Source organism: Erinaceus europaeus, chromosome 10 (assembly GCF_950295315.1).
Source record: "Erinaceus europaeus chromosome 10, mEriEur2.1, whole genome shotgun sequence".
NCBI classification, from domain to species: domain Eukaryota; kingdom Metazoa; phylum Chordata; class Mammalia; order Eulipotyphla; family Erinaceidae; genus Erinaceus; species Erinaceus europaeus.
In genome coordinates, this window is record NC_080171.1 from 18,811,380 (window position 1) to 18,933,275 (window position 121,896).

Consider the following 121,896-nt stretch of genomic DNA (forward strand, 5'->3'; position numbering starts at 1 on the left):
TTTCAACCACAGATGGACATAGAGAGGGAGGGCAGACAAGATTGTTCAACTGGAGGTTCCTTTTTTTTTTTTTTTTTTTTCTTTTCTTGCCTCCAGGGTTATCGCTGGGGCTCGGAGTTGACACTACAAATCCACTGCTCCTGTGGCCTTTTTTTTTTTTTTTTCATTTTATCGCCTAGGACAGAGAGACATTGAAAGGGGAGAGGAAGACAGAGAGGGAGAGAGAAAGACCTGAAGACCTGCTTCACTGCTTGTGAAGTGTCCTCCCTGCAGGTGGAGAAGGGGCTTGAACCCGGATCCTTATGCAGGTCCTTGCACTTAGCATTATGTGTGCTTAATCATGTGTGCCACTGCCACTGGAATTGGCATATTGCACTAAAGTAAAAGACTCTGGGTTGGAGGGGGGGAGAATACAGGTCCAAAGAGGATGACAGAGGACCTAGCGGGAGTTGTATTGTTATATGGAAAACTGGGAAATGTTATGCATGTACAAACTATTGTACTTACTGTTGAATGTAAAACATTAATTCCCCAATAAAGAAATTTTTTTTAAAAAAAGGATAGGAAAACTACTGGGGGAGGGGAGGGGATATGGAGTTCTGGTGGTGGGAATTGTGTGGATCTGTACCCCTTTTATCCTATGGTTTTGTCAATGTTTCCTTTTTATAAATTAAAAAAAAAATTCCCCATCACATGACAGTAAGCTGCCTTTAGGAGATCTTTAAGATGAGGAATTTTACTCTGGGGAGCAGGGATTGGTTGTGCCAAGCCCTAATCCTATTATAATACTGTACTCACAACACTAGAATGGGAGGCAAGAAATGAATTGCAGGTAAAGTTGCAGACAAGCACCATCGTCATGACCCCTGCAGCCTTGCTGAGAGCAACACCGATGGACCTCCTATTGGAGCTCAATAGTAACTCTATAGTAACAAATAATGTGGGGCAATTGGGAAGGAGAGCTTCATTCACCCCTAGCAAGTGGCTAAACTAGCTGGGGACTGAGAGATATTTATCAAGAGCTATCAAGAGACCTAACTCTTGACAAACAGGCCTAACCCTTGCTGGTCCATACCTGACTGCTAGCAAATAGCTTGCATCCCTACATGCAGTAAGCCCCCTAGTAACCACTAAAAAATGCCTGGGGGAGTAGGGTAGTAGTGCAGCGAGTTAAGCGCACGCAGTGCAAAGTGCAAGGACCAGCAGAAGGACTCTGGTCGAGCCCTGGCTCCCCACCTGCAGGGGAGTCGCTTCACAGGCGGTGAAGCAGGTCTGCAGGTGTCTACCTTTCTCTCCCCCCTCTGTCTTACCCTCCTCTCTCCATTTCTCTCTGTCCTAACAACAACGACATCAACAACAATAATAACTACAAAACAATAAAAAAACAACAAGGGCAAAAAAAGGGAAAATAATTTTTTTTAAAACAAAAAGCCTAGTCAGCATAAGGTCCCAGCATTTTCTGTGCTCCTTCACCACTCCACAGCCTATCACTTTGCACCCAGTGATCCTCAGAGTGTGTGTTTTGACTGAGACACAAACCTCCTTTCAGACCTGAAAATAAGCCTGCGGCAGCCTAGAAACTATTAGGCACATGTGACCTAGAAATCCTGGTCACTACCCAAGCCTACTCAAACATGAACCTCTGACCTAGGTCCTCAAGGAGCACCAAAAATAATGGGGGGCGGGTATTACTGGCACTGATAGATTCAGACAAAAATCTGGGAAAACCTCAAATATAACAGAGTTATGTAAACTTCCTAAAGGCAACTTTGAAGCAATAGTCCTAAGGATGTTCACTGAAATAAGATGAGTAGATGAATATATCCTGATAGAAATCATACAACAGGGGCCAGGATATAGCTCACGTGGTTAGAGCAAGCCCTGCTTGAGACCCCAGGTTTGAGTCCTAGCACCACATGGGAGTATTATGGATGGGGAAGCTCCATGGATGATGGAGTGGTGCTGTGATCTCTCTTCTCTCTGTCTCTGTCTCTCTCTCATCTCTCTCACTCTCAACAAAAGGAAGAGTAGAAAATCAAACTAGGGAGTCTGCACACCAGTATTGCACATAAAGTGGTTCATTCCCTGGTGCCACATTAAAAAGATAAATAAAACAGAAATCATAAAATTAAAGACTATAGTAGCTTAACTAAAAATATATATACAGTGGGAGTTGGGTGGTAGCACAGCAGGTTAAGCGCACATGGCACAAAGCGTAAGGACCAGTGTAAGGATTCAGGTTCCCCCAGCTCCCCACCTGCAGGGGAGTCGCTTCACAGGTGGTGAAGCAGGCCTGCAGGTGTCTTTCTTTCTCTCCCCCTGTCTTACCCTCCTCTCTCCATTTCTTTCTGTCCTATCCAACAACAACAACATCAGTAACAACAACAATAATAACTACAACAATGATAAAAACAACTAGGGCAACAAAAGGAAATAAATAAATATTAAGTATATGTATATATATATATATATATATATAGAGAGAGAGAGAGAGAGAGAGAGAGAGAGAGAGGGCTATGGAGAGAGAGAGAGAGGGAGAGACTGTAATGGAATGAGTGGTGACTCATCCAGTAAAGCACACATTGCCATGTGTGAGGACCTCAGTTCAAGACCCCAGTTTCCAGCTACAGGGTGGTAGATTAGTACTGCAGACATCTCACCCTCTAACAAAAGAGATTGAGGGAAGGAAAGATTAAAGAGGGGAAAAAATGACTGCCAGGTGGAGTGGTACCAGCACCAAGTCCCAGCAATAGCTCTAGTGGGAAAAAAAAAATACAATCAAGGATCTCAACAGCAGAAAACCATCAAAGATCATATCCGTGAGCTCAAGGAGAGGGTAGAAGAGATCATAGAAAAAGATGAGCAAAGAGGAAAAAATCAATACAATATAATAGTTATACCATAAAGAAGAGTAACATTCACATCATAAGAATTCCAGAAGAAGAGAGAAGTAAGGATAAAAAAATTTTTGTATTATCTTTATTTATTTATTGGATAGAGACAGCCAGAAATCAAGAGGGAAGGGAGTGATAGAGAGGGAGAGAGAGAAAAAAAAAACACTGCTTTACCACCCACAAAACTTTCTCCTTACAGGTGGGGACTGGGGGCTCGAACCTGTGTCCTTGCACATCGTAGCATGTATGCTCAACCAGAGAGAGGGAGAGGGAGAGAGAAAGGAAAAAAATGTTTTGACACATTAAAAAATATATACTAAAGACTTAAGTACAGAGTCTTTTTGTAACACAAAGACTAGTCCGAAATGAAGAGATTGGTCTAGAACTTTGAGGCCCCTTCATGCAATGTCTTTTTTAGTATTGACTTATTGTCATCATCAGAGCTTTGCTACTCTGAGCTTTTTCAGATAGGAGAGAGAGAGGGAGAGAGAGAGAGAGGGAGAGAGAGAGAGAGGGAGAGAGAGAGAGGGAGAGAGAGAGGGAGAGAGAGAGAGGAGAGAGAGAGAGAGAGAGAGAGAGCAGCACAGAAGCTTCTTCTAATGCAGTGGAGACCAAAGGTGAGCCTGAGTCATTTGTATGACAGGGGTAGACACACTATCCAAGTGAACTCTCTTGCTGGCCCTTCCTGCACAATTTATGTAAGAATGGGATTTACCATGAACAATGTAGAAATTACTTTGAAGTAAATCAAATTTTAACTTGCACTACAGGAGCCAAGGAAAAACAACAGTGTCAAAAGGAAATTACTTAGCTCATAGTTTTGGCTGCTTAAAGTACCGTAGGACTCTGTCCCTCTCTGATACAACAAATTAGCTTAGGTCAGTGAGATTCTTACTCTAAAAGTTTGAACAGGTACTTCAGAATCAGTGGATAAGTGGAGGGTATGTATGTATTCACACTATATATTTAAAGATAGCTAGGTACCAGAGCACTACTCAGCTATGGCTTATGGCGGTGCTGGGGAGTGAACCTGGAACTTCAGATTGGCAGGCATGAGTGTCTTTTGCATCACCATTATACTGTCTCCCCAGCCTGCTTGATAGATTTTCCTATAGCGAGAGGTCAGAGTGAAAACACACTAAAGTTATGAGGAAGATGACACCATAGACAAGATGACTTGATGGGGAAATGATAATAGGGCATGAAGCATTGCTGTTATAAGGAGTAGAGAGACCATAAAAAATACACTTATTTTAGAACCAATAGTTTTTCAATTCTGATTCTAGGCCATCTGTGCATCTGTACATACTTACATGTAAACCTTCTTTCGTCACCCACTAGATTTCCTTGTTTTGTTTGGTTTGTTGTCATCAGAGCGCCATTGCACCAGAGCTGATTTTTATAAAGATAGAGACAGAGAGGGAGGGAATCCACAGAACCAAAGTTTCTTTCAATGTGGTGAGAGCGGGGCTCGAACCTGCACTGCAGTCATGACAGCATACTGTCCAGGTAAGCAATTTTGCCAGTCTTCTATCTAAATGAATTCCTGCTCTTTGGAACTTTATTTTATTTTTTAATTTTTTTATTATCTTTATTTATTGGACAGGCACAGTCAGAAATTGAGAGGAAAGGGGATGAAATGATACAGAAGGAAAGAGACAGAGGGACACCTGTAGCCCTGCTTCACCACTTGTAAAGCTTTCCTCCTGTAGGCGGGGACCGGGGACTCGAACCTAGGTCCTTGCACATTGCAACATGTGCGCTCAAACAGGTGTGCCACCACCCGGCCCCTCTTTGAAACTTGATTAAAGAGTTTAGCTAAAATATATGTGGCTCTTCTAAGTGAAATCACTCAGTATTTGTCCTTCTGTTTTTGGATTATCTCACTTAACATGTTCTTCTAGTACCATCCAAGATGACACAAAGGAGACAACTTCATCGTTTTTAACAGCCAAGTAGTAACTGGGCATGGTGTATAGCATCAAAGCAAGGGATTCTGGGGAAAGAGTGGGGAGAGAGGGGTGGAAGAGAAGTTTAGGAGTCTGGTGCATAATGAAATTATACTCATGTGACAATGACTGCATTGTAAAGCATTGACTCCCTCAATAAAAGTGTGTGTGTGTGTGTGTGTGTGTGTGTGTGTGTGTGTATGTGTGTGTGTGACTTAGAGCTTGCCAGACCCATAAGATGCAGAAGGGGGGAAGACTTAGGCATTCCAGCAAAGGGAACAAAATCATGAACAAAGATAGATATTTGGGGCGCCAGGCGATAGCACAGTGGGTTAAGTGCACATGATACAAAGCGCAAGGACTGGAGTAGGGATCCCAGTTGAGGCCCCGGCTTGCCACCTGCAGGGGAGTCGCTTCACAAGTGGTAAAGCAGGTCTGCAGGTGTCTGTCTTTCTCTCCTCCTTCTCTCTTGATTTCTCTCTGTCCTATCCAACAAAAACAACAAGGGCAACAAAAAAGGGGGGGGGATGACCTCCAGGAGCAGTGGATTCGTAGTGCAGGTACCAAGCCCCAGCAATAACCTTGGAGGCAAAAACAAACAAACAAACAAATAAATAAATAAATAAATAAATAATAAAAGATATAGAAACTTGGAAACATGTGTCTCCCAGGCAGATTTTTTTTCCAATTCATTTACATCCCAGTTTGTCCCAAGGAACAATTTAAGACTGAATATATGAGATATGGAAAAAATAAATAAATCAGAAAAATTGATGTGAGATTTTTAAAAAATATGAAAATACATTTAAAACCAGTGGTAGGATCTCTACATAATGAACAGAATTAGACAGCTTTGGCTGGAAGCAGAGGGGCATGAGTTACTTCTTCTGTTGGCCCAAAAAGACAAGTTAGTGCTCTGGGTATCACAATACATACCTGTTCATCACTCTTTTTTTTTTTTTCTATTTGACAGGTACATGTGATTTTTTTGTTCATTTTTCACATTTTGTTTTCTTTGTTGGGAGGATTAATGGTTTACAGTCAACAGTAAAATATAGTAATTTGTACATGTGTAACATTTTTCAGCTTTCCACGAAACAATTCAACCCCCTTTTGGTTCTCCTCTGCCATCATGTTCAGGACCTGAACCCTCCTCCCCACACCTGAGTCTTTTACTTTAGTGCAGTACACTTTGTTTTTTTTAATATATATATTTATTTATTATTGGATAGAGATAGAAATTGAGAGGACTTGGGGAGATAGAGAGGCACAGGAAGACAGAGAGACACCTGTAGCCCTACTTCACCACTTGTGAAGCTTTCCCCCTACAGGCGGGGACCAGGGGGTTGAATCTGGAACCTTGCGCACTGTAATGTATGCACTTAACCAGGTGCACCACCACCTGGCCCCTTGTTCGTCACTCATTTAGCTGCTTATCATCTCACTCAGTCATTATTTGTTGTACACCCACCTGGTATTTATTGAGCATCTACTATGAGCCAGGCCTAAGGATGACAGCTAACAAAGAAGCAGCATTCAGTTGGTCCCACTCTCAGAGTTCTCAATGTAGGAGGTGGGATGAATGGAGCACACAAACCCACCTTACAAACTAGAGTCTAGTGACTCCATAGGTAGGACCAAGCGTGAGACGCAAAGTGAAACCAAAGTTGAATCTACAGCCCCATCTTTTGCTCCTTCCACCCATACAACTCTGGCAGCTTCGAGCTGTTAGGAAGACTGCACACTCTCTACAACTTACCAACTAGCAAAAAGCAATTTCATGCGGCTCACTCACAGCTGGAACCAGTGAATCAACATTACTCCTCAGCATCAGCTTGCAGACTGCAAAGCCCAGGGATAAGCACAAGAATCCTCGGCCATTATTATTCAAGTACCTGGCATGTACTGGGTACTGACAATGTGCTAGGTTCCACAGTCAACAGGGGAGGAGACCAAGTGGTGGCCTCACATGCTCACAGCTGTTTTGTAATCTGATAATTGTGCATGACAAACCTCAGACCATAACTCTGAAAATAGCATGACTGTAATCATAACAAAATGGAACAGCCATTGGCAAAATTTGTTCTCTAGTTATCACTTCCAGAAGGAATCCTGTAACACTACCAGGAGGAGAGGAGACTTCCTTAACTGTCTGCTACTAAACCTCTAAATTACCATCATCTGCATCCTCCTCCTCTCCTGTTCCAGGGTGTTCTGCCTCCTGTCCTCAACTGACCTACTCCCACCTTCCTAGAGACTTGGCTCTAGTCACTATTTCCTCGGTCTTCATCTCCAGATTCTCTGTATCTCCACCTGGGTCTCTCCTCTCATAAACATATTCAAGTCTTACTTTCATCTCTCAAAAAAAAAAAAAGATGATTTTCTCCATGATCTTTACTGCTATCTTAACTCAATTCACTCTGACTTTTACCTCTGGAATTGTTCTTCTCAAGGTTCCCAGTAACTTTCAGTTATTCTCTTTTTTATTCTTCTATTTTATTAGTGATTTATTAATTATTCTCTTTAATGGCTCTGTGTAGTTCTTATCTGCACTGACCCCTAGCAGCATGTGATGCAGCTGACTACACAGTCTATAAACATTATAGACGTAATCTTCCCTTGTCTTCTGGGACATTGTTCTTCCTTGCTCTTCTCTAACTTCACTGGTCACTCATACCTCCCCTACATTTGGTCTCTTTTTCCTCTGTCTAAACCTTAAGTACTGACATTCCTCTACCCATCTGTCCTGATTCCCTTGGACTCAACACAAGGATGGCCTAACACATGCTTCCAGAGCACCCCAAGCAATGCCATCATTCAATTAATGACCACTCATTGGGATTTTTCTTCAGTTAAAAAACTTTTTAAAAATTCTATACTTGGGGGTCGGGCGGTGGCGCAGTGGGTTAAGCGCACGTGGTGCAAAGCGCAGGGACCGGTGTAAGGATCCCGGTTCGAGCCCCGGGCTCCCCACCTGCAGGGGAGTCACTTCACAGGCGGTGAAGCAGGTCTGCAGGTGTCTATCTTTCTCTCCCCCTCTCTTTCTGTCTTCCCCTCCTCTCTCCATTTCTCTCTGTCCTATCCAACAACAAAGCAACTCAACAATGGCAAAAATAACCACAACGAGGCTGCAACAACTAGGGCAACAAAAAGGGGGGAAAATGGCCTCCAGGAGCGGTGGATTCATGGTGCAGGCACCAAGCCCAGCAATAACCCTGGAGGAAAAAAAAAAAAAAAGGAAAAAAAAATTCTATACTTTTGTGGCTGGGTGGTGGCGCACCTGGTTAAGCGCACGTATTATAATGCTCAAGGACCCAGGTTCGAGCCCCCAGTCCTCACCTGCAGTAGGAAAGCTTCATGAGTGGTGAAGCAGGGCTGCAGGTGTCTCTCTGTCTCTCTCCCTCTCTATCACCCCCTTCCCTCTTGATTTCTGGCTGTGTCTATCCAATAAATCAAGATAATAAAATTTTTTTAAAAAAAAAATTCTATACTTTTTTGGTTAATCATGGCATTGTTCAGCCCTGGCTTATGGTGGTGTGGGAGAATGAACCTGGAACTTTGGAGCATCAGGAATGAGTCTCTCTGCATAACCACTGTTATCTCCTCTACAAAAACATTTAAAAATTCTGTATCCTTATAGAATATAGAGAATGTGAGAAGAGGGGAAGACAGAGAAAAAGATGGAGGGAGGGAGAGGAACAGGGAAGGGGGGAGGGGAGGAGAAAGAAAGAAAGGGAGGGGAGGAGAGGAGAGACACCAAAGAACTAACATTCCAGGGAGTTGGGCAGGTTAAGCACATGTGGCACAAAGTACAAGGACCAGCGGAAGGATCCCGGTTCGAGGCCCCACTCCCCACCTGCAGGGGTACACTTCACAGGCGATGAAGCAGGTCTGCAGGTGTCTATCTTTCTCTCCCCCTCTCTGTCTTCCCCTCCTCTCTCCATTTCTCTCTGTCCTATCTAACAACATCAATAACAATGATAACTACAACAATAAAACAAGGGCAACAAAAGGGGAAAATAAATAAATAAATATTTAAAAAAACAAAGAACTAACATCCCATCCATGGATTTTTTGACATGAAAACCCACTGTTAGGAGCTAAGAATATAGATGGGAGCATAAATAGTCACAAGTTGTGCTCTTAAGGAGCTCACAATCTAACAGAAGAGAAACACAATAATTAATTAATTACACAAAGAAATTAATTGCACACAGTGAAGCGTCTAAACAGTGAAGCGTAGTGTGAAAGAGTGGAACAAAGTAACAAGACTGCTCTATCTTCATCAATAGGGCATTAGGGCACTGATGTCTGGCCTCTATGATAGGAGTGAATATGTGGGTGAGGAAGAGTGTGAAGAGAGTTCGAGCAAGTGCAGAACAGAACACAGAAATTGAGTACAGCAATAGCAGGGCAAGAGTGGTACAAGTTAAGGCATAGAGACCCAAGCAGGCCTCAATCCATACAGGCCCCTGAAGTGTTACCTGAAAATGTGGTCTTTATCCTTAAGGCAATGGGAAGTCACACAAGAGTTTGAATGTGTGCGGGTTTTACATAATCAAGTATTGGAAGAAACATGAGTGAATGAGGTTATAAGATTTGTTACAAGGGTTTTTTTGTTTTGTTTTGTTTTTATTGGATAGAGACAGCCAGAAATTGAGAGGGAAGGGGGTGATAGAGAGACACACCTGCACCCCTGCTTCACCACTCGCAAAGCTTTCCCCCTGCAGGTGGGGACTGGGGGCTCGAACGTGGGTCCTTGAGCACTGTAATATGTGTGCTTAACCAGGTACACCACCACCCAGCCACCCCTTTAAACACTCTGGATTACAGGTTGGGCTAGGAAGGGGGCTGTGACTATGAAGGCAAGTGATCTGCTTCAAGATGTGTATATATTTGCCTCCAGGGTTATTGCTCAGGCTTAGTGCCAGCATTACGAATCCATTGCTCCAGGCAGCCATTTTTTCCATTTTATTGGTTAGGACAGAGAAAAGTTGACAGAGGTGGGGAGATAGAGAGGTAGAGAGAAAAAGAGACACCTGCAGACCTGCTTCACCACTTGTGCAGCATCGTCCTGCAGATGGGAAGTGGGGACTCAAACTCGGATTCCTGTGCAGGTTCTTGTGCTTCCTGCTCTGTGCATTTAACTGGCTGCACCACTGCCCGGCCTCCCCCCCTCCATATATATATATATATAATTTATCTATTCTGAAGAGAGAGAGAGAGAGAGAGAATGAAACCAGAGCAGAGCTGTTCCTATGGGCCCTCAAGAGATATTTTGGAGGTAATGGGGCAAGAATTTGAGAATAGCAAGCAAGAGTGACCTTAAGGAGGAGAGAGACTAGGATGAGGCTATCTTACTCTGGACACACAGAACATATCAGCTTGCCCTTCAGTTCTGCTCACCACCTCCTATCCTTTCTTCCTATGCTCCCAGGTCTCATCACAGACTAAGAATTTCTTAGTCATCTAAGATTCTCTTTTGGTCTTGTCCCTAGTCTTGCCCACTCACCTCTCCTCTAGTCGCCCCTCATCAAGATCAATATTTCAGGAAGTATTGAGTTGAGAAGGGTCTTTGATGGACGACAAAGTAATCCCAAGGTGCTGAGTCGTTTATTTGACTCTTAGAGGCAAATGATGCAAAATTTCAGACTTCAATTTTTTTTTTTATGGTAAACAACTGAAGTATAAAGGAGTACTAAAATTTGTTAGTCATCAACTAAAATTAGCTTTTGACTGGAGTTCACAGAAGACTCTAATTCAGTTCTCTACTAAGAAGCCTGGCTGCCAGGCAATGTTTGGCCATGTTGCAAAGCTCCTCCTGCACATATACACATGCAGTCAGTTGGAATTCTCACAATTCTCAGGAAGGACACTTGATGATCAGGGCATAACGAGTGATGTTTTGAGCTGGTCATGGTTTATGGTGCCTGACATTCATGCATTTTAATTACAAATTATGATCATGGAGCCCCATCGTGAGCAATTTAATATGACATGGGTTATTTGATTAACCTCCTGGGGTAGAGGGCTATACCTTTCTGACCTTTTATTCCCCCCACCACCACTTTCGCCTGCCCTTTCTTGCTGACCCAGAACATGTGCAGTAAACTCCCACCTTAGGGACTTCATACTTGCTATGCCTTCTGACTGGAATGTTGTTTCCTCTCCCCACCCCCTTGCAACACCACATAGCTAATTCTTTTGGTTCCTTTAGGTCTTTAACAAAGGTCACCCCTGTGAGGCCTTCCCTGACAACCCAAACTAAAATCATATTCTTTTTTAAAAAATATTTATTTTTCCTTTTGTTGTCCTTGTTGTTACAGTTATTATTATTATTGTTGTTGTTACTGATGTCGTCATTGTTGGATAGGACAGAAAGAAGTGGAGAGAGCAAGGGAAGACAGAGAGGGGCAGACAAAGATAGACACCTGTAGACCTGCTTCACCGCTTGTGTAGCGACCCCCCTGCAGGTGGGGAGCTGGGGGCTCAAACTGGGAACCATATGCTGGTCCCTGCGCTTTGCGCCACGTGCGCTTAAACCGCTGAGCTACCGCCTGACTCCCTGAAATCTTATTCTTCTGATCCCCTGAACATCCTACTCCACTTTCCTGTTTAATTTTTCTCCTTGACACCTATTACAATCTGAAAAACTGCATTTTACCTATTGTTTTACTGTTGACTTCCAGCAAAAACATAAGCTACAAAAGAACAGGAATATTTTGTTGTTGTTGCTGCTATATCATTAGTAACCAGAACAACACCTGGCAATTCAGTAGGTGCTCAAGAAATAATTGTTGCATGAGATTGAATATTTATATAATCAGAATTTTTACCTTTTAATTTCCAATAACCAGCTCTTAAGACATATGTTTCAAAATGTTTCATATGTACATATGTTTCAAATTTGAAACATTCAGAGTCCTGGCATACAAACAGGAACATACAAACAGGAACCCAGAAAAATATGTTTATACAGTGAGATTTCCTTATTATCATGCCCCATAAGTCTTCCCTTCTAGGCTTACCCCTCCCTATCCTTAAAACACACTCAGATTAAAAATTTCAAACAAAAGCTCAAGGCATAGAATTCATATTCAATTCATTGTATCACAATTTAATACATCCCAGGCATTGTGCTAGATACAGGGAATCAACAATGAATAATGATCTTTGCTGTCATAGAGTTCATAGTTTACTGGGGATAGTACCTTATCCTGCCTCCCAAAAGAGGACCTACTCCTTTGTAGGGGAATATGATTGCCAAGATGAGACCTGGTGTATGACCAGGAGATGAAGGAAATGTTTGGGACAAGATATTATGGAACATGTGGCAGCAGACAGGAAGCAGGCAGTAGAAATAGTCATTTGAAAGGCCCAGAGGAAAAAGAGAATGTGAATGTCCTCTTTCCAGGAAATGAGGACAGTCTGGTGTGCTGGGACTATGGGATTTTCACATAGCAATAGTGATATTTAAAGCAAGGTAGATTCCAAAAGCTAGAGCATACACACAGATATCTCTTTGTCTCTATTTCCCCCTTTCAGAAAAAGATGGCCCAAAGCTATGAAGCCACAGCAATAATAATTTTTAAAAAATTAGAAAGAGCTGGGGGGCTAGTGGTTGGAATGGGTAGGTGTAGGACTATTTAAGAACTGGGGGTTGGAGTTAAGGAAGATGGGCTGGTGAAGATGGGTCAGTGCAATGATGGAATAGATGGTGAGAGGATGACAAATGGAAGAGAAGTAGGAAGCAGTGGGTCAGGGACAGTGTGAGAAGAGGCTAGATTAATGGGGGGGAGGGGATCATGACAAGGCTAGAGGTCACTGGAACACAGCCGAAGAGAGAGAGAAGGTTAAGGGTCAACAAGGAAAGATGAAGTAGTAGGAGGTATGATCAGTTGTCGTTGACAAAGAAGGTCAGAGGCCATCGAGAGAGCAAGTAGGACCCTGTGTTACCTGTTTACGAGGTGGCTGTTTGGGGGGCATCTTAGAAGCTGGAGCACCTCAACACTTGGAGGGTCTACTGAACTCTCTCTGCCTGAGGACAAGAAGTCTGTCCCCGGATCATGCACAGGAAACCCAAATTCCTTGTCACTTCAATTCCCAGTCGCAGGGGTTCTTTGGGGACAGGCGTCGTTATGGGTCCCTTCACCATTGCAGGAAGGAACCTCCCTGACGCGGTTACCCAGCAACCAAGCAATCCCCAAGGCGCAGGCGCTTGGGGCGCCCCTTCTGGGCTCCAGGAGAAGGCGGGGCTAGGCGCTCGGGGAGCCTCCAGCTCCATTAAGCCCCGCCCCCGCCCCCGCCCCAGCAATAATACGACTTGCCGGCGGCGCGCGCTCAGAACTCCCGCATGTGGGAGGGACCGAGGCGCCCAAGCACCTCCCCCTCATGAATAATGCAGATCAGGCGGTGTCCCGGACCCGGAAGTGGAGTTGCCGAGTCACCGCAGTGGCTGAGCTGCTGACAGGAGGCGGCGGCGGAGGAGGAGGAGGCGAGGCAAGACCTGCGGCTCGGCCCGACCCGGCCCCGGCCGCGGTAGCTCTCAGCAAACCCACGGAGTCACGCCGGCCTCGACCAGCCAGCGAGCCTCTCGCCCCGCGCCCCGCGCCCCGCGCCCCGCGTCCCGCGCCCAGCCCTCGATCTGCTCCGCAGTCTTATTACGCCCGACTCGTCCGGGGCGGCCTAGCCTGCACCACCTCGCCGGCTCCTGGGGCCACCGCCCCGCGCGGTCCCGTCGGCGTCCCCGGCTGCGCCCGGCCCCCGACCCGCTCGCCCGCCGGCATCATGATGGAGGAGATCGACCGGTTCCAGGTGCCCACCGCGCACTCGGAAATGCAGCCGCTGGTGAGGGGGCAGGCGGTGTGGGTAGGCCAGGGCCGGGAGGGGGCTTCGCTTGAGGGGGGTGATGGAGGGAGACAGGCCTCGGTTGCTGTGCGGAGGTGGCGCTTTCGCGTGGGTCCAAAAGAGCCTTGAAGACGCTTCGCGGCGGAGGGGGCCCTGCGGGGAACGGAGACCGCGCCACGGGCGTGCCAGGGCGGACAGACAGGCCGACGAGCTGGAGCGGCGCCGTCGGGTGGAACCGAGGGGGCACAATGGTGCACACACCGCCCCGCGGGCGCAGGCTGGGCAAGGAAGGGCACCGGCAGGGGCGCCGCTGGGTGGTGGCGGTGGCGGTGGGGGCTGGACCGAGAGATGCAGAGGCGGCTCGTCCTGGGGCGGCCTGCACCCATCAAGGCGGGCGGGTGGGGGTGGCATTTGGCTGCCTGTGGATGGCAACGCAGGGCCGGGATTCCCGCTCTTCTGGAGGAGGAGAGCTCAGGCTGTCGGGGCTAGGGGTGCCAGAGCCGGGGAGAAGAGAAGAGAGCGCACAGCCAGCGGGATGGAGAATGGGGGGTGGGGGGCGCAGAGGCCAGAGCTCCGAGCTCCAGAACCCGGGGGAGGGGGGGCGGGGCCGCCCGTGCCCACCGGCTCCTAAGCCCCCACCCCACCCCCGCCGTGATGGAGGCCTACGTGCTCTCTAGTCCTCCTGGGCGCCCATCCTGCCGCCGGCCCAGTCCCCCTTCCCCGGTCCCGGACTCAGGGAGGAATGATGTCATCCGGATGGAAGAAGGAGGGCGATGCTGTCTCACCCGGGCCAGGCCTAGGGGAGACCCGCTGGTCACCGCCCCGGGGGCTGTTTGATTGACTGGCCTGCCCCGCCGCAGGGGCGGGGTGACTCCAAGGCCTAGCCGGCTGGTGTGGGAAGAGGGAAAGGGAGGGAGTGCCCTAGCTCTAGCTCTGTTTTTCTTTTTCTTTCTTATTTTTCTTTCTTTTTCCGACCACCCCCCCCCCCCGGACCTGAAGGGAAGCTGGTGAAAGGAGGAAGGAAGGGTGGGCCTGCAGCCTCAAGGTGTGTGGATGCCCTTTTCTCTCAGCTCAACTGGAGGAGGGCAGAAACTCTCCCAATTCCTGAAGCTCTGAGGCCCTTAAGCTTCCTCCCTCTGTTAAGTGAGGGGAGGGGAGGAACAGGTTCTATCTACCCCTGGGCTCCCAGGGCCCTTGATGGCATGTGCTTTTTGTGAGTTTCTGAGCAAATAACCTGCCCGCTGCAGCAGCCAAAATGGATATTGGAAAGGACCCACCTATTGGGGGAGGATAGTAGAATAACTAGACATCACCTAGCAAGAGATACGTGGTCTTTCTCCCCATTTGTGATTATAAAGTGGTTCTGTAATAGAAGCCAAAACAGAGACACTTTATGGAAGTGTTTGATATTCCATCAGAGAGAGAGAGATGCTGCAGCACTTTTTCTCCTAGCCTTATGTCATCACTGGATTATTTAGGGGCCAGAAAATCTTGATGAGAAGTCAATCCCATGAACTTTAAGGAAGACTTTGGGCTAGATTAAGATAAATTTCCTTCTGGGTTATCTTTCCAGCCAATTTGACTGGCCAGACTAGATTTCCCTTCCAATTTGAAGAATCTAGTCAAGAAGTCAGAGGGAGAGTGAATTTAGGAGGTCTAAGTGAGTCAGGAGAAGAAATAATTAGTTGGTTCTTCTCTTCTATCTGGGGCTCCTCTAAGAATGCAGACAATAGCTAGAAGGGGAGATGAATGGATCACCAGGCTCCCCCTAGATGTCCTGAATGCCTTTGTTATTGCTTGAGGTTCTCAGTGATTGCTTGAGTGAGTGTGTTCCCTAAAGATTCCCAAGCTGCTTCTGGTCTCTGTGACTTTGACTCTGGAATAGAAGTGTTTGTGGCAAGGAGATACTTACCAGCCAAGTGATGGCTGCCTTCAGACCCTTTTCTTCAAAACTGAAGGAGCCTTTCTCTGTAAGAGGATACTTTGCTGAGGTTTAGCAAATACCTTATAGGAATAGCAGTACACACACACACACACACACACACACACACACACACATTTAGAGGTCATAGACATTGTCCCACAGAATCTGCTTCTTCGTATGTTCTCAAGTTGAGGACAAGAGATCCCCAGAACTCATTAAATGTTCTGTGTATTATTGACACTGAAAGAATTGCTTGTGAAGTTTCCCAAAGAGCTTTCATTGGGGACTATAAGTAATCAAGATACTGTACCACTAGGACAGAAGCAAAAGACAGAAGAGAAAGGCAAAGTATCATTTTATGATTTGTGTAAATCATAAAACTAGAATCTTAGACTTAGATTCAGCTGTGAACTATTTTATTTATATTGTCACTATTTATTGAGATTTTTGGACTCAGTTACCCCATTGATGAAATGAAGACCAGCTATCTAAAGTTTGAACCATAGCTGCCCACACCGTTTTCCAAAGAATATCATAATTCAGCAGATTAATCCACCAAGAATTTTTTTAAATTATTTATTTTATTTATTTATTCCTTTTTGTTGCCCTTGTTATTTTCTTGTTGTAGTTACTGTTGTTGTTATTGATGCTGTCCTTCTTGGATAGGACAGAGAGAAATGGAGAGAGGAGGGGAAGACAGAGAGGGGCAGAGAAAGACAGACACCTGCAGACCTACTTCACTGCCTGTGAAGTGACTCCCCTGCAGGTGGGGAGCCAGGGGCTGGAACCCGGATCCTTACACCGGTCCTTCGCTTTGCACCACCTGCGCTTAACCCGTTGTGCTACCGCCCGACTCCCATCCACCAAGAATTTATTGAATATCTGCTGTCTTCCAGATACTCTGCTAAGTGTTTGAGGGTATAGTGGTTAGCAGCACAAACACAGACATGGTCTTGCCCTACTGGGGTCACAGTTTAGCACAAGTTCATTGTCTTGCTCACTCTCACAGTGTGAAGGCACAGTGGAGGCCAGATAAGCCCTAAGGGAAGAAGACAATGTTTATGTCAGCGTCACTGGCACTTTGTGGACTATGTTGTTCTGGTAGAAGCCTGTCATATGGACTCCATCATCAAATGACCTTCTCCCGCCCAATGTGGTGGGAAGGATTTAGAGGTCATTTCTTCTAAACTCAGAAAGATGAGCTCTGAGGGAAGAGCATTTTTGTTTTTATTATTTATTTGAGAGCTAATTTCAGGCTTGAAAAAGAGGTCTGGGGGAGTGGCTGGAACTGGGAGAGAAGGCACAACCAGCAGATCTGGGTGTTTCCAAAGTGCTAATTTAAGCATTAGTTCACAGCTAGTGGGAGGAAGGGGAAGAGATCCCTGCTCTGTTGTTGCTGTTACCCCAGCTGCATGGATCCTCCTGTCTGGGGTGGGAATTTGTCTGAAGGGAGTGGCCTCCCTCCTTTCCCCATCACACCAATTATTTAATTGGCATGGCTGCATCTCACCAGCTGAACTAGGCCTGGGCCTTTCCCTGCAAGATCCCCAGGGTCTCTTCCTGTCTGCTTCTAAAAGGAATAAGAGCTCCCCTTAGAGACTTGGTCCCTGGGCTCTACCCCTTCTGTATCTATATCCTAGACAATTCTCAATGTTTCTGAACACAGATTTTCTTAAATAAACTGTCAGGGATGGGCATACTTCCTTTGTCATTTCTGTTTCCAAGCCTCATACCTCACTGACCTAGGGGAGTTCCCAGCTATCCAGAGTTCTATGATGAGCAAGTGGGTTGAATTTGGGCTGTTGTTTGTGTGGACAGCAGGGATAGACTCTCTGGCTCCCTTGTCTGTTGAGCTGGTTGTTGCACTATCAGTCAGTGTCTTCTATTAGACTGCCAGTGGAGAGGGAGAGATTTGTTGCAAGAAAACAATCGGAGCTTTTAATCATTTAATTGTGTCAGGCAAAACTCTGTCTCCTGTGTGTTCAGAAACCAAAGAGACAATAAAAAAAATCAATAAAATAAAAAAATAATAAAAGGCATATGGCACCAGACTGAGTCTCTGTATTCTTGAGAGAAATGCTAGTCTGGCCTGGCTTCCCTAGGACCCTGATTTTCTACTAAATAATTTGTCTAGTTCATGATCATATGCTCAACTCCAAGTACTCTAAGGAAAGAGAAAAGTGATATCTCTTTATTGGGGTGGCCAGGAGAGGATAGGCTCAAACTGCTACAGGAAGGTTTGAGAGACATGTCAAGAGTGAAAATTGGGGGCCAGAGAGCTAGATCAGCAGGTAGGACATGTGATTGCCAAGGTACCAATGGAAGTTACAGTATAATGGTATCTCTTCTGTCTCTCTCTTTAATATAAATGTCTTTCTGGGAGTAGTCAAGTTACACATACCAGACGCCAGCACTAGATGAAAGAAGAGGAAATCAATGGCGTATGTTCCTGAGAAAGAATGACGCTTCCCTTTGGAGGAGATCTTGAGTGGAATACTTCAGTTCTAATCCATTGGCCACATGAGCTTGGAAAGGAGTACCCTGACACTCAAGAGGAGGGGGTAGTCAGGACAATAATTCAGGGAGAGGGTTAAACCAGGCCCTGAAAGTGGCAGAGAGAATACAATAAGGAAAGCAAGAAACTGCCATGGGAAATTGGTCTGCATGTATTCTGTGACCTGGGAAGCTTGCTTTTGTCTCCTTGCGAACCTGTATGGTTCATGAGCAAGCAGTATTTCTCAAGTTCTAGGAAGAGGCACACCCTTATCCATCATCCTATATTGAAAAAACACCCAAGTTTCCTCAGGTCTCCAGCACATCCCTTACTATACATCTTCTGAATCCAACACTGAGAGCCTGCTTTCTGCTAGATGTTGTGTTGAAGGTAGGCTGTGACTCTGTAGGATAAGGAGTACTGCAAGAGATCTAGCTAGGCACCAAGCCCTGCAGAGCCGGAGGAATACAGGAAGGTCTCTCACCAAGTAGAGGTTTGGCAAACTGAGAAGATGGGGTGAGGGAAAGAAGGAAGGACCAAAAAAGGTACATTTGGAATGAATGAGGTTATAAATAACATAACCTAAAATAGCATCATCAAATTTGAGTTTAGGATAATTACACCATTGGTGGGTAAGAGATTGGAGAAGGTGAAATTAGAAGTTAGAACATTAACTTTGAGGTGGGTGTAATAATCCAGGCAAGCCATGATGAAGGCCTATACTCAAGCAGAAAGAGTAAGGGGGACATCTATCTTGATACTAATAGGGTGGAATAGCCAGGATGTGGAGTCTCTCTCTCTCTCTCTCTCTGTGTGTGTGTGTGTGTGTGTGTGTGTGTGTGTGTGTGTGGCGGGGAGTCAAGGATGGTTCTCAGATTTCTGGCATGAACATCTGGATGGCAAGAGGGACCATCACTACTTCAGGAAATTCAGGAGGTTTTGTACTTCTTGGTTTATAAGGAAGACATCTGCACTTTTTTATTGCTCCGCTGTTGGAGTTGCATTCTTGGGGTCAGAGAAGATTCAGGATTCCTGGAAAACCAAAGATTAGAATGATAGCCATGGCCTCAGAAAGAATACAAAGAAGCACACGTATCTGTCCACCTGCAGTCTGCTTTCATGAATGCAAGCAGAATGGTGGCAGCAAGGATGCATGGTGGGTTGGGTGTTTCATTTGCTTGTTTTTTGTTTTCTGAGCAGTACTTTGATAAAGGAAAAATGTAACTCTTTGCTGACTGAGAGAGTGTTCTGTGTTACAGTTTCTCATCTGGCTATTGACCATCATTTTGTCAAATGTATAGTTTTGTCACTGAGTGGTTGAATTGAGCCTTCTTACTGATTTCTTTTAGAATGGATGTATATTCATACACTGTTAGAAGGAGTTAGAATGAAAGGGGTGGGAAGAGGAGGGAGGGCAGTGGCACACCTGGTTGGGTACACACATTGCATTGTGCAAGGTCTCTGTTTAAAGCCTGAGAGCCCCACCTGTAGAGGAAGCTTCATGAATGGTAAAACAGTGTTGCAGGTGTCTCTCTCTGTCCCTTCCTTCTCAGTTCCTCTCTGTCTCTATCCAAAATAAATAAACTAAAATGAAAAAGGGTGCATGCCTCCTTTCTCTGAGTACAGCCTGAAAGCTGCAGTAGGGATAGAAGCAGGGGGCCAGGCAATGGCACACCTGGTTAAGCACACACATTATAGTATGCAAGGGCCCCGGTTCAAGCCCCTGGTCCCTATCCGCAGGAGGAAAGCTTTGCAAGTGGTGAAGCAGGGCTTCAGGTGTCTCTGTCTCCCTCCCTCTCTTCTCTCTCTCTTTTTAAATTTCTTTATTGAGGACTAATGGTTTACAATCAAAAGTAAAATACAGTAGTTTGTACATGCATAACATTTCCCAGTTTTCCACATAACAATTCAACCCCCACTATGTCCTCATCTGCCATCATGTTCCGGGACCTGAACCCATCCCCCCATCCCAGAGTCTTTTACTTTGGTGCAATACACAAACACCAGTCCAAGCTCTGCTTAGTGTTTTCCCTTCTGATCTTGTTTTTCATCTTCTGCCTATGAACGAGATCATCCCAATTCGTCCTTTTGTTTCTGACTTATCTCACTTAACATGATTCCTTCAAGCTCTATCCAAGATGGGGTAAAAAAAAAAAAAAAGGTGAAATCAGCATTTTATTAGATGAGTAGTATTCCATTGTGTATATAGACCACAACTTGCTCAGCCACTCATCTGTTGTTGAACACCTGGGTTGCTTCCAGGTTTTGGCTATTACAAATTGTGCTGCTATGAATATAGGTATACACAAATCTTTTTGGATGGTTTTGTTTGGTTCCTTAGAATATATCCCCAGAAAACGAACTGCAGGGTCATAGGGTAGGTCTAGTTCTAGTCTTCTGAGAGTTCTCCAGACTGCTCTCCACAGGGGTTGGACCAATTTGCATTCCCACCAGCAGTGCAGGAGGGTTCCTTTGTCCCCACAGCCTCTCCAGTATTTGTTGCTACTACCTTTTCTGATGTATGATGTTCTCACAGGAGTGAAGTGGTATCTCATTGTTGTCTTTATTTGCATTTCTCTCACAGTCAGTGACTTGGAGCATTCTTTCATGTGTTTCTCAGCCTTTTGGATCTCTTCTGTGGTGAATATTCTGTCCATGTCCTCTCACTATTTTTGAATGAGGTCATTTGTTTTCTTGTTGAGTTTGGCAAGCTCTTTATATATTTTGGTTATTAGTCTCTTGTCTGATGTATGACATGTAAAGATCTTCTCCAACTCTGAGGGAGTTCCCTATTTAATAGTGTGGGTACCTTTGTCAATGATTAGATGTCCATAGGTGTGAGTTTCCGTCTCTATCTCCTCCTACCCTCTTAATTTCTCTTTGTCTTTATCCAATAATAAATCAACAAATACATGGGGACTGTATTGCTATGTGGAAAATGGAAATGTTTTGCATGTACAAACTATTGTATTTCCTGTTGACTATAAAACATTAATTCCATAATAAAGAAATAAAAATAAATAAATAAGTAAATAAAAATGATGACTGAGGCTCCAAAGTCCCAGGTTCAGTCTCCCACACCACCATAAACCAGAGTTGATCAGTGCTCTGGTAAAACATAAGTAATAAATAAATAAATAAATAATTTTTGAAAAGTTTGTTTTTAAAAAAGGGAGGGATAGAAGCAGCACTGAGGCTGCTCTATTCCAGCAACATGTGCCAAGGGAGCAGACTTCTGCGATGAGATTGTTCAGTGGTCACTTGGCTTCTCAGAGGTCCGGTGTAGAGGCACCGCAGGGCAAGGAGTGCTGCATTCGGATCTCTACAGGCCTCTGGAGCTTTCATGGTAGCTGGGAGGCAGGCTGAGTCACATCCAGCCTCCAGCTTCCGGCTGCCCTTGATTGACTATAACCCAGAGTGAATTGAAGTGGAAAACAGAACCTTCTTCACTTGAACCTGATTAGCCTCAGCAGCCTTCTCTCTTCTTGAAAGGACAGGTTGAGTCTTGTGTCTGGAAAAGAGACAAGACCCAGCTTCCTAAGCTTAGTTAAACAACTAAGTTTCATGCCTTCCAGCAGGCCTGGGGACAACTAGTGCAGGGAGTTCTGGAGGGGGAGGCCAGGGAGAATCCTGCTAGCATGATACCCAGAGGTGCTGGTGGAAGGAAGCGAGAGGCCTGGCCTTGCTGACTCCCAAGTCATTGTTTCCTAAGGCACTTCTGGTGGGAATCTGGCCATCTGGGTGGGAGAAAGGAAGGAAGGAAGAAGGCAGAGCTGGTTCTGGCTTTGGATCTGGCTGCTCGAGTTCAGAAGTTGGCACATGACCTTCCAGCAGTCACGTGAACGCCTGGACTCTAGGGAGGAATTTTGGAGTGGGGAAATTGTTTAGGAAGGTGGCCCAGGGGGTCTGGCCTGGGACCAATAGGAGTTCCCCCTAGCTTTACATTCACAGAAGGCAGTTTAAGTAAATAATGCACTTGCATCTGCTGTTATTCAGTGGTATCAAATTGTGAATCTTGAAGGTCAACTCTAAAGTCTTTGAAGAGGGAGGGGGTAGTACAGCTGGTTAAGTGCACATGGCGGTTTAGTGCACATGGCACAAGTGCAAAGACCCAGTGTAAAGATCCCGGTTAGAGCCTCTCACTTGGAGCCCCCAGCTCCCCACCTGCAGAGGAGTCACTTCACAGGCGGTGAAGCAGGTCTGCAGGTGTCTTTCTGTCTGCCTTCCTCTCCTCTCTCTATTTCTCTCTGTCCCATCCAACAACAAAAGCAATAACAACAATAATAATAACCACAACAATGATAATACAACAAGGGCAACAAAAGGGAACAAAGTAGCCTATAGGAGCAGTGGATACGCCCCAGCAATAACCCTGTAGGCAAAAAAAAAAAAAAAAAAAAAAAGAGCCTTTGAAGAGGAGAGTATATAATGAGCTTGTGCACTAGTAAGAGGGTCATGATTGCCATGAAGGATGTCTTTTTATTCACCTTCTCACCCTGAGAAAAGTAAGTGTGACAAGAGGCCACATCCAGGGAGAATCAGCTCAACTGCTATAGCTCCTGGCCTGGTTTTGCTTGTTTCCATCACCAGATACCTGGCTTTCATAACTCTTGGCTGTCATAGCTAGAGGCCGCCCAGTCTATATCTAGAACAGTACCAGAGGGCTAATTTAAGACTTACTGAATTAACTGTACCCAAATTATGGTCCATGAACCATATATATATATATATATATATATATATATATATATATATATTTCATTATATAGTTAATTTAAACATAATTATTTATAAGCTATAAATGATTTATAGCTCCCATTTTCGTTTCTTTTTCTTTTCTTTCTTTTTTTTTTTTTTTTTTTGCCTCCAGAGTTACCACTGGGGCTCTGTGCCTGCACTAGCAATCCACTGCTCCTGGAGGCCATCTTTTTTCCATTATTGTTGTCGTTGCTATTATTGTTGGATAGGACAGAGAGAAACTCAGAGAGGAGGAGAAGAGAAAGATAGACATCTGCAGCCCTGCTTCACCGCTTGTGAGGTGACCCCCATGCATGTGGGGGAGCTGGGGGCTCAAGCCACAATCCTTGTGCCAGTCCTTGTGCTTCGTGCTATGTGTATTTAACCCATTGCACTATGCCCCCCCAGTATTATTTTCTAATTTTACCCTTATAAAAGAATTGAAATCCTCAGTTAAAACTGGCCTAGATCAGTATTTCCTAAGGTATATTTTTAGGAATATTGGTCTTTTGTGATACTTGGGGAGGAGTAGGAAGGATCTGTGGACAAATTCTTTGGGTAGCTATTCCATACTCTGTCCTGTCTCAGACTGACCAACACTCTAAAAGCTCTGAAAAATCCTGCAGTAAAGAACTCTATGCATCTTCATTCAACATGATTATTTCTCAAGACTGTGTAACTATAGAAACTTGTTATCTCTGTTAACACTTTACAGAGCCAATGTTTTACCTGGAATAATCTTTGGGAAACTGTCTTGGAAATTAGTCCTTCTTTCTTTTTTTTTTTTTTAAATACTTTTTTATTTATTATTGGGTAGAGACAGAGAGAAATTGAAAGGGGAGAGGGAGAGACAGAGATACCAGCAGCTCTGCTTCACCACTTATGAAGCTTACTCCTGCAGGTGGGGACCAGAGGCTTGAACCTGGGGTCCTTGCACACTGTGATGTGTGTGTTTAACCAGGTGCGCCACTGCCTGCCCACCCCTATTTCTTTTTCTTTCTTATTTTCTTCTTTCCTTCCTTTCTTTCTTTTTTTTTCTTTTTTCATTTTTTATTTTTTAACTTTCAGCCCATCACAGTCAGTATATGTTTAGATATAATGTTCACATTCAAATCTCTTTCTAAATCTAAGTTCATCCATTTAGAACTATTAGGGTAACAGACACTACTAGGAGTCTCAGAACATATAAATTCTTACTCATTCATGCAATAATATGTGCTAAAACATCCCCTTCTCTTGGTCCTTTGTTTTTTAATCCATTTTTCTTCCCTTTTCTATTTTCTTTCTATAACCACTTTATTATCTGCTATGTCATTCACCTCATTCATATGCTCCAGGACACATTGGTGGGGTTGTCTGTCCAGGGAAGTCTGGTTGGCATTATGCTAGCATCTGGAGCCTGGTGATTGAAAAGAGAGTTAACATACAAAGCCAAACAAATTGTTGACCAATCATGGACCTAAAGGCTGGAATAGTGCAGATGAAGAGTTGGGGGGAGGGTGTCTCCATTTTGTGGATAGCTAGTAGGCATATTTTAGTTATATTCCAAAGGGCCTGTGGTTATACTAGTTTTTTTTTCTTTTTCTTTTTTCCCCTGAGCCTGACATCTGATATGCTGGTGGATTCAAGTTATTGTCTGGGGGAGATTATGTCATGGCTGGAAAAAGGACCAGAAAGTTGGATCAGGGAAAAGAGTAGCTCCCTAATACAGGAAAGGGGTATAAATATTGTTGACTGTAAACCTCATTGATTTGATATGATCTGGGGACCATATTCAGCTTAGAAGCCTATGTGACCTCTGCATCCCTGTAGATCTGAGCTCATATTCTGTGGTCATGAGTAGGAACATTCCAGGATGCCCCAATATTGACCCATCTCCCTCAGGTGTAGCATAGAGTATGTTGTCCATCCTCCCTTCGGAGGATGGGGAACAATCTCTACCATTGTTGATCCAAGTTGAGGGCAAGGTTCTATGGGGGCCCACTAAGGAGTCTTTTGTGTTGTTCCTGATAGAAATGACCGGCAACAATGGAGAGAGGGATTTATTCGAGGTCTAGGCCCATCATGTCTGTTTGGGAATCTCAGGACTCCCCGATTAGGGCCCCAGATAATGGGGTGGCCTGATAGTGACTAAAGAGTCATGGTTAAAGTATGCTAGTCTCTTGCCCTTATTCAGCTTTTGCAGTCCTTGCTTTGGAGTGAGTGAGAGAACTGTAATAGGAAGTAGGTGAGGAGGGTATCTAAGTCTAATTACATTATGAACTTAATACTGACTCACTGCAGACGATTGAGTACTTTTGCTTTCAGGTATGTATTTTGCCCTAATTTATGGATACATGTGAACATATGCTCTATCTAACAGGACCTGGTTTATATCTAGGTTTTGGAACTTTGTTAGGAAGTGAACCTCCTGGAATGGAATCAGAGAATCCTATGAAAAGTAAGGTCTCACCTGAGTAATGAGGGTGAAGGCTTAACATTCCACGCCTGACGTCACTGGACAGAGTCTGAGGTGAAGCATGCTGAGGTGGTACTCGTTGTGTTGATTAGGTTGGGATCGGCAGATGCAGTATCATTTGGTATGAATTGAGAGAAGCATGCAGGAAAGTGAGCCCCACCCTAGAGGTTCCAGGACTGAGGGAAATATAGGCTCTATAGAGGAAGCAGGAGGTTCCTGCTCTTTCTTTCTTTCTTTCTTTCTTTCTTTCTTTCTTTCTTTCTTTCTTTCTTTCTTTCTTGCCTTCAGGGTTATCTCTAGGGCTTAGTGCCTGCACTACAAATCCACTGCTCCTGAAGGCTATTTTTTTCCTTTTTGTTTATCACTGTAGTTGTTATTGTTGTTGTTGCAGTCATTGCTGCTGGATAGGACAGAGAGAAATTGAGAGAGGACGGGAAGACAGAGAGGGAGAGAAAGACACCTGCAGACCTGCTTCACCACTTGTGAAATGACCCCCTGCAGGTGGGGGGGCCAGGGGTTGGAACTGGGATCCTTAAGCCGATCCTTGCACTTGGCGCCGTGTGCGCTTAACCCTCTGTGCAACCGCCTGCCCCCCTATTTCTTTCTTTTTATTGCCAGCAAGGTTATCGTTGGTGCTCAGTGCCTGTACAATGAATCCACTGCTCCTAGCAGCCATTTTTTTCCTTTTTGATAGGACAGAGAAAAATTGAGAGGGAACAGAGAGATAGAGAGACACCTTTAGCTCTGCTTCGTTGGTTGTGAAGCTTCCCCTTGCAAATGGAAGCTAGGGATTTGAACACCTGTCCTCAACCAGGTGTGCCAGCACCTAACCCCATTAATCTCTATTCATTCTTTTTTAAAGAGTTTCATTTTTTTAAATCGTTTTTATCCTTATGTTTACTTATTTTCCCTTTTGTTGCCCAGGTTGTTTTTCACTGTTGTTGTAGTTATTATTGTTGTTGTTATTGATGTTGTCGTTGTTAGATAAGACAGAGAAATGGAGAGAGGGGGAAAGAAAGATAGACACCTGCAGACCTGCTTCACCACCTGTGAAGCGACTCCCCTGCAGGTAGGGAGCTGGGGGCTTGAACGGGGATCCTTACGCTGGTCCTTGGGCTTTACATCACATGCACTTAACCCGCTGCACTACTGCCTGGCTCCCCATTAATCTCTGCTCTAAACCAGTCTAGATTTGTATTCTCAGTTCATTTGCACCTTCTTTATACACCATACCATATTGCCCCCATGCTAGTCTCTAATGAAATGCTGCTGCTTTGTGCCAGGGTCTGAGCCTGCTGCCATTGCTAGAAGTTCTTAGTGCACTCTGGTCAGCTGCAGAAGCTAAGTGCTAAGCTACTCTTAGCAGAAGTCAAATTCTCTTAGCACGAGGAAAGGGGTTTGCTTACCTCTAGGTCCCTCTTCTAAATATTGATTTGTGGCATAAAGGGACACTGGGGTCCTGGTGTATGATGGGGGAGGGCTCTCTAGGTGGGGAAAGTGTATGTGTCAAAGACCATACTGTAGACCATTAATAACCCCCAATAAGAAAATGAAAAAGTGTGTGTGTAAAACACTGAATTTGTACTTAACTTTGCGGACAGTTGTGTGTGTGTGTGTGTGTGTAAACTTTATTTATATTGGATAGAGACAGAGGTAAGTTGAGAGAGAAGGGGAAATAGAGAAGGAAAGACAGAGAGACACCTGCATCTCTACTTCACCACTCATGAGACTTTCCCCCTGCAGGTGGGGACCAGGGGCTTGAACCCAGGTTCTTGTGCACTGTAGTTTGTGCCCTTAACCACGTGCGCCACTGCCTGGCCCTGGACAGTTGTATTGAGATAGTAATACACTGTGTGGTGTACCCACTCAGTACTTTGCTTAATCCTCATATGGTTGTAGTGTGCCTCAGTTCTGTTTCTCTTTCATTCATACCTGTGAGTTGTACTCGGGGCTGTGTTCTGCTAAACAGTAAAGAATCTCATCTGAAAGAATCCCATTTCAATTGAGGTTTAAACCGAAATCTGATTCTCTGATTAAGGGATGCTTCAGTACTTCCTCTGCAGCACCATTCAGTCTCCCAGCTTCAGAAGCATTCCTGATTCATATTTTTTTATTTTTTTAATATTTATTTATTTATTCCCTTTTGTTTTATTGTTTTATTGTTGTAGTAATTATTGTTGTTATTGATGTCGTCATTGTTGGATAGGATAGAGAGAAATGGAGAGAGGAGGGGAAGACAGAGAGGGGAAGAGAAAGACAGACACCTGCAGACCTGCTTCACCGCTTGTGAAGTGACTCCCCTGCAGGTGGGGAGCTGGGGGCTCGAACTGGGATCTTTATGCCGCTCCTTGCACTTTGCACCACGTGCGCTTAACCCGCTGTGCTACCGCCCAACTCCCCTGATTAATCTTTTTAAAATATATATATATATATTTTTTCTTTTTTGTTGCCCTTGTTTTTTATTGTTGTTGTTGTGTTGTTGTTATTGTTATTATTGTTGATGTCGTCATTGTTGGATAGGACAGAGAGAAAAGGAGAGAGGAGGGGAAGACAGAGAGGGGGAGAGAAAGACAGACACCTGCAGACCTGCTTCACCGCCTGTGAAGCGACTCCCCTGCAGGTGAGGAGCCGGGGGCTTGAATGGGGAACCTTGCTCCCGTCCTTGCGCTTTACGCCACATGCGCTTAACCCGCTGCGCTACAGCCCAACTCCCTCTTTTTTTTTAATCCTAAAACTTATTTTAATTTTTTTCCTTTTTAAAATTTTATTTTATTTTTTATTTATAGAAAGGAAACATTGACTAAACCATATGATTAGAGAGGTACAACTCCACACAGTTCCCACCACCAGAACTCTGTATCCCATCCCCTCCCCTGATAGCTTTCCTATTCTTTAACCCTCTGGGAGTATGGACCCAGGGTCATTGTGGGGTGCAGAAGGTGGAAGGTCTGGCTTCTGTAATTGCTTCCCCACTGAACATGGGCATTGACTGGTCAATCCATACTCCCAGTCTGCCTCTCTCTTTCCCTAGTGGGGAAGGGCTCTGGGGGAAGCAGAGCTCAAAGGCATAATGGTGGGATTGTCTGTCAGGGAAGTCTGGTCGGCATCATGCTAGCATCTGGAGCCTGGTGATTGAAAAGAGAGTTAACATACAAAGCCAAACAAATTGTTGACCAATCATGGACCTAAAGGCTAGAATAGTGTAGATGAAGAGTTGGGGGGGAGGTCTCCATTTTGTGGATAGATAGTAGGCACATTTTAGTTATATTCCAAAGGGCCTGTGGCTATACTAGTTTTTTTGTTTTTTGTTTCTTTCTGATTATCATTTTACAGTTCCTACGCCTTGGACTACTTAAAGCATGAGTGATAATAACGTTTCACGTCCTAATGCCAGTGCCCATTAATCAGTTGTGGCTACGGAGAACAAGTGTTAAAGTGGATTCTGAGGCAGAGCCCTGGCTTAGTGAGTGTGGCAGCATTGCTTACCTGTGTCTGTCATGGTCTTCAGCAGAGCAAACAGCCACCCTGGCAACCCTGAATCACCACAGTTATTTCCTGGTGAGAAAGCCAGCAGCCGCTTGGGCATGTAGATTGCAGAAACCTTTGTGTGGGGCCTCTTGCAAATTTGGAAGGTATTCTCCAAGGAGTTTAGCTTCCAGAAAGTCCTTTTGTTCTCAACTTGCCTCCTGTTTCTAGCCCTGGCTCACAGAGATTCCAGCTCAGAGAAAGACCAAATGTAGATAATGACAATGGGGAGGTGGTAGGGGCTCGTGATTGCAGGAAGAGGGGTAAGTATGTGGAGTCTGGGAAGGAGACCAGGCTGGAGAGTGATCTCTAAGGAATGGGACATTGGCACCAAGGAGGACCAATCAGGAGCTGAGCCATGGCAGTGAGGCAATCTTAGGGAACTCCCCCAATAGGAATCAGTTTGGATATCCTTGAGGTGGTACAGAAACAAGAGTGGTTGGACTGGGAGACAGCATAACACTTATGCAAAAATGGCTTCATGCCCGAGGCACCAAAGGTACCAGGTTCAATCCCCAGCACCACCATAAAACAGAGATGAGCAGTGCTCTGCAGTTTGAAAGAGAGAGGAGAGAGAGAGTAAAGAAAGGAGAGGGAAAATGAAAAGGAAAGGACAGGAATCAGGGTGAGCTAATGAGGGACATGGGCCTCAGAGTAGGAAGTGTACAGGAATGGTAGGAAGCTGGCGGGGTATGTCGTAGATCTACCACTTTTACTAGCTCCTTCTAATCTCTTTCAGACTGTTTGTCAAATAAGTCTATACTTGTGAAAATGAACTGTAAATTGCTGTGCCATTTCTGATCTAACGGTTGGTGGTGATTGAAGGGTTGGTGATACCCTTTAAAAATTTTTTTTTTAAATTTATTTATTCCCTTTTGTTGTTTTATTGTTGTAGTTATTACTGATATTGTTATTGTTGGATAGGACAGAGAGAAATGGAGAGAGGAGGGGAAGACAGAGAGAGGGAGAGAAAGACAGACACCTGCAGACCTGCTTCACCACCTATGAAGCGACTCCCCTGAAGGTGAGGAGCCGGGGGCTTGAACTGCGATCCTTATGCCGGTCTTTGTGCTTTGCAGCACATGCACTTAACCCACTGCGTTACAGCCCGACTCCCTGGTGACTTCCTTTTTCTGTCAGTGATTCCCCAAGGAAGCTTTTGCAGGAAAGGATGGGGAAAATACTTTGTTCGTCTCAGCTGTAAAGGGGCAAGGTGCTTGGCTTCCTTGGCAGAGCCCGGGTGAAGCCAGACTGGAGCTGGAAGTGCTCAGAAGGGGTTGGCTCCCTTGAGTGGCCCGGGCTGGAGGAGGCCCTGCCTACTCTTCTTGCCATGGCTGGTACAGAGCACCATCCACAAAGTGGGGGCTTCCTGGAGAGCCCCACTACTGGTGCTAGTGCAGGGTACCTCCTGCTGCCCTAGTATTCAAAGGCCAACTCTCAAGAAGCATTTCAAAAGGAGCCACACTGCTGCTGCTCTCACCACAGCTCAGTGGGCTGGAGGAGGAAAAGGAGGAGGCTGTTTTCAGTCTGCTGATCTTTTCCAATTAAAAAAACAAAACAAAAAAAAAACTGTTCTGTCAATCCGTGGCTAGTCTTGTTTCACCTAAATTCCATCCACTGGATTACTTGCATGCTGATTTCATCTGTATTCGGTCTTCTGCATGTCTGCAAAGTGGTAATTAGATCTCAGATTCAAACTCAGTGTTTTGTGTGAAGGAGACATCTGGGGTTTGCTTCCTATTGCATCACGCCAGCAGGCACAGGACATGTGGCTGGTTGTCTTATTTACTTTTTGTTTGTTTATTCCCATTACATTCACACAGCAATGTAATACTGTCAATTCTTTGTCTGTGCAGCCTAGGAGGTGGTGAAGTGGACAGAACTCTGGACTTGCGAGCATGAGGTACTGATCCAATCCCCAGCATTGTATGTGCCCTAGTGATATTCTAGTTCTCTTTCTCTGCTCTCTCTTATTCATGTAAATAACTAAATCTTTAAACAAATTAAGTTTTTTTTCTATCTTTATTTGATAGAGACAGCCAGAAATTGAGAGAGAAGGGAGTGATAGGGAGAGAGAGACACACACAGACACACCTGCTGCCCTGCTTCACCACTTGTGAAGCTTCCTTCCTGCAGGTGGGGACTGGGGTCTGGAACCTGGATCCTTGTGCACTGTAACATATGTGCTCAACCAGGTGCGCCCCCACCTGGCCCCAATCTTAAAAATTCTTTACCTTCAATCCCCGTTCCTATCCTGGCACACCCCATATCACAGGTGTCCCTAACCCTTTCTTGTTTGGGTTCACTTTCTGTCACTGCCCCTACCCTATGGTATCTCATCCTTCCTTGTCAACTCACCATGGCCCTAGGCTATCTGTAGACCACATGTGCCTCACCTGTTTCACTGCAGACATGTGTCTCTCTGAGGGGAGAGCCCTTACCAGGAGTCTCTTCTCATTAAACCAGCACACTCACTTCTCTCTCTTTCTCTCTTTTTTAAATATTTCATTTATTTATCAATGATAAAGATAAGGAGGAGAGAGAGAAAGAGCCAGACATCACTCTGGTACTTTTGATGCTGGGGATTGAACTCAGGGCCCCATGCTTAAGAGTCCAATGCTTTATCCACTGCACCACCTCCCGGACCACTCTCTTCTCTGAACCCTGCTATGGCATGCTTGACCATGCTGAAGAGAGGAGGCAGCAATAGTGTTTTCCTCCTCTGTGAGAGGATTCAGCAGGAGCTGGATTTATTATGCCTTCCCAGGGATATCTAAATATGCTTCTATACTGAGAGGGTCTTTCTCATTTGTTGCCTGAACTTCCTGCACTAGCCTGGACCTGGGCAGAGACCCAAGTTGAGTTTCCTGTTTAGCTGGGCTGTGAGCCTAGAGAAGTTGGAGGCAGAAGGAATGGGCAGCTCTGGTACTCAGATTTTCCCGTTTTTTTCTTTTCCCTTTCCAGCCAAGCTGAAGAACCAGTGAGAACTAGAACACAGCTAACACTACTGATACTTTAATGTTCCTGTGCTGCCCAGAGTCTAGTTTCTGTCCCCACAAGAGAAAGACTATAGCATCTTGCACTTATTTTTTTTTAAATAATTATTTATTCCCTTTTGTTATCCTTGTTGTTTTATTGTTATAGTTATTGTTGTTGTTGTTATTGATGTCATCGTCGTTGGATAGGACAGAGAGAAGTGGAGAGAAAAGGGGAAGACAGAAAGGGGGAGAGAAGGACACCTGCAGACCTGCTTCACCACTTGTGAAACGACTCCCCTGCAGGTGGGGAGCCGGGGGCTCGAACCGGGATCCTTACACCAGTCCTTGCATTTTGCGCCACCTGCGCTTAACCTACTAGGCTACCGCCTGACTCCCAATATCTTGCACTTCTGTGTGTACATGTGCCCTGGACACAGAGTGTACACCATGAGAACTGTGAATAAGATGACTAGGAAGGCACAGTGAAGTTAAGGTTGAGAGCTGCATCTCACAAGCCTGCACCTACCCCATCCTGCCCCTGCCCCAAAAGTACTGTTACTCCCCTGACACCCCACCACAGGCCTAGGAGCTATCAGTTCCTTGATCATAGTGTACAATGCAGTGGAGAATATGATGGGGCAGGATGTCTGCAAGGGGGAGGCTGACAAGGGCCTAGCTATGCAGCAGCCAGGCAACATGAGTAATTCTGCATGTAGATGTGGAATTTTCTATAAATGTAATATTTATAATGTTTATATTGTCAGTTTTATCATATTGTAAATCAATTTATATAGTCATTTAAATTTTATAGTATTATAAACCAGCATTAAAGCAGTTTTTCCAAAAAGGGGTTCTGAAGGCCAGAAAGATAGCTTCTCCAATAGGGTGCATGCCTTGTCACGTGTGTTGCCCAGTTTCAAGCCGTACTACCACGTGGGAATGCCGAGGCACCAAGGGCGTGTCTCTGTCTTTGTCGTCTATATCTGAAAAAGTCCACACAGGAGAGAAGAAATTATATGTGCACGAGGCTCTTGCTCCAGGGGAAAAAAGAAAAGTTTTATAGTGGTAGTCCATCACCCAGTACAGGATTTCTGATAAGAGTCTCAGATCCCTGTATGCCCCATTCATGCTCTTCCTTATGTCTGGTTCTTCCTTAAATAGTGAGGCTCCAAAGAACTTCATTCTTTTTTGAAGAAAGATCTGCTACAAATTACTACCTTCCCCCCTACTTCCCCCCCCCCCCCTTCTCTTAGCAGGAGTTACTTGGAGCCCTATCCTTTTTCTCTCCAAGAAAGAAGATGTAAGAGGAAAGTACTACCAAGTGACAGGGATGTCTAGGAACCTCTGCCTCACAGTTACTATACAGTCTCTCTCTCTCTCTCTCTCTCTCTCTCTCTCTCTCTCTCTCTCATCTGGCTTCTGCTTTCCTCTCCAGCTCTTGTCATGTCACATGAACCCCCATCTAACCTCTGGCTTTCCCACTTCTCTGACACCCCAGTATCCTTTCTGCTTTAGAGCCTTTGTATATGTTGGTTGACTATTATTCATCCTTCAAATATAGCTCAGCTATAAATTGTATAATGGGGCTTGGGATATAGCATAGTGTTATGTAAAAAACTTGTGCCTGAGACGTTGGGGTCTCAGCTTCAACTCCCAGCACCATTGTACACCAGAGCTGAGTAGTGCTTTAGATTTTAAAAAGTCATAGTTGGGAGTCGGGCGGTAGTGCAGCTGGTTAAGCGCACGCGGCGCGAAGCACAAGGACCAGCATAAGGACCCCAGTTCGAGCCCCCGGCTCCCCACCTGCAGGGGAGTCGCTTCACAGGCGGTGAAGCAGGTCTGCGGGTGTCTTATCTTTCTCTCCCCCTCTTTGTCTTCCCCTCCTCTCCGTTTTTCTCTGTCCTATCCAGCAACAATGACATCAATATCAACAACAATAACTACAACAATAAAACAACAAGGGCAACGAAAGGGAATAAATAAATATTTAAAAAAAGGAAAAAAAAGTCATAGTTAAGATTCCTTTAAACTGTAGACTAGATCATTGTCCTTCTCCTTATTGTACCATTTCCTTTTATAATTTTATATATGTTTGTTGGATCACTATTAACACGGGTACTTTTGGAGGCTGAGTTTCATGAAGGCAGAGACCATAACTATTTTTTATTCTTAATTTTTTTATTAGTGATTTACAAAATTACAAAATACCAGGGGTACAATTCCACACCATTTCCTCCACTGGAAACTGCAGTGGTTCTCCCACAGATACGGGCTGACTAGTATTTCTATAACTACCTGTATATCTATATTTTTGCCCTTTTTTTTTATGATTCTGCCTTCTCTTCCTTTTACACTCACACATACTTATTACTACTTCTGAATGTCTTTCCTTTTTTCTCTTCTCTCTCTGGGCCTTGGGGAATTGGCGTTCAGAGCCCTCTGCTCATCTTCTAACATTTGACCCCCTCTTGGACCAAATGCTCTGTGGGCTACAGAAGGTGGGAGTTCTGGCTTCTGTAATTGCTTCTCTTTTGGACATGGACATTGGCAGGTCGATCCATACCCCCAGCTTGTTTCTGTCTTTCCCTAGTGGGGTAGGGCTCTGGAGAGGTGAGGTTCTTGGACACATTGGTGAGGTCGTCAGGATGGAATTATAGTAGCATCTGCAACTTGGTTTCTGAAAGGCAGTGTGTGACCATGACTATTTTTACTTTCCAGTATGTCTCCTGTTGCTTACAAGGCACTGCAGACACAGTCAACACTTCATATATATTGAATGTATTGGATGAGTGAATGAATGAATTTAATCTTGCCGTCTTTACTTTTCTTTACTTTATATCCTATCTGCTATCATATTCAACTACATAGCCTACAAATGTGTATACTGCTGTTGTTTTACTATGTGTCTACCACAAGACACATATTGTATTTAATCTTTTAAACAGTATTAAAAAATGGAATGTCTTTAATCTACAGGGAAGACCAGGGAGCTCAAGGTGACGCAGCTTGAATGTGGCACAGCCTGGCTCAAGGTCAAGTGCCTGGAGTCAAAGCCCATTCTCTTAACCATTACACTACACTGCCCCCTTTTGGCAGTTTGGAGAGTGATCACTGGGTCCAGACTTGTTAATTTCAACAGTAAATCAATACTTGCCAGAATTTAGAGCTGGGAGAAGTTATAGCACAGTTTCCACACTCCTATTCTGGGGCCATTCTGGAAAGATGCAGGGAAAGGGTTTCAACCTGGATCCCCCAGTGTCCCAGCATACACATATCTTGGGGTCTGTCTTCTGTTTTCTATGGATCATTTGCATCCTTCAGGCTTAATGCTGTGTCCTGTTTTAAAGAGCATAAGAGTTTATGGGGACAGGTAGCATAATGGTTATACAAAGAGTATCTCAGGCCTGAGGCTTCAAAATCCCAGGTTCAGTCTCCAGCACTATAAACCAGAGCTGAACAGTGCTCTGATGAGAGAGACAGAGAAAGAGAGAGAGAGAGAGAGAAAGGAAGAAAGAGAGAAAGGAGAAAAGAAAAGAAAAGAAAAGAAAAGAAAGGAAAGAGAAGAGAAGAGAAGAAGAAAGACATAAGGGCCAGCAGTAGAAATGGCCTGATTCACAGTGTCCTAGGGAGTAAGCCTGGCCTGAATCACAAAAATATAAGCTCCTCCCCACCCCCAGTGATTTTTCCTAGGAAAAATCACTGGGGGTGGGGAGGAGCTTATATTTTTGTGATTCAGTCACTGAAGATAGAGCTCTTAGAAACGGCTTCAAGGCTTTTCCCTGGGAAACTAAGACTCAGTAAGAGGGAAATATCTCTTGCTGTTGATTAGAAGAGCTCCTTTTGGTGGTCAGAGAAATTGAGGCCAATGAATACTTTGGAGCAGATGGGAAAAAAACTAAGAGAGCAACATAAAACAGAAATCAGCTATCATTTGTTGTGTGTAGGGTATGTTGCAGGGAATTTTACATACATTTCATTTCATTACTGACCCTGCAAATTACACCCTTGGAGAGGTAGACATTAAGAGAGCTAACTTGCCCAAAGTCATACAGTCAACTGGCCTTAATACTATTCCAGATCTTTCTGACTTTAAAAACAGAGTGTTCCCCACTCCCCATTGGTTAGAATAAGAAACATTATCATAACCTCTGGAAAGGGATTATGACAAAATGCTTCTGATGTGAAAGTTAAGTGTTTCACAAATATTTGAAATGTGGGTGATTTGATTCATCTATGTTTTGATTTGTATGCATGACTACATATCTTAAAGGTCTAAAAATACACAACAAACTGGTAACAGTTCTAACGGAACTTTCATATTTTTCTCTTGTGTTTGAATTTGCTTACTTTCATATATTAGAATTTGTTATGACAATCCAATATTAAGTTTTCTCTAATTATTTTCTATTGTATGTGACATATTGCATATATATTTTCCCTTCTATCATACCTACCCAGAAAATAGACCTTTTGTCTCATAACTCCTGTGTTTTTCAGTCAGCTGGGAATTCTCAGTAGAAACAAGATTGGCCTGGCAAGTATCATACAGGTGCCACCAGAAACTCCATATGCACGGCCTGGAGGTGGCACGGTGAAAAAGAGTTGTACTTTTAAGTATGAGACTCAAGAGTTCGATCCCCAGCATCACATGTGCCAGAGTGATACTCTGTCTTATGTTAATAAATAAAATATTAATTAAAAAAACAAAACTCGAAAGGAGCTGGGCAATAGTGTGCCAGGTAAGTGCACATATTACTAAGGACTTGCACAGGCATCCCGATTCAAGCTCCCAACTCCCCACCTACCAGGAGAGGGAGTCAGTTCACAGTGGAGAAGCAGGTTTGCAGGTGTCTTTCTCCTTCCCTCTCTATCTTCCCCTCCCCTCTCAATTTCTCTTTGTCCTATCCAATAAAATGGGGGGAAATGGCCACGAGGAGAAGTGGATTTATAGTACTGGCACTGAGCCCCAATAACCCTGGGGGCAAAAAGAAAAAAGAGAGAGAAAGAAAGAAAAAGGGAAAAGAGCGCACAGCTGGGTGTGCCTGGAATCATACATGCATGAGGCCTCAGCAACAGACACACACACACACACACACACACACACACAGTGTGGGTGAGGTAGGGCAGTAGAAAAGGTAAGTATTGATTGGGCTCCAGCATGAGGTCGAGAGTTTGATCCTTAGCATCGCATGTATCAGAGTGATAATCTAGTTCTCCCTCCTCCTCCTCTGTATCACTAACAAATAAGTCTTTTTTTTTTTTTTTTTGCCTCCAGGGTTATCTCTGGGGCTCAGTGCCTGCACCATGAATCCACTGCTCTTCAAGGCCATTTTTGTTGCCCTTGTTGTTGTTATTGTTATTGTTACTGTTGTTATTGCTGCTGTTGTTGGATAGGACAGAGAGAAATTCAGAGAGGAGGGGAAGACAGAGAGGGGGAGAGAAAGATAGACACCTGCAGACCTGCTTCACCGCCTGCGATGTGACCCCCCTACAGGTGGGGAGCCGGGGGCTCAAACCAGGATCCTTGAGCCATTCCTTGCACTTCGTGCCATGTGCACTTAACCTGCTGCGCTACCACTAGGCCTCCACAAATAAGTCTTTTAAAAAATTCCATTGCCAATTCATCTCAGCATGTGTTGGTGTATGTACCTGATTGACCACATGTGATTCAGTTCTTCTCACTTCCTTTTTAAGTTCTGCAGAGCCCTGGAGCTTTTAGAAAACAGGGCAATTTTTTTGGACATAGAAAGCCGCCCACATTAATCAGATATTTTTTTCTGCCTCTTATTATCCATTTGGAGTTCTCTTGAAGTCTCACCTTCGCCATAAAAAAGAAGCATGGAGACAAAACTGTTCTCAAATTCCCCAAGGTAAAGTCATGGTCACTGATACACCAACATTCTGAGCATTTTTCTTGGCTTCTGGCCTCCCTCCCACTAGTGATGCTGCTCATGGTGGTTTTCAGCACGGCCTTTTTAAGTGGTCAGGGTATAGAGGGCTCAGGAAATGTTGCTATCAAACCCTGGCTAGCGGAGTTCAGGGAAGTGGTAGGGAAGAAGAAATTAAGAGACTCATTTTCTATTGTAATCACTTCTTTTGTTGTCCTAGTTTCCCCCGCTGAACATGGATTGCATTTGCAAGTTTAAAAGTTAAATTAAACCAGTAAAGACTTTTAATGGCTTAGAATTGTATACTTAGGACTACAGGTAGAAATTGTAAGCCCTCTCTGCAAGTAGGACAAAGAGAACAAAAGGTTTGGAAAGAGGGACAATTGGAGAAGCTGCCAGATTGGCAAATTGGGGCCATGAAAGTACCGAATGTGGAGTCAATGAGATTTTAAATGGTAGGAGCCACTGTCAGGTCTTGAGCAAGGGAATACTGTAATCTGAGCACTATTTAACTCCCAGAAGACTAATTTAAGAAGTTGGCACAAGATGAGTTGGAGGAAGAAAAAACTAGTTGTGGAAATGAATGCATGAGCACTGCATTGGTCCTGAAATAAATTGACAAAGACCTGGAGCACAGATGTTGGCTGAGAGATGTAAAGAAAAAAACATTTTAGTTAGATATATTTAAGTTCCACTGTAGTTTCATTGTTGGTTTTTCAAAAAAAAAAAAAGAGAAATTTACTTAAAAGTTTGGAACTGAAACAATTTGAGCAACAAAATAAATATCAATAACATTGAACTATGATCTCCTAAAGAAATTGAATATACATTAATTCATACTAGTATAAATTAAGCTATAAAGAAGGAACAATTCTTTCAGAATAATTCTAATTTTTATGTATTAAAAAGTTCATTAAAATTTATTTGGGGGCCAGGTGGTGGTGCACCTGGTTGAGCATACATGTTACAGTGTGCAAAGACCTGGGTTCAAGCCCTCAGTCCCCATCTGCAGAGGGAAAGCTTTGTGAGTGGGGAAGCAGGGCTGCAGTTGTCTCTCTGTCTCTCTCCCTATCACCCCCCTCCCTCTCAATTTCTGGCTATCTATCCAATAAATAAATAAAGATAATGAAAAAATGTTAATTATTTTTAAATTGACATTTATAGAAAGAATGAGAAAAATTTACATATTACCATTAGAACATCATAGTAATATGCGCCGCTGATAGAATCCAGTGATTACTGAAACTACTGGGTAAAACTTAAACAAAATGTTTGCATAGTCTATACAGATCACTCTCAAAATATCTCTGAGTGGAGCCCAGAGGTGGCTGAGTAATAGAATGCATACCACCTCTGCATGAATGGGGCTAGGAGGTGGCTGAGTAATAGAATGCATACCACCTCTGCATGGGGCTGTGGGTTTGATTCCCAGTTACCAAGTAAGATTTTGTGCTTCTCTAAGAAATAGAATTTAATTCTCCCTTGAGTGTGACCTGGGCTTAGCAAATTGTTCTGACCAGCAGTCTGGGAAGTGGCATAGTACCTACTTAGAGTGTTGGGCTGAAAAGCATGAGGTACTGAGTTCAATCTTCTGACATCATATGTACAGAGTGATTCTCTGGTTCTCTCTTCTTATCCCCAATGTGTTAATAAATAAATAAATCTTTATAAATAAGCACAGTTGTTTTGGGCAATAGAATATGGATTAAGAGATTAAGAGAAAAAAAACATAACTGTAGTAGAGGAACTTGGCAAGTGCCACTCTGATTAAAATTAACAACATACCAGCTACCAGCAATAATTTATGTACCCCTGGATATGCTTCTTCTTCTTCTTTTTTAATTAAAGCACTGCTCAGCAGCTCTGGCTTATGGTGGTCCAGTGGATTGAACCTGAGACTTTAGAGCCTCAGGCATTGAGAGTCTCTTTCCATAACCCTTCTGCTATCTACCCCTGCCCCTAGATATGCTTTGATTTGATGTGCATAACATCATATAGGTGGTATTCCACCCTACAATGCATAACCTCTGTCTAACCTAATGAGAAAACATCAGGAAAATCTGAAATAAAGGAGCATTCTAGAGGATATCTTGACCAGAATTCTCTAAAAGTCAAGGTCATGAGAGATAAGAAAAGACTGAGAAAGTAAGGAGAGATGTCACTTAAAGAAATAAAGGATCGTGGAACAGAAAGGGATATTAATGGAAGAAGTGCATAAATTTTCATGAAGTCTGTAGTTTAGTTAATGGTATTGATTTGGTCAATATGACATAGTTATGTAAAATGCTCACGTTAGGGGAAACCGGGTGAAGGATATACGAGGACTCTGTACTTCCATTATGACTCTTCTGTAAATACAAAGTTATTCCAAAATAAAGAGGCTTTTAAGGTTCTTTTCTAATTTATTTAACTGGAAATGTGGCCATGCCATTTACAAGATAAGAATAATTAATGGAACAACTAGGCTGAGGAGGGGTATGACATCATAGGTAGGCACTTGGAAATCTAGGTTTAGAGCTCTAAGAGACAAGTAAGAACTAGAGGTATCCATCTAGGAGTAAAACAGAGCTAGAACTTGAAATAATGAACTTACATCACACACACACAACACAGAGAGAGAGAGAGACCAGAGCATTGCTCTGTTATGTGCTGTGCAGTGTATTAAGCACCCGGGGCCGCACACATAAGACACACACTCTACCACTGAGCCATCTCCTTGACCCCTGTATTGTATTTCTACATGTCAGGAGTAAGGATGTGGAAAGAGATACAATGATTACACTGAGGAAAGCCTCTGTTTATATATAGGAAGAGAAGCAGTGAGAAGGTGGTGAAAGTAGGTGGAGATAGAATCGGTTTTGTTGGGAGTTGGGTGGTAGTGCAGCGGGTTAAGCACACATGGCGCAAAGTGCAAGGACTGGCATAAGGATCCCGGTTCAAACCTCCCTCCCTGTCTTCCCCTCCTCTCCATCTCTCTGTCCTATCCAACAATGACGACAACAATAATAACTACAACAATAAAACAAGGGCAACAAAAGGGATAAATAAATATTAAAAAAAATAATCGTTTTGTTATTTGTTTGTTTACCAGGGCACTGCTCAGCTCTGGCTTATGGTGGTGTGCAGGATTGAATCTTGGAGGCTCAGGCATAAAAGTATTTTTGTATAACCATTATACTATCTCCCCAGACCAGTTATTTTAGTAAAAGCCAAGGGAAAGTAGAATTTTATTTATTTATTTATTTATTTATTTATTTATTTATTTACCTATTTATTCCCTTTTTGTTGCCCTTATATTATTGTTGTAGTTATTATTGTTGTTGTTATTGATGTCATTGTTGTTGGATAGGACAGAGAGAAATGGAGAGAGGAGGGGAAGACAGGGGGGAGAGAAAGACAGACACCTGCAGACCTGCTTCACTGCTTGTGAAGCGTCTCCCCTGCAAGTGGGGAGCTGGGGGCTAGAACCAGGATCCTTAACGCCGGTTCTTGTGCTTTGCGCCACCCATGTTTAACCTGCTGCGCTGCTGCCCGACTCCCAGGAAAGTAGAATTTCTAAAAGGATTTGGTCAGTATAGCAAATACTATTGAAAAGTGATAGAAGACAACCTGAAAAATGATCACTGTTATTTGTTTTTCTGTCTTCTGTCACCACTGGGACTTTATCACTTTTAGAGAGAAAGATGCCATTGCACCCCTGTTTCCTTCATTGTGTGTGTGGGGGGGCAGGCTCAAATCTGAAAGACCATTGTATTTTTAACTATTCTCAAAGGAGTTTAACTATTCTCAAAGGAATTGTGCAGACATGGAGCCCCAGTAATAACCCTGGTGACAATAAATAAATCACAAAGATAAGGAAATTTCAGGTATAGGGCTTACATTAAAACTCCTACTTTGAACTACTGCACTGTACTGGCTTTTACTGACACCCATACGCATATATGTGTGCTGAAACACACACAAGGACCCACACTATATGCCGCTAGGTTAACATGGGCTGTAGCTTTAATTGGTGGCGCAATTGAGGATGTTTTTTTTTCCTCCTTTCTTTTGTGCTTATCTGGACATTTTACAATAAATGGCTTTTCCTTCAAATTCAGGAAAAAGTATATTTAAATGTTTTTTAAGATATTTATTTATTTATTTATGAGAAAGATAGGAGAGAGAGAAAGAACCAGACATCACTCTGGTACATGTGCTGCCGGGGACTGAACTCAGAACCTCACACTTAGTCCGATGCCCTATCCAGTGCACCTGGACCACATAAATGTTAATGCTCTTTGCCAAATTTATCTAAAACCCGTGATGGGAACAAAGCAAGTGTATTCTGCACAGACTGCAGTTAAAGGGGGGAGAATCATGCCTGTGTGTACACACATGCTGTGGGCACCAAGGTGAGAAGGAGCTGCTGAGTTGCCTGAGGATGTGCCATTTGGAGAACCCATCCCTCTCCTACAGCCACCTTGTCCTTGAACCAGGCTCATATAGTCCTGAACTTCCACAGGGCCTGGCAGATTTTTCTTCACACAAACTAAGACTTATAACCTCAACTCCTTGTTGAAAATCCGGCCATGGCACAGGCTGCTGGCATGTAGCCCAGACTGAAGCCATAGAGAATGACTGCAGTCATGCTGAGGTTGCAGATCATGTGGGCCATGGGTCCAACATAAGCAGGAAATATGGACCTTCCACAGAGAGGAAGCCAACGCCCTTTAGGTTGGCATTAGCTGGCAGGCAGGACTCTTGTCCAGATTCCAAGCTCTTAGACAAAGGCCATTCAGAACCCTGGAGAGCTCCTAGAGTAGCTCCCTGCCAGCCTAAAAATTTAGGCTCCTGAGTCCATATGGCCCTTGCTTATTCAATGTTGAAGAACCTTCCTACACATTTCTCTGTGAAAGGGTTTCTCTTTCCAAGATCTGCCCTCTAGCCCCTGCCCCGCCCCTATGCACACGAGCGTGCACATGCACACGCGCGCGCGCACACACACCCACACACACACACACACACACACACATTTACCCTGAGTAAACTCTCTGCTGAAGTCACCATCATTCTAAAAGTGAAATAAAACTTCAGGAAAGCCATATCATCTTCTGGGCTATCCCTGGCCAAAGTCTGACTCCCTAATACCTAAGTGCTATAGGAGTTTGGACAAGGGGCCAGGGGCCAAAGAGCCGAGTGGAACAAGGGCATATTAATAGAACCTTCATCTCTAAAAGCATGGTGTTCCCCTAAGATCAGGGAGTAGGGGTGGAGGGTAAGAGTCAAGGGAAGCCAAGGAGAAGCCCTGAACCTGAAGCTGGAGCTATGACTGTGTGCAGCCAGGCACTGGGAGTGTTACCCGATGGCAAGGTTTTTTTGTTTGTTTGTCTGTTTTTTTAAATTTACCAAGGTTCACTGCTTGAAAGCCAGTATTCAAGAGACAGGTACTGGTGAGAGGAAAATGTGTTTTCATCAAGAAACTGGCAGTTCTGAGAAGGCAGCTCATTTCCAAAATCCAGGTCAACATCTCAGGCAGTGAGCAGGGTAAGGAGTTGGAAGCTTGGGGGTGGGAGGTGTTGCAGGTGGATGGATGCTTAAGTGTAGACTCCACAATGGATTGGTGCTGGGGGGTGAGGTGTTAGCAGGGCAGTGTCTGACTTTTTTCACAAAACTGCTATAAATGCTTTTGGTTTGGTTTTGTTCTTAGAGAAATTGAAAGGAAAGGGGGGTAATTAAGGATTGAGAAAGAGAGACACCTGCAGCACTGCTTCACTAATCATGAAACTCCCGTCTGCAGATGGGGATTGGGAGCTTGATCCTGGGTCACTGAGCATGGTAACTTGTGCACTCAACTTGTGTAACAACTGGGTGCACCAGCACCCAGCCTCCAAACCACTATAAATTCTTTAGATGAGGTTCCTCCGTTAGAGAGGGGAGCCTGAGAGGTGGTTTGCAGCTGAACTTGTCAGTGCCCCAGCTATGCTCTGACCCACATAAACTCAGGACCAGTCTGTTCCACAATAAGTGTCAGTTTCTTCAAGGCCAGCTCCTAGGTTCCTTTTTCTTTTTTTTTTTTTTTAAGATTTATTTATTTATAAAAGAGGAAAGAACCAGAGCACATGTGATGCCAAGGATCGAACTTAGAACCTCAGGCCCATTAGTTCAGCTTTGTATTCACTGCACCACCTCCCAGACCACAGCTTCTGGGTTTTGTAAACAAAATTATTCTTATTCAAGTCAAACATCTTTTTCACTAGAGCACTACCTAGTTCTGGCTTATGGTGTTGCAGGGAACTGAACCTGGGACTTCAGAGCTGTTGGCATGAAAGTCTTTTGCATAACCCGTATGGTGTCCCCTCACCTAACTAAACATTATTTAAATGGTCATAAGTTACAACGAAATCAACGCTAATACTTTAATGCAAACTACAAAACTTAAAATTTTGTTATATGAAAAGGAATTTCCCCTATTACAGGAATACAGGATTTAAAGATATAATATTGCCCCCACCCCCTTTCCCCTGTGGGAAAGACATTGGCATAAGGTGTGTGGGGAATGCAGGTGTAACAAGGAGAAGCAGAAGTGACGCTACTGAGTCTGGAAACTCACAGCCTGGCGCTCCCACCAAGGAGCCTAGCCATGCACATGACCCTTAGAGAAGAATGAAGTTAGGAGAGAGGGAGGGAAAGGGGAGAGAGAAGGAGAGAGGGAGGGAGAGATAGATACAGAGGAGAATCCAGTGTGGGTGTGTGTGTGTGTGGGGGGAGGGGCTCTGGCCAGGCAGAGGAATTACAGTCATCTCTTAGCGATTGCAATCAAAAGTAGTCAGAAGTTTCTCCTCTGCTTGCAGACCTCGTCCAGGGCTACACGAATCAGAGCCAGCAAATAGAGATGACTGTATTCACAGTTTGGGGTTTCCTGGGCTAATGAGTGTGTGCTGTAAAGTAAAGCTGCCTGGACTGAGACTATGAAAACCCTCAGGATCCCATTTCTCCCAACTAGCCCTGCTCCAGGTCTTGGGCAAAGCCCTCTCTCCTTTTTGAAATCTTTTCTTTACTTCTCATGAGCTCCTGGGTGCTGTCTGAACCCAGAGGCCTTTTTATTTATTTATTTATTTATTTATTTATTTTTATTTTCCCTTTTGTTGCCCTTGTTCCAGAGGCCATTTATTGCCTTATACCTGAAATTCCTGGTGAAAGAAATGGGTGCAGGGGCCAGGCAGTGGTGCACCTGGTTAAGTGCTCATGTTACAGAGTGTAAGGACCCAAGTACAAGCCCCTGGTCCCCACCTGTAGGGGTGAAGCTTCATGAGCGGTGAAGTAGGGCTACAGGTGTCTCTCTGTTTCTGTCCCTATTTATCTCTCCCCTTGATTTATCTCTGTCTCTAGCCAATAAATAATTAACAAAATTTTTTTAAAAAAAAGAAAGAGAGAGAGAGAGAAATGGGTGCAAACTCAGTATTACAAGCCCAGGGCACAGCTGCCTTCTTTAGTCATGCTCTGGGGAGGGGATTGCAGGAGAGAAGGTCAGCTGGCGACTGTAGAGCCTTGAGTGGGCTTGTCAGAGTTGGGGCTGAAAGGACCAGGTTTGCAAGCCCCCACTCCACATGAAGAAGTGTAGCTGAACAAGCACTCCTGCGGGTGAGAGCATTGGCAATGTAGTGACTAGTTTACGGATGAAGAGATTCTCAGAGGACCTGGATCCAGACAACCTGGTACCGCTATTCCCTGTGGAGAGTGATTGCCAGCTTCCAGGAGAAACCCTCACTCTGGGACGAAGCTCAGGCTTTCAACGCACAAGGACAGATGGGGACTCTGCCAGATCCCAAGAGTTGTTTGTGTTGGTTTTTGTTCAAGTAGTACAGGTGTAACTGTGGCCAAAGGCAAGCTCTGGCTTTTACCTGTTCTCTCAGGAGCAAACAACAACCTCCAACTTTGCTTTTTTTTTTTTGCCTTCAGGGTTATTGCTGGGGCTTGGTGCCTGCACCTTTAATCCACTGCTCCTGGAGGCTATTTTTTTCCCTTTTGTTACCCATGTTGTTCTATCATTGTTGTGATTATTGTTGTTGTTGTTATTGCTATCGTTGTTGGTTAGGACAGAGAGAAATTGAGAGAGGAAGGGAATACAGAGAAGGGGAGAGAAAGATAGACACTTGCAGACTTGCTTCACTGCTTGTGAAGCGACCCCCCCTGCAGGTGGGGAGGTGAGGGGCTCGAACCGGGGTCCTTTCACCAGTCCTTGAGCTTCAAACCATGCACACTTAACCCTCTGTGCTACCTACCACCCAACCCCCCCTTTTTTTAACAGCACAAGCTTTGTAGTCATTGTTTTATTTAGGAGCAGTGATTATGTGACCACAAACCTTACTAAATTGAATACAATCCTGAGCATTTAAAAGAAGAAACAGTTCAGGGCTCAGGGGAGGGAGCAGCTGGCTGGAAGGATGAGTCCATGAATTCTAATCCCAGGGTTGCCATCTGGCATTGACCTGGGACAACTCATTTACTCTTTGCCCTGGAGCTTCTTTCTAGAATCCCAGGCTTGAATAAAAACAGACCTGGAGCTCAGCAAGTATAACAACCTGTCTAGACTCTTCAGGCAGAACTGGAATCCATAGGTCCCATTCTCCTGCCCAAGAGTGTGTTTATCTTTTATCATTTCCTTGTCCTTTGTTTTACTGTTTCCTTGCCCTCTTCCTCTGAATTCCCAAGAGATCTTCTGCCTTGGGCAGTTCATTGCTTGGTAAACACAGATGCAAACCCAGGCTGTCAGAAAGCACTTTGAACAGACAAGAGAATCAGAGCAGCTCCACCCTCCAGAGGATTTACTGGTCATTTTAATTCCGAGCTGGTTGCCCATTCCTCCCCAGTGAAAGTTAAGCCTTTCTTATTTGGTGGAGTGATGGTGTATCTATAAGCAAACTCTGAGTCTAGAGCCTTGAATCACTTAGAATGCTCTGTCTACTTAGCTAGTGGCCAGTCCCCACAAGAAGTTGACTTCAACTGGAAGGTAGTTCACCCAGTACAGAGCATGCCTTATGGTATGAGAGGCCCTGATTTGAAACCTAGAACCATATGACGGTACCATGGATAGCATGGGGGTGGGAGGGGGTTATTCACAAATCATGGAATAGTAGTGCCTCTTTCCCCTTCCTCTGTCTCTCCCTCTCAAGAAGAAAAAGAAAGAAGAGGGGAGGGGAGGGGACGGAAGAGAAGAAAAGAGAGGAGGCATTGGCCTAGTTGAAGTACTGCTTTGATCATGGACCTTAAGTGGGGATTTAACTAGGCCAAATTTTTAAGTAAGAAACTGAGTGAATAAGAATTTGAGGGACTATACTTTGACTATTCCCCAGAATAACTTCCTGGGAAGGAATCTGTCCTCTCCAAGCCAGAGACTTACATATAAGGAGTACAGGACAATATCTGTAAGAAAGAACCTGATGAGGCCCCACTGCCACCTTATGCCAGACTGTGCAGTGCTCTGCTCTACTCCCTTACTCTCTCTATACCTCCTCTCTTGGTCTCTCTCACAATAAATAAAAAGATCTTCCCCCAAAAGACAAGATCCTGGTGCAGCCTGGCAGATTACTGGATTTCTAGACCACCTCTCTGTTACAAAAAGACCCTTGCTATGGCTTCACACCAGGTAGAAGGCAAACTCGGTTATCAAGTCATGAACCTTCATCCTCTATACTAAGCACTGGGAGGAGATGGTAGAGCTAGGTCTGCTCCTAGCTTTCAGGAGGACTTGTTAAATAAATAAATTATACAAATATTCATTGAAGTAAATTTTGATTAATACATGAGATAAATGTATGAGGTAGGAGCTGTGAAAATATATTAAATATATTATAGAGGGACCTAACTTAGTCCCTCTACAAATACGCATTTTAAGAGGCAATATGTCCACTGAAGTCTGAAGGAATAGTAAGATCTAGTCCAAAGGGGAAGGATCGTGTGTGTGTGTGTGTGTGTGTGTGTGTGTGTGTGTGTGTGTGTGTGTGTGTGTGTCCGTGTCCAGAGTATTGCACATGCACGGTTTCACTGTCTGGACCAGTTTTTCATTCAGTTAGAGAGAAATGGGTGGCACAGCGGATAAGGCATTATACTCTCAAGTCTGAGGGCCGGGTTTCAATCCCAGGCAGCACATGTACCAGAGTGATGTCTGGTTCATTCTCTCCTTCTGTTTTCCTCATAAATAAATAATTTTTAAAATTTTATTTACTTTCCCTTTTGTTGCCCTTGTTGTCTTTGCATCACCTGCGCTTAGCCCGCTGCACTACCGCCTGACTCCCTTGTTGTCTTTTTATTGTTGTTGTAGTGATTATTGTTGTTATTGATGTCATCATTGGATAGGACAGAGAGAAATGGAGAGAGGAGGGGAAGACAGAGAGGGAAAGAGGAAGACAGACACCTGAAGACCTGCTTCACTGCCTGTGAAGCGACTCCCCTGCAGGTGAGGAGCTGGGGGCTCGAACCGGGATCCTTATGCCGTTCTTTGCACTTTGTACCACGTGCACTTAACCCGCTGCGCTACTGCCCGACTCCCAAATAAAATTTTTAAAAAGAGAGAGAGGTGTGTGCAGGATAGAAGTTGAGACAACTTAGCACTGGAACTTCTATTTCCAATTCACCTCCCATGTGATACTGGCACTTGAACCAGGCCAAGTGCATGGCAATGCAGACACCCTACTTAGTGAGCTATCTCTGGCTCCAGAAAGGATCTTGATGCTGTTTCGGAGCAAAGACCAGTGATAACAGATGTAATAAGTTAGGGGAGGGGCACACAGTGAAATTGGAAAATGAAAAGGGAAGCCAATAACTGCTTCTTTGTCACCCTTCTTAGCCAGCTCTGATTAACTTCTATCAAAAAAAGGCCTGAGAAGTTATGCAGCCAGGGAAATAGGTCATCTGGTAGAGTACAAGACTTGTACATCTGAAACTTCTGATTCAATCTCAGGTGCCAAATGTGACAGAGTGGTGCTCTGGCCTGCCCCCCCCCCACACACACACACACAATAGAAATAACAAAATGAATCTTTACAACTTTAATTTTCAAACAAGGGCTACTTGAGAATCACCCAAGAGAAACTGAGGTCAAATATTTCATTTCCCTTGTACAGGAGAATCACAGGGATGCTCAAGAGAGAGATGCTTCTAGCCCCCAGCCTGGGGTCCACACAGATAAGTGGTCCTCGCCTGGCAGCACAGCTTGAAGGAGGGAGGAGGCAAGAAAGTTTCGGCACTCACGTCCCCTACAAATCTGCTCTGTGTGTTTTAACATTGCTTTGAACTGTTTATTAATACATGACAACAGTCGTTCCCTATTTAGATGGTGCTGCTGAGAATTGCACACCATCAGCCCTCTCCTGAGGTAGATTTAAAAAAAAAAAATCAGCTTTCAAGATTTTATACTTGGATTTCAAAAAACTAAATTACATTACTACGTCCGGTGAGTCGGCGCCATAGCCTGCTCCTATCTGCATGCTCCAGGCACTGTGAGGCCGATAACATCAGCGTGTCGAAGCAGCTCGATCCAGACAATTTGCAGCTGGCTGGAACTGGGCCAGAGGGGGGTGGGTGGCACAATTCTCTTAGTAGCCAGAGCAGCCTGGGGTCAACTATAGACTGGGATCCAGGCGCTTTTTTTTTTTCCGCTCCTGTAGACCATCAGTTCTCTTACCTATATGCAGAGAGTATACATCTTAGTTCCACATAGGTATAACAAGAAGTTGAAAATTATTCTAAACAATGGAATAGGATAAAAATCACTGAGGTTTTCATTAGAGAGAGAGTAGGGGAAAGAGAGAAGTCATGCACTGAATAAGGCAGTTCCTACTGCCTGTGAAATTGGGTGTCCATATAAAAGCCAAGGCACTCCTGGAAATAGTTATTGTGTGAATAATGTTCTGTGAAACCCAGATGTGAGCAAGACCTTGTAACTAACCTTCTGAATGCCACAGGGCTATGAAGGGAGTGAAGAGAAAGTGTTGTTTTCCTGCCAGGAAGTAGAGGAATTTTTGGAGTTTGCCTTTCTAATTGCAACCAAGATTTAACGCTACAAAAAACAAGCATTTCTTTCATAGAAAAAAGAAAGTTCGGTTTATTAGGTTGTTACAAATAGCATAAAACATCCATTCAACTGGAGCAGCATTCACAGGTCTAGTTTTGCAAACTGTGAAACACACTCTTCATCCTCAACATGGTGTTTTTGAAATGCAGTAGACCCCCCAAAGATCACGGTTTTGGAAGGAGACAGTTCAGCTCTCAACAAGACTGCCAGTTCTCTGCCCTAGTGTGAGACTGATTTTCCTGCACCTCAGCTCCCTGCCTACTCTCTCAGTCTAGGGCTCCTGAGTTTAGGTGCAAGAGACAGAACTAAAATCTAACTCTCACTGTACCAATCATGTCTCTTTCTCTCTCTTGCTCTCTCTTTCTCTCTCTCCTTTTTTTCTTCTCCACACTACTTCCAGAGTGTTCTGTCTATATAAATCTGACAATGGGCTTAAAAACCCTTCAGTGACTTTCTGTCATTTCCACCCTGTCAAGTCCAAAGTCCTGAACATGACTTACAAAGTCCTTTGTGATTTTAAGCCTTCTTCCCCTTCTAGTCTCATCAACTGTCACGTCACCCTCAGACATTTAGCATGGGGGGGGGGCAGGGGGTGTTGAACTCTTCCTTTGCCTGCTCTGTAGTCATGTGTGTCTTCCTCTCCACTGTCGAGTAATTATGAGGAGCCTCACAAAGCACCCTGCATTCCTGATACTATGGCTATCTAAATAATCATTGTTTTGCCTGAGAGATCCCCACCCATTCCATTCCTTTGATCTATCTTCTTTCTACCTCAAGACCCTCCCTGTCTGTGGGGTAATATTAATTCCAGTTAAAACCCTCGCAACAGTTGCTAAGGAAGTTCCTACCTTTCCAGCCTACTTTTGCCTTTCTCCACCCCCTTCCTAGCCATTTCCATTTCCGACTTGCCACTTCCGGGTCTACCGTTTAAAAGTGTTGGCTCTCTGATCAATAAAGACATTTCATTGCCACTCCACCACGAGTTCATGAGTCATCTCTCCCACAAAGCTGAGTGAGTAGCAGCCCTGACTGGCTCCGGTCAAGTTCTCCCCAATCCAGAGTAAGTGCCTGGGAAGAGGCACCCCCACACTAGCCTGACACCCCACCCTTTTCTTTTCACTCCCTACTCCTTTCTTTATCTGGTTCACTTCTACCTCATAATTCACTCTTTATACCTCAATTTTCTTTGGAGTATTGTCATCCCTGACTCCCAGAGTGGGATAGCTACTTTGTCTTCCTACACCACTCTATATAAACCTCTTTCGTAATGCTTAATATTATCAAAATTCAGCTTCTTATGTATTTGCCTTACTTGCTGTTCTGTGAGCCTTCATGGGCAGATTATACCCCCTTTGTATTTACAGAGCCCAGCCCAGTATGGAGACGATAAGCACATCTCTCACACATGGCAGCAGAACTGAACTGGCGGCTGAGACACTTTCATCTCTCTTTCTTGTACTACCTCATGATTTTATTTACTGGACTAGGCATTCTCAGCTGAGAGCTGTCTTGCTGGCTGTCTACTGTCAATCTCTCTCCCTCCACATTGAGCTATTGACTGCTTCAGTGGCTCTACTAGTTTCTTCCTATTGTGGAAAAAAATAAATAAGACAGGACAGAATAGGACTAAAGAGATATCTCAGTGTGTAGGGCACCTCCCTTACTATGTGTTCCCCCAGGTTCAAGCCCAGGCACAACATGGGAGATGCTACAGCAGTGGAGACACTTTCCACACTGTGGTATCTCTCTCTCCATATATATGTCTGAATGGAAAAAGTGACCCAGAACAATGAAACTGAACATGTTCATGGCCTTGATTCTATCCATAAAAGAAAAAGACTGAAACAGACTGCTACATAAATGACTGTCTGGGCAGGGTTATGGAGAGGGTCAAGCGGTGGTACACCCAGTTAAGCGCCCATATGACAATACACAATGACTTGGGTTCAAGTCCCTGATCCCCACCTGTGGGGGGGGGGAAGCTTCATGAGTAGTGAGAGAGTGCTGCAGGTATCTCTCTCCCTATCTCCTCTTTTCAATTTCTCTTCGTCTGTATCCGATAAAATATAAATAAATATTTTAAAAATCAAAAGGACTGTCTGGGCCTAATGTGGGTGCAATGGAGCTGATAACTTAATAGCCTAGAACCTTGCTATTAAAAGCATGGCCCCTCTGGCAGGAGAACTAGCCCATCTGCAGCAACAGACCTTTATGCTTGGGACAATCAGAGATCTTACAGAGATCTGGCACTGCCGTAAATTGTATCCTTGAGTTAACCTCTCAATGTCCCTGTGCTGGACAGTGCTCTGGTAAAAAGAGAAAGAATGTGTAGTTCCCTCAGATTGGATGAAAAGAGAAGTGGCCTGCTCGAAGGTCTCACTCATATGTGGAATGTACATAGCTAAATAATAATGAACTTGAAAAAATAATGACTAAACTGACTCCTGGACTCTGTGAAAACTACTGGTAGTTACTGGAGGGAACTCAAGCATGTGGGACAGTGGGTAAGAGAGATAGAGAAGAAGGTGCTATTTGGTGTAAGGGCAAGAAACTTTGGTGGTAGAGCTGAGTGACTTCTGGAGGGGTGTGTGGTGTGTGTGTGTGTGTGTGTGTGTGTGTGTGTGTGTGTGTGTGTGTGTGTGTGATCTTACAATATTGTAAGCAATAACTTTTTTTTTTTGAAAAAATAAAAATCAGCTAAAAGTGTGGTCCCTTTGCTAAGAGCATCAGCATCACTAGGAGCTTGTATGGAATGCAGACACTCAGGCTTCACTAGTAACCTTCCGAATCAGAGTCTGCATTTAAGCAGTATCCCCAGGTGATCCCTATGTACACCAATGTTTCTCCCAACTGAATTTTCTCAGATTAAAAAAAGACAGATGTAGACAGAAGGTAAGAAAGATAGCACAGCATTAGGGAGAGCTTTGAGGGATAAGAGGCTGGAACCTCACTTAGCTGTGACTGTCTGAGTCTGTGGCCATTTTATTTTGCTTTTGTCACCTGTTTCCCCTATAAGTGGGGAAGCACTTTAAGGTAGCACTAAGGAAATAGTAGGAAGGGTTTTCAAGAGCACAATGGAAAGCACTTTGTGCTGTGGGAAGAACTTTAGAAAAGCAGCCATAGCTGGATCCAGGTGAGACTAGAATTAGGACATAAGAGAGGGGTGAGCACATAAAGTGGTCATTTTCTCTTCGTGGCCCTCATGTAACTGTCACACGGCTGTATTGCACTTGAATTCTATTTCTGCATGTCTTCTGCTTCACTTCTTTAAAATAAGTTCACAATTTGCAGTTCTGATTAGGGAATAATTTGTGCTTCTGAAGCAACATCTGTGAGCAGACCAGACTTCTCCCTGGAGGGCACTGACTCTAAGGCCTCCTCTTGGACCCAGGACCAGCCCTCCCACAGCAATAACACTGACATTTCCTCTAGTGTGGTGGAGGCTGGGCTCGAACCTTGGATGTGCTCATGCAAAGCCAGCAGCTGTCTTGCCTGCCCTGCACATTAACTAACGTTTAAGATGCAGTCTCCTAGAGGCACACAGATGGGCTCAGCAGGTGTGGAGGGGTGTAGGCTGTGCCAGTGTGTCAAAGCTGTCTGAAAGAGTACAGGTCTGTGCAGGTGAGGAGGAGCTGGGTGGAGGGAGAGCAAAGGAGACATTTCTCATAGGTGTGGCCTGCAGAGATATAAGGAGGCTATTTGGAGAATGGTGGTGGTGATTTGCTGATTTTGGATCCCTTTCTGTAGAAGCCTTGAAAATGAAGTTGTACCCTTGAGTTAACCTCTCAATGTCCCTGCACTAGGCAAGGAGTGACAGATGGGCAGGATGAGGCTCTTGGCCACACTCAACCCAGCAGAGACCCCAAGACCATCTAGCTGTACAGATGAGTATTACACCTCAGGAGAAATGTGTGACTAGCAACTGACTGACTTCAAGATTGAAGAATTGCCTTCAGTTTGTGCACCTCAGCAGTGAAGGAAAAGGCCCGGCTGCACTTGACCATCCAGGAATGGGTGGACTGAATGTCTTGTGACAGTGTTGTTAGGGTTGCAGCTGCAACAGCAACTAAAAATACTAAGTCCTGGGAGTCGGACGGTAGCACAACAGATCAAGTGCACGTGGCACCAAGTGCAAGGACCGGCATAAGGTTCCCAGTTCGAGCCCCCGGCTCCCCACCTGCAAGGGAGTTGCTTCACAGGCAGTGAAGCAGGTCTGCAGGTGTCTGTCTTTCTCTCCCCCTCTCTGTCTTCCCCATCTCTCTCCATTTTTCTCTGTCCTATCCAACAATGACAACAACGATAATAACTACAATAATACAGGGGCATCTAAAAGGAATAAATAAATAAAATAAAATATTTAAAAAAAAAACTAAGTCCTAAGCCTCAACAGTCCTTGCTCTAAACCCTCAAGTCAAAGAAACTAGTGACCAGACAGCTCCACTTCTGTTTTATCCAGGCTCCTGCCTAGACCTCACCCTCTACTAAAGGCAAATCACAATCCTCCACTGACATGACTCCTCTGTGCTCTTGCCACCCTTCATGAAGTGCTCCTCCTGCTGTCTTTAATGTTGTGTTTGGTGTGCCCCATCTTTAAAATCTTCTTGTCAAGAACCATATTTTGGTGTTTGCCCACTGCTGGTGTTAAGTGAATATCAAGTGTTTGTTTTTAGTGAACAGCAAGTTCACCAAAGTTTAATTACACACACACACACACACACACACACACACACACACACACACACACACACACACAATTAGTGATTTAAGATTGATTTACAAAATCATAAGATAATAGGAGTACAATTCCACACTGGTCCCACCACCAGAAGTTCTGTGTCTGCATTCCTTCCACTGGAAACTGCAGTGGTTCTCCCAAGGCCACAGATATGGGTTGACTATTATTTCTATAAATATATATTTCCCCCCCCCCCTTTTTTTCCTATGGCCCTGCCTTCTCTTCCTAAATCACATCTACACCTATTACTATTTCCAAGTGTTCTTCCTTTTTTCTTCTCTCTTAGGGTCCTGGTAGCATTGGGGTTCAAAGCCCACTGGTCATCTTTCCCTAACAGTTACCCCTCTGGGAGTAAGGACCAAAATTCTTTATGGGGTGCAGAAGGGGGGAGTTCTGGCTTCTGTCATTGCTTCCTTTTCCTTTGGACATGGACATTGGTAGGTCAGTCCATACCCCCAGCCTATTTCTGTCTTTCCCTAGTTGGGTAGGGCTCTGGAGAGATGAATATCTGGACACACTGTGAGGTCTTCTGCCTAGGGATTTCAGGGTGGAATCATAGTAGCATCTGCAACTTGGTGACTAAAATATATACACACTCACACACACACCGTGGAATACTACTCAGCTATTTTAAAAGAAGGGATTAAAAAAAAGGGTAAAAGACTGTTCTGGCCAGAGAAGAGAGCTCAGAGATGCAAGTTGTCCTTGTGCATAAAAGGTAGTGCTTGCCAGGCATAAAGGTTAAAGAGTTAGAACTGACCAAAAAGGAAAGAAAAGGGAGGGGTGGGAAATAGCAGAGAGAGAGAAAAAATTGCTTGATACCTACAGGTCCACTGTCAGTTACAAAAGTAACTCTTTACTCCTCCATAACTAAACAAAAAATGTCAGAGATGACATCCCATAGACTGCCAGGTTATAACTTTGCTGTCTTGGCAAATCAGAATCCAAGAGATTCATGAACCACTAATGGCCAGGCTCAGTTTCTTGAGTGACTGAAGTTTGCCACAGACCCTCAAATGAGATTTGAGGCCAATACATAAAGAAGGATTCACAAGTCAGTCTGGCCCGTGGCACACTGGCTCCTTGTGGTGTACAGGGAAATGTCTTTCCTCAGGGTTCTGTGTCTCCTTCCTGGAACTCACATCGCAGCCAGAAATTGAAAGGTTCTTTGGGCCAAGCTCCCGAAAGCTCTCATTAGCCTTGAACTTCCAGTTCCCTCCTTCACCTTTTCTGGGCCCTGCTTAAATAGAAGTCTCTCACCACCCCCCAACACACCCAGAAATCCCACCCAGCATCTACCTGCTCCTCCAGTCCCCCTGATTTTAGAATCATCTCTCTCCTCATCCCCAAGCCTGTGTTGACTGAACCCAAATAAAAAAGCAGGACAGCCTTTGTTTTCCCAACACCCACCCTCACACCTGCTCCCTCTGCTCTGTACCCTGCCAGTCTTTATTTTAGTATAATAAAACATACATAATACAGAGTCTGCCTTGTTAATTTGTTAGACACCCCCTCCCTTTTTTTTTTTTTTTTTTTTTGCTTCCAGGGTTATTGCTGGGGCTTGATACCAGCATTACAAATCAACTGCTCCTAATGGCCAGTTTTTCCATTTTCTTGAATAGGACAGAGAGAAATTGAGAAAGGAGAGGAAGATAAGAGAGGGAGAGACAGAGAGACACCTACAGACCTGCTTTACTGCTTGTGAAGCTCCCCCCACCCCGTAGGTGGGGGCAAGGGCCTCAAACCCAGAACCTTGCACTTTGTACTATGTGTGCTTAACTAGGTGTGCTACCGCCTGGCCCCTGTAGAACTCTTTTTAAGGAACTTTAGTTCATAACCCACCATTGAGGGAGGTAGTCTTTCCCTGAAGAGGTTGAAATGGGGTGGGAAGTTGGCAGGATAGTTAGGCCTCAAAGATCTGGTGGGTCATAGGTCATGCTGGTCAAGACCTATATTGGTCCAAGGCAAGGCAAGAACCTCTCCTGCATCTGGCTCAGTAGATAAGCTTAAGATTAGTGAGGAAGGTCAGGGACTGAGCCAGTCTCTGACTCTGGCTCCTATCTTCTGGGTCATAAGCTTGTCCCCTGAGCACAGGCTTCCCCTAAGTCACAGCTGCTACAGGAAAATTCTCCGGTGAGGTATTTGTCCTGTCTCCCAAATGAAGGCTTTTGGGTCACAAGGCTTCAAGTGAGTGGGAGTGGAAGTAAAGAGCAGAACACGAGTCTAAAACAAATAGTCCTAATCATGGAGAAAGCTAGCAGAATTCTACTCTTTTTCTTTTTTAATTCATGACCCCTTGTGTCCCAGTTTCAAAAATGAATCCAGTTGTTTACCATCACTACCTTCCTATTTTTCACCATCCTTTTGCCTACCTGTCTCTGAGTAGCTTCTTTAAAAAACTAAATGATGGGTAAAGTAGCAGCAGCCACTCCTGCTGGGATAACGAGCCATTTTTGGCTAATTCTCTCACCCATGATAGAAGACAAGGCAGAGCCCTTTCCTTCGCTGCCGCCAAGGTGCTCAGTTCTTCCGAGGGAGCTAAGGCTGCGTTGGGGTGACACCCTCACTTCATCCGGCGACTAGCACCGCGTGTGGCAGCCCATGCCATGGCCTCCGTCTCCTAGCTCGCTGCATCTACTCGGCCCTGATCCTGCACGACGACAAGGTCACCGTCATGGAGGACAAGATCAACACGCTCATCAAGGTGGCTGGCTCAACGTGGAGCCCTTCTGGCCCAGGCTGTTCGCCAAGGCGCTCGCCAACGTGAGCATGGCAGCCTCATCTGGGATGGGGTGTGGGTGGGGTGCCACGGGAACCACTGTGCCAGCGAGGAGAAGAAGGTGGAAGCCAAGAAGGAGGAGTCGGACAACGACATGGGCTTCAGGCTATTAGACTGATGGGCCGCAGGCCAATAAAGCGCCGCCGAGCATCAAAAAAAAAGAAGGCAGAACTCATTGTGTGAGGCTTGCTTCTGGCCTTGGCCATTATAGCCGTGGTTCCTGGGGCCGGTGTGCTGGCACGAGCCACAGAGCAGCTGCAGCATAGTGGCCAGCCACGGGCACTACTGGCGCTCTGTTAGAGCCTTTCCCATGCGTCAGTGTAGCAAAGTCTTCCTTTCTTGTGGTCTTAATTGCTGGTCTCAAGTCAGAAGTATTCTATCTGGCAGGTAGGAAATTTTCATCTTTGAAAGATGGTTGCCCAGAGGGAACCAGGTAAATAAAGCCTGGAGCAGAGCTCTCATGGAAGATGATGGATAGATGTGATGACCTGAAATTCCCTGGCACACAATGAAAAATAAAATATTAAAAGCCAGCCATAGCTCTCAGTCTTGAGCTCGAGACATTATAAATTGGAACATTCCTTTGGGAAATCAGTTTGGCTGTATGTATCAATAATGTTAAGAGTCTGTTTGCGTTGGTTTATTTATTCTACTTTACTTAGGAAATAATACATGTATATATTTCCGCATAGCATTATGTGTAATAGTGAAAAGTTGCAAACCTGAATGCCCAAAATAAATTAGTTTAGAGGTTATTATAATTCTCTCGGAAGGTATTATGTAGCCACTAAGTTGATGTTACAAAAACTGTGGTAAAAATATGAAGAGTTCTATGTTCTAACACTGATTTTTCAAAATAAAGAATACAACGTGTGTTTTTCTTTAAATGTTGTTGTAGATGTATTTATTATTTTCTAGTCTCTTACTACAGTAACAAAGTCCAATTCAAGCTAGTTGCAGCTAAGGAGACTAGTCTGTAAGGACAATAGAGCTTCTCCTGGTGTCTAAGGCCAGGCATTTATTGGGGTGTTGGAAAACATATTTTTGTATAGAAAAACACTGAAAAATACGCCATGACGGGAGTTGGGCTGTAGCGCAGTGGGTTAAGCGCAGGTGGCGCAAAGCACAAGGACCGGCATAAGGATCCCGGTTCGAACCCTGGTTCCCCACCTGCAGGGGAGTCACTTGACAGGCGGTGAAGCAGGTCTGCAGGTGTCTATCTTTCTCTCCTCCTCTCTGCCTTCCCCTCCTCTCTCCATTTCTCTCTGTCCTATCCAACAACGACGACAACAATAATAACTACAACAATAAAACAACAAGGGCAACAAAAGGGAATAAATAAATAAAATAAAATATTTTTTTTAAAAAATACGCCATGACTTTTATGACAACCCTATAGTTGAGCCTTGGAATTGTAGAACAAACTCTAGAGCCAGAGCCTGAAGCCCAGCAAAAACCTTGTCTTGTATTTGCTTCTTTCTGCTTGCAAGCCTAGCGTTCCACCTGTCCCACCACCTCCGGGCCACTTAATTGAACATCAGTTTTATTCTTAGTGCCCTACCCTTGGCTTTCTCTGATCCCTAGACTACATCTTTAGTCCCATTTCCCAAGTCTGGAGGACACTTGTATTGGCTTTGCCTGGTCCAGCAGAAGTGGCACCACACAGAAGCATCATGGTATTTGGAGGCAGAGAGAGAGAGAGAATAAAAAGAGACCAGGGGCTGGGTGGTGGTGCATCTAGTTGAGCACACATGTGACAGTGTGCAAGGACTGGGGCTTGAGCCCCTGATCCCTACCTGTAGGAAGAATGCTTTGCAAGTGGTGAAAGTGCTGCAGGTGTCTCTCCGTCATTCTCCCTCTCTATCACCCTCTTACCTCTCAATTTCTGACTGTCTCTATCAAATAAATAAATAAATAAAGACACAAAAAATAATAAATAAGGAAGAGTCCATAGCACTGAAGCTTCCTTCAGTGCCATGGGGGCTGGGCACAAACCTGGGTTGCTCACATGACAAAGCAGTGGCACTGTCCAAGTGAACTGTTTTCACTGACCCTAACAGAGCTTATCTCAAGGTGGCAAAACTAAAGATGATTTTTATTTAGCATGTTACTTTGTAGTAGAAATACTGATCAGATTTGCCGACAGTTATTACGAGGCTTGAAGTCAGCTACATCCTTCTCTGTTTTGGTTCTCCCTGTGGCAGTTAGCCCTAAGATACTTACGCTTGGTGGTACTTCTTAGTAATGAATTCAATCCTAAGAACTACTTAGAGATGGAATATCCTCATCTTCTCATAGTACCAACTTGAGTTTCTCTCAAGTCTAACGCTATCTTTCTACTTCTTTCCAGTGAGTTTTATTTTGTCCCAGAATGCTCTTCACCAGCATGGTACTGTAAAGAACGAATGTTTTCAGGGCTAGGTGGTGGTGCACTTGGTTGAGCACACATGTCACAATGCACAATGACCTAGGAATGTGGGAGATAAACTTGGTTGCTGCCCAACAATGAACTTGGGACTTCAGATCATACTGTCGAGTAATAAAGCATTGATCAACATATCCTCATTTTAAGGTGTGAAGCCAGAAACAGGAGTATCTTAGAGACTGAATGAACAACCATCTTCAAGGAAGTAGAGAGGCCTAACCAATACCTGTGATGCTACCAAATAGTCTTAGGTTTTGTACCAGCCATGGGCATTTAACATAAAGGTGTTCAGTTGTAGTATATATAAAGATGATTATGCCCACCCTCCTCCAAAGATGTTTTGAAGGCTGCCATAGCCCTGAACAGAGAGCCACAGATGCAGATAGCTTCTGAACTGACTGGCCTCTGGCCAAATTGCAGCAGATACAGATCTGGTCTTTATTTGATCACCTGAGGGTCTTTGATCACCTGTGTTAGAGTGACTTGTCCCACAGCTCTTCCTGCTTCCCTGTGTCCTTATCAGCATTATTTTCCTTCCTGGTCCTGTTCCTTGCTTCCTGTTTTCACTCAGGGGAACTGAAAAGAATGCAGATATGACTACACTCTAGAAATATTCAGTTTTTTCTCAGAGCTGCCTTAGCTAACTCCCTACCTAAAACTAGAGAAGAATGCATGCATGTTCAGCCAAGAAAAGTTAGATTATAGTACAAGCACTTGGGCAGTGCATTCCAGATCCATTTCAATCTCCATGTTCTTGAGAATTACTGTTTGAAGTTAAGAACAGAGGTTACCTTTCCTGCGAAAAAGCTTAAATTGAATCATGTCCCTACCCTGAATCATCCATGTTCAATCCACAAGACAAACTCAGAATTGTTCAGCACCATGGAGAGTTCCTTTCATCTGGCAGAGAAACCAAGGGCCAGTGAAAGATGACGATTTGTAGCAGGGAGTCCAGCAGGTCTGATCTTCCATTCCTGGCCTAACTCCAAGTATCCCTCATTCACCCTAGCCCATTATTAATCACCCACAACCTTGAAATCTTTAGGAATGAACCACCCTAACTTTAAAAAATATATTTTTTATTTTATCTTTTATTTGAGAGAGACAGAAAGACAGAGACCAGAGCACTGCTCGGCTCTGACTTATGATGGTACTAAGGATTGAACCTGGGACTTCAGAGCCTCAGGTATGAGAGTGTTTTGCAGAACCATTATACTATCTCCCCAACCCCCACCCTAACTTTCTGCCCACATTTCTGCTTCCATGTTATCTGCACATGCCCATCCATCTCCATCTTCACCTTCTGTGCATTTCAGTAAAAAAGCCTCTTCTCCTTACCCAAAGTTCTGATTCCACATCCTCTTGACTCCTAAAAGACCATGCCCCTATCAAACATCTTTTTTATTTTTCCCTCCAGGGTTATTTGTGGAGCTAGGTGCCTGCTCCTGGTGGCCATCTTTTCTCCATTGTTCTTATGACATCATTGTTAGATAGGACAGAGAGAAACTGAGAGAGGAGGAGAAGACAGAGAGTGGGATAGAAAGATAGACAGCTGCTTCACCTCTTGTGAAGTGACCCCCCCCTCCCGTAGGTGGGGAGCCAGGGACTCCAACTGGGATCCGTGTGCCAGTCCTGGCGTTTGGCACTATGTGTGCTTAACCTGGTGTGCTACCACCCAGCCCCCTCAACCCTCTTTTCTAACTTGCTTCCTCCTCACTTTAGGATAGTGGTTAAGTGTTCCCCATTTTCATCTCTTTAAAGTCTTGGCTCCTTCACAGAATAGCCTGTGGTCATTGTTTCTACTCCCTGATCTCCTTCGTCCCTCTTAATGCCTTTTTAAAACTTTTTAAAACTTCCCCAGTTACTCCACACAGAAATAGGAATGGCTGGGGGCCAGGCAGTAGCGCAGCGGGTTAAGCGCACATGGCGCAAAGCACACAGACTGGCATAAGGATTCCGATTTGAGCTCCCGACTCCCCACCTGCAGGGGGGTTACTTCACAGGCGGTGAAGCAAGTCTGCAGGTGTCTTTCTCTCCCCCCTCTGTCTTCCCCTTCTCTCTCCATTTCTCTCTGTCCTATCCAACAACAACAATAATAATAACGATAAACAACAAGGGCAGAAAAAGGGGGAAAATAGCCTGCAGGAGCAGTGGACTCCTAGTGCAGGCACTGAGACCCAGCAATAACCCTGGAGGCAAAAAAAAAAAAAATAGGAGTGTCTTCTGAACTCTTCCACCTATGTTTAGTCTCTATAATCTGCCAATTCTATACTCTTTTTTTAAAAAATATTTTTTTATATTTATTTATTTATTCCCTTTTTAAAACCCAAATCCTATTCCTACCCTTCAACTGAAAGTGTGTTTGCTGAAACCTCCTGTGCCTTCCTTATTTCTAAGTGTTGTCTCTCTTCTCACCTCGCCTAGTTATTTGACACTTTTTATTGCTTCTACGTTGAAACTCCATTTGAATGGAGAGGGGGAGAGAAAGATAGACACCTGCAGATCTGCTTCACCACCTGTGAAGCGACTACCCTGCAGGTGAGGAGCCAGGGGCTCGAACTGGGATCCTTACACTGGTCTTTGCGCCACATGCAATTAACCCACTGCGCTACCGCCCAATTCCCCCAATTCTATACTCTTTAACATCCTTTCTTTTTCAAATTTTTATTTTAACTTAATGAGAGACAAAGATACAGAGAGTAAAACACAGACCAGTGTACTGCTCAGCTCTGGCCTATGGTGCTCCTGGGACTTGAACCTGGGACCTTAGAACCTCAGACATACAAGTCTTTTTGCATAATAATTATTCTGTCTCCTCAGCCCTCACATCCTCCTTTTTTTAAAAAAAATAGATATTTTTTATTTATTATTGGATAGAGACAGAAATTGAGGAGGGAGAGATAGAGAGGGATAGAGACAGAGAGACACCTGCAGCCCTGCTTCACCACTTGTGAAGCTTCCTCCCTGCAGGTGGGGACCCGGGTCCTTATGCACTGTAATGTATGTGGTTAACCAGGTGTGCCACCACCTGGCCCCCAACGTCCGTCTTTCTATCCTGGTTCTTTCTGCTTCTGAAGAAGCAGAGTTCAGTTTCGGGAGGTGGCCCAGTGATAAAGCTTTGGACTCTCAAGCATGAAGTCCTGAGTTCGATCCCTGCCTGGCAGCACATGTGCCAGAGTGATGTCTGGTTCTTTCTCTTTCTTCCTATCTTTATCATAAATAAATAAAATCTTTAAAAAAAAAAAAAGAAGCAGAGTTCAGATCTCTATTACCTCTGGCTACTACTGTTGTGCTTGTTCCCTAATAATCCTTACCTCCAGTCTCATCCCTCCACCATCTATTTCTTACACAGCTATCGAAGAGTCCTTCCTCATCTCAGATATGTTGACGATACTCCCCTTAAAGCTTCATTGTCTCCTTGTCACCTTCTGAAGAAAGAAAAAGATCAAGGTGCATCTTTTACCATAATCTGAGCCCTTCTGAACTCACAACTTTATTTCTTGCTCTTTTTCATCATACCTTCTGGGTTTCAGTGACAGCAAAATGACAGCTCCCTGAATGTACTACACTGGTTTCATGTTTCTGAGATTTAGTACATGTTCCCTCAGTGCCCTTCCTCCTTCCTGCTAAGCTACCTGTGATCTCATGTTTTGAGATCTTTTCAAGTATCTTTCTCTGTGAAGTCTTCTCTGACCCTCCCTACGCAGTTGCCCCTCTTCCCCATTATTCTTCTCCCTTGACTTTTCTGTGTTTTTTTATTACCTTTATTGGTAACTCCTGGGATCTTCTTAAAGACTGGCCTATTTTTTATTTCTCTTTATGAGCCCCAGGCCTGCCATTGTTCAATAAGTGAGGGAAAACGTGGCACAGTAGAGAGAAAAGGAGAACAGCCCCATGTCAGACTGCTTCTCCCCTGTGGAGACTGCAGCTTTGCCACCGAAACCTCGCTGCATAAGCCAGCTCCCATATTCTTGGTGCCAGAATGGCAGCTGTGAGCCAGTCCTGCACTCTCTCCATGTTTGTGTGAACCTCCCCAAACCTGTACTCCATAGGCGGCACAGAAACAGGTAGCAACTGTAGGAAGTAGCATCCAAAGTGATGATCGAGAGTAACACATCTTCACAGGGAATTTTCACATGTCTTAGTGTTGATTCCATTTTATAGAAGCAGAAATGGATTTTTCTCTTTACCTCTGTAAACTGTACACTTTGCAGGGTAAGTTACCTCCAGCCTCTGAAAGGTTAATTTCTTATTTTATTAGAGGGGGAGCTAATGGTGTACAGTGCAGCTGCTGACACGAGTGCAGTTTCTCATCTCCCTGTGATACGTGTCTGCAGAACACTCTCGCCCACCCCAACCTAGGCACTCTTCCACCATCATGCGCCAGGACCCCATCCCTACCCCATCCCCAAAATCCCTCCTTGCCCTCTTTCCTCAGAGAGACCTTTGCTTTGGTGCAGTACACAAAACCCAGTCCACATTTTACTTTACATTTTCCTTTTCTGTTCTTGAGTTCTACCCATGAGTGAGATCATCTGCTATTCATCCTTCTCTTTTTGCCTTATCTCACTTAACATGATTATTTTAAGTTCCATTCAAGGAGGAAAAATAAATGATTTCATCATTTTTAACAGCTGAATAGTAGTATTCCATCGTGTGTGTGTGTGTGTGTGTGTGTGTGTGTGTGTGTGTGTGTGTGTGTGTATGACTTTCTTAGCCAGTCATCTGTCATTAACTACCTGGGTTGCTTCTAAGTATGGCCTTTTACCATTTATTTTTAGCATTTATTTATTTATAAATAAGAAAGGAGAGATGGAGGAAGATCCAGAGCATCATTCTGGTACATAAACACTGCTGGGGATCAAACTTGGGACATCAAACTTGAGAATCCAACATCTTACCCACCTGTACCACCTCCCAGGCTGCAAGTGTAAGTGATGTTGTCAGAGCATTGCTTAGTTCTGACTGATGGTGGTGCCGAGAAGTGAGCCTGGGACCCTGGAGTCTCAGACATAGGAATTTTTTTTTATTCCCTATTGTTGCCCTTGTTGTTTTATTATTGTAGTTATTGTTGTTGTTGTTGTTATTGATGTCATTGTTGGATAGGACAGAGAGAAATGGAGAGAGGGGAAGACAGAGAGGGGAGAGAAAAATAGACACCTGCAGACCTGCTTCACCGCCTGTGAAGTGACCCCTGCAGGTGGGGAGCCGGGGGCTGTAAGCCGGATCCTTATGCCGGTCCTTGCGCTTTGCGCATCCTTATGCCAGTCCTTGCGCTTTGCGCCGCCTGCGCTTAACCCGCTGCGCTACTGCCCAGCTCCCAAGAATGTTCTTTATAGCCACTATGTATCTCCCCAGTCCCAGGCTTTTAATTTATTTCTTTTTATGACAGAGAGGAAAGGAAAAGACCAGAACACCAACCAGCTCTGGCATACACGGTGACCAAACCTGTGTCTGGGGCTTTGGGTTTAAAAGTCCCATGTTCTATCACCAACTCATTTCCCCCAGCAATAAAATATTTTTTAAAGACCAAGTTTTATTAAACCAATGTATTTATTTTATTTTATTATAGAATAGGACAGAGAGAAATTGAGAGAGGAGGGGAAGATAGTGAGGGGGAGAGAAAGACACCTGCAGACCTGCTTCACCATTTGTGAAGCACCACCCCCCACCCCACCCCTCACCCCCCAACCCCCGGCAGGTGGGGAATTGGGAGCTTGAACTGGGATCCTTGAGCCTGTCTTTACGCTTTGTGCTATGTGCCCTTAACCCGGTGCCTGCACTACGAATCCACTGTTCCTGGAGGCCATTTTGTTGCCGTTGTTGTAGTTATTATAGCTGTTGTTGTTGAGTAGGACAGAGAGAAATCGAGAGAGGAGGGCAAGACAGAGGAGGAGAGAAAGACACCTGCAGACCTGCTTTACTGCTTGTACAGTGACTCCTCTGCAGGTGGGGAGCTTGGGTCTGGAACCGGGATCCTTACACTGAACGGGCGGGGGTCCTTACACCGAACCGGGATCCTTACGCCGGTCCTTGTGCTTTGCACCATGTGAGCTTAACCCACTGCGCTATCGCCCAGCCCCCAAACCAATGGATTTTAACCTTCTTTTTTCTCTTAAGCAACAGAACCTCTTTTTTTTTTCCAAACAGATAAAGATGAAATAAAAATGAAGTTCTGCTTAGAGAGAAGCCAGACTCCACACCTCCATTCTTTCTCTCTCATTCTCAGCCCTCCCCATAGCAGCTTAATGAAAAAAATCACTGAACCAAACTAGCTCTAAAGAATCTTGCACTTTGTCTTCCTCTAGTTATGTTGGGTTTACATTAGCCATTAGCTTATATATCCTGTCTCAGAAACAGAGAGACTACGTTATTAATCATCTCCGCAGTCTGTGGAGAATTTGTTTGAAAGATTGCAGAAACATGGGTTGCTGTTAGAGATGCATTTCAGTGTTTGTCTCTGCTGAGTGTTTATTAATAATCTTGCTAATCCCCACTCTAGTTCCCAGATCTAGCTAACTCTTGTCAAATGTCCTTGGGGGCATTTTAAATTCTCCCTGATTTCTTGGAGCCAGATACTTCCTTCTGGCTGGATACCTCTCTGATACTTATATTCATGACTATTTCATATTTAATCTCCCTGATTACATTTCCATGTGATGGCCCTGGTGCTTGGCTGCACTTCTTGTGGAAGACATGCAGGAAGGCCACCATAAGGGCTTGAGTTTGCAGGCATGGTGCCAAAGATCTTTGTTCTTGCTTCTAAGACAGAACTCAAGTGACAGGGGAGGTGCTGAATGGCAGACTTTGCACAGGACCTCTCAACCTAGGGCTTTGCGCTCTAGCTCATGACCCAAAGGGAGAGGCAGTTTCACTCAGGAATCAAATGCCACATGATCTCAAAGACCACATGTGGATCCCTGTGACCAGAGTTGCTCAACAACTTCCAAACATCCCCCCTGACCGCCCTTCCCTTCTTGCTGCCCTCCCTCCAGTGTTAACTCGCAGCCCAGTCCTGCCAGCTCCAGGGAAGCCCTGATGAACTCAGCTAGGAGAGAAAAGACAGCGCTAAATGCCTGGGAGCCCCTATCTTTAAAGTCCACTGTAGGGAGAGGATAGTGAGCCTTAGTACACTGGGGGAGTGGGTGGGGAGACAGTGTCACAGAGGAGATGCATGGCTGCAAGGCTGTGGATTTAGAAGTAACTGTGTAAAAACATTCATGGAAGCACAGGGCCCTGTGAGAAGACAAAGGGTTGAGGGAGGAGATGAAACCATCAAAGGGGCAAAAAAAAGCAGAGGAGCACCTTATCCTGAAAACCTGGGGAGCAAACCATTGCCAAATGCGTGTCGTGTGTGACACGTGACCTGTGGCGAATGCTCCAGAAAGTAAAGAAATGTGACAGGGGAATCAGGATGTGCCAGTGCTTTCCTGGCCGGGCCCCACAGGCTCAAGCAGGAGACAGGCCCTTTGAGGAGCACCCTCCTCCTTTAGAAGGCTTTGTTGATTCCTTCCTGCCCCCACTGTCAGGACTTGCCTCCTCTTCAGTTAACACCCTTGAGTTTGGCACGAAACAGCCACTAGAGTCCTGCTTCTTCAAGGCTGTGGGAGGTGGGTGCTGTCCATAAGGAGCTCAAAGAGGAGCAGAGCCTGGGAGGCAGGAGATGAAGGACTAGGGAGGCTGGTGGTGTGGGAAGCTGTGCGAAATGCAGACGCTGCAGCGCTGACCTTTCCTGAGCAGAGCCTCCTGCTCCCTCGTCCTTCTTCCTCACCACAGCTGTGGTGTGGGGGTGAGAGCAGGAGTGGAGGGAGACCCAGGTTCTGCCCCCAGGAACTCACAGATAACTGTGGCAACACAACACAGGAGAGTCACATGCTCTAGAAGGCCTTGATTTTCCTCCCAAACATCCTAGATTCTTTTTTTTAAATTTTTTTTTAATTATCTTTATTTATTAATTGAATAGAGACAGTCAGAAATCGAGAGGGAAGGGAGAGATAGAGAAGGTGAGAGACAGAGAGACACCTGCAGCACTGCTTCACCACTTGTGAAGCTTTCCCCCTGCAGTGGGGACTGGGGCTTGAACCTGGGTCCTTGCACATTATAACATGTGCGCTCAACCAGTTGCGCCACCACCTGGTCCCACCCTAGATTCTTTTCTTTCCTCTTATTGACAAGTGAATGTTCTTTTAAAAAAATATTTATTATTTTTATTTGCTAGGACAGAGAGAAATGGAGGAGAGGGGAGATAAAGAGAGAGATTGACCTCTAGCACTGTTTCATCACTAGTGAAGCTTCCTCTCACTGCAGGTAGGGACTGGGGGCTTGATCCTGGGTCCTTGTGCATAGTAATATACATGCTTAACCAGCTGTGCCACCACCCAGTCCATGCCAAGTGAATTCTCAAACCCCTGCCTCATTCTAAAGAGGATAGAAGCTACCTTGACAGTTCTGTGTCCTCACCTTGCTGGGTCACCAGCGGCCACTCAGACTCCTGGGCCTGACACTGGGGGTCAATCCTACAGTGTTCAACCAGCCTTCCACTGTGCTCTGCACCCCCTGCTGTAATCCTTTGACCTTCTGCTCCTTGCTCAGTGAGCTTAGGCAGACAACTAGGATGGCAGCTCCCATGGTCTCTCCGGGAGTATGCAAATGACAAATGACTCCTGCATCTTCTGGCTGATGCAGGGAGGGTGGCCCAAGCGCCTATTTCTTGTGGCAAGGAGTTGGTGTTTGGGAGGAAAGAGTGATGCTAGGTTAGGACTGTAGGCAACACAGTTGCCAGTCCAATGAGAGGAGGGCAGTGAGGAGGACAGACCCCGGACAATACACAGGACACATGCTTTCTGGCCTCCCTCGTCATCTTTAGCTTCAGGTCCCGTGTTTTTCATTCCGGCCAGTGCTGGGCTACCTAGCTACCAGCTGATTTAGCGTTATTTGTCTTCTCACCTTCCATACCCAGCCAATCTCTCTGGTTCTCCAAGGAGACACTCTTTAGGACATTCTACCTGTGAAGTGGAAAGTCTTCCGTAGAATGCTCTTTTGTCCAGTGGCTGCAGCCTTGAGGTCTGGTGGCCTGATTTGGCCAGTCAGTCTTCTGGATCCTGGGAGGGGGCCTGCTCAGGGTTAGATCAAACAGCAGAAGAAGCACTCAGACTCTTAACTTAATCCAGACTCAAACTCAGAAAATAAAGAGACCTTTCCAAACAAGTACACAGGAAGGGCCCGAGGAGCAGATGAACTGGTAGGGAAATTTTGAGGTGGTCCTGTGGGTTTAGTGAACTCTGGTAGATGTTCTAGAGGAGGCCAAGCCACATGGAACTTTGAAAATAGGCACATAATGTGTAAAATCCTTGGCTCTTCCACCTCCTCCAGGTCTTTGTCCCTTGGTGGGTGGGTCTTCCCCTCCCTCCCTGAATTCTTCACCTGCTACTCCCAGAATCCTGGAGGATATGTGAGAAGGCCAACTTCATGGGGAGGTGGGGGATGGAGGGAGGAGAAGCCCTTGTGTTTGCTTCTTTTTTATGTATACTTTCTTTTTTTTCAATATTTATTTACTCCCTTTTGTTGCCCTTGTTGGTTTATTGTTGTAGTTATTTTTGATGTCATCTTTGTTGGATAGGACAGAGAGAAATGGAGAGAGGAGGGGAAGACAGAGCAGGGGAGAGAAAGATAGACACCTGCAGACCTGCTTCACCGCTTGTGAAGCGACTCCCCTGCAGGTGGGGAGCCAGGGACTCGAACCGGGATCCTTACGCCAGTCCTTGTGCTTCGCGCCACGTGCGCTTGACCCACTGCGCCACCGCCCAACTCCCTTGTGTTTGCTTCTTAACAACTCCCTGTCTCTCTGCTTTATTCTCCCCCCTCCCCCAGGACCCAGCCGCCACCTCCATCTCAGACGGGGACTGTGATGCCCGGGAGGGTGAGTCAGTAGCCATGAATTACAAACCATCCCCGCTCCAAGTAAAGCTGGGTGAGTGTGTCTGGGGGGTGAGGGAGATGTGGGAAGTGGACAAGGTACTCCAGGCTGTGTCTGCAATGAAGTGCCACAGATAAATCAACTTGGGCTCAAAGACTCCAGGATTCAAGCCACCAAGGCATTACCACTGCCAGGCACCTTCCCTCCTGCAAGGCCAGGAGGGAAGTTATAGTTCCCTATAGGGCCCTGAAATCTTCTAGGAGGCATCTCCAAGGCCAAGGCAGCTTCAAGTCTTCTAGGAAATAACTGTAGGGCTAAAAGAGACCCCAAGGAGATAGTGGGAAGTTCCATCAAATACTGGGCCAGGCACAGGGGAAGCACATCCACCAGCCTTGCAGGTGGATGGATGTACAGGAAAGTCTGGATGCCGACCCAGAACACAGAAGCCGAGTTCCTCTCCCCATCCCTTCCCCAGCCCCTCTGGAGTTCTCAGGGCTTGGTTGGCTCCTGTCTGGGGGAACATTCCCTTAGTTTCTTAGTAAATCCAAGTATTTCCCTCCATTTTCGGAATCACCTTTCCTGTGAGGCTTCGCTCACGTCCACTCCAAGGTCAGTTTATGCTGCGGCCTGCTCCTCTGAATTCACCCGGCCCTGACCTTTCCCATAGCTCCTGCTTCTCGCCTCATCCTACACCAAACACTGCCTCACTCACCCAAGGCTACTGTATAAACCAGACTACTTCTAAAACTTGGATTTTGGAAAGAGAGATTATATCACAAGAGTTTTTGTTTGTTTGTTTTTTGCTGCTGGGGAGAAATCTAAAGACAAATATTTTAACAAATACAAGTTCTTTGCTCCAAGCCATCATATTTTACTTCCTAGAGAAAGTTTTAGTTCGGGCCAGGTGGTGGTGCATCTGGTTTAGTGCACACACATTACAGTGCACAAAGGACCCAGGTTCAAGACCCTGGTCCCCGCCCACCAGGGGTAAAGCTTTATGAGTGGTGAAGCAGGGCTGCAGATGTCTCAGTGTCTCTCTGTCTCTCTATCTCCCCCTCCCATCTCAATTTCTCTGTCTCTAATAAATAAATATTAAAGAGAAAGTTTTAGTTTTCCTGTCTTATATTTTAGCGTAAGTGGTATCATGCTGTACACACCTTTTCTGAAACTTTTTATTTTTTTTTCAGCCAAATGTCTTAGAGCCCCTTCTAAGGTCTCTGTGTAGAGAATGAGTTCAGTCTCCTAAATGGTAGCATAGTAGTGCACATGGTGTGATCGTCGAGCTGGTTTTGCCAGCTCTTTGATTACACTTTTTTCACTACTTCAGCCAACTCAGAGTGCTTTTCAAATAACTTTTTTTTTCTATTTTACTCCTTATAACATTACCATCACAATTCCTCATGAAAACTCTAAACCTTGCCTTTCGCTCTAAGAAAAACCACCACCAGGCACTTTAAGGCAAATTGCACCCCCTAGAGGCTTGGAGTGGTAATGACAGCTGCTAGAAAGGCTTTTTTTTTTTTTTTTTTTAATGGAGTCAGATGAACAAGGACAAAGAAGGGGGGGGGATGAAAGACTCAGAGACATGATGGAGAAGGAACATTCACAGTTGCTGGAAACACCCTTCTCATGCTGCCTTTCTGGAGTAAATGGTGATTTTGTGAGAACTTTCCCCTCCCATTTCTCTCCACTAACAGTTGCTTTTCCTACATTGGGCCTTACTGGAGATGAGCAGGAAAGGACAGACTCACTCCTTCCAGGACCCAGGCAGCTACTGGCTATTGGCTATAGTACCACATACACTGGTGCGAGACCTATAAACACGGCTGACTCTGGAACCTGGAAGAACTCAAGAGACTGGCAGAAGAGTCAGAAGTTAAACCAGAAGGTTTCCCAACCTCCCATCCCCGCCCTGCAAACCTCATACCGCTTCCTCACTCTCCACAACCTTTGCTGACTCCTTTTCCTTCTACATTAATCCCAAACTCCTTTGGCATTCAAGGCCTTCCTACTCTGAGTTTGTAATTAAAAAAAAACCCTCAGCCCCTTAACACAAAACCTGAGGTACCACAGGGGTTTGCTGAAGAAATATGTGTATCCTACTTCCCAGCGTGATCTCCCTCCATCCCTTCCAGATCCACACTGACTATGCTCGCCGCTAAATGCACTCGTTGCCCCTCCCTTGAATGCCCTCCCCTCTCCGGCTCAGTGTGTCATCTGCAGGGAACCCTCTGTGCTTCCGTTCCACCTCTCACTCCAGCCTTTCTCTAGTCTTAAGCATATATGAACTGTCCCACATGGGAGAGTAGCTCCTAGAAGACACAGTCAACCTTGTCCTTTGCTTCCGTAACTCTCCCCCTTGGGTTGCACTTAGCCAGGTTGCACCTCCACTGAGTATCAGGGCCTGGAGCTGGGAACCTTGCCTCAACTTCTCGAGAAGCAAGAATGGAAACCCAGCCTAGGAGCAGTGAAGCAGGGTGGCCCTAGAGGCAGGACATAGCTTCCTTCCCATGTTCCCTTGCAGAGAAGCAGCGGGAACTAGCCCGGAAGGGCTCGCTGAAGAATGGCAGCATGGGTAGCCCCGTCAACCAGCAACCCAAGAAGAACAATGTGATGGCCCGGACAAGGTAGAGGGCCCCCTGCCCCATGTGGACCCTGTCAACCACATTATAAAATAAATAAAATAAAGTAGCCTATTTCTACTCGTGTGAGCCTCCCCTGACTCCCAGCTCTTCAGGCCCAGTTCCTCTCTGAAAGGAGAGAGCTTCAACAGGACTGGCATGGGGGGAGGAGGGGAGGACATGGTGGGGTGGGTGGCCCAGCCCAGTTCCTTCCAGGCTTGTGTGCTCCACTTGCCAATCCAGTCCCCAAAATTCTCCACCCAGGCTTGTCGTCCCCAATAAAGGCTACTCCTCGCTTGACCAGAGCCCAGACGAGAAGCCACTGGTAGCACTTGACACGGACAGGTGTGTATGGGGACATTGGGACAGCCAGAGAGGTCACAAGATTCTATGTGGACACACAAGTAGACTGTACAGGCCAGACTTCTCTGCCATATGGTCAGAATAGGTGTGTTTCTCAGACAACTGCAGAATTACCAAGAGTGAACACCCTCCCCCCTGGGCAGGAAAATTTTCACTTCGAGGTGGGGGAGAACAGACAGAGAGAGGAAAAGGAGACTGGTACAGTTGGCCACTGTTCTGGGACAACTGCTGCAACACACACACACACACACACACACACACACACACACACCATCCCCCAGAATGGATTCTCAGTGTGGTCTCTAGACAGTTGGATGCAATAGGCACCCTCCTCTCACCCCATCTACTGCTGGAAAAACACCAGGCTAGACCTGGGCTTTAGGAAAACCTAACAGGCCAGGGTGATTTGAACCTAGAAAAAAGGAGGGTGAGGGGAAAAGTAGAGAGAGTAGAAGGTCTATTTAGGGAGGTTAAGGATGGTAATTGATTCGGAAGGGTGGGGCTAGGGAACAGGTCTTAAAACTGCATCTGCACAGCAGCAGGGTTTGGTGGTGGTGGTAATAGTAGTAGTAGGACTAGTAGCGGGATTGTGGTTTATGTAGAAGAGTGAGCTGTTGCCCGGTTTGGGGGAAGACAGGTACAGGAAGCTGCAGCTGTCTGTGCCATTTCTTTCTTTTTTTTAATTTTTATTTTAAAAAAGAGACATTAACAAAACCATAGGATAAGAGGGGTACAACTCCACACAATTCCCACCACCAGAACTCTGTACCCCATCCCCTCCCCAATAGCTTTCCTATTCTTTAACCCTCTGGGAGTATGGACCCAGGGTCATTGTGGGATGCAGAAGGTGGAAGGTCTGGTTTCTGTAATTGCTTCCCCACTGAACATGGGCATTGACTGGTCGATCCATACTCCCAGCCTGTCTCTCTCTTCCCCTAGTGGGGAAGGGCTCTGGGGAAGCGGAGCTCCAGGACACATTGGTGGGGTTGTCTGTCTAGGGAAGTCTGGTTGGCATCATGCTAGCATCTGGAACCTGGTGGTTGAAAAGAGAGTTAGCATACAAAGCCAAACATATTGTTGACCAATCATGGACCTAAAGGCTGGAATAGTGCAGATGAAATGTTGGGAGGGTGTCTGTGTCATTTCTAAGAATCACTTCCTCTCTGTCTTCTCTCCTCCACCGCCAGTGATGATGACTTTGACATGTCCAGATATTCCTCCTCTGGCTACTCCTCTGCTGAGGTGAGGCCCCACCCCTTCCTACCCTAGACACACCCCAGTGGGTCAGGACCATTTCCACCTAAGAGAAGGAGTTAGGAGCCTTCTGCCAAAGCAAATCCTGAGAGGAGCAATGGGCAAAGCTTGGAGGGGGGAGGGGTGAAGAGTCTGAAAAAGGGGGCCAGGCAGTGAGTGGTGCACCTGATAGGGGTGCATGTGACAATGTGTAAGAACCTGGCTTCAAATCCCCAGTCCCCACCTGCAGCACAGGAAGCTTTATGAGTGCTGGAGCAATGCTGCAAGTGTCTCTCTTCTCTCTCACCATCTCCCTCTTCCCTACTGATTTCTCTGTCTCTACCCAATAAATAAATGAGATATTTTTTAAAAGAGTCTGAAAAAAGGCTAAGCAGTTAGATATCCATCTTCAGAGCCCAGAGCCCAGGGTTGGGGCCGACGGAAAGTGAAATACATTATCTGGGAGGCGGTGTAGTGAATAAAGCCGTGGACTCCCAGGCATGAGGCCCTGAGTTGAATTCCCTCCCTGCACCCCCCAACCACACACCCACATATACAGCATGTGCCAGAGTGGTACCCTGCTTCTTGCTCCTCTTCCTCTTTTTTTCATAAATAAATTTTTGTAAATAAAATGCAAGGACCACTGATGGGAATGGGCCTGAAATAGGAGCAGGGCCCAACAGAGGCAGAACCTTAGAAGAGGTGGAGTAGAGATAGTATAAAGGTTATAGTAACAGACTCTCTTATCTGAAGCCCCCAAGTTCCCTGGTTTAAGCCTCAGTGCCACCATAAACTAGAGCTGAGCTGTATAAAACAGAAAAGGTGTGGAGGCGGGGGGCGCCCTATGGCAGGGTAGGACCTCCCAAGGATGGACCCTAAGGCTGGCAGGCCAGAACTGAGGCTGGAAGCCAGACAGGAAAGAAGCCTGGAGCTTGGAGAGCCCTGGGATGGGATGAGATGGGACAGCGCAAGAATGGCCATGGGATGCCTGCCTGGCTCTGAGCCTCACCCCCGCCCCTTTGTCTACAGCAGATCAATCAAGATTTGAACATCCAGCTGCTGAAGGACGGCTACCGGTTAGACGAGATCCCTGACGACGAGGACCTGGACCTCATCCCCCCCAAGTCTGTGAACCCCACCTGCATGTGCTGCCAGGCCACATCCTCCACCGCCTGCCATATTCAGTAGCGGGTGGGGCCGCTGCGGGCATCGGGGCAGGGCCGCTGTGGGCCAGGTTGGCCAGGGCAGGGGCCGACCCCTCCCCAGCTCCTCCGCCTGCCCCCCGGCCCCACACCCCTACAGCCGCCAACCTTGTAACAGTCATTGCTTCCTCCTATGGTAGGACGTGTACCTCTGTGTGTTCATGGAGCCGGAGAAACCAGAACCGGGTCTCTTTCCACCCCAGGGGCTGAGGAAGGATGGGAGCTGTTGGTTCAGTTACTTGGGGGCCCTTGCCCGACACCCAGTGACCAGGCCCCAGCCCCTTCCCCAAACTGCACGACCAGTGGGGAAGTGGGGGCACTGGACTGCAGGGAGGCCAACAGGAGTCTAGCCAGAGGCTCGACCCCAGCCAGCAAAGCCATGAACCTCCCCTCACCCCACCCTGCCCGCAACCCCTCTGACTAGGAAAGGGAGACCACAAGCAAGGAGAAAGGCAGCAGGACGGTGGGAAACGAGCCCTGCACCTGGGACGCGCCCCCTGCCGGCCCATGCCCCCATTTGCATTTTTCCCCCTCAGCTCCAGATGGGAAGCCTGGCCAAGTTCCCCAGCTGGGTGGATATTAGCAGTCCTCTTTGTCTTTTTCACCCTCTTCCTTGCTCTGGGTTTATGGGGAAGGTGAGGTGGGCCTTAGAGACTGGTCTGAGTTTGGGGGTGTTGTCATCTGTCCTCATCAGCCCCCAGTGCACCTGCCCCCCTGCCACCCTCTGCAGTCCCCTCCAGTCCCTTAGTCTTTGTCCCAGGCTGTAAGCTGGAGGTAAAGCTGGCCTCGAGTGCCCCACCCCACCTCACTCTAGCCCACGCTCCCCAGGCTGCCTCCCAGCAAGGCTCTTCAAGGAAACGAGCTTAGAATACAGTGGCCACAGGCATGTCGTGGCAGAGTTGGGCAGACTGTACCTGCGGCTGGCAGGGTACGAGTACCTGTGTGCCCTGGGTGTGTCTCCCAATGTCTGTCGCTGTCAGAGATGTGTCCACAATGCGGGCACATCTGTGTTGTGGCTGTGTTGCCTGCTGACACTGAGAGGCAGCTCAACCCCACAATGGACTGAGAGCCCTGGGCTGTGAGCCAGAGCCTCGGTTCTAATCCGAGCTCTGGCCTCTCCTTGGAATCTTTAACGAGCCACTTGTGCTCTCCAGACTCCAGTCTCCTTAACCTTAAAAAGAGCAGCAGCTGACACCATTTTTAAGGCTGTTTCCAGCTTAAAGGAATATCTTCATAGGAATTTCTGTGGTGGTGTAAGGGGAGGCCTCTGTATGTCTGAGTATAACTGGGGGGGGGGGGGAGTCTCCCTAGGGTGAATAGCTGTGTGGAAAGGAGAGGGGTAGGTCGCAGTGGGGCTTTTGTCTGTGTGAGTATGTACAGATATATTTGGCAATGGTGAGCACGTTATTGATAGACTATGTATCAATAGTTTCATGGGGTGTCTGTGAGTCACGATGCGTGTACCACTGCTTCTGCTGGAGTGGGGGGGTGTACCACAAAAGTTAGGGGTAAAAGTTAAAAGAGGGTGCAACAAAACCCCCCTTGAGGCTGAGCAATATAGACCTGCCCACAAGTGAAGAAAAACAGAAGCACAGAGAGCTCAGGCTGCTTGGGACCACGCTCCACAGACCCATGCCCAGGCCCAGGGGGTGCACCCCCATGCCTCCACATTGGCCCACGCCACACGCGCTGCTCCATCCACTCATGCAAACCACTCCTGTGCTGCCCACCTGCAGAGGACACAGCCACAGCCCACTCCCTGGATGTCTGTCCCGTCAGGTGGGTGCTGGAAAGAGAAGGGTAGCGACAGAGGAAACAACGCCGCTGACCTGAGAGAGGTGTAGCCCTCTCCCTGCGCCTCACTAGGGTCTGCCAACTCCAGAGTGTTGGGGTGCAGCTCTCCATCCTCAAGTCCTCTACCCACCCCTACTGCCTTGAGTGCAGGGAGCCTGAGTAGATAGCCCACTGGGAGCCAAGGACAGAGGAGGTAACATTGGGGTCCATGAGGCCCATTGCGAGCCTGTCTCTCCCACCTGCTTTGCATCACCACCCCTGCGCTCCAGAGCCAAGCTGCTCTCCAGTAAAACCACCGTGGGCTCCAAGATTCACCCTCTGAGAACACAGGAAGCTCCACTCTTCCAAGCAGGGCTCCTTTAGACAGCTACCTTTGCTGCCGCTGTGTGACTCTGGCCCCACCCCTCAACCTCTTTGTCCCTGAGGAACCAGGGACAAGCCCCATCCCCGCCAGATAAACCTAGTGTTCTGGCAGGCAAGGACTTCAAGTGAAGCAGTGTAAATATTTGTGGAGAGAGGGGGGAGGTGGGCAGCTAGCACTTTCTGGGCCTAGGGAGAGTGTGTGGCTCCCTCTCCCCTGTCTGGGAGGTTGGAGGGGAAGAATCAGGCCTTAGCTTGCCCCCCACACACACACCCCTGCCGCCATCCTTCCCCTTGTAGATACTGCCTTAACACTCCCCCTCGCCCCCCCCCCCCCCCCCCCGCCCCAGCGCTGGCTGCCACCCAGCCAGGTTTCTCCGCGCTCACTAATTTATTTCCAGAAAGGTGTGTGGAAGACATGAGCCGTGTATAATATTTTTTTTTAACATTCCCATTGCAGTATTGACCATCGTCCTTGGTTGTGTATCGTGTAACACAAATAATGATATTAAAAGCATCAAACAAGCCAGCCTCAGTTCCCTACCTGGGTGCGTCAGGGGCTGGGAGAGAGCTGGTCCTCTGAATGATCACTCCACTCTGTCTCCATTCATGGGTCCCCAGGCCAGGCCTGCTGCGTGACCCCGCGCAAGCCACTCAGCACCTTCATTACTCTTCATCCAAAGGAGGCACATGGTCTAGAAGACGTCCAGGGACCCCCCAGATGCTTGGAAACTGGACTTTTTTTTTAGAAGCTTGAGGCAGGAAGCCAAGGGTAGGCAGGGAATTGGGCCTCCTCTCTGAGCCAAGTGATATCACAATGGGCAGCGCCCATCCTGAAGGGGGAGGCGGGGTGTGGTGGAGTGGGGGGACTGTGGGGGAGGCCAGTTGAGACATCCTCCACAAAAGGGAATCACAGCAGCTAGGGGGTGTGGGCTATCTGGGCGAGGGGGTGCTCACTGATGTCTTACAGGAGCCCTTGGTAGACAGGACCCACAACAGCATCCTCTAGACTCCACTATGTTCCTCTTTTCTCGTAAGACTAAAACCCCCGTCAGCACCTACACTGATTCCTACAGAGCTCCTACCTCCATCAAGGAGGTCTACAAGGACCCACCTCTATATGCCTGGGAAGCCAACAAATTTGTCACCCCGGTAAGTGGAGACTGTGGGTTGGGAGCCAGATCAGTGCATGCCCACACATGTCTGGATGGCTGGCAGTCCACATTTCTCATTGTGTGTTTGTGTAATGAGTTATAGATGTGTGTGTGTGTGTGTGTGTGTGTGTGTGTGTGTGTGTGTGGTGTATTCATTTGCCTAGACAATTTATACAGGTGTGTCAAACCCTTCAAGATCTGGCCCTTGTGGTTGCCTTCTACTTTATTCAGGATAACAGATGGGAAGAAATAGATAATAGTCAATTAATAAACAAGAATTGTCTAAATTGTCCAAAAGGCTATTAAGGAAAGAAGCAGGGTAATGAAAATCAAAAGCAACCAGGGAGGACCACTTAACTAGAGAGGTTATAAATTGAGAAGCCATAGAAGGACCCCCGTCCCCGTCTCTGTCAAGGTGACATGAAAGATGATGACTAGATCAGCAGATCTTGGTGACTATCCAGATATAAAGCTGCTGTGTTGCTGGTCTAGCAGTGAGCACTGCTGCCTTCCTGGGGACAGAGATTAGCAAAACTCCTGGGTTTGGGGCTCTTGACAGCCGAAGGAATCAGAGTACCAACTGAAATTAGTAATTGCAGACTTGGAGTTCACTTGGGGACAAAAATATGTAAGGTCTTCCAGGAAAAGCTGTCTGGTGGGTAGCTGGGTAACATCATCTGAAGCAGAGTACATTTGGACTATAGATAATAAAGATAGAGATGACAACTGAAGTCCTAGGGAGTGGGATTGCCAAGAAAGAGTCATTTGGCCAAGGACAGGACTTTAGAGATGATCAGTAATTAAGGAATAGGTAAAATAGGAAGAGTCCTAAAAGGAGACTGAAAGGAAAATCAAAGCAAAGACAGCATTATTAGACAAAGGTCAGTGTCAAATACCAGCACAGAACAGGCAGCTGGAGTCAGTGGGGAGCAGTGAACAGTGAGCTAGCCATGGGATAGACAGGGAAGGGAGGAGGAGGAGGTAGCTTAGAGCTCATGGCATGCATGTGTGAGGCTTTGGGTTTGATTCCTAGCACCACACACACCCAAAGGAAAGGCTTGGGCTTCTGGCAGTGTTGTGTCTAGAATACTCTAAAAGGCCCTCCTACTTTAAAATAACTAGACCCTGTGTAAAAATTTATTTTTGTTCTGGACTCTTGAAAGTGAAGGGTAAGTATGCTTAGAAGACAGGACTGTTATGAAGGTAAATGCCAACCACTGCAAGAAGGAGTTCAATCTTTACTTAGGCTGGTTGAAAGGTGAAGAACTGAATCTGTAAATTCCAAACCAGAAAGTTCAGTGATCTCTGTCTGACTCTCTGTGTCTCAACACACACACACACACACACACACACACACACACACACACACACACGCACACTGAATGTACATGTTTGGTGGGAAAATATCTAACATCCATTTTCAGGTACCCTTTAGAGTAAGATCAAATCTCAGCTCACAGTAAGATTTACAAGGAAACAAACCATCATCTAACAGTCTACAAAAATAGTAAACAACAGACTCAAACCTCCAAGTATTTTGGATGTCGGAAATAATGGTTAATATAGAACAGTGATTTTGAATTTTAAATAAAATGAATCATCAAAATGTTCAAACAGGGTTATATTTTTAAAAGACAAATGTAAAAATAATAACTGAACTGAAATTTGAGAAATTAAAAATATGTTAAAACCAAAAAAAATCAGTAAATAAAATTAGATAGTTTAACTATTGGCTGCAGAGAGAAGTTTTTTAGTTTTTTTTTTTTTTTTTTAGAAATTAGTTTTGCCTTCCTTTCAAGAACCAAAGAGGGCCAGCAGGTAGCTAACCCAGTACAGTAACAGCACCATGTGTGCCTGCCAGGATTTGAACCCCAGGTCACCACATGGGAGCACCTGCATGGGGAAACCTCATGAGCGGCAGAGAAGTTCAACAGTATCTCTCCTCTCCTTCTCTCCCCCCCCACTCTCTCCCTCTGTGTCTCTGTTCTTACCCTCTACCTAAAGGAGAGGAAAGAAAATTAAATGATGGCCAGGAGTGATGGTTCTGTAGGCAAACTCCAGTGATAGCTCTGGTGGCAAGAGGGGGGGGGGGAAGATGTATAAGCAAACCAAAACAAATGTTTATGGTCATTAGAACTATAATAGGGCGGGGGTAGATAGCATAATAGTTATACAAAGGGGCTCACGCATGAGGCTCCAAAGTCCCAGCTTCAATTTCAGTCCCCTTCAACACCATAAGCCACAGCTGATCAGTGCTCTGGTAAAAAATAATTAATTGATTTAAAAGGTCTTTTTAATTCTTTTTATTATTATCTTTATTTATGTGATAGAGATAGCCAGAAGTTAAGAGGAAGGGGGAGACAGGGAGAGACAGAGAGATACCTGTAGCACTACTTCACCACTTGTGAAACTTTCCCCCTGCAGGGGGGCTCAGGGGCTTGAACCCAGGACCTTGAGCATTGTAGCATGTGTGCTCAACCAGGTGCATCACCACCAGACCCCCTAATAAAGGGACTTTTAAAGGATATACTTTGAAAGAATGAAAACAACCACAGAAGATCTGAATTGCAAGAAGGAATAGTGAGGTGAGAATTTCCTAAGTATGGGATGAATTTAAGCAATGTCTAGAAAACAATTAAAATTTCTATAAACTGTAAAGAAAGAACCAGAGGCAGTGAAATAGCTCACCTGGATAGTACACTGCTTTGCCATGTGCAGGACCCAGGTTCAGAACTGGCCCTCACTGCACTGAAGAAAGCCTCGGTCTCTGTCTCTCCCCAAACCCTAAAAAGCAGAGGTAGGGAGGGAACACCAAAATATTGTTTATTTATGAGAAAGAGAAAGAACCAGACATCACCCTGGTACATGTGCTGCCAGGGATTGAACTTGGAACCTAATGCTTGAGAGTCTAATGCTTTATCCACTGTGCCACCTCCCCGACCACAACACTCAAATATTGGAAAGCAATATCTTATAAGTTGCAAGGAAATGGTTAAGTCATTACAATATCCACATTTTAGAAAGGTCATAAAATATTACCGTTTTATCCTGTCAACTAGCTGAATTAGACATCTCAGAATCTGTTTTTTAAGTAGCCACAAGAGAAACCTGCATGCAATTCAGAAAGCACAGACGGAGGAACAGTCACGTCTGCAGGCTGCAGGCTGATGGAGATGTCGCTGGCAGTCTTTGCACACTTGCTGATCTACTTGTTCACCCCGCCAGCAGCATCAGGCCACAGCTCCCACTGGGAGCTTAGTTCCAGCAATAGCCCTGGTAGCAGTAAATAAATATTTTAATATTTATTGTTCTAGAATCAAGAAATAATGGTAAGTAGAAATCCAATGATACCTACAAAACTATGGATAGTAGTATAAAACTTTGAATATTGGGGGTTAGGCTGTAGCACAGCGGGTTAAGTGCATATGGTCCAAAACCCGAGGACCGATGTAAGAATCCCAGTTCGAGCCCGCGGCTCCCCACCTGCAGGGAGGTCACTTCACAAGCGGTGAAGCAGGTCTGCAGGTGTCTATCTTTCTCTCCCCCTCTCTGTCTTCCGCTCCTCTCCATTTCTCTCTGTCCTATTCAGCAACAAAAACAATAACTGCAACAATAATAAAAACAAGGGCAACAAAAAAGGAAAATAAAATATTTTTTAAAAATCTGTGGATGGGAGTTGGGCTGTAGCACAGTGGGTTAAGTGCATGTGGCGCATAGCAAGGACCAGCATAAGGACCCTGGTTCAAGCCCCTGGCTCCACCTGTAGGGGAGTCACTTCACAAGCAGTGAAGCAGGTCTGCAGGTGTCTGTCTTTCTCTTCCCCTCTCTGTCTTCCCCTCCTCTCTCCATTTCTCTCTGTCCTATCCAACAATGACGACATCAATAATAACTATAACAATAAAACAAAGGCAACAAAAGGGAAAAAATATTTTTAAAACAACCTTTGGATATTTTTCAAAATATTACCTGTTAGAGTCACAGACATGAAAGTTCAATGCAATTCTAATTAAAATACCGAAAGGATTTTTTTTTTTTAATTTATTTCTTGGGGCCAGGTGGTGGCGCACCTGGTTAAGCGCACACACTACAGTGCACAAGGAACCGGATTCAAGCCCCTGGTCCCCACCTGCAGGGGAAAGCTTCACGAGTGGTGAAGCAGGGCTGCAGGTGTCTCTCTGTCTCTCTCCATCTCTATCATCCCTTCCCCTCAATTTCTCTCTGTCTCTATCTAACAAAAAATAAATAAAGTTAAAAAATTTATTTCTTTATTGGGGAATTAATGTTTTACATTCAACAGTAAATACAATAGTTTGTACGTGCATAACATTCCCCAGTTTCCCATTTAACAATACAACCCCCACTATGTCATTTATCATCCTTCATGGACCTGTATTCTCCCCACCCACCCACCCCAGAGTCTTTTACTTGGGTGCAATATGCCAATTCCATTTCAGGTTCTACTTGTGTTTTCTTTTCTGATCTTGTTTTTCAACTTCTGCCTGAGAGTGAGATCATCCCATATTCATCCTTCTGTAGGATTTTTTTCTTTATGATGAACTGCTTCAAGGATGTATAGAGAAGAGCAGAAGCCGGGGCTGAGCACACACATTACAGTGCACAAAGGCCCAGGTTCAAGCTCCCGGTCCCCACCTGCAGGGAAAAAGCTTTGCAAGTGGTGAAGCAGAGCTGCAGGTGTCTCTGTCTCTCTCCCACTCTGTCTCCCCCTTTCCTCTTCATTTCTGGCTGTCTCTATCAAATAATTTTTTTTTAAAGAAGAGTAGAAGTCCAAGAAATAGTTAAAACTGGGGCCAGGCAGTGGCGCACCTGGTTAAGCGCACATATAGGACTAAGTGCAAGGACCCATGCAAGGATCTGGGTCTGCGCCCCTGGCTCCCCACCTGCAGAGGGGATGCTTCACAAGTGGCAAAACAGGTCTACAGGTGCTTATCTTTCTCTCTCCCTGTTTCCCCCACCCCTCTCAATTTCTCCCTTTCCTATCCAATAAAAATGGGGAAGTGGCCGCCAGAAGCAGTGGCTTTGTAGTACTGGCACCAAGCCCCAGTGATCCTGGAAGCAAAAAGAAAAGAAAATTAAAACACACCTGAAGAAGGAAACTTGTCAGATATTAATATTTATCATAAGCTACAGGAATTCACACAGCATGGCAGTGATAAACAAATTGACCAATAAAATAAAAATGGAATCACATATGGAAATAATATACAATTGGCAGGGCTAAATAGCATAATGGTTATACAAAGAGACGCTCATGCCTGAGGCTCTGAAGTCCCAGGGTCAATCCCCCACACCACCATAAACCAGAGCTGAGCAGGGCTCTGTTAAAAAACAAAACCCTACCCTGCACACGTGAAGCCCAGAGTTTAAGTCCATAACCAAAAATATAAAGAAAAAAGGAGCTGGGAAAGTGGCATAATGGTTATACAAAAAACTTTCATGCCTGGGACACCAAAGATCCCAAGTTCAATCCACAGCATTACCATGTGCCAGAGTTGAGCAGCGCTTTGGTCTTTCTGTGTATCTCTATTTAATTTTTTAAAAAATTAGGAAAGGAGCTAAGAAGCATGGTGCCTTGCAGCTCAGTTTATTAGTGCCAAAAGAAGAAGAGTTCAGCCCATGACTGACTGGTCAAATTAAACAATAAGCCAAGTCCTGAGGGTCAGCCCATGGGGAGCTTTGTATTGGATGGTCAGCAGTGCATGGGAATCTAGCCTACAGGACCTATGAGTGGAATGGGCATGAACATGGGCCATGGCATTGCACATGACCATCATGGAAAGCAATTACAAAGAGAGGGGGTGGTCCAGGAGGTGGCACAATAGCTAAGGCACTAGACTTTCAGGCATGAGGTCCTGAGTTCAATCCCTGGCAGCACATGTACCAGAGTTATATCTGGTTCTTTCTCTCTCTCCTCCTATATTTCTCATTAATAAATAAATAAATTTATTTAAAAAAAAAAAAAAAGAGAGGGGGAGTCTGCAGAGCATGCCAGGAGAATACACATCTCAGGATGGTACTATGGGAATGAGGATGGCGTAGCCAAGTTACACTTCTCCCCAGATCACTTCACACCCTGCTCAAGACATGCACCCACAATGCATTCATATTTGCCAAGCCATGACGATGACAGAGGGCCCCCTCCCCACCCTGGAATGATTGTGTCAGCATAGAGTCCCACAGTGTTAAATTCTGTCGATCCCAATGTTGGTGGGCAGGTCATGGACACCCATGCCCAATAGTACAAGGGAACTCAAGGGGAAAAGAAACCACATAAAAATGAAATAAAAACAAACAGACCAAAATCTATTTTTAAGATTTACTGAACTTTGACCAGATGCTGACGTTTGCCAGGAGATTTCAGAGACAGCTGTGATTATTTTTTACCTTTTGTCATTTTTTTTTCCCCATCAAGCATCAGAGGACCAATGAGACAAGAACACAAGTGTGAGACAATGGGCTCGCTGAGAATATTCTGTCCATGCCACGATCCTCTGGGAAGAGACTCTGCGAGTCCTAACTACTGTAGTATAGACATAGAAACTAAGTTAAACTTGTACGTTTCTGTTGATCACTCTGTTGTGATGCCTCAAATGGCTGAGAAGAGAATATATATATACATATATATATAGCCTTGTTTCCCACACTATGTGTGTTGTTCCCAAAAGAATAACTGTTTTGGTTCATCAGTGAATTCACTATCCAGGAGAGACTGTGGAATATTTTAGGTCTGTTGGGCCAGTGAGAAAAGAAACACGCTGGAAACCATGGTGAACATTTAGTTGAACCTCATCCCTCCGATTCCGGCTTCAAGAATGTGTTTGCATTCATTTCTCCATAAATGTACCCTTTAGTTTCAAACAGATCTTTATAGTTTTGTCCTTCAGAAGCTAATTCTTCTTATTTTGGAGGACTTATTCAAAGAGCCGGCCATTGAAGACTTAAAGATAAAAACTGAAGCTTCTTCCAGGAGTTCCAAGCCTTGGCTGTGGACTAAACAATCTTCCGTTGGGCAGCTTTCCTCAACACAGAAAAGTTATGAATGGTCATGGCACCACAACTAGGATTTGATCAGAAACTCAAGACTTGGATAAAAAGGAGTAAGAGAATACTATAACAAACTTCTACAGAGTTCAGCCTATTAATTGTTTAATGTTAGATATTCTATGTGTTTATCTCAATTGAAAAAAATAAAATTTTTTAAAAATTACTTAAAAAGAAAGAAAAAGGGAGTTGGGCAGTAGCACAGTGGGTTAAGCGCACATGGTGCCAAGCGCAAGGGCTGGCTTAAGGATTCCGGTTCAAGCCTCTGGGTCCTCACCTGCAGGGGAGTAGCTTCACAAGCGGTGAAGCGACAGGTCTGCAGGTGTCTGTCTTTCTCTCCCCCTCTCTGTCTTCTCCTCCTCTCTCCATTTCTCTCTGTCCTATCTAACAACAATGACATCAATAACAATATCTACAACAATAAAACAAGGACAACAAAGAGGAAAAGAAATATTATTAAAAAAAAAAAAAGAAGAAGAAGAAGAAGATGAAGTGTGGGGACAAGTGGTGGTGCACCTGGTTAAGCCCACACATTGCAGTGTGCAAGGACCAGGGTTCAAGTGCCTGGTCCCCTGCAGAAGGAAAATTTCATGAGAGGTGAAGCAGGGCTGCAGGTATCTCTCCCCTCTCAAATTCTACCTCTATCCAATAATACATAAAAAGATTTAAAGATAATAATAAAAGAAAATGAAGATGCAAGCCACAAACTGAGAAAGGATATTTCCATTATTCAACTGATAAAGAGTATACAAAATATATAAAGACCTATAGTTGTCTGGATTAAATTGAACTCTCTCCTGGAAAAAACTCTGAAACTAGAGTAAATGGATATTATGCCATAAACATAGGAGTAATGAGAAAGCAGGGACAGTGGCAACAACACTTCAGAAGCTGAGAACTGTACTAGATGAAAAATAACTGACAGGAGTTGGGCGGTAGCGCGGTGGGTTAAGTGCACATGGCGCAAAGCGCAAGGACCAGTGTAAGTATCCAGGTTCGAGCCCCCAGCTCCCCACCTACAGGGGAGTCGCTTCACAAGCAGTGAAGCAGGTTTATAGGTGTCTATCTTTCTCTTCCCCTCTCTGTCTTCCCCTCCTCTCTCCATTTCTCTCTGTCCTATCCAACAACGATGACAACAACAACAGCAGCAATAATAACTACAACAATAAAAAACAACAAGGGCAACAAAAGGGAAAATAAATAATAAATATTTTTTAATTAAATTAAATTTTAAAAACAAAGAAAAGAAAAGTAACTGACAGGGACTGGGTAGGAGCACAAGCCATTGAGCTTACATGTTACAATGCACAAGGCCCTGGGTTCAAGTCCCAACTACCCACCTGCAGGAGTGAAACTTTGCAAGCAGTAAAGTAGTGTTGCAGGTGTCTCTCTTCTCTCCCTCTCTACCTCCCCCCTTCTCTCTTGAATTCTCTCTGTCTCTGTCCAATAAATATACATAAATAAAAATATGTTTTAAAGCAACTCACAGAGGGACCGGGACCAGGTAGTGGTGTACTGGATTAAGCACACACATTACCAGGAGCAAGGACCTGGACTCAAGGCCCACTGGCCAACTGCAGGGGGGATGAGGCACATGTAGTGAAATAGGTCTGCAGGTGTCTCTTTCTCTCTCCCTTTCTATCTACCTCTCTCATCTCAATTTCTCTTTTTTTTTTATTTTTATCAGAGCACTGCTCAGCTCTGGCTCATGGTGGTACAGGGGATTGAACCTGGGACTTTGACATGAGAGACATGAGACCGCAGACATGAGAGTCTGTTTGCATAACCATTATGCTATCTACCCCTACCCAATTTCTCTCTGTCTTATCCAATAAAAAATAGAAGAAAAAGAAGGCAGGGTAGATAGCATAATGGTTATGCAAAAAGGCTGTCATGCCTAAGGCTCTAAAGTCCCAGGATCAATCCCCCATGTCACCATAAGCCAGAGCTGAACAGTCTCTGGTAGAAAGAAAGGAAGGAAGAAGAGAAAAATAGAAGAAAAGAAAAGAAAAGAAAAAAATGGCCACCAGGAGTGGTAGATTTGCAGTGCTGGCACTGAGCCCCAGTGATAACCCTGGAGGAAGGGGGAAAAGTAACTGAAAACAAACTGAGGAAACTGAATTCAAAGCCAACAACAGGAAACGCAAAGCATTCAGCTTGAAACCACAGCAGTTTCAAAAGGCTCAGGAGTCGGTAACACTAGTCCTCTCTAGAACTGAAGATGGGATGATTGAGAGCCAGAGAAATAGATCACCAGAGACTTCCGGGAGGCAAGTCTCTGCAATCAGACCTTCGCTCTCCCCGATACAACTATTGGACACAACAAGAGATCTAGTTGGACACATAATCCACAGCCTCAGGTCAGGCCACCTTCCAGACACCAGGCTGCAGATGCTACCATGACTCTATCCCGACTTCTCTGGGCAGACGACCTCACCAATGTGTCGTGGACACTCGCAGCTCCAGAGCTCTGGTCCACTAGGGAAAGATAGAAACAGGCTGGGGGTATGGATCGATCAACGCCCATGCTCAGTGGAGAAGCAACTACAGAAACCAGAACTCCTACCTTCTGCTCCCTATAAACAACCTTGATCCCTACTCCCAGCGGAGGAGCAGTGATAGGATGAAGATAAGAGGACTCTGCACTCCAACTCCATCAGCACCCAGAGAGAGAAGGAAAAGGAGAGGGACCTATGGAGGTAGTTATGATGTCCTGAGTGGCTTAGAGGGAAAGTGAGTGAATCAGAAAAAGAAGGGGCAACTATGTATAAATGTGGACAGATAGTTGTAGAGTACAACTTTAGGGGAACTGTGGTGGATTGCAGTGGGGCGAGTGAAGATTCAGAACTCTGGTGGTGGGAATGGTGTGGATTCAAACCCCTGTCGACATGTAATTCTATAATATAAAAATATTTAAAAAGAGAAAAAAAGAAAGAAAGAAAGAAAGGAAGGAAGGAAGAAAAAGAAATGAAGGAAGAAAGAAAGAGAAATTGTGGGACATATAAAGGAGAAGGAGAAGAAAAAGAAGAAAAGAAATACATCACCAGATAGAATACTTGTTTTTCCATGTGTGTGACCCTGGTTCAAGATTCTGTACCTCATAGGAATACTATGATACTAGCAAAACTCCCATGCTGTTGTGTCTCTCTCCCTTTCTCTGTTCTCTCCCCCACTTCTGTTTTAGATAGAGACAGGCAGAGAGCGGGGGTGGAGGGTGTCCCAGGTGGTGGCACATCTGGTTGAGTGCACATGTTATAATGTGCAACGATCCGGGTTCAGGCCCCTGGTCCCCACTTGAAGGGGAAAGCTTCACAAGTGGTGAAGCAGTACTGCAGGTGTCTCTCTGTCTCTCTCCTTTTCTCCTTGTCTCTGCCCTCTGTTTCTGTCTCTAAATACACAAATTACACACAGACACACATACACAGAGAGAGAGAGAGAGAGAAACCACAGTGCCAACACTTCCTTCAATATGGTGATGGCTAGGCCTAAACCTGGGTGATAGACATGGCAAAACAATGAGCCATTTCCCTGGCCCCTCTCTCTAGCTCTTACTGAATGAGAAAGTTGGTCCAAGAGTGGTAAAATCACACACGCAAAGCCTCAGCTCCACTAAAAGAAAAATAAAGACGATTTGAAAACTATTTAATAGGATGTTAAGCCCACTCTCCCTTTCCTCCATTGCCTTATATAGGGTGGATGCGTGCCCCACCTCTCCAAAAGTGAGGTTTGGGGTGTGGGGGGTGAGGAAATATTAGAGTACAGTATTAAAGTAGATGCACCTCTGTGGCCCACAAAGTAACCCAGTGGATAAAGCATTAAACTCTAAAAATTATGAGGTCCTGAGTCCAATCCCCAGCAGTGTGTATGCCAGTGACACTCTCATCCTCTCTAATAAACAAAATGGTTTTAATAAAACAGGTGAACCTCCTTATTTTTTCCCATTTTTCACTAGATTCTCAGCCTCTTTTCCACTAGATTCTCAGAACATTGGCAGCCAAGTCATCACCCATCAACCAGGGAGTAAAGGGGTCTCTTTTCAAGGGTCTAGTCCTCCCAAGAACAAACACAGACATTGAGCTGGGGGTGGGGGGACAGTGCAGTCCAGATCACTTATCTGACAGGAGCATTCGTCTCACAACTCCAAGCCTCCAATAAGCTTTTACAGTTTCCACCTCATCTGCTCGAGCAGACAAAGACTACAAACGCCTGAGGAAAGCTTCTAACAGGAAAATGGATGGTGTCTGTGGCTTCCCTGGGCTGTTTTTGTACCTTTCTGTCTGTGTATGTTTGTATCTGTAGAGATGTCCGTCTGTGTGCATTTATCTGCTGGGTAGATCTGGGTGCCCAGATCTGTGTATATGTCTGGACATGTGCATGTGTGTGTATGCGTGCGAACCATCAGGAGGTCCCAAGCCCTGGTAGATACCTGACCGTGCAGGGTCTGCTCACAGAACAAAACCTTAGCTGAGCCCAGCGGGGCCAGTGACTTCCTCATGTGAGGTGTCTTCAGAGAGTTGGAGGCACTAGGAGCAGTTGAGAAAAGGCTCTGCTAATGAGATCATAAAGGGGAGATATGGATGGCAGTGTCACTGACCCAGTACCTCAGTGACCACTATGAGTTCCTTCTGCGGCCTGGCTTCTCTGAGTGTCCTATCTGCCTTTTCACACCTTTTCTTCAGAGACCCATGAACCCACAACTGACTTCACATTCTGCTCTCAGCTGTGGATGGGCACTCTGAAAGGAAGCTTCATTCTGGAATTCCACAGATCTATCTCAGCTAGAGGTGATGAAATAAGGCAGAGTGAGCCCCAAGAGGTAAAGGAACCCAGGTCATGTATAAACTTCACATCAGGGAAAAGGTCAGAGTTGGATGAGGACCAGAGCAAAATGAACGTCAAAACCAAAGGTAATACTGGTGTCAGAATCTGTCAGAGGATTAGCTTTTAGAAAGTATCCTCCCATGGTCTTGGAGGTGGTACACTGAATAAGGCACTGGACTCTCAGCATGAGGTCCTGAGTTCAATCCCCAGCAGCACATGTACCAGAGTGATACCTGGTTCTTTCTCTCCTCTTATCATTTCTCATGAATAAATAAATAAAATCTTTAAAAAAAAAGTACCTTACCTATTCTTCATCTTTCATAAGTCTGAGAGAGTCCAAAACACCTGTAAAAGGTGGCCAGTCTTTGCTGCCCACAGAAGCTACTCTGCTGAGGCTCTTTCTATATTGTACCAGGGACCTCTTGCTTTACTACGGGAGACCCAAGGCCTGCTCCCAGGCAGCACCCAATCTAAAAGAAAGAGAACAGGAATGAACACCCAACTTTGTCCTAAGGGAGATCTCACTTAAGAAAAGGACAGAACTGAGGGCATCAGAAAACCACTCTGATTGAAGGCAAATATCTGGCTCCAAACATCCCTCAGTGAGAAAGACAGACGAACAGTGATCCAAACAGAACAGTTCAAAGGGTAATAAGACTGGCAGATGGGCTCCTTCTGGCATAGGGAAGGGTGAACTCAGTTGAGGTTGGATTTAGGTCTAGCAGGACACCAAAGTTGGGGAGGGGTCTCTATAAACCTAGTCACCTCCCACCTCTGCCCTCCCCTCTTTCCTTGCCCAGGGCCTTACTCACACCATGAGGCGCCAAGTGGATCCTGAAGCCCTGCAGAAGATGCTCAGATGTGCTGTGGAAGACTACACTTACAAGAGTTGCATACCAGCTCACCCCTACTTGCCTGAGAAATACTGGATCTCTCAGATGGAAGGTAGGGCCTCATTACTCACCCAATTCTGAACTAACTCCAAACAATAACTCTCAATCTAGGCCTAATTTGATTTTTTTTTTCCCCAAGCAAATAACTTTATTGAAGAAACACTGATTGGGGCTGGGTAGTGGTGTACCTGGTTGAGTGCACACATTAAAGTGTGCAAGGACCCAGGTTCAAGCCTCTTGTCCCTACCTACAGGGGGAAAGCTTCACAAGTGGTGAAGCAAGGCTGCAGATGTCTCTCTGTCTCTTTCCCTCTCTATCTCCCCCTTCTCGATTTCTGGCTGTCTCTATCAAATAAAGATAATTAAAAAAATTAATGTTTACTTACAAGTCATTTTTTAACTTTTTAAAACTACTTTTTTATTTTTCTTAATGTTTATTTATTCCCTTTTGTTGCCCTTGTTATTTTTTATTTGTTATTATTGTTGTTGTTATTGATGTCATCGTTGTTGGATAGGACAGAGAGAAATGGAGAGAGGAGGGGAAGGCAGAGAGGGGAAGAGACAGACAGACACCTGCAGACCTGCTTTATCATCTGTGAAGCGACTCCCCTACAGGTGGGGAGCCGGTGGCTGGAACTGGCATCTTTATGCCAGTCCTTGGGCTTTGTGTCACATGCACTTAACCTGCTGTGCTACAGCCTGACTCCCTTAACTTTTTTTAAATTTTTAATTTCTTTTCCCTTTTGTTGCCTTTGTTGTTTTTCATTGTTGTAGTAGTTATTATTGTTGTTGATGATGTCATCACTGTTGGATAGGACAGAGAAAAATGGAGAGAAGAGGAGAAGACAGAGACAGGGAGAGAAAGGCAGACACCTGCAGACCTGCTTCACCGCTTGTGAAGCAATTCCCCTCAGGTGGGGAGCCAGGGGCTGGAACAGGGATCCTTATGCCGGTCCTTGGGCTTTGTGCCACATGCGCTTAACCCACTGCGCTACCGCCTGACTCCCTTTTTTTTTTTTTTTTAAACAGAGCACTGCTCAGCTCTGGCATATAGCGGTGTGGGGGATTGACCCTGGGACTTCGGATCCTCAGGCATGAGAATCTCTTTGCATAACCATTATGCTCTCTACCCCTGCCTTGATTTACAAGTCTTCCATCCTGATCCTCAGTCAACCTTATCCTCACTCTTGACCTTGACTTCTTCTCCAGCCAACCTCACTCCAGCAGGAACTCCCTGCCTAGCCAAAGAACTGGAAGTGGCCTGGGTCTTGACTCAGGAGCTTAAGGGGGAAAACTGACAAATGCCTCCCCCAAATATACTCCAGGGACCATCTCCATGGTGTCCTGCTAGACCTAAGTCCAACCTCAACTGAGGTCACCCTTCCCTCTGCCAGAAGGAGCCCATCTGCCAGTCTCATTACCCTTTGAACTGTACTGTTTGGATCACTGTTCGCCTGTCTTTCCCTCTGAGGTAGGCTTGGAGCCAGACATTTGCCTTCAGTCAGAGTGGTTTTCTGGTGTCCCCAGTTCCCCACCTCTTCTGCATCCCCTGACATCACCACACCTCATTTTCCTCAACATGAAAGCCTGTTCCAGTCTCCACCAACCTAAAATTTCTTTCTCCTCTCCTTCATAACAAAGACTTTTGTAAACATAGTCTATATTCATTGTCTCCACTTCATGGCTCCTTCTTACATTATATTAGGAATTATCTAGCCAGGCGGTGGTACACCTGGTTAAACACATAAAAGTTCTAAGCGCAAGGACCCACTCAAGGATCAGATTCAAGCCCCCACTCCCCACCTACAGCAAAGGACATTTCACAAGTGGTGAGGCAGGTCTGCAGGTCCTTCTCTACCTCCACCTCCCCCTCTCAATTTCTCTCTGCCCTATTGAAAAGAAATGAAAAAAAAGAAGAAAAGAGGCCGCCAGAAGGCATGAACTCATAATGCCAGCACCAGCCCCAGTGATAACCCTGGAGGCCAGAAGGGAAAAAGAAAATAGATCATCTCCTGGGGGCACTGTCAGGGTAAAATCGCTCACTCCATAGAGCTCACACTTGACTGTGCATAAGGACCAGGCTCAGAGCCCCCAGCCACCACATGGGCGCGCCATGCAAGGTAGAAGCGCCACAAGTGATGGGCAGTACTGCAGTGTCTCTCCTCCTCATCCTCCTCGTCATCCTTCTCTCTCTCTCTCTTTCTATCTCTGAAATATATATATCAGCGCCAGGTGATGGCACACCCAATTCCCAATTAAGTGCACATGTTGCAATACACAAGGACCCAGGTTCAAGACCCCATTCCCCCCTGGAGGGAGGAAAGCTTCTCAAGTAGTAAAGTAGTGCTGTAGGGGGTCTCTCCACCTCTCTTCCTCTCAATCTCCCCATCCCTCATGGCTTCTCTCTGTCTCTATCCAATACATAACACCAAAAAAAAAAAAAAGCGCAACCTGACAGGAAGCACAGTGGCTAGGGCTCTGGACTTAGAAGCATAACGTCCTGTGTTTGATCTCCAACATTGTATGTGCCAGAACGATATTCTGGTGTTTCCTCTCTCTCTCTCTCTCTCTCTCTCTCTCTCTCTCTCTGTCTCTCTCTCTCAGCTACAATGCCAATAAACAGATAAATAGGGAGTCGGGCGGTAGCGCAGCCAAGTGCAAGGACCAGCAGAAGAATCCCGGTTCCAGCCCCCAGCTCCCCACCTGCAGGGGAGTCCCTTCACAAGCAGTGAAGCAAGTCTGCAGGTGTCTGTCTTTCTCTCCTCCTCTCTGTCTTCCCCTCCTCTCTCCATTTCTCTCTGTTCTATCCAACAACGACATCAATAACAACAACAATAATAACTACAATAAAACAACAAGGGCAGGGGGTCTGGCGGTGGCGCAGCGGATTAAGCAGGCATGGCGCAAAACGCAAAGACCAGCGGAAGGATCCCGGTTCAAGTCCCTGACTCCCCACCTGCAGAGGAGTCGCTTCACAGACGGTGAAGCAGGTCTGCAGGTGTCTGTCTCTTCCCCTCTCTGTCTTCCCCTCCTCTCTCCATTTGTCTCTGTCCTATCCAACAACAACATCAATAATAACAACAATAATAACCACAACAATGATAAAAAGAACAACAAGGGCAACAAAAGGGAAAAAATAGCCTCTAGGAGCAGTGGACTCATGGTGCATGCACCGAGCCCCAGCAATAACCCTGGAGGTCAAAAAAAAAAAAAAAAAAGCCAGGGCAACAAAAGGAAATAAATAAATACATATTTTATGAAAATAAACAAATACTTTAATAAAATTAAAATTTAAATAAAAAGGAATTATCTTCTGGATCAGAGAGATACCTCACTGGGTAGGGCATATGCCTAGCTATGTGCATGGCTCAAGTTCAAGCCCTGGCAGCATATGAGAGATGCGATAGCACTTTTGGGAAGGTCTGGTGCTGTGGTTTTACTACTCCCTGACCTCCCCCTACCCCAGCCCTTCTCTCTAGTTGAATGAAAACAGCTATGAGGGGTATGGACCCTGGCTTCACACCTCTGGTCCCACCTTCAGGGAGAAGCTTCAGAAACAGTGAAGCAATGCCGCAGGTCTCTCTCTTTCTCTCCCCTGCCTACTCCCCCTCTCCTTTCAACTTCTCTTGGTCCTATCAAATAAAAGCAAGCAAGAAAAAAGCAAAGGGAGTCGGCGGTAGTGCAGCGGGTTAAGCGCAGGTGACGCAAAGCACAAGGACTGGCATAAGGATCCCAGTTCGAGCCCCCGGCTCCCCACCTGCAGGGGAGTCGCTTCACAGGCGGTGAAGCAGGTCTGCGGGTGTCTATCTTTCTCTCCCCCTCTCTGTCTTCCCTTCCTCTCTCCATTTCTCTCTGTCTTATCCAACAACAACCATCAATAATAACTACAACAATAAAACAACAAGGACAACAAAAGGGAATAAATACATAAATAAAGAAAGAAAGAAAGAAAGAAAGAAAGAAAGAAAGAAAGAAAGAAACAAGCAAAGAGAAGGGTGGGTGGTGGCCCACCTGGCTGAGAGCACGTTACAATGCACACGTATTCAAGCCCCTAGCCCCCACCTGCAGGGTGAAAGGTTTGTAAGAGGGCAATGCTGCAGGTGTCTTTCTGTCTCCTTTCTAGGTCCCTCTTTCCTCTTGATTTTTCTCTGTCTCTATCCAAGAAAGAAAATTGAAGAAAGGGAGGAAGAAAGGAAGAGAGGAAGGAAAATTATCTTCTTAATGTGGTTGGATGTTTATATCTCCCAGAACGTTCCAAGAATTTAGTCTTACATCTGTGCCCCTCCATCTAGAACAGTGCCAAGCTTTATTAATGTTTGCTAAATGAATTTATGATAAAATCAGTCTTCATTCAGTGGAAACTCGGAGTCTGCCTCTCCTACACTGAAACACTAAAACTGTTCTTGTGTGCTTCTAATTACTTCTCTGGGGCTCTTCAATTGTTACCTAATGAGACCTGCCCTATACATGTTACTATCTGACACACTCTTGAAATTCTTGAAATTCCTTACTTCTCCAGCTTCTCTGCTGCCTCAATTTCCTGGGTTTCTTGTCTTGTCTTGTCTTGCCTTGTCTTGGAAACATGGGACCCCTGGGAATACTAATGATACCCTCAAAAACCTCTTCTCTCTTTGCTCCTTTCCTAAGACAATTTTATCTTACTCATGTCTTTAGTTACTGATAACACTTGTCATTGTTTCTTTTTTGCTAAAAATGTTTGGTTTTGCCTCCAGGGTTATCACTGGGGCTGGGTGCCTGAATGCACTATGAATCCACTGCTCCTGGAGGCCAATTTTTTTTCCATTTTGTTGTTGTTGTTGTTATTGTTGTCTGTTTTTGTTGGATAGGACAGAGAGAAATTGAGAGAGAGGGGGAAGACAGAGGGGGAGAGAAAGATAGTCACTTGCAGACCTGCTTCACTGCTTGTGAAGTACCCCCCCACACACAGGTGGGGAGCTGGAAGCTTGAACTGGGATCCTTACACTGATCCTTGTGCTTCGTGCCATGTGTGCTTAACCTGGTGTGCTACCGCCCGGCCCCCTAGATTGATTTATTTATGAGAAAAATAGGAAGAGAGAAAGAACCAGACATCACTCTGGTACATGTGCTGATGGGGATTGAACTCAGAACCTCATACTTGAGAGTCTGATGCTTTATCCACTGTGCTACCTCCTGGACTACTCCAAGTCTTTATTTTCTAGCCTTAACCTCTTACTAGAATGTTACTCCACCATCTATCTGTTTAGGATCACCTAGATATGAATGTCTCCAAGCACCTCAAACTCCCTGTAGCCAGTTCACCATCCCAGAACTCCAGACGCCCCGCCCCGCACGCACACCAGTTCTTCTCTCTTCTTTCTTTCTTTCTTTCTTTCTTTCTTTCTTTCTTTCTTTCTTTCTTTCTTTCTTTCCTTCTTCTTTTTCCAGAGTGCTACTCAGCTCTGGCTTATGTGGTGCTTAGAACTGATTAATATTTATTCATTTATTTGTCTATTTTGGATAGAGACAGAGAAATTTACTTGTGGCACTGTTTCACAGCTCTCGAAACCCAGGTCCTTGGACACTATAATATGTGCACTCAGCCAGGTATGCCACAGCCCCGTTCTCTCCAGTTCTTCTTTCAGAGTTCCTTGACCCTCTTTCCTAATGTCTCTTACATGTATCACTTAGGATTGTGAGGGGAGTGGAGTCAGGTGGTAGCACTAAGGGTTAAGCACACGTGGCACAGAGCTCAAGGACCCCTGTTCGAGCTCCCAGCTCCCCACCTGCAGGGGAGTCACTTCACAGGCAGTGAAGCAGGTCTGCAGGTGTCTATCTTTCTCTCTCCCTCTCTGTCTTCCCCTCCTCTCTCCATTTCTCTCTGCCCTATCCAACAATAACAACAATAATAACTACAACAACAAAAGAAAAGGGCAAAAAGGGGGCAATAAATAAATAAATAGATTGTGAGGGGAGTAGATGGTGGAAAGCATCCACTCTGTGGAACAGATTAAGTAACTGGGTGAATAGGACTTTGGAGAGTTCTAATTAGAAAAAGATATTGGTTGGATTTGTTAAAAGATTTTATTTATTTATTCATGAGAAATTATAGAAGAGAAAGAAAGAACCAGATATCACTCTGGTACATGTGCTGGCGGCATTTGAACTCAAGACCTCATGCTTCATAGTCCAATGCCTTATCCACTCTGCCAATGCCTGGACCACTTGGTTTGATTTTTATCTATAGAAAAAGCACCACAGCTTTCATTAGAAATTCGATTATGAGTTTTCAAAAATGAGGCAAGGAGTTCAGTAGGCTAACAAAAATATTAATTTTCTTTTTTAATAGTTATGTATGTATTATTTAATAGAGATAGGAATTGAGAGGAGTAGGGGAGACAGAGAAGGAAAGAGACAGAGAGACACCTGCAGCCCTGCTTCACCACTCCTGAAGCTTTCTCTCTGCAGGTGGGGACCAGGGGCTTGAACCCAGATCCTTGCACACTGTAATGTGTGTGCTTAACCAGGTGCTCCACCTCCTAGCCCCATTAATTTAATTTAATTTAATTATTCATTTATTTTACCAGAGCACTGCTCAGCTCTGGTTTATGTATGGTGGTGTGGGGGATTGAACCTGGAACTTAAAAGCCTCAGGCATGAGAGTTTCATTGCATAACCATTATGCTATCACCCCTATCCCTAATTTTATTTTTTAAAGATATATTGACTAGCATGAGAGAAAGAGCTCTAGCACAGGTGATGCCAGAACTCAGACTTGAAACACTACGCTTTTAACCCATCCTCTGTCCACTGCACCACCATAAGCCAGAACTGTGCAGTACTCTGGAAACAAACAGAGCTATAGCTTGAAGAGCTGACCTTTGACCCCCAGCAGTCTGTCTACAGAGACCCTGCTATCAAGGATAACATCGCATTGTCTCCCAGTTAAGGCACTGCTTCAACACAGTAGTGAGATCACAGAATGCTGGAAAAAGGGAATACGTTCAAATGATTTTAAAGGGACAGAACAAGTAAACTTTAGAGCCTAGATGTGGAAGATGAGAAAGAGAAAGGGATTAGGAAGAGACCCTGTTTCCAGGTTGGAGTCAGATGGGATCGTGCTGGGATGAAAAATGATGGGCTCAAAGGTTCCAGATCCCAGTCAGAAGTTTACCATAGGTAGGAAGAAATGAACTGCATCTCAGTGTCCAGAGAACTGTGGGGCCATTGTGGGCTTGACTGGTCTGAGAGAGATCAATGAGTGTCCAGTTTTGTGCCGGGGCTCAGAGGAGAAATGTCCTGTGATGGAGTGAGGAATAACATACATTTTCACCCCTGTGATCAAGCAGACAGATGCTACCCGTATGGTGACCGATGTAACATTCTGAGGATGGAACCTTACTACTGTTCTGGCTGGAACAACAGATACACCACATGCCTTCCCCAGCTGCCCAAGGTACCTACTATGCCCAGCACAAATCTGTGGGGTTGAAATATACACACTGCTTTGCTCCCCAACCATAGTGGCCGACATTTCATCATTATTCTTCCATCCCTTTCTCACCAAAAAAAAAAAAAAAAAAAAAAAATCAGGGTGGGGAGAGGGTATTTATAATTTTTATGTTCTATTTATTCTTTATAATCTTTATTTATGGAATAGAGACAGCCAGAAATTGATAGGAATGAGGAGATAGGGAGAGAGACAGAGAGACACCTGCAGACCTGCTTTACCACTTGTGAAGCTTTCCCCTTGCAGGTGGGGACCGGGGGCTTGAACGGAGATCTTTGCGCACTGTAACATGTGCACCCAACCAGGTGCACCACCACCCGGCCCCTGTATTTTGTTTTGTTTACCAAAGCACTGTTCTGGGTAGAGACTGACTCTGAGACCTCAGAGCCTCGAGAATGACAGTCGTTTGCAGAACCATCTTGCTTTCTCCCCAACCCTCATTGAGGCTTTTTACCAATCTATGGCACTAGGGTTTGTATTTTTTCTGGGCTTGGTGCCTGCACCACGAATCCACCGCTCCTGGAGGCCATTTTCCCCCTTTTGTTGCCCTTGTTGTTGTAGCCTCGTTGTGGTTATTATTATTGCCATGTTGACGCTGTTCATTGTTGGATAGGACAGAGAGAAATGGAGAGAGGAGGGCAAGACAGAGGGGGGAGAGAAAGACAGACACCTGCAGACCTGCCTCACCGCCTGTGAAGTGACTCCCCTGCAGGTGGGGAGCCGGGGCTCGAACCGGGATCCTTACGCCGGTCCTTGAGCTTTGCGCCACCTGCACTTAACCCACTGCGCCACCGCCTGACCCCCTTTCTTTTTCTTTTTAAAATATTTTTATTAACTTATTATTGGATAGAGACAGAGAAATTGAGAGGGGAGAGGGACAGAGAGACACCTGCAGCCCTGCTTTACCACTTGTGAAGCTTCTCCCCTACAGGTGGGAACCAGGGTCTTGAACCTGGGTCTTTGTGCACTGTAATGTGAGCACTTAACCAGGTGCACCACTGCCTGGCCCCTTGGGTTTGTATTTTCTAACAGACAAGGGAACACAGAAATGGGGCTGTGTTGGGCCCCCCAATTCCAATCTCTGGGACTGAGCCCCCTGGTTCTCTAGCCGGGCCCTGTGGGGACATGATTTATGTTTACTCCTTGACCCACTGTGTCCCTGCAGCTTATCCCTTGGCCCCCTTCCTCATGACCTGGTCAAGATGTCAGCAATAAGCTGATTCTGCCTGCTTCACAAACCTTTGTGATAGAAGGCCAGAAGGAGGGAGAACAAAGCCACTGGCAATCAAGGCAAACAGATAAATGAGACTTCCAAGGAGATCAGAAGGAATTCACCCATAATCCCAGGTTGGAAGGAAAAGAGCATTCATTATGAGAGGGTCAGAGACCAGAGCCAGAATTCCTAACTATAGGCTGAGGACTGATCTCTAGTGGACTGAAGTCTTGTGTGTGGGCTTCTTCAAGAATCAAAATGTTTCAAAAATTCCCCAGGTGACCTGGTAGGCAAGCAATATTGAAATAGAAAAATGCCTTCTCCTTAGTCACCATCTGCAAGGGAGAAAGCTTCACAAGTGGTGGAGTGGTGCTGTAGGTGTTTCACTCTCTCTCTCTCTCTCTCTCTCTCTCTACCTATCTATTCATCTCTCCTCTCTCAATTTCTCTGTCTCTATTGGAAATAAATTTGGGGAGTCGGGCGGTAGTGCAGCAGGTTAAGCGCAGGTGGCGCAAAGCACAAGGACCAGCTTAAGGATCCTGGTTCGAGCCCCCAGCTCCCCACCTGCAAGGGCGTCGCTTCACAGGCGGTGAAGCAGGTCTGCAGGTGTCTGTCTCTTCCCCTCTCTGTCTATCCCCTGATCTCTCCATTTCTCTCTGTCCTATCCAACAACAATGACATCAATAATAACTACAACATTAAAACAAGGACAACAAAAGGGAATAAAAAATATAAAAAAACTAAAAGAAAATAAATTTGATTTGATTTGATTTTTAAAATGCCCTTTTAGAGAGAATGGTGGGGAGGGGGCAGGTGGTGGCACACCCAGTTAAACATACACATTACAGTGCACAAGGACCTGGGTTCAAGCCTCTGGTCCCCACCTGGAGGGGGAAAGCCTCACAAGTGGTGGAGTAGGGCTGCAGATGTCTGTCTCCCCTTTCCTTCTCAATTTCTCTCTGTCTCTATGCAATAATAAATTTTTTTTAAAAAAAACTATTTTAAAAAGAGAGAGACTGACACACAGCTACACAGAGACAACTAGACAAAAATCCAAAGCACAGGCAGGGTTACTGAAGGCCTGGGTCAGATCTAGTGCCCCGCCCCACCCCACCCCCAGCTCCCGGGTAGGCGGAGTAGACGCGTTGCCTGGTGACTAGTCGCAAACACAGAGCCGGAGAGAGCAGGGGGGCTTCTGAAGAGTTCTAGAAGGATTCCCCCCAAAGGAGAAATATTCCCGGTCAGAGCTTGAGGTAGCATGTGTGCCCCTTACAGGATGCCGGAATGGAGACAGTAGTTCGAGGAATGCCCTTGGAGTGTCCTCCTAAACCCGAGCAACTCAACTCTTACGGTAATGATGGAAATGGACGGTAAGGGGCAGTGGGGCAGCGGGAGGGAGTGGGGAGAGCAGGCGGGCTGGGAGACCTGGGAGGCCAAAGAGGGATCGAATGTTCTGAAGAATGTAACGCCTCCCTCTCTTTTTTTTTTGACCTCCAGGATTATCGCTGGGGGCTCGGATTCACTATGAATCCACTGCTCCTGGCGGCCTTTTTTTTTTTTTTTTTTTCCTTTTTAAGAAATAGGATAGGACAGAGAGAAATGGAGAGAGGAGGGGAAGACAAAGAGGGGGAGAGAAAGACAGACACCTGCAGACCTGCTTCACCGCTTATGAAGCAACCCCCCTGCAGGTGTGGAGCGGGGGCTCCAACCGGGACCCTTGAGCTTTGTACTATGTGCGCCTAACCAGATCCGCCACTGCCCAGGCCCTTTTCCCCTGGTTAAACCAGCTCAACTCTGGCTTATGGGGTTGCGGGGGGGATTGAACCTGGGACTTTGGAGACTCAGAAGTGAGTCTTTTTTTTTTTTTTTTACCAGAGCACTGCTCACCTCTGGTTTATAGTGGTGCTTGGGATTGAACCTGGGACTTTAGAGCCTCAGGCATGATAGTCTCTTTGCATAACCATTATGCTTATCTACCCCCTCCCCCCCACCCCATGTCTCTTTTTATTCCTGTGACTCTGGGTCTCCGGTGCTGGGGCCTGTGGGTGCAGAGCGCAGTGTGGTGGCCAACATGCTGAACACGCTGACACGGTACCAGACGCTGCCGCAGATCACACCCCGGTGCGGGTGCGTGGACGCGCTGCCGCGCCGCCTGCCCTTCCAGGGTTACCAGAGCGCCTGCTCGGGCCGCCACTACTGCCTGCGCGGGATGGACTACTACCTCACCGGGGAGCCTTGCACCCAACGCAGCCTGCGCCCTCTGTGCTCCCAGCTGCCGACTGTAAGGTTCGCAGGGCCGCGCTCCCCGACAGCCCCGCACCCCCCCCCCCCCCGCCTTCCCTCCCGCTCGGCCCCCACCTGGCACTGGGCCCCAGGGCCAGTCTGCACTCAGGGCTGGATATCCTGCATGTAGGCACCCCCCCCCCCCCCCCCCGCCGCTTGCCTCACTCCCCGAGTTCTAGATGCTAACCCCCACTCCCAAACTGGGCTCAAGGTCAGCCTGACCCGGGTACCCATGCTGGAGGCCAGGCACCAGTCGCTTCCCCTCACCCCCACCCCCCAAGCCGGCCAGGGCTGGTCACCTACATCTGCAGTCCTGAGGACGCAGGTTCTAACCTGCGAAATGGCATGTGTGTGTGTGTGTCCCCTTCCCCCCCTCCCCCCATGCGAAAAGTGCTCTCGAGAAGCCATTGGTGAAAGAGCAAGGCCATGGTTTGGTGCTAAGTGAGCAAAGAAATACAGACCCTGGAACCCAGCACCAGCCCAAGGCAGACAGCCTCACGGGGTTCTGCCGCCACACTGGGCCTGCAACCCAGCTGCTCCTGAGCCTGGGAGAACACCTATGTTAGAGCTGGAGCGGGGGCGAGGGGGTTCCAGAACCCGAATCCACTGCGGGTGATCTCCACAAGCCGAGAAAGAGCAGGAGTCACCTGAGAAAAGTTGATAGTGCCTTTCCGAGGTCAGACCAGATCCCGCGTGTTCAGGGTGGTATGGCCTTAGACGACAGTGCCTTTCCAAGGCAAGGATCCAAGAGCTTCCCAGCCCTTGAAACTGAAACCCGACAGTCCTGAGAGTTCAGATTGTTTCACAACCCAGCCTGGGAGGCAGAAACTAGGCTTCACTTTGGGGAGGGGGTACTTGCAGGCAGGGAGGACTACTGAGCCCCGCAGGACTGGCATCTGAAGTGCCACTCAGAGTCTGGATCTGGTTAGGAAAAAGGGAAAATCGAAAAGCCCCAGCCCCCACCCCCACCTCTCCTAGGAGTGTACCCCCCTGCGAGCACCGGCCCGGAATGCAGTGTGCTGTTATAACTCCCCCACCATCCTACTGCCCGTGTCCGAACCTTAGGTGAGTCTAGTACACACTCAGAAGGAATCTATCTCTGTTTCTTTTTCTCCTTGGTACCCTGGTGGACCCAGGCATTCATCAGTTGGGGTGGAATTGCCCCCAGCCATGTATTGACTAGAAGATACCACTAGGGGGCACTAGTACCATGGGGAAGTCAAAGCTGGAAAAGAAATGGTGGACTCCATGAGAGCCTGGAGGTCTTTACTGAGAAGTTACAGGTGGGCAGTGGGGTTTAGAGTCAAGGTATTAAGGAGTTAGGTTCAGGGCAGGGGTGTAGATGGCATAATGGTTATGCAAAGAGACTTTCATGCCTGAGGCTCCAAAGTCTCAGGTTCAATCCCCTGTACCACCACCACTCAGCCAGAGCTGAGTAGTGCTCTGATAAAAATAATAATAACAATAATATAAAAATTTAAAAAAAGAGTTAGGTTCAGGGGTTGCAGTGATGGATAGGAAGCCAATGTCTGGGAGCTGGTATTGGACATCAGAAATTTAACAGCAGAGGCTGAATTTAGGAATTGAGAAATAGGGATAAGGAGTTGTGATAGGGTTAGCATGGAAAATTGGAATCGGATGTGTGAAAGTCAAAAAGCACCAACTTTGGTGGCACACCTGGCTGAGCGTATATGTTACAGTGCACAAGGACCCGGGTTCAAGCTCCTGGTCCCCACCTGCAGAGGGAAAGCTTTGCGAGTGGTGAAGCAGGAGCTACAGGTGTCTCTCTGTCTCTCTCCCTCTTCCCTCTTGATTTCTGGCTGTCTCTATGCAATAAAAAGAAGAAGAAAAAAAAAAGCATTCATGTTTCCTCACAGGTGGGACACAAGTCATTTCAAGAAGACCGGTGGTCCCCAAAGAAACAACTATGTTGTCCACCCTGAGTTTGTATCTGAGAGCTATCCAAAGTACTACTTTTAAGACCCTCGGCTGGTGGGTACAAGGGAACTGATCAATAAACTCTTTACCTCAAAGGCTGTCTCTGTGCTCTGACTGTCAAGAGTTAACTATAATTGGCAGTTTCAAAGAAGTCACTGGCACAACACATGAAGGCTGGCCACACACTTCCCAGTACATGTTTGTTGCATTCTTGTGTCTTACGTGCAGGATATTATATATTTTTCAGTATTCCCTGTTATTTGCATGTCCTGTTTTTACAATGTATATCTAACCAAACATAGCACCACAGACAAAAGTCATTATCTCCCAAGACTGCTGATGACTAGCAAGATAAATCAGAAGTAAATAAACATCGATGAAAACAGTCCCACAGTAAGCCACCTATACAATTTCCTTTATAAACTCTGAGTCTCTCAGCCTCTTCACTGTGGACTTCTCTCAGCCTCCTGTTCACTGCATTTTCTGTCTGCAGTATATTTCCAATACGTATCCTTTTGCAGATTTTGCTTGTGAATTCTTATTTTTAATTTGATTTTTTTTGTCTTTTTTTTTTTTTTTTTTTGCCTCCAGGGTTATCTCTGGGGCTTGATAACCTGCACTAATGAATCCACTGCTCCTGGAGGCTTTTTTTCCCTTTTGTTGCCCTTGTTTATCGTTGTTGTTATTATATTGTTGTCATTGCTTTTGTTATTGTTGGATATAACAGAGAGAAATGGAGAGAGTAGGGGGAGACAGAGAGGGATAGAGAAAGATGCAAACCTGCTTCACCACTTGTGAAGCAACCCCCCTGCAGGTGGGGAGCTGGGGGCTCAAACCGGGATCCTTATGCTGGTCCTTGCGCTTTGCGCCACCTGCACTTAACTCGCTGCACTACTGCCCGGCCCCATGAATTTTTTCACAGACCCATGCCACTACTATATCCTCCCCTCCCCATCCCCATGCTATACACTTCACTTACCCAGCAAGATCTGGCAGTGAGGAACTAGTCACTCAGACATCTGCTAAGCCCCCTCCACTGAGATACAATTGTTCCAAGCACTTCTGTGACTTCTCCCCACCCTCATCATCTCAGTGTAATGGAAAGGTGAATCAGTCTAGCTAGGGTAAGGCTCCCTGTTTCCCAAGAATTTCTCAATAGTCACCAAGTGGGGGAGGGATAGCATAATAATTATGCAAATAAACCCTCATGCTTGAGGCTCTGAGGTCCTAGTTCAATCTCTCTCTCACCACCACCAAACCAGAGCTGAGCAGTGCTCTCTGGAAAACAAACAGAAATGGAACCTGAAACTTCAGACTCAGGTAAGCAAGAGAACACTTATTTGGGAAAGATAATGAGATGGAAAACAAATAGGGGTCAGGCAGTGGTGCGGCAGGTTAAGCGCTCACATTACAGTGCACAAGAGCCTGGGTTCAAGCCCTTGGCCTCCACCGGCAGAGGGAAACCTACACAAGTGGCAAAGCAGGGCTGTAGGACTGTCTGTCTCCTTTTCCCTCTTGTAATTTCTCTCTGTCTCTATCCATAATAAATAAATAAAAATATTAAAAAAGAAGAAGAAGCTGGGTTAGAGGTGCCCAGATATGGGCCCAGGACTTTGTAAGTGAAGCAACAGCCATCCACTAGTTCCACTTCTGTATCCGGCCTGCTGAGCTAGCTGCATTTGTGTTTCAAAATGTGGAACTTCCTGCTGCTTTTTGAGTATAAAAGAGTGTCACTGCCTCCACCAGGGCTAGACCCTCTGGAGCAATCCAGGCCTACACCCACCAGTGCAATAAACCTCTCCTCGCTTTTGGCTCTTGGTCTCGTTACTGTGTCTGATTCTGGTGGTCTTACCCACATCACTACACACATACAGACACACGTGAGTCCCCTGAAAAGAGAGCAAGGGAGAAAGGGCAGAAGGGGCTGTTATATTTTGTGATTATAGGGCAGGCATACAGTGATTAATGGTTATTGCATAGGTGGTGTAGTCTTACATCGTTTATTGGTCTGCTAGGCAGGGGAGGGGGAAGGGGAAAAGGCGTCTGGGCCTTATGTGTTGACCATGAGATATTTTGTCTCTGGAGGATTCGTAGCCTGCAGCTGGTATTCATGTCCTTGTGGTCTTCTCTGCCTCCACACTCCACATTCCAGGCCTGCTCGCAGATACGTCTGCAAGGTCAACCTCAGGAAAGAAGTCATCCATTTTTCCCTGAACCTTTTAGCCTGCCCCTTACCTCAGTACTTCTGGGTGGTTCTGTGCCCTCCTGGCATAGCTGATATCCTCCTGCCCTCCACCTCAGAGCCCAAACTAATGGACCCACCTAACCATGCCAAGAGGACCCATCTAGCTTCTACCCCAGGAAGGTCTGACCTATTTGCACTGTCCATCACAGACCCATCACTAATGCCTAGGTTCAGGCAACCTTGCCTTCCTACACCCATACAGTCCAGAACATAATGTTGAAAGTTATATGAACAAGAAATTTCAAAGTACAAAATAAAATCAGTTTCTCTATTCCTTAGGGACCAAGGGGTGGGGTGTTCTGGAAATTTTGATTGATGGATGGATTGATTTTTGATAGAGAAAGAGGCATCAAAGCTTCTGTTAATGCAGTGGAGGCATGGCTTGAACCTGGGTCACACACATGGCAAAGCAGCATACTATCCAGGTGAACTATTTCACCACCAGATTATTTTTATCTTTTAAAAAATTTTAATATCTTTATTGATTGGATACAGACAGCCAGAAATCGAGAGGGGAGGAGGGAATAGTCACCTGCAGCCCTGCTTCACTACTCGCAAAGCTTTCCCCCTGCAGGTAGGGCCCAGGGACTCGAACCCGGATCCTTTTGCACTGTAACATGTCGCTCAACCAGGTGCGCCACCAACCAGCCCTGCTGATTATTATTATTTTTAAATATTTATTTTATTTATTCCCTTTTGTTGCCCTTGTTTTATTGTTGTAGTTATTATTGTTGTTGTCGTTGTTGGATAGGACAGAGAGAAATGGAGAGAGGAGGGGAAGACAGAGAGGGGGAGAGAAAGACAGACACCTGCAGACCTGCTTCACCGCCTGTGAAGCGACTCCCCTGCAGGTGGGGAGCCGGGGTTCGAACCGGGATCCTTATGCCGGTCCTTGTGCTTTGCGCCACCTGCGCTTAACCCACTGCGCTACAGCCCGACTCCCGATTATTTTTTTAACCACAACACTATTCAGCTCTGTTTTATGGTGGTGCTGGGGAGGGACTGAATCTGGGATGTCTGGTGCCTCAGGCGTAAAAGTCTTTTGGCTATTGCTGGTGTGATCTCTCTGACCCAAAGTCATCAGTTTTTCACCTGGAGGGGGATGAGTGTAGCAAGCTATGCCCACTGGCCTACCTTTTCACAGCACAAGCATTTCAAAGGGCTATCATTGGGAAGTGGGGAAAGGGAGCCAGTGAGGACATTCCAGAATACCAGTAGCAACCAGTTCTCCCAGTCCCTACTTGGGTCTAACAAGATGAGTACAGACAGGCCTTCCTGCTGGTGGAAATAAGCTCCCTCCTTAGGGTCCTAGATTGCAATGGCCCTTCACTGAGCTGCTGAGATCCTCCAGAAATCCTGCCACTTTTTAAAAATTTCTTTATTGGGGGGTTAATGGTTTACAGTCGACAGCAAAATACAATAGTTTGTACATGCATAACATTTCCCAGTTTTCCAGATAACGACACAAACCCTACTAGGTCCTCCTCTGCCATCATGTTCCAGGGCCTGAACCCTCCCCCCATCCCAGAATCTTTTACTTTAGTGCAATACATCAACTCCAGTCAAAGTTCTGCTTAGTGATTTCCCTTATGATCTTGATTTTCAACTTCTATGAGTGAGATCATCCCATATTCATCCTTCTGTTTCTGACTTAACTCCCTTAACATGATTCCTTCAGCTCCATCCCAGATGGGCTGAAAATGGTGAAGTCACCGTTTTTAATAGCTGAGTAGTATTCCATTGTGTATATAGACCACAACTTGCTCAGCCACTCATCTGTTATTGGACATCTGGGTTAATTCCAGGTTCTGGCTATTACAAATTGCACTACTATGAACACAGGTGTACACAAATCTTTTTGGATGGGTGTGTTTGGTTCCTTAGGATATATCCCCAGGAGAGGAATTGCAGGGTCATAGGGTAGGTCCATTGCTAACCTTCTGAGAGTTCTCCAGACAGATCTCCACAGAGGTTGGACCAATTGACATTCCCACCAGCAGTGCAGGAGGGTTCCTTTGTCCCCACAGCCTCTCCAGTATTTGTTGCTGCTACCTTTCCTGACGTATGACATTCTCACAGGAGTGAAATGGTATCTCATTGTTGTGTTTTCCTGCCACTTTTTATCCATATTGGAAAATGTGTTTCCATATATTCAGGGGAAGGCATCCCACAGGCCAGCTCTGCCTTTTTGCACTGTACCTCACTCTCCCATACACATTCTTCTTCCTATTCTTCTTCTTCTTAATGGTTCTCTACCAACTCCCCCCCCCCTTTAATATTTATTATTAGATAGAGACAGAGAAAAATTGAGAGGGTTGGGGAGATAGAGAAAGAGACAGAGACACCTGCAGCCCTGCTTCACCACTCATGAAGCTTTCCCCCTGCAGGTAGGGGAACAAGGGCCTTGAACCCGGGTCCTTGAGCATAGTCATGTGCACGCTTAACCAGGTGCGCCACTGCCTGGCTCCCTTACCCATACACATTCCAAATTGAGCACAGAGGTGCAAGAACCCCAACATTTAACAGGGCGTTACTTCTTCCAGAACTACATTTCCCGGCAGGTCTGAAAGCGTCCCGCGGACATGCGGGTGAGCCACGCCTCATCAGGGACAGAGCAGTAGGAGGAGGGCGGAGCCCCGAGGAGGCTGGCGGGCCCGGGAGTCTGGAGCTGAGCCCAGTGGCCGGAGAAAGGCGGGGCCTCAAGACCACGTGCCACTGTGAGAGGAGGAGCCGGGCGCTAGGGGCGGGGCTGAGCAGGCCGGGGGCGGGGCTGACGAGGGCCCCAGCTGTTCCCAGAGAGACAACGCTGATGACTACTCCACTTGGGATAGCTTGGAGGGATCTGCAGAAACCTGCCTTCACCTCCCCATTTCTGGGGTCACTGCCGTGAGTGAGCTTTGCGGGGAGGTCTGGGGACGGGGGGCGTTGATAAGGCAGCACACTTGCTAAACTTTCACTCCCACCCATGAGTGTATGGGCAAAGCCTGGTCACCCTGACCCCCTCCTGGAGCCGCAGTTCCCAGTAGGAAACCAGCCCCTTGATCTGTTTGTCCCTCCGGACAATGTAGTTGTGGGGCCGGGTGCTGGGGGTGCATGGATGCCGAGTCTTACAGACTTGTAGGCACAGCCAACTCGATCCCTACCCCCACCCACATCCCGTCGCTGGGAGGGCAGGGAGATGCCCCGGATCGGGTTGCTTTGACATTTCCACTCCCTGGGATTTGTGCTCGACAAAACGGCTTAGCTTGGAATGGCCTCCCTCCGTTGAACTGGGCTCTCTTCCTCAGACAGTGGTCTGCCAAGACTGAGGTGCGGACAGACTTGGCTGGGGCAGACCCTACCTGCCCACATTAGCCTGTGTTTGACCAGGTGGTGCAGGCGGTAGATTGCAAAGGTCTCTAGGACAATGTTAACACTGCAGCCTCAGTCTCTACACACGCACACGCACACGCACACACACACACCTCTGGCACCAGATACCATTAAAAAAAAAGTCCTTTCCTATTCCTCAAAGAACTTTCCTGCTTTCCTGGAGCAAATAGTAGCACCAATCCTTGAAAAGATAAACCTCCCCCAAATAGAAAATGTGTTTCTGTGTCTCAGTGTTTTGGCCACAAAACTCCTTTTCTTTGCTGCATTCAGACAGCTCATCTCCCATCTCCTAAACCTTATGCTGTGGAAGGTTAAGTTGTGATTTTGGATCTAAGCAGCTTTGCTATCTGGGGAACTTCAAACAAGTCTCTTTTTCTTTTTCTTTTATTTTTTTTTTCTATTTATAAAAAGGAAACATTGACAAAACCATAGGATAAGAGGGGTACAACTCCACACAATTCCCACCATCAGAACTCAGAACTCAGCATCTCATCCCCTTCCCTGATAGCTTTCCTATTCTTTTTTTAAAAATTATTTATTTTCCCTTTTGTTGCCCTTGTTTTTTGTTGTAGTTGTAGTTATTATTGTTGTTGTCATTGATGTCGTCATTGTTAGATAGGACAAAGAGAAATGATGAGAGGAGCGGAAGACAGAGAAGGGAGAGAAAGACAGACACCTGCAGACCTGCTTCACCACCTGTGAAGCGAACCCCCTGCAGGTGGGGAGCCAGGGGCTCAAATCGGGATCCTTTTGCCGGTCCTTGCGCTTCGTGCCATGTGCCACAGCCCGGACTCCCAGCTTTCCTATTCTTTATCCATCTGGGAGTATGGACTCAGGGTCATTGTGGGATGCAGAAGGTGGAAGGTCTGGCTTCTGTAATTGCTTCCCCGCTGCACATGGGCATTGACAGGTTGATCCATACTCCCAGCCTGTCTCTTTCCCTAGTGGGGAAGGGCTCTGGGGAAGCGGGGGCTCCAGGATATATTGGTGGGGTTGTCTGTCCAGGGAAGTCTGGTAGGCATCATAGTAGCATCTGGAACCTGGTGTGGCTGAAAAGAAAGTTAACATATAAAGGCAAACAAATTGTTGACTATCTTTTTTTTTTTTTTTAACAAGTCTCTTTTACTGTTTGAGTCAGGACTTCCTCATCTGTAAAATGTGCATATAGTTATGCCTTTTGTTTGACATTATTGTTAGTGCTGGGTGTTGTGGCAGCATTTGGAGCCCACCATGAGGCTGCAAGGACTGCAGATGCCCTGGTCCAGCAGGATGCTGGGGTGAGTGCCCAGGGCTGTGGGCTCCTATTCTTCATCAGAAAATCTCATAATCCTAGAACCTTAAGGTTCCTAGAACCTAAGTGTTGGAAAAGGCTTTTGAGATCGCCATGATGGCCTCTCCATGTCTCCAAGGCTTGTGAGAGGGACTATGTTAATAAGAAAGGGGTTTTGTTGTTTGTTTTGTTTTTAGATTGATTTAATCAAGATAATTCACCTGGAAAGGCACTTGCTTTGCCATATGCATGACTTAGGTTTGAGTCCCAGGGAATCTGAATCCGATGGGAATACTATAGCACTGGGGGATACTGTGGTGCTATGGTGTGTGTGTGCCCTCCCCACACCCCAGTGATGACAAAAACTAGAAGGAAAAAAATAAAACATTGATTTCACATGAGATAAAATTTTACATAAAAGAGAGAGAGAGAAGCCAGAACACCATTGCTACATGTGACAACAAGTCCTGCACTGCACTAGCTGAGCTATTTCCCTGGCTGAAAGTTCTGTGGATAAGTTTTCTCTATCCTATTCAGATATGGACACCTTTGCAATATTCCCTGTCTATCCTGAACAGGGCCTTGATTGACTTGAATGAATGAACTTAAGTGTACAGCAGGTGTGGTGTGAGCTTCTCTTAAGGTCTGCTTAGCTAGAAGACATCAGCTTAAGGATTTTCTCTGCATTTTTTTCAGGATGGCTTTCCTAGCCTGTACTTACAGGAAGGGGGGGTCTAGAATGGGGTGGGGTGGGGTGGGGGATTCTGAAGTTGAGTTGTGTTGGCTGAGAAGGTGTAAGAGGCTGTTTCAAACCAGCTGGAAGTTAGGGAGTTGATGGGAGGGGAATGCAGAGCGAATGAGACCCTGAAATAGCACCTCCACAAGTAAGCTATCTATTATCAACTTCTGGAATTAAAACTCTGATCTGCACCTGGCATTCTTCACAGTCTTGTCAGTGGTTTGGTGGGGGGAGGTGAGCAGCCTGAGCAGTTCTAGCATCTCCTTGAAAGTCACTGGAGACTTAGACAGTGGCATCTGGGAGGAGACTAATTACTGTTTGTCAGTCTCCCTCTGCTCTTTACCACCCCCCCCCCTTTCCACTGATGCAGATGGGCAGTCCACTAGCTGGCAGTGGCTATGTCTGTGTGTGTATCTGGCTAGTGTCATTGCTTTGTTGGACTTTGTATTGGGGCTGGGACAGGAAGGGTCAGTGGCCTTGTGGCAGAAAATTGGGACATACACCTCCCCCAAAGAGTGTTCTCTTGCATTCATATCTGGATGTTTAGCACATAGTGAGTGAGGCTGGGTGGGTGGGTGAGTGAGGGGAAAGGGTATGAGGGTCTGATCCCCAGAGAGTGCTTATAGGTGAAGGATCAACACTGCCCAAGTGGGAGTGAGTGGAGTCGAAAGCAGGTGGCCTGAAGGATTTAGGTTAGGGAGGGAATGAACCTGGCAGTCATAGTATAAGCTTGTCTGAAAATGGAATCAGAGGAGCAGGCAAGGCCATGCTATGCTTTAGCCTCAATACAAAGGTTATATTTATGAACCTTCATGAGGGTCATAAGCAATTCTGCAAGCTAGGGATAGATGTGGTCTGACAAGTGCCATAGGAAGATCACTGTGGTTGCTGTGAGCAGAAGGTATTGGAGGGGGAAAAGGTGGTAGCAGAGAAGCCTGTTGAGAATGTGTTACAACAATACAGGGTAGAAAAGACAATGCTTAAACTTCGCAGGAGTAGCAGAGCAATGGGTGAGAAGTAAAAACACAGCCTAGAGATAGCTGGCCCACAGATATGGTACTGAGAGCAGCACAGGAATATGGGCAGGGAAATGGACTTAGTAATGAACTTAGTCTGAGAGCAGAGAGTAGAGACTGAGAGCAAAGACAGGGAGATCTGAAAAGCCACCATGACCCTCAGGCCTAGCTCCTGAGCTCAGCCCTAATGTCCAAACCCAGCCCTGTCTTCCTCCAAACAAGGCCCTAGTACTAAGTCTGGCTTTGACTATTTAGCCTCCAGATTTAATCTGCCTATTGACTCAAGATTAAATTCCAAGCCTGAGCTGTTTGCCTCCCTTTTCTCCTCTCTCCCTCGGGGGATGAAGTAGTCAGCCTACAACTTGGTTCTAAGGCTTAAGAATTTGGATGGAGGGCAGAGGGTAGGTAGCATAACATGGTTATGCAAACAGACCCTCATGCTTGAGACTCTAAAGTCCAGGTCTGTCCCCCGCACCACCATAAGCCAGAGCTGAACAGTGCTCTGGTAACAAACAAACAAACAAACAAACAAAAAAAACACACACACACCTCATTGCTGTGGTCTCTTTCACACTCTCTCTGCCTATAAATAAATTGACTCCCCCCTCCCCCACTGCCATCCTACCCCCTGGCTGCCACCGTTGCTGCCACTTCTCTGGGAAACTAGGTCCTCTCCAAGTCTTCCCTTTCCCTTCGGTCTGAACTCTTCAACATGATTCTCGGAGCCTGCCTTATTATGTGATCCTGAATAGCCCCCGATCCTGTTTGGGTTTGTTCCTCCACAGGAAAGTGGGGTTGCCCGTCATCTACCCACTCCCATTGAGTTCTAAGTGGAGGCAAGTATTAGATCTAGGAAAGAGTAGGTGGATAGCATAATGGTTATGTAAAAAGACTCTCATGCCTGTGGCTCCAATGTCCCAGGTTCAAACCCCAGCACCACCATGAGCCAGGAGCTGAGTTGTGCTCTGGTGTGTGTGTGTGGGGGGGGGGTGTCCTTATGCCCCTGGCCCTAAGCACCTTCAGAAATCTTTCTTGCTGTAGCAAATGAAAATACTATGAAATGCTAAAGTTTAGTTCTACTTCATTTTATTTTCCTTTCCAGACCCAGGCAGGCCAAGTTCTAATGGGTTTTGTCTGGTGGTCCCACTGCCTAGCCCTTCTTTAACTGGACACGAATGCCCCAGGACCCTCAGGAGAACAGCCACATCCATCCCCGCCGCCGTGGCCGCCCCAAGAGCCACACAGACCATCAGATCCCAGAGGCCATCCCAGCAGCAGCCATGTACACCTTTCTGCCTGACAACTTTTCTCCTGCCAAGCCCAAGCCGTCCAAAGAGTTGAAGCCACTGCTGCTCTCCGCGCTGCTGGGGCTGCTGCTGGTGCTGTCGGCGGTGGTGGCCTGGTGCTACTACAGCGCCTCCCTGCGCAAGGCGGAGCGTCTGCGCGCGGAGCTGCTGGACCTCAACAGCGGCGGCTTCTCCATCCGCAACCAGAAGGGCGAGCAGGTCTTCCGCCTGGCCTTCCGCTCGGGGGCGCTGGACCTCGACTCCTGCAGCCGCGAGGGCGCCCGGCTCCACTGCTCTCGCACGGCGGACGCGCGCCCCCTGCACTTCTTCATCCAGACGGTGCGGCCCAAGGACACGGTCATGTGCTACCGCGTGCGCTGGGAGGAGGAGAGCCCGGGGTGCACGGTGGAGCACGCCATGTTCCTGGGCGACGCCGGCGCGCACTGGTACGGAGGCGCGGAGATGAGGACGCAGCACTGGCCCATCCGCCTGGACGGCCAGCAGGAGCCGCAGCCCTTCATCACCAGCGACGTCTACTCCTCCGACTCCGCCTTTGGAGGCATCCTGGAGCGCTACTGGCTGTCGTCGCGGGCCGCGGCCATCAAGGTCAATGACTCGGTGCCCTTCCACCTGGGCTGGAACGGCACGGAGCGCTCGCTGCGGCTGCAGGCGCGCTACCACCGCACGCCCTACAAGCCTCCCGCCGGCCGCTCGGCGGCGCCAGAGCTCAGCTACCGCGTGTGCGTCGGCTCGGACGTCACCTCCATCCACAAGTACATGGTCCGACGCTATTTCAACAAGCCGTCCAGGGTGCCCGCCCCGGAGACCTTCCGGGACCCCATCTGGTCCACGTGGGTGCTGTACGGGCGCGCCGTGGACCAGGACAAGGTGCTGCGTTTCGCCCAGCAGATCCGCCAGCACCGCTTCAACAGCAGCCACCTGGAGATCGACGACATGTACACGGCCGCCTACGGCGACTTCGACTTCGACGAGGTCAAGTTTCCCAACGCCAGCAACATGTTCGGCCGCCTGCGCGAAGCCGGCTTCAGCGTGACGCTCTGGGTGCACCCCTTCGTCAACTACAACTCCTCGCGCTTCGGGGAGGGCGTGGAGCGGGAGCTGTTCGTGCGGGAGCCCAGCGGGCGGCTGCCCGCGCTGGTGCGCTGGTGGAATGGCATCGGCGCCGTGCTCGACTTCACGCGCCCCGAGGCCCGCGACTGGTTCTCCGGGCACCTGCGGCAGCTGCGCTCCCGCTACGGCGTGGCCTCCTTCAAGTTCGACGCCGGCGAGGTCAGCTATCTGCCCCGCGACTTCAGCACCTACCGGCCGCTGCCCGACCCCAGCGTGTGGAGCCGGCGCTACACCGAGATGGCGCTGCCCTTCTTCTCCATGGCCGAGGTCCGCGTGGGCTACCAGTCCCAGAACATCTCCTGCTTCTTCCGCCTGATCGACCGCGACTCGCTGTGGGGCTACGATCTCGGCCTGCGCTCCGTCATCCCGGCCGTGCTCACCATCAGCATGCTGGGCTACCCCTTCATCCTGCCCGACGTGGTGGGGGGCAACGCGGTGGCCGAGCGCACGGCGGGCGGCGGCGCGGTGCCGGAGCGCGAGCTCTACGTGCGCTGGCTGGAGGTGGCCGCCTTCATGCCGGCCATGCAGTTCTCCGTGCCCCCCTGGCAGTACGACGCCGAGGTGGTGGCCATCGCGCGCAAGTTCGCGGAGCTCAGGGCCTCGCTGGTGGCGCCGCTGCTGCTGGAGCTGGCTGGGGAGGTCACCGACACCGGCGACCCCATCGTGCGCCCGCTCTGGTGGATCGCGCCCGGGGACGAGACCGCGCACCGCACGGACTCGCAGTTCCTCATCGGGGACACGCTGCTGGTGGCGCCCGTGCTGGAGCCCGGCAAGCAGGAACGTGATGTCTACCTGCCCGCCGGCAAGTGGCGCAGCTATAAGGGCGAGCTCTTTGACAAGACGCCAGTGCTGCTCACTGATTACCCCGTGGACCTGGACGAGGTGGCCTACTTTATCTGGGTATCCTGACCCTGCCCGGGACCCAGGAACCCCACAGTGCTAACCTCAGCCCTTATGCAGTCCATCACTAGCACACTGTGTCTCCCCAGAAAGTACCCCCACCTCTACACCCACCCTCAAAGTGGGTGCTGGCTTAAGTGTGCTCTGTAGGGCCAGGGGTGGGGGTGGGAGGCGCTGGAGTGACTTTCCACTTTAAGTCACAATCCTGGCAGCCCAGTGTTGGCTTCATTCTCATCTTAGGGGTGATGGAGAGAAAGAGAGCACTCAAGGTGGGAATGGTTAGCTCTCTGCCGGATACTGGCTGTTAAGCTTTTAAAAGCACACAGGGAGAAACCTTTGTGGTGGCTTGCATGGTCCTTCTGAGGTGAGACAGTCCTTTTACTGTTCCCCTAATAGCTTCCTGACACTTAGAAAAGGAATATTCTTGGTGTTGAAAGCCAAAGCCAGGATTCCCAGTACTGGCCTAAACTGTACCTGACTTGGTCCCACCTCATCTGGCAAGAAGTGCTTGGCTAACTGACAAGGAGGCAGGAAGGTCCCTCTTAGAGAATAGAAGACTGGGCTTAGCATGGAACCATCATCATTGTCCCTCATTTGTGAAGAAATTTTTTTTGTTTTTTTGCCTCCAGGGCTATTGCTGGAGCTGGGTGCCAGTGCCTGCACTATGAATACACTGCTCCTGGAGGCCATTTTCCCCATTTTTGTTGCCATTGTTGTCATTGCAGTTTGATAGGATAGAGAGAAATGGAGAGAGGAGGGGAAGACAGAGAGGGAGAAAGAAAGATAGACATCTGCAGACCTGTTTAACTGCTTGCGAAGGACCCCTCTGCAGGTGGGGAGGGGGGGGTGCGGGGGACGACTCTAACTGGGATCCTTACTCCAGTCTTTGCACTTTACCCCATGTGCACTTAACCCGTTGCACTACTGCCTGGCCCCCTGTGAAGAGTCTTCTAACACTGCACTGACTCATCTGTATATATGCATGGACTCCACCTTGTCCCAGGGCCATAGCCTAGTGGGCAAGAACTTAAGGACTTTTACAACCACATAGGCAAGAATTGGTGCCTTAAGAACCTGTGGGGCGGGGGTGGAAGAGTGCAGGCCTAGTGTCTGTGGATCTATGGAATGAACACATTCCTGAGGCTTGAGAAACTTGGAAGGAGGGGCTTAGGGTTTTTCTTATTGTTAAGGTTTTGATTACTGAGCCACTATCTCCCAGATGACCTCCCCAGGACTCTGAGTGTTCCTGGTAGGAAATCAACAACTCTTTTAAGATTTCTCAGCTGCCTCCTCCACGCACATATGGCAGGGGTGTTGCCTAAAAGAGGATGCTGTTCTTATTCTGGTAGTGGATCGCTTTAGCACATGGACTGCACGTACACATTAGTAACCTGCAAATGCACACCAAGAGCAAGGCCTTCCAGTTTAGTTATTTTTCTTTTCATCCTGAGTCAGGATGGATTTTTCCTGACTTTGCAGCTGAATCTGAGGAAGGAGTGGTTTGTCTAAGGAGAGGTGGGGGAGAGGAGGTGGGAAACAGGGCTCACCCACCCTTAACAGCTTGGACAATAGTCCGTCTCTTAGCCCTTAGACAATGCATCCCTATGTCTGTTCCTCTACCCCTCTACTTACTCAGTTTGAAGAATTCCTGGTGAAGTTCTGGGGCTCTCACAGTCCTCTTTTGAACACTAAATCCCCCACTCTTCTGCAAGCTGTGTGTAAGTTGCTTAACTTTGATAAGTCTCCGTGTCCGTATAGGTGGATGGGGATAAAAATGCCTACCTCCCAGGTTGTTGTGGGAATTATAAGCACAGATTATATTAAAGTGCCTGGCACAAGTAGGTGCTCAATAAAAATCAGCTATGATAATACTATTTCTTGTTAGTTTTAAAGATGTATCTATTTATTTATGAGGAAGAGAACCAGAGCATCACTCTGGCATGTGCACTGCTTTGAACTTAAGGACCTCATACCTAGGTGATGCCAACCACCTCCTGGGTCACACTGTTTCTTTCTTTCCTTCTTTCTTCCTTTTCTTAAACATGCACATGTACACCCCAGTGATTTCACCAGCTCCCAGGTCAGCTGACTTTTCAAGGTCTGCCTGTGACACACTCTTCTGAAGCCTTTGCACTTAGCAGCCAGTTGAGAGCTAAGCTTGTAACTCAAAGAACACTGTGGTCCAGGAGTGATATCTGAAGGTGGGATGTCAGAATCCAAGATTCCTGGGTACCTAGGAGGTGGGGAGTAACTAGAATTAGCTTTCCTCTCCGTGTGTGTGTGTGTGTGTGTGTGTGTGTGTGTGTGTGTGTGTGATAGAGAGAGAGAGAGAGAACAGCAGCCACTAATCCATACTCATTGATGGCCTTCCCTAGGCCCAGGCCTCAGCCTTTGCTGTGGAGTAACTGTGGATGACGTCAGGCTGAACCTTGAAAAAGTCCTAAATGTCTGGAGAACATAGCACATATTTGACCCTACAGCTTTCTTTTCTTCTTCTTTGATTTTTTAAATTATCTTTATTTATTTGCTAGAGATATCCGGAAATGGAAAGGAAGGGAGATAGACAAGAGGGAGAGAGACATTTGGACCCTATCACTTTCTATGCAACTTGAAGTCAATTTCTAACCTCTGGAGTCTCAAGCTTCTTTTTCTTCTCTTTATTTTTTGCTGCTAGAGCTTTGTACCTGTGTGATTCCACTGCTCCTAGTAGACTTCTTTTTTTTTCTGGTAGAGGATGAGAAAAAGATAGAGAGAGAAGGAGAGAAACCCCAGCACCTCTCCACCGCTTGTGAAGCTTCCCCTTTGTATGATGTTCCAATGTGGTGACTAGGGGCTCAAACTTGGGTCCTAGTACATGGTAAATCTTACACTCTACTGGGTGATCTATTTCCTCAGGATTTTTTTTTTCCTTAAAAAGAAATATCTAGGTTTCATCAAGAAGTGTCTGTAGAGCACTTAGTCATAGCCTAAGGGCTTGCTCAGCAGATGGTGATGCCTACGGACTCTGACTATATAAACAGACTCTAAACTACATGAAGTTTAAAATGCACTTCTTCAGGCACACTGACCACCTTTCAAGTGTTCAAAAGCCACATGTAACTAGTAACTCATATCCAGGCAGCAAAGGTTGCAGAATATTTCAGTAGTTGCAGAAATCTCCGCAGGGCAACTCCGAACCAAGCAGTGTGTGCTGAGATGGCAATGGAAAGGATGAAGTTAACAGTCGGGCCTAAGCAGCATGGCGTGGAGGAGGACGTGCTCCCTTGAGAAGGACAATGAGGCAGGCAGCAGTGTCTAAATGGGACAGAGGGGAGTCGGGTGTTAGCGCAGTGGGTTAAGCGCACGTGACGCAAAGCATAAGGACCAGTGTAAGGATCCCGGTTCGAGCCCCAGGCTCCCCACCTGCAGGGGAGTTGTTTCACAAGTGGTGAAGCAGGTCTGCAGGTGTCTCTCTTCCCCCTCTCTGTCCTCTCTCCATTTCTCTCTGTCCTATCCAACAATAATAATAACTACAACAATAAAACAACAAGGGCATCAAAGGAGAGTAAATAAATATTTCAAAAAAAAATTTTAAAAAAGGGGGTCGGGCGGTGGCGCAGTGGGTTAAGCGCACGTGGCGCAAAGCGCAGGGACCGGTGTAAGGATCCCGGTTCGAGCCCCGGGCTCCCCACCTGCAGGGGAGTCACTTCACAGGCGGTGAAGCAGGTCTGCAGGTGTCTATCTTTCTCTCCCCCTCTCTTTCTGTCTTCCCCTCCTCTCTCCATTTCTCTCTGTCCTATCCAACAACAAAGCAACTCAACAATGGCAATAATAACCACAACGAGACGGCAACAAAAAGGGGGGAAAATGGCCTCCAGGAGCGTGGATTCATGGTGCAGGCACCAAGCCCAGCAATAACCGTGGAGGAAAAAAAAATTTTTTTAAAAATAAATGGGGCAGGGGTCTGAGCTGTGCCAGTGAGCCATGTCAGCGAGCCAGTGAGGGTGCTGGGGCAAGGCCAAAGGGAAGACTGCCCTTGTCTGGCCCAATTCCAGGGAACTGGCCCTTGGCTCGTGAACTGATTTCTAATCTGGCTTCTTTGATTGACCTCATTAATCACAAAAGCACAAATGAACAAACAATTTCTGAGTGAGGAGGGTACTGGCCTGAGGTGACGTAGAAAGTTAGTAACCAACACTAGAACTCGGTGCTCTGCATCCAAGGCCCCTGGGTCTCCCCCCCCCAGCATTCTCTACCTCTCTGTGGCATGTCCCAGCACCAGGCTCTACACCTCCAAGGATGAAGAAATGGATAAAATGTGTGTCTCCAAAGTTGACCCCTTACAGACCTGATTCTCAACCAAGAAGTGTTTCCACTTCCTCCATTGACACCAGAGAGAGAGAGTTATAGAAGTTGGGGTGTGGGTGGAAGGCTGAAAAGGCAGGGACCAGAAGAAAGAACTGGGCCTTAGTGACTGGGGGGAGGGGAGGGGAGGGGCAGGAGCTGGGCTGGAAGCTACCTCTACCCTTGTTCCCCAGATGCCAAGAACTCTGGGCTACTCAGCCCTGCCTAATCCCCCATTCCTGCCAGCACTTCTCGCACATTCCAAGGTTATCAGTCTGCACATCTGACTCGGGTGGGGGAAGGGCTGTCCCTATTCCCTTTCTGTGGCTCTTCCAGGAGCCTCACCAAGACCAGACTTCCTTTTTGGTCTCCATGATAGCAGTGAACGGTTGGTTGGGGTGGAAGGGGTGTGTGGGGTGTGTTATGGAGGAGTGGTGGGAAACGAACTTCCTTCTCCAGAGGTCATGGGGGCTGAGTGCCCACTGTAGGAAGATGGATTTAATGCCCCCCCCCACACACACACACACACACATACCCTGCCTTCTGTTACTCTTTGCAATCTGGGTCTATTTCTTTTTTCTTTTTTTTTTTTTTTTGCCTCCAGGGTTAATGCTGGGGCTCGTGCCTGCACTAGGAATCCACTGACCCTGGAGGCTATTTTTTCTCCTTTTTGTTTATCATTGTTGTGGTTGTTATTATGATGTTATTGCTGTCGTTGGATAGGACAGAGAGAAATGGAAAGAGAAGAAGACAGAGAGGGGGAGACAAAGATAGACACCTGCAGACCTGTTTCACCACCTGTGAAGCGACCCTGCTGCAGGTGCGGAGCCAGGGGCTCGAACTGGGATCCTTATGCCGGTCCTTGCACTTCATGCCATGTGCACTTAACCCACTGTGCTACCACTCACCCCCCCACTTCCTTTCCTTTTTTTTTTTTTTAAAGATTTTATTTATTTATTAGTGAGAAAGATAGGCAAAGAGAGAAAGAACCAGACATCATTCTGGCACATGTGCTGCTGGGGATCGAACTTAGGACCTCATGCTTGAGAGTCCAAAGCCTTATCACTGTGCCACCTCCCAGACCACCCCCCACTTCCTTTCTAGCCCCATTTGAATTGGCTAAAATTCCTAGGCAAGTCTAAGTCCCAAATAGGAGTTTTCTGGGATGTAAAGTGCCTCTAACCCTGACTGGTCCTGGAGCCAGTCTTTTGTTGGTCTCTCTCACCAAACTTGCCTTCTTTCTTTCTTTCTTTAATTTTTTATTATTGAATAGAGACAGAAACTGAGAGAGGGTGGGGAGAGATGGAGAGAGGCACCTGCAGCCCTGCTTCACCACTTGTGAAGCTTTGACCAGGGGCTTGAACTCAGGTCCTTGTGCACTGTAGTGTGTACGTTTAACCAGGTGCACCACCACCTTTTCTTTCTTTCTTTCTTTCTTTCTTTCTTTCTTTCTTTCTTTCTTTCTTTCTCTCTTCCTTTCACTCTTTCTTTTAAGATGTATTTATTTATTTATTTATTTTTCTTTCTTTTTCTTTCTCTCCTCTCTTTTTTTTCTATTTTTTTTATTGGGGAATTAATGTTTTACATT

At 46.3% G+C, this 121,896-nt stretch overlaps 3 protein-coding genes and 1 long non-coding RNA gene across 15 annotated transcripts; 3 read left to right on the top strand and 1 right to left on the bottom strand.

Annotated features, from left to right (window-relative positions):
- The first annotated feature begins 13,234 nt into the window (after positions 1–13,234).
- Positions 13,235–77,702, top strand: FAM219A (family with sequence similarity 219 member A). 6 transcript variants are annotated; one of them, XM_007522847.3, is made up of 6 exons: positions 13,235–13,690; positions 69,559–69,658; positions 72,129–72,231; positions 72,490–72,570; positions 73,776–73,830; positions 74,851–77,702. In XM_007522847.3, the coding sequence occupies exons 1-6, from the start codon at positions 13,235–13,237 to the stop codon at positions 75,007–75,009; spliced, it is 954 nt and encodes a 317-aa protein (XP_007522909.2). In that variant the 3' UTR covers positions 75,010–77,702. The 6 variants fall into 6 exon arrangements, with proteins under 6 accessions (XP_007522909.2, XP_007522910.2, XP_007522913.2 ...); XM_007522848.3 differs by having other exon boundaries at positions 74,854–77,702; XM_007522851.3 differs by having other exon boundaries at positions 69,559–69,607.
- A 386-nt stretch (positions 77,703–78,088) lies between these two features.
- On the top strand, positions 78,089–104,121 carry SPMIP6 (sperm microtubule inner protein 6). 5 transcript variants are annotated; one of them, XM_016188021.2, is made up of 7 exons: positions 78,089–78,329; positions 91,012–91,156; positions 98,429–98,538; positions 101,081–101,156; positions 101,857–102,091; positions 103,067–103,153; positions 103,966–104,121. In XM_016188021.2, exons 1-7 carry the CDS (start codon positions 78,195–78,197, stop codon positions 104,066–104,068), a joined length of 891 nt encoding a protein of 296 aa, XP_016043507.1. In that variant the 5' UTR covers positions 78,089–78,194; the 3' UTR covers positions 104,069–104,121. The 5 variants fall into 5 exon arrangements, with proteins under 5 accessions (XP_016043507.1, XP_060055248.1, XP_007522915.1 ...); XM_060199265.1 differs by having other exon boundaries at positions 98,432–98,538; XM_007522853.3 differs by having other exon boundaries at positions 78,090–78,329; positions 101,857–102,086.
- Positions 79,688–102,812, bottom strand: LOC132540844 (uncharacterized). Of its 2 annotated transcripts, XR_009551970.1 has the most exons (4): positions 102,736–102,812; positions 81,020–81,115; positions 80,518–80,588; positions 79,688–80,400 (listed from the first exon to the last, which is right to left on the bottom strand). It is a non-coding gene; the product is annotated as an uncharacterized LOC132540844 (long non-coding RNA). The 2 variants fall into 2 exon arrangements; XR_009551971.1 differs by lacking the exon at positions 79,688–80,400 and having other exon boundaries at positions 80,481–80,588.
- Positions 104,122–108,846: 4,725 nt separating the features above from the next.
- Positions 108,847–117,859, top strand: MYORG (myogenesis regulating glycosidase (putative)). Of its 2 annotated transcripts, none has more exons than XM_060199267.1 (2): positions 108,847–108,988; positions 113,771–117,859. In XM_060199267.1, exon 2 carries the CDS (start codon positions 113,844–113,846, stop codon positions 115,992–115,994), a length of 2,151 nt encoding a protein of 716 aa, XP_060055250.1. In that variant the 5' UTR covers positions 108,847–108,988; positions 113,771–113,843; the 3' UTR covers positions 115,995–117,859. The 2 variants fall into 2 exon arrangements, with proteins under 2 accessions (XP_060055250.1, XP_007522916.1); XM_007522854.3 differs by lacking the exon at positions 108,847–108,988 and adding an exon at positions 109,020–109,157.
- The last annotated feature ends 4,037 nt before the right edge of the window (positions 117,860–121,896 follow it).

Coding starts and splice junctions, on each gene's coding strand:
- MYORG (XM_060199267.1), top strand. CDS start 113,844: ATGCCCCAGGACCCTCAGGAGAACAGCCACATCCATCCCCGCCGCCGT.
- SPMIP6 (XM_016188021.2), top strand. CDS start 78,195: ATGTTCCTCTTTTCTCGTAAGACTAAAACCCCCGTCAGCACCTACACT. Junction 78,330..91,011: donor CCAACAAATTTGTCACCCCG/GTAAGTGGAGAC, acceptor TTCCTTGCCCAG/GGCCTTACTCACACCATGAG. Junction 101,157..101,856: donor CGAGCAACTCAACTCTTACG/GTAATGATGGAA, acceptor CTGTGGGTGCAG/AGCGCAGTGTGGTGGCCAAC.
- FAM219A (XM_007522847.3), top strand. CDS start 13,235: ATGAATAATGCAGATCAGGCGGTGTCCCGGACCCGGAAGTGGAGTTGC. Junction 13,691..69,558: donor ACTCGGAAATGCAGCCGCTG/GTGAGGGGGCAG, acceptor CCCCTCCCCCAG/GACCCAGCCGCCACCTCCAT. Junction 73,831..74,850: donor CTGGCTACTCCTCTGCTGAG/GTGAGGCCCCAC, acceptor CTTTGTCTACAG/CAGATCAATCAAGATTTGAA.